This window comes from Crinia signifera, chromosome 4 (assembly GCF_055691185.1).
Source record: "Crinia signifera chromosome 4, ASM5569118v1, whole genome shotgun sequence".
Taxonomy (NCBI): domain Eukaryota; kingdom Metazoa; phylum Chordata; class Amphibia; order Anura; family Myobatrachidae; genus Crinia; species Crinia signifera.
In genome coordinates, this window is record NC_139220.1 from 155,880,435 (window position 1) to 156,002,330 (window position 121,896).

Consider the following 121,896-nt stretch of genomic DNA (forward strand, 5'->3'; position numbering starts at 1 on the left):
AAGGCCCAGCTAGCCTCCTCCACATGCTGGGATTTGGAGAACCACAAGTAGCAGCATGCAGGGCATTAATGTTGTCCCACTTGTGAACAATACCAAAATAAATGAGACCTACACAATTAAAGTATACATTTATCACACCCTTCACACATCTGTACTTACCTATATTAATCATGTAGGTTCGGTCCACTTGTCCATGTGTAATCCAAAAGGGCACCTGTGAAAAACAGGTACACATGGACCTCCTTCCCCTGACTCCTGTCACTGCAGGATATGGTAGAAAATCAGGGAGCGCTGCAGCAGCATTCGCTTGATTGGCTGGGCTCCGCTAACCTGTCAGTCAAGCAGAGCTTTGTTTCTTATACACAGAGAAGTATCTCTCAGATCTGACTGATATGAGCGATGTTTCAAGCCTCATCCATATTTGTCTCCTGGCAAACTCTCCAGCCAAATACGAACGACATTGACATCGGAAAATACGAATCCATAGAATCCAGCTGTTTAGTAAATTTGCTGTATTCTCCAGTCATATTTTTGGGCCAATTGTGGCCGATCCCATTCATACCTGTTCACAATCGGCCTTTTTAGTGAATTTTTCCCCTAGTGTTACAGAGAATTTAAACGTTTCGAAGATATGTTAAGTTTAAATTCTGTGCAAATCCAGTTAATATCACAGATTTGTTAAATGTAAATTCTTGCACAATTAAATAATATGCTAACAATTAAGACACAATCATACAAATGTAAAACTATACAATTTGTATAAGGCGATTACTGTATATATTTTTATGATATTGTCTTTAATTATAATCAGTTAGCTAAAGCCTCATTTGCTTTAATCATTTTTATTTGATAATATTTACTATAAAAAGTATTTAATTATTATATTAAAATTTTGTATACAGATTCAAGTAAGACATTTATTTGTTGAGAACAGTCTAATACTAAAGATGGCAAAACTGTATGGCTATGAAGTGGTGGATACATTTAGTATTACTATTGGACGCTACAAGGAATTCCTACAAGGGAAATGTGGATGCCATTATCATGAGGTATTTAAACAACAGTTTTATATATTTTTAAAGCTATATTAGTTACCGACCATTTTAAGGATGCCTGAAGTCCCCAAAGATGTTTTTGAACATGAAAATTATTTTTTATGATACAATAAGCCAGTGGTTCCCAGACTTTTTGGAATCGGGGCACCCCCGAGTATCAGAATATTTTCACGACACCCCTAGGGCAAAAGTTTCTCATTGATCAATTCAGAAAAAAAATATTCAATTGAGTAAATTGTGTTTATATCTCATTATATCTCATCCTCACGGGGAAGTGTAATAGGATGAGAGATTCAGAAAGTGAGAGCTTTGGTAAGAAATCTCCAGTTTTTTTTAAACTGGCAATCATTTACACTGTAAAACCAGTTTGATTTTGCAGTGTAAATGATTGCCACTTTAAAAAACTGGAGATTTCTTACCAAATCTCTCACTTTCTGAATCTCTCATCTTATTAAATCTCACCTTATGTTTCAGTTATGTGATGAAGAACAGGATTTACTCCTGTTTGTCCACATTTTATTACATTAGTCAGAAATAATTTTCATGGACATGGACCACCAACCCAGTGCACCCCTGCAAGTCTCCCAAAGCACACCAGGGTGCCATGGCACACAGTTTTGGAACCACTGCAATAAGCTTTATGTTACATTTTTCCTATATACAGTACGAATGTATTTTAAATGAGTTTGATGTAAATTTGTTTCTCTGTTTTGTAGTGCTCATGTACATTTAAAATGTGTATGAATGCATTTGTATGCAGACTGACACATTAATGGTAGCACATACTCATGTAATTGCAAATAAAAGAGTCATTGAAACTGACCATGTCAGACTGGCCACCAAAAGTACCAGGATATACCGAGTCTATCTGGGAAACCCCTTGCCATATGTGTGGTCTTAGGGTAACTTTGATAAAGTAGAAGCTTTAGCTAATTTACCACACACCTATGGCAAGGAAAGAAGTGAAGTTTCCCAGACCAACCAATCAGAATATGTCTATAATTTTCTAGAATGCACCTGAGAAATGAAAGACTGAATCTGATTGGCTGCTATGAGCAACATCACATCTTTTTATTTTTAGAAGCTGTAGTAAATTTTACCTCAGTCAGTCTTCAGAGGCAGCCAGCTGAATGACTCCTTATACATTGCGGATGTCTAGGAATGTCACTGTCGGATGTCTAGGAATGTCATAGCCAGCAATCCTTAATAGAATCTGGAATTAGCTGAAGAAATCAGAAGTGCTGTGTCAGACAGCACAGGAAGGCACCATAAGGGCTAGTATTGCAGTACTAGTAATATTCTGTTATTTATGTTGCAAAATGCCCATTTCCCATTTGTCTGTATGCCCTAGTGTAAAGTTACTTTATTTCCTTAGTCCCTTATGTGCTTATGTGTCCAAATAGCAGCACATAGTGTAATCAAAGTTATTTACTATATAACCCTGCTAGTGGAGCCTAGTGCTGGTCCCCAAAATACGGGGGACCCCACTCATTTTGTCGCCCTATTTTGGGAACCAGGGCCAGCTCAAGAGCCTGGTGCTGGTTCCTAAAATAGAGGGGACCCCCACTCACTTTTCCCCCCATCCTTTGGGAAACAGGATCGGTCCAAGAGCCCGGTGCTGGTTTCTTGAATATAAGGGGACCTTATTTAAATTTTTCCCTGGTATTCGGGAAAACAGGATTAGCTCAGAGAGCCCAGGTTGGTCATGCTTGTGAGGGACCTCACGCCATTTTTTTTCTTTATTTATTTTTCTATTATAGACAAAGAATATGACACACCTCAGGCACATCTTCACTTGCAACCAAGACGTTGTAAATACTGTAGGCAGGGCTGTAACTAGGGTGGTGTTCACGGTGCTTGGCACACAGCACCAGTGATCACCCTTTGTGAGCACCACCAGCTGCTCTGTACTGCCCACTGCAATGTATAATTGGTGGCAAAGGAATCCGTTCCTGATTTGGGGGGGGGGCAAATGACTGCCTTGCCTCTGGCACCAAAGGCTGAGCGAACCCTGCACCCACATACCTGTTGTGCAGCGGGGTCCGGGGATGGGCAGAAGGGTCCGGGGATGGGCAGCAGGGGAACCGGTCCGGGCAGTGGGGCACAGGGACGGGCAGCGCTGCGTCGGCTTTCACTTGTAGCAAGCTACGCTATTTGCCTGGCGGCGGGAATCGCTGCTGATTTTGAAAAGACTTGCTGGCAAGTCTTTTCAAAATATGCTTCCCGCCGGGCAAATAGCGTAGCTTGCTTCCAGCTGCCGCTACGCCCGTCCCCGGACCCCCGCTGCCCATCCCCGGACCCCCGCTGTTTCTACCTGGGCACTGAGGCTCTTCCAGAGGTGGATATGTGACTGCACTTTGTAGAAATAACACCCTGTACTTTGTGTAGCGTGCCTGTGTCATCATGTGTCAGCAGTGTCATCATCTCTTCTGCCTACATGATATGCAGGATACTCACTCTCCACCCCCTCCTCCTCTTGATCTGCGCCTGGTTTAGGGGCATGTCGTACCCCCTGTGCAGCCAGGAATTCCTGCTCATAGTATTTTTTCATGTCCTGTTTCATGCCCCACACAGTAACCGGACCCATTTAATGTGTATTTGGTTCCTAAAAACACCAATGTTGAATCTATGGCAGGGCTGGGCAACACCGGCCCTCCAGATGTTGATGAACTACACATCCCAGCATGCCTTGCATCAGTTTCAGCATGGCCACATAGCAAAACTAATGCAAAGCATCCTGGGATGTGTAGTTCATCAACATCTGGAGGGCCGGTGTTGCCCAGCCCTGATCTATGGGATATTTTAAGTAGTTTTTAAAATGTAATTTTAAATGAAGCTAGATTACTCCCTATAATCATATACTTGTCGTACAATATATTGTGCACATGGTTCTAGTTCCAATTCATGGAAATCATGGTGGGAGAATAAACAAATGCTGACCGTGTTAGTATGCAGGTCAATCACAGAGCATGGATCAATGCAAATGAAACATGCAGTATATACTGGTAAACACACAGTCGTAGGAAGTTTAAGTCACTAAACATTTTTTATTGTCTTGTTTCTTCTGATATAAAATACACAGCACACAGATCATAGAACAGTGTCAACTGTCTAGGTACATAGTTGCTTCAATGCCGATGTTGCAGAATGTTTGAAGAGTTGGCCTGTGCGTGACTTAGATATAAAGAGAACTGCTATGGCCAAGGTGCTGCGTCTTTACAGATAAACACAGTGACCAAAACTAAGGCAGATTTATTACTAGAACATGCCTACACACAATGCATCGTCTCAAACATCACCACTGATGGGAGGTTAGAGGACCAGGTAAATAACTCTGTATGACAGGAAAACACAGGAAAACTCAAATTCACAATATGAGACCTGAAATGCAGAAGTGTTAATAAATAGTCATTTGCCTGACATTTTGGCTTATTAAATGACATATTAGTGCAAGATCCTAATATATATAATTGTAACAATAATAATGGATATATTATAGGTCACAAAAATGAAGCATCTAGTTATGCTCACGTGATATGAAGAATTGTTGGAATGTGTCTGTTATGGTGTGTACATACGGGGAGATTCCTTTGCAATTTGACTAATGGTGTGTACACACAGTGAGATTCCCTTGCTATTCCACTTAAGATTTGAGTGCTATGCAATCTTTGCTGTACCATTTACATACAATTCATACAATCAGCATTAGATTTGCACTATATAGGTCATGGCTGCCCTGTCTATCTGGGTTTCGATTTGTGCTGTCACGGGAGCGCGCATCGGGATTGCAAGGTTAAAAAAACTATGCGATCTGCATACGATCTGCATGCGATTTTTATTATATAGTCAAATCTCACCGTGTGTACACAGCATAAGATTCCATTGCTATGCAATCTTTGCTAACTCATGTGCTATTTACATACAATTCATACTATCTACATTCAATTTGCACTATATAGGGAGCGCTGATCACCATAGGATCGGGATAGAAAGCTAAAAAACATGTTCTATCTCCATACAATCCCGATTCAGTTTTGGCTATATAGTCAAAATCGAATGTCAAATTGTACTGTGTGTACACAGCCTAAGCCCACACTTATGGTTACATTTCATGTAGCAACAAAAAAAAAAAGAAAGAGATGTCATCCTGACACACACACACACACATATAAAACTGATCTTTTACTGATGATCCTACATAAATGATTTATATATTTTTATAAAGCACAGTGAAATAAAATAGAGGGTAGTGACTAAAATACAGATTTGCTGTGCACTCTAGTTGTTTCAGTCATATACTGAACGTATATTTAGGGCCTGATTCTAGTTCACTCGCAAAAGCAAATTCTCTCTTTAATGGACACAACCATTATTACAATTAAGAAGTGCAGTGACATTAAATGGTTTGTTATTTTGAATAAGTAAACATTGATAATTATATAAATAGCTATAAATAAATTATGTTAAATAAATACAGTTAGAAGTAATAAAAAAGTAATTCCCAGTGTAACAGAACAGTAAGTATATGGATCTGGTCATAGAAACTGCTGCTGTGTACGATAGATGTGACAAGCGTGTGAGCACTTCAGGCAGTATGAACAGACTGTGTGGTAAGCGTGTACATGGATATATTCATTGATTGAGGCAAGATTAGAAGGCGTTAATTACCACTTCCATTTATTATATATTTTCTATACACCATATTTTCTTTTAGGTGGTGAAATCTGAAAAAGTGAAAGAGAACAGAATGAAATTATCAAAAAGTTATACATTTGGCGGCATAATCTTTCCTCGAGTACAAGACAATACACCAGACTTGAAATCCCCATATCATGTCCAGGGACCAGTGAATCGGGTTTATTCTGAGATCCTTCTCAGCAGGATGTGTGCATGAAAGGGGAACAGGACACAGAAGCACGAAGAGCCCTCTGCAAATAACGTACAGCACAGCCTAACTGTATGCTTCAGTGCAGTGAGCAGCAGACTGGATACATTACAGGTTTCACCATTTATCTGAGGTTGCTCCACTAAAGATATGTCAAGGTCGCTTTACGCTTTATGGGATCAAGATGTACCCATATAGATATGTGGTTTTACACCAGAACATGGAGAGAAGGAGCCGCTTCCAACTGCTGCCAAGTTTTAGGAAAAAAATAGAATATATTCTGGTCTTTAGGACAAAACACACATGTACTGTACAGCTTGTTTACCAGTGCAAGTCCTTGTAAATATGAATTATTTATGTGAGAAATGTGTACAGGCGGACTGTGAGGGGAGTGATGTTGTATGTACTCGGTTGAAAGTTCATTTATCAGATTATAGATATTTAAGGTGGTACAAAGATACATTTCATGTCAACAGAAAGTCGTAATTTCTATGCATGGGATGTCAGAGACCTCTGTAACACAGTATCACCCAGCCTTGTGCAGCGAACAAAGCCGCTGTGTGCTTCATATGTTTCAACACCAACTAATTGGCAGAGACGTGCCCACACTGCAGCAGATGAGGTTACTATGCCAGTGTTGTTCTGTCACTTCTGACAACAATGTGCAATACTTTCCGGAACATTCATTAGAACTTGCCAAAGATGAATGGTTACTATAATGTGCTTAAAATTAAGAAATACTCAGAAGACAACCTCATTATAAGCTTCCCTATTGGCTACATGTTACCTCCATACACAGCAGTAAGGAAACTGAACTTGAATATATTCCGCAATGTACTTTTCTGTTTTATCATTCATGTTTCTTTTTATTTATTTGTCTTCATTTTTGTCACGGTAAAATTGCCGAATCTTAGCATCAGTCCTTTAGTGCTCCCTTTGTTTTCTATTCATAAATAAGATAAACTGTCCAACTAAGGGCCTCATTCACAATGCTGATATTTGGAGTTTAGCAACTATCGGCCATGCATCATGGGTACACCGCACATGTGCCAAGGTGCCTTAGTGGTAATGCGTGCAGTGAGGATTCCTCTGCAAGGTGATTAATAGACAGGGATTGTTTACACAACTATTCTCAGGCGGGCGGGGGGGGGGGGGGGGGGGGTTGTCTCAGCCCTCCACTGAAATCCCATAAGCAGAAAACATGGTGTCAGCATCTCAGGTCCCATGGCCATTATTGCTTGGCTTTATGAAGCTACTGTAGCAGTGGGAGTGCGATGCGATTTAAAATTGTATAAGCCCCCTATACGATGTTTAATTGTATAAGCACCCTAATGGGGGCTTACAATGTTAAATGCACCCACACGCCACCACCACTATGAACGTGAACCCGAAGCGTGGGGCGGCGGTACGCGTCCTCCGACCTTTTCATACCCCCACTATCCACGTCGGTGTGGAGTTGATTTTATATAGTGTGGCGAGCGCAGCAAGCCACTGAGCCCGAAGTGTGGCGAACGCAGCGAGCCCCGCGAGGGGACACGTAATACCTGTGAAGTAATGCGCGTCCCCTCGCGGGGCACGCTGCGCTCTCCACGCTTCGGGCTCGGTGGCACGCTGCGCTCGCCACACTATATAATATCAACTCCGTGCCGACGTGGATAGTGGTGGTATGAAAAGGTCGGAGGACGCTTACCGCCGCCCCTGGCAGGCTCGCTGCGCTCGCCACGCTTCGGGTTCACGTTCATAGTGGGGGTGGCATGGGGGTGCATTTAACATTGTAAGCCCCCATTAGGGTGCTTATACAATTTAACATTGCATCGCATCACATTGTATGGCATTGTATGCCATATACAATGGTATACAATTTTAAATTGTATACCATCGGGTGCCAATCGCATCGCATACCATCGCATGCCTTATGGTCTGCGATGCGATGGGCGCCGTGATAGTACACAAGTACCCAAGATTTCACTCTGGCAAGGCAGCAAGTACCTGATCGCAGGGATTTGCAAATTAGCAGCCCAGCGACCAGGTCTGAATAACCCTCTTTGCATGCATGAGAACAGAACTGGTTTCTTGCGAAGGCAAAAGAAGAAGACTGTTGGGGCTTTATCACATTTAGTTACTGAAATGATGTACAACATAACAAAAATGACCTTTATTGTATACCCTTGAAATAGATAACCTATTCATGATCTTTAAAATTAGCTAGAAATGACTGGTATTGCTGTATCAGGCCCAATTAAAAGGAAAAGGTATGTAATCTATATGGGCCTTATTCTGGTTGGTACTTTGGTGTGCGTGTTCTTTTGGAAATGACCGAACGCCATGCACGGTGGACATTCTAAGAACACACACCCACAGGTCGTCCGCATCCGTTCGGACGGACTCTCTAAGAAGAGGGAGTGTCTTCAGACTGCATCCAAACGTGCGTGTGCGGTGGGAACTCAAAGATTCTGCACGGTCTTACTGCGTCCGAACGGACGGGAATCTGACCGTACGCACCGAGTTGGTGTATGTGCGCAGACCTCAGTAATCTATTCGGAAGTCATGCTTCAGCAGCATGACACATTTATCCAATTAGGGTACCTCATAACTTATATATTTATTTTTCATTAAATCAATTACTTCCTAAATGACACTTAAACACCTTACTTGCACTTTAGATTAACCCTTTCACATTAATGTAATAGGCAGATTTGCATTTAGCTTTGGTTAACAGAGTTATGTCTATTGCTTGCAGTGTAAATGTGGGTCAGATACCAACAATACAGTTGTGTTTGCAGCATATATTCTAGTATTTTGTAATGGCCCATTTAGCCAGCAATGCTTCCAATTGAACCTGTGAAATTAGTTTAATTAATCACTAATGACTAGAGGACTGGATTGTATTGTGGTCAGCTGCGAGTGTTTAAGGTGCGGCCGTACTAATTGGGCGATCCAAATGCCTAGCGCATGAACCATTGCCTACCAAGAAAGGAAACTTGCTTATTGACACTGTGTTGGTTCGCTTGCACTGGGTGTCCGGTCCGAATGCACGCCTACCACTGTTCGTGCACTCCCACATGTACGCCCAGATTTACGCCCAGTTTTGCCCACTTTGAAACCGCGCCCTTCTGTACGCCCACATGACGCCCATATTACGCCCATATTTCCCGAGGGAGTTCGGTGCACATTTGTAGACGGTATAGCTGAGAATAACGCATTGCGCATTGCGTTGCTTATGCATGCGCAGGTAGATACAAAACGCTGTCCAAAAGAATTCGGAATGGACCGCACCAACCAGAATAAGGCCCATGGTTTTGACCATTTGAGAAAGAATTTGCCTCTGAGAGTGAACCAAGCCGGCGGGGACCCGGGGGAACTGTGCGAAAGGGGATGCGCACGTATCTCGTGCGCGCGCATCCCCTTTCGCAGATACAGATGGCGGGTGGCGGGGGATGGCGGCTGGCATCACCATCCCCTGCAAAGACAAGCCCCGCTCCATCTGTACTTGGAGCTGTCATCTGAAAATGTTGGTGTTATATATATATTTTTTCATTTTGTTCTTTTTTAGATGGTTGTTTCATCGTCATACTGTATATTTTCTCTTCTCAGTTTTGCTTCTTCTGTTAGTTATGCTGTAGTCATGTGTCTTTATTGTTCCACAATCCATCTACTTTGCTGAAGGGTAGATACTTGGCACAGTTTCTAACAATTTTTTGACAATTCTGGCTTTGTTTCTAGATCATGCTCTACTGACATGCTACATATATATATATATATATATATATATATATATATATATATATATATAGGTAAGTAGGTGTATCGGGTTGGCACTCGTGGCTTCAATAAAAATCCGGTGCCAGGAACATAATAGAGCAATAAGAGACACTTACCCCCTCAGAGAAAGGATGGATCCGGCACACGGTAGTATAGGTGAAGAAAAAGAGGTTTATTAAGAGTGCAACATTGCACTAAGTGACAGCTGCTGACCTGACAGCCGTTTCAACTGCTGGGTGCAGTTTTTATCAGAGGTGAGGCACAGTAGTACAGAGCAGGTTCAAATAGCTTCAAATTGCGCCAAAAATCATGCAAATGAGGTCAACCAAGCCTTCCTGCATCACTGTAGCTGAGTGACAGCAGGGAAGGGGGGGGGCGTGGCTCTATGATTCTATGGGAATCCCCAGTGTGTCATCAGTCTCAGAAGGAGACTGGCTCCGGGGTCCCGTGTGTACTTGTACTGTGCGGCGGCAGCTGTCATGAAAAGCACAGCTGAGCCCCTGAGAAGGTGATTGCAAGGGGTGCGGGGAAACAGTGCGCACTGTTTCCCCGCACCCCTTGCAATCACCTTCCCGGCGGCTCAGCTGCCGCCGCACAGTACAAGTACACACGGGACCCCGGAGCCAGTCTCCTTCTGAGACTGATGACACACTGGGGTTTCCCATAGCATCATAGAGCCACGCCCCCCCCCCCTTTCCTGCTGTCACTCAGCTACAGTGATGCAGGAAGGCTTGGTTGACCTCATTTGCATGATTTTTGGCGCAATTTGAAGCTATTTGAACCTGCTCTGTACTACTGTGCCTCACCTCTGATGAAAACTGCACCCAGCAGTTGAAACGGCTGTCAGGTCAGCAGCTGTCACTTAGTGCAATGTTGCACTCTTAATAAACCTCTTTTTCTTCACCTATACTACCGTGTGCCGGATCCATCCTTTCTCTGAGGGGGTAAGTGTCTCATATATATATATATATATATATATATATATATATATATATATATACACGCAGATTATTTAATTATTTGTATTTTAAGGTGATTTAGTTTATTATGTGAGTGTTGAGCCCCTGTGTTTGTATATATATGCCAAAAATTTGCAGGATACACAAGCATAATGGACAAGATTTTATTATTATAATGGTTGCATCCTGATCTATATAGAACATTATTAGAGTAATTTCACAAATCAATTTAACCTCCCAGATAATCTGTAGCAGAAAGGACTCCCTAGTCTTAAGGCCCCCATACTTTTTGGCTGATTTGTCCTAAGGACAAGTCGGCCCGACTTCCCCTTGATAAAATTTGGCACTTTATGTGCCATTTTCTATATGTGATAAATTGGCTCGATTCATCACAGGAAAGGGTCCGTGGCAGGGGGCGGGGACGGGGGCGGAGGGCAGAATCAGTAGCGGGAGCATAGAAAATAAAATCCTATTCAAAAACGGGGCGGCCGCTGATTGGCTGTCCTATTCAATCCTATTTTCTAGCAATTTACAGTATTGTTACAACTTAAGCAATGTCGGCAAGGCAAATGATACATTTATTGTTCATAATTGTTCTTCTATACTGCATATTGTTTATTGTCCAGATTCAGCTATATATGTCTAAATTAAGCCAGTATCGCTTATAATCACACTCATCCATTGACTGCAATTGTTGCATGTATGTTGTCATAGAATGACCAACATAAGATCCAACTATTCAAATAGACTTCTTAACACACAAATGTATCCAATTTGGCCACCCGTCCGTTAGACACTAGGATGCTATAGGCCTGTTTATTTGGCACCATATTGATTATCAAGATTATAATTGTGAGTGGTCAGCTTGAGAAAGAGACAGAATCTTTTTTTATATTGATTTTTATTTAAATAAAGGGTGACTTGAAGTAACCATTTCTGCCAGCTATGACCAGAATCAAAAAGGGTGCTACATAGTGATCTGTCATGGAATCACCCAGCTACATGAATTGTTGCATTTGTTGACTCAAAGATACATTTCAAGAGCTATTCTATTTTGGAAAGAGAATAAAAAGATGCCAGCGGCATGTACAGTACACATGCAAAGAATAGTTTGACTATAACATCTTTTTAGTTTTGACATCTTCACTAAAAGATTAAAGAAGTGATTTATTAAATTCTGCCAGCTGCTTTTCAATGTTATAATAACTTATCTTAAGCGCCTGCAGACCTTTACAAGTATCTGTGACCTTTAATGGTATGTGACCAAGGTGTGAAGTGTTCTGCCTTCTTATAGATGACTATTTATATTTATTTAATGCTGGCATGAAATTATTCTTTCAATGCACTCATATCAATGCCAATATCATCAACAGTTAATAAATGAATTATCTACAATTCAAAGCAGTTGCTAACTACTCTTCTTTGATAGCAGTCCCATGCAGCTGCCAAAATATTATATTCACTTTCACATTTTAAATCCCCTAAAGGGTTTAGCTATAGCATTAAAAGAAAATGTTAGCATCTTTCATCACTCGTCACAAATGTATTTATTCAATGAATTTAAATAAAAAAAAAATTGCAAGAATTTCCACCCGAGAGGTTGATATAAGCTTTAAATATCGTATATATTTTTTTAAATGTAAAGCTTTTATTAAGCTTTAGGTTGAAAGTTTTTTTTTTTCTTGACACATTACTGACTCTTGCCATAATCAGACATTATGGAAACTTCATAGAAAAAAATGCTTTACTATGGGAATTAAAGTTCACAAACAATTTTTTCAGTAAAACATGTTTTCAAATATTAAAACTTTATTTCTGCTTTGATATAAGCATAAGCAGTGGACCCTAATTTCTTCACCTTATTTTGTTCTTCAATTTAAAATAGTAGCTGTAATAGTCCTTGCTTGGTGTCACAGCCTAAGAAAACTGTGTATTACTCTATGTGCACAACAAACAAATATAATTAATCGTATTCGCTTACAATTGTAAATGACTATATACGTACTGGAGATTACTTAAGTGTACAGTAGATCTGCTATCATGCGAATTCCACCTGCTGATGATCCGTCACTTCGGGCAAATACTCAACTACCTAAACACCCAATCAGACATGCTGTCATTATCCTCATGAACAATGTTCCTTCAGCCCATCCAGTACCTCAGGTACCTCACCACCCTTACAGTTCTCTACCACTTAACTCAGGGGTTCCCAAACTTTTTTAAATCACGGCACCCTAGAGCATCAAAATATTTTCAAGGCACCCCTAGGCCAAACGCTTCTTATCGAGAAATTCAGAAAATAAATATTAAGTAAGTACATTGTGTGTATATGTCACAGTTATCTGGTGAGGGACAGGATTTGCTTCTGTTTGTCCACATACATTATGATTGGCAGCCGCCAGCACTGGTTTTGCCTGGTACATTGACCATAAATAATATGAATTGATCCTGGTCCACCAACCCAAGGCACCCCTGCAAGTGTCCTGAGGCACCCCAGGGTGCCTAGGCACACAGTTTGGGAACCACTGACTTAACTAATCCCTTTTTAGAATTAAGTGACGGTACCCGTTTTGCTGAATTATGTCCTACTTCGATTCATCACACGCCCCCCTCCCTCCTCCTGACATCGTCACCATATCCCAAGTCTATCAGCTCGGCTACACACGCCGCACAGGCACCATGTTTGGTGTGCTACACAGACATATATTTGCTAAAATATGCATCTACGGACAACCCCCCCCCCCTTATTCTACAGCACTTCATTATCCAATCACTAGCCTCACATCAGCGCATTACATACTCTGATGCATCACCACACATCAGGCTCTAGTGCCCATTCTGGGCACATGCGCATTACATACTCTGCAATATCACCACTCATCGGCCTCTAGAGCCTGTTTGGTGCGCATGTGCACATGGACCCCCACCCGGAAGTAAACATATGCAGGGGGTGACGCCACTCCCGGACAACACGCTATAAATTTTATCCTCCTTACCACACACACCACCATTGAAAAAGTCCTAACAAGGACGAAACGCATTTGGAACAGCCACCCACTTGCATTACCAGCCACTTTTGTTTTATACTTTTAGCCTTTCATGTTCGGTTTGTACATGTAAGCAAATTTTGAATTAAAACTGTGCTTTCATTTAAGCTACAGTAGTCAGCCTATTGTCATTTTCCCTTATTCGCCCACCTACCCTCACTGCACGGATTCTACAACTACCATGTGAGACACGCAGATTCATCAATACCTACGGTAAGCTACTACTACTTCTTTCAACACATCAGTAACATACACTGACCATTGGAGGTACATGCATCCGGTCCTGACCCAGATGTGAGGGACCCATGCCATGAACCCCGAAGTCCAGCTACATCGCGGGACAGGTTACTATATACTACTCACTCATCTTCTACAAACCATCTGTTCCTTGACCACCATCCACAACACTCAGCCGACAGTTATCACTCCCAGTTCCCACCAGAACACCCAGCCAACAGTTATTGTCTTTTATTATCAGCCTTGCTTTCTCACCATCAACATAGGCGCCATTGAACTGACTATCATAGACCCCAGAGAGCCAGCACTCCACCCCCAACCATCCTATAATAAATAAATGATAAAATAAATAGTATAGTTTTTAATGTAGAAAAAAAACATCAATATAAAGAAAAAGGAGCAATCTTCCCCTATATTCCAGTATACTGTATCAGGAAAGAGAAAGATTTGATGTTGAGTACGATAGCAAGAATTACTTCTGTAACTAAAGGAAATGTAACTCAGGAAGTATTATAAGGCTGCAGCCTTTGGTCCAGCAAGTGCAGTGGACTGGGGCCCCTGAGGACTAAGGAGTCCATTGCTGCCCCTGTCACCCTCTTCTTGTCACGCGCTGTTCATCTGTCACACTTTACCTCCCTCTGCCTCTCCCTGTCACCCACTGCCATGTTGCATATTGAGAACTTGGATTGCACCTAGGCCAACCACCCACAAGTTCTGCCACTGCATATTTAATTTCGTGATAGGCGGCCCAGATACTGGCACCCTAGACAGTTTCCTAAAGCTGGCTTTGGTTGCAACTGCGTAGGGGCATACAGTGCTGTCCAAAATGACTGTAAATGTCCACTGATGATACTGGGGCCATTATAAGGCATTGTGGAGAAAGCTGTTATCGATATACAGTGCTACAGAAAAGCTATTGTTACATAGCTCTAACCAAGCAGTGTTATATACAGTAATAGCACATTTTGCCAATGTTCATGACACCTCAGCTTCCACTTGGTAACATCAATTTCTAAAACAGACTTTAAAATCAAATAAATTGCATGTTATTAGTATAATTTACCTAGAAAAAAACGAAAACATGTATAAATGTACTTGTTCAGCGGTAAACTGGTTCAAAAAGAGGGTGGTAGCAGCGCTCAAAATTAAAATGAACAAATTGGATGATCTTTACACAATATACTTTACTGAAATAAAAACATTAGTATGAACAAATGTATATATAATAAAATCAATAGCATAAGAATTGCATTAAATTGATGCCCTGATTCCACAATGTGGTGGTTTAGGAGAGTCCGTTCCTATTAGACCCAGATGAGAAAAATTGAAGATTGTATATTTACCGCTCCACACGCTGTATTGTGAATGTCCTGGTGTCCACGTGGTCGGCCCAGAATGGCACAAATCACCGGAATCCACTGGACAAATGAAGGACAGATGGTAAAAGTCCTCAGGTACCTGGGTGTTGAGATGTGGGGCAGTGTGGTAGGAAAGCGGTTTCCAAGTGATCCAATTAGATGGTATCAGCAGATGGTTTTCCTGGGCTGGTCCGGACTACAATCCCAAATAGTGATGGTGGAAGAAAAGGGCAACAGCACTCCTGACGCGTTTCGCCGCTACAGCAGCTTTATCAAATGTTCACCCCCTTTTTTCTACGGTAAACTGGTTCAACCTAATTTCTACATTTTAGCCAAGACTTATTCTTTAATTGAAATATTATTTTAACCAATTCCATCAACCTAGAACAGTGCACCCGAGCTCCAACAACCTACAATAGAACAACGTACTCCAACCCTACGTTGCATCCCAACCCATCAACATATTACAGTGTACTCCAACTACTTCAAGCTATAATAAAGTTCTCCAACTCCATTGATCTAAATCAATGCATTTGAGCTCCAGCAGCCTATTCCAGAAACAAAACCCTTACAGTTTCACATTAAGGCTTCCATGGGAAATCCCAGTGTTTTCATGGGAAGGCCATAACCCCACTATCCACTATGCATGGAGTTGATTTTATACATTGTGGTGAGCGCAGTAATCTGCGTCCCCTCGCGCCCCGCTTTGGCAACACTATATAAAATCAACTCCATGCATAGTGGATAGTGGGATTATGAACAGGTCAAAAATCAATTTGGATCGCATCGATGTATCGGCCGATATCGCATCCGATAAATCGGGCGCCGTGAAACTACACAAGTACCAAATTAATTCCCAAGTTTATCAAGACATTTTGCAGTAGAACTTCAGGCTATCTTTCCACCAATTGAAGCTCAACAGAAGATGGGTGATGCAACAGGACAATGATCCAAAGCACAGAAGTAGATTAACAGAATGGCTTCAAAATACACCTTCTGGAGTGGCCTAGTCAGAGTCCTGACCTCAACCCGATTGAGGGGATGCGGTCAGTTTCCCAGCAGTCGGAATCCCGACCGACGAAATCCCGACAAACGAAATCCCGACACTTTTTCCCTCCGTGGTTGTCCACGATACACCCACAGAGGGAGAATAAATTAGCATGCTAAGTGTAGGGGGGGTCGATCCACGTCCACCCCTTGTCGGGATTTTAGCGGTCGGGATTCCATACCGAATCCCGATTGAGATGCTGCCGCATAATCTCAAGGGAGCGATTCACACCAGACAATCCAAGAATATTGCTGAACTGAAACAGTTTTGTAAAGAGGAATGGTCCAAAATTCCTCCTGACCATTGTGCAGGTCTGACATACAGTACAACTATAGGAAATGTTTGGTTGAGGTTATTGCTGCCAACCAGTTATTAAATCCAAGGGTTTACAACTTTGTCCAGCCTGCACTGTGAATGTTTACATGGTGTGCACAATAAAAACATGAGAAAATATAGGGCCAAATGTAATAGAGTGAGAGTTTCAGAAACTGAGAGATTTGGGATAGTTTTACCATTTTTTAAAGCATGTCCCTTAGCCACACAGAAAGGAATTAGCTCAACTCACAATAAAACACTCATTTATAAACAGTTTTGCATCCCCTATGCTGGGAATATGATTGGGCTGCATTAGAGAATATACTGTAATTATACAAAAGATTAGCCAATATATTAGCAGTTAAATACATTAAAGTATATTATGCTGGTCACTTCAATTACAGAGAGTCCTCTACCAAAAAAATAATAAAAAAAACACTTTCGGGTGAAAACACTCACTATTCACAATTGTGACCATGAAAATGGGTAAGTTATCAGGGATTTTATTCTCCCGCCAAAGTCAGTAACTTTGCACTAGGACAAGCTTGTACTATTTTTTACTATGCTAAAGTAAAGCACTCTAAGACATCCTGACATAATTTTAACTAGATTGGAGCTTATTTATACGATTCGTTATTTTCATCTAAAAAAGGAAACTTTAGGGGGGGAATTTACTAAGATGTGTATTCTACTTCACATGTGATGTTGCTATGGGCATCCAATCAGAATCTACTTCTTATTTATTTAGCACCCTCTAGAAAATAGTACACAGGATCTGATTGGTTGCCCATAGCAACATCACATGTGAAGTAGAATACACATCTTAGTAATGTTTCCCCCTAGGTGTCTTTCCGGAACAGAAGATATTGACTTAGAGCAAAACGCTTTTGCGCGTTTCTTATTCAGGTCAAGTCACAACTTTTCCACACTAGCCGATTTTGAATATCTCAATTTCAAGTTTTTCACTCCTTCCTAATATACATAGACCAGAGGCGGAACTAGCGAGTTATGGGCCCAGGTGCAAAAATATGCTTCGGGCCCCTCATACTCAAAATAGGAACAGTGTGCACCGAAGGCTTTGTGGGAAAGTGGCGTGGAGAAATAATAGTGTCACAGTAGTGTCTGTTTTATTTACTATAAGTAGTAGTGCCACTTGTACACATTGCACCAGGTAGAGCCCCTCATACCCCTTTCAGGTTGCATTTATAACCCGGGTTATTGCCTGGTTGAAGAGCGATGTGAAAGCACTAAACTGAATAATCACGGTCGACCAACCACGCATATTGACCTGAATTACAAGAAGGGTCCAACTTGTGTATAATGGGCGAGACGGGTTTAGCGTGAAAGAGTCAGACCCGGAATAGCTATCTGAAAGAGCCTCTTAGACACTCTGCGCCAGGATTATGCACACTGTAATGCCCATTACACATTGTCAAACACTGGAATGCCAATTACAGTCACACATTGCAGTACCCATCACACATTATGCCGCACACCGTAATGCCATTACACATTATGCCGCACAACGTAATGTCCATTACAATGCCCATTAGACATTGTTGCATACCGTAATGTCCTTAACACATTGTCAAAAACTGCAGTACCCATTACACATTACACTGCACATTATAGTGCCCATTACACATTGTTGCACACCATAATGCCTATAACACATTGGCGCACACCGGAATGCCCATTATTCATTGGTGCACACCGTAATGCCCATTACACATAATGCCACACACATAATGCCCATGACATATTACACCCGCTGTAATGTCCCTTACACATAATTCCCCCCCGTAGTGCCCCTTAAACATTGCCCACATTAGTGGTCCTTACAGAATTCCCATATTAATTCCATATAAGAGGGGAGGAGAGAAATCATTGCCACGTCCCTGTGTGGTGTGCGCTCAGTTCCTACGCAGTTGAACGGCTCATACCATCACCGACAGACATTTCAACTATGGAACAGGCTAGTGAGCCAATTGGAGCTCATGGTCCGGCAGCCAATCACTAACTGGGGCTGCCTGTCCATGAGCTCTGATAGTCTGATGTGCAGGAACCATATCAAATGTCCGTCAGCGCTGGTTTGAGCTCCTCAGCAGCCAAGGAGCTGAGGGCACACCACACAGAACCATGGCGATTAGTGGCCATGTGCGCCCCTCCCAGAGGACCCAGCACTCTAGGCTGCAGCCTGATCAGCCTTTTGGTTTATCAGGCCATGGCCCCTTCCCTGTAGTATAATTATTATACAGTATATCAGCCCCATCTCTGTAGTATAATTATTATACAGTATATCAGCCTTATCCCTGTAGTTTTATTAACAGCCCCCTCCCTGTAGTTGTATTAATATTTAATAGCCCCCTCCCTGTTGTATTATTAATACTAACAGCCCCCTGTCCTCTAATTAAGATTTCTGCAGACCCCCCCCCTCCCCTTTTATTAACTTATACCTTTGGCTGGTAGACATGTTGCTCCCGACTCCTCTCTGCAGACCAGGATTAAGGCTCTGGAGGACATGGGATACTTAAGGTAGGAGGGCCCTAAGGTTTTGTTCATCCATTTAGACCTTCCTTACCTGCATCTCTCACTCCCTCCACCTCTCCGCCCCCCTTCATCTCACTCCCTCCACCTCTCCATTCCCATCACCTCTCCCACCAATGAACCTCTCCGCCCCCCTGCATCTCTGCGCCCCCATTAACCCTGCACTTCCCTGCCCCCCTATTCACCACCATTGTACAACCCACATACAACCCCTAACACCTATCTCCATACCCCTATACCCACACACCCTTCTCCCCCTGTCCATCCAAAGTGTCTTCTTACACGCATCCCATACCCCTCTTACCCCAACCTAACTCATATACCGCTATCCCCAACACATCCTACACTTAAGTCCCTGTCCCCCAACATACACCCCATAACCCTACAGTATATCTCCACCCACAGACCCACTATAATGCTTTACTCCCATATACGCCCTAGTCCCCCTGTTTGTTCCACATACACTCCATAATCCTCTACACCACTCCAATTACACAACCTACTCTTCCACTCCAACATACCCATCCCGTACTCATCCCATAACCATCACCACCACATTTCTCTCCCACCCCACCCCACATTAAACATCCCACATCCCACACCAGGGTGGTGAGTGTGACCTTTTTTAAGTTGGTTACGCTGGAGCTCGCGTAGCAGGCGCATGGTCCCCCTTCTGATAGCCACAATTTACCAGCACATCGGGGGAGCTGTGCGTTCGGGCAGGATGATGTTAGCTGCAGGGCTGAGTCAGTCTGCACTCCCGGCGCAGGCTGCCCAATCAATCACAGTGCTCACACTCAGTTATCATAGCGGCACTGAATCTGCAGTGGCTTTGACGGCTGTCACAGGGGAGAGCAGTGCTGCGGATTGGATCCACAACAGAGATCCAATCCGCCACACCCCACCTCCTGAGCCGCGTAACACATAAGTCCGCAGTGAGTTCCCCATGTGCGGGCCCCCGGACGCATGCAGTACTTTTACGGGGAAAAAAACTGAAACAGCAGTACAGTATGTGGTGCAGAGGGCCAGTGGGCCCCATGAACTCCTTGGGCCCTGGTGCACTGCACCGTCTGCACCGCCAGTAGTTCCTCCCCTGACATAGACACACACAGACACACACAGACACTTATATATTTATATAAGATGGTGTGTGGGGGGCACCAATATTCATCTTGTCTTCAGGCAACTGGGATGAATTTATGCCACTGGATATATGCATTAGCTACTACATAGGAAGTACTGTAGTACTAGTACTTTAATTAAAACACAAACTTTTATTTCTGAAAATATGTAAAAATGGTTAAGAGAACTTAATAGCATATAGCGATAAATTTGACAACACACAGGCTGTAAATGCAGTTAGGAGCGGATGGGCTGGTACTTTGGGCCTGATTCTGGTTGACTCCCTGACATATTATTCGCACCAGGGACCGATGTTTGGGCTTTGAGCATGCATATATACTTATGGCAGCTGTGTGGACGCCTTTAGCAACTTGCAGTCAGTGAGACGTTCCCACAGGGGTGGGCAGGATGGAGGCAGGCAAGGGGCTGGCGCATGGGGAGAGGGAAACCCAGAATTTCCTGCCAACAAAAATGGTTGGCCCCAACATGAAAATTCTGGGCGTTCCCATGCGAATGCAGGCGGGCAGCTACCTGTTGGGGGTGGGCAACTGACATCACAGGATGTCAGCCTCCCGCACTGTTCTCAGAACCGGACACTGCAAATATACTGTAGATCAGTCAAGAAAACCATTCATCAGTGCACAGATAAGAACATGCCGGGGAGAAGGAGCTGCGGTCACCACCCGTTCCCTCAACACTCGCAAGAGCCGTGAACAGCAGCCTGCAAGTCACAGCCGGAAGTGCAGCAAACAGGGACAATGGCACAGACCGGCTAACCACCACTTGGCCAGTGTCAGACACTGGAAAACAGCCAGCAGCTCGCCAAACGAGGTCTGCACTAAAGACCCACGGAGGCAAATGCAGGACTGGACGGACTGAACCCAGGCAGAGGCTACGAACCGTGAGTGCCAAACAGACTGCCCACCACTACCTGCCCAGTGGTACGCCGCAGACAGGATCAGTAAGTATACAGGGAGATATAGGCACAGCCAGGAGAGGACATAGGCTCACCAAGAGTTTATGGGATTGTAAAGGGGTTCATAGTGAATCGCGCTACGCCCTAAGACTCCCCTCCTACGTGTCAACACTCAACTATAAAAACTATTAACTTTCATGCAATTCACATTTTCATCACAAATCACAGAGGGAGACCAAAAGACCTATGGGAGTGTAAAGGAGTCTAGTACAGACCACCTGAACCCTAATAGGGAATCTCCCCACAGTGAAACTGTGATGAAAATTTCCCTACTAAGGGGAACCCCATATACATACCTCCCAACACTCACGATTTCAGCGGGACAGTCCCGATTACCAGGTCCTGTCCCGCTGTCCCACCAGCGGCAGGAGGTGTCCCGCTGCGGGGGGGAGTTGGGAGCCCCCCCAATTTAACAGAATAGACGCTATGCGCATGCGCACAGCGTCTATTCCCGACCGAAAACGGGGACGCGGCTCATTTGCATAAGCCGCGCCCCTCATTTGCATAAGCCACGCCCCCTTTTGGGCGCGCATTGGACCAATTACATTCTTGCTCCATTTGGGCGCACATATGCAGCCAAGGAGACACATTTCAGCTCGCAGCCTCCTGAGGTGTAAGGTGAAATGTGCAAAAGCCTAGTGGTTCAATAATCCTACCCAGAACTTTAGATTAGTTTAGCTATTTTCCACAGCTAAACCCAGGACTAATGGGTGCCCACATAGAGCATGCTTGGCCAAAGGGAGGAACAACTGAATTAAGAGAGAGTGACTTCAAATAAAAGTATTCCCAGTTAATCCTAAACCACACAAAATCGTAACACAATGTTTTGGCCAATAGAAGTACATGAGACTATGCACATGAGAAGTATTTGCCAATTTGTGATGTAATGCAGGCCATACATCAGAACGATATTGTTCCAACCAGCCAACTTTTTGGCTGGTTGGAATGATAATCTTTCTAGTGTGTAGATGCAAATGACGGGGTGACGTGGAGAGAGGTGGTGTTTTAGGAATTTTACCATATGAACTACTGAGATAGCATATCTCACATCTCACATCTCATCTCATCTCACATCTCACGCCACAAAAAAGGGCCAATACGATGCGATTAACTAAATTAACTACTGAGTGTATGTAGGAAATCTGGGCGCCCTGCTAGGAAACAAGTACCGCCGTTTGCTTCTACACATTTATAAACGGCCAAAAACTGTAAAAATAGTCGTTCCAAATTGTGGGAAAAAATCAAACCTGTTTGATTTTTCCCAGCTCACCATTCAGGTGTATGGGGAACTTTCCCCCAACTAACAGATAAGTAGGCAGACACTTGCTGCTCCAAGATATAGATCGATAGATCGATAAGTCGATAGATCGGTAGATAGATAGATAGATAGATACAATCAAACACTAAACATATATATATATATATTTATATGATATAAATATACATATATAGATACAGATATAGAGCGTGCTAGATAATAGCCACCACCTTCACGTAAAATTACATAGTGGGCTAAAATTAACAATTTAGTAAAACATTGAGTTTGACATATACAGATCAGACATGGGGCCAGATGCAATAAGCTCCAAAAGTGATAAAATGGAGAGTGATAAACAGCCAGTCAATCAGCTACTGTCTGACATTCTTCAGACACAGTCTGTGACATGGCAGGTAGGAGCTGATTGGCTGGCTGTTTATTACTCTCCATTTTATCACTTTTGGAGCTTAGTGCACCTAGCCCATGATCTGTATATGATCAGTTGATGGAAAGAGACCCAATGTGTTTCATCATAAATGACTTCATCAGGGGAACTGACTCCAAACCATCAACTACAGGGTTAGGAATTATTAAAGGTGTTTAGTGTCTTCAGTTATGTTATGTTATGTTATGTTATGTTCCTTTAAACTGAAATGCAGTAACATCCAGCAGGATCAGGATAAGGACGTGGATGTCCGATATATTGTAGATAGACCAGAGATAGCAGTCCAGATCAAATTAATCTGTGTCTGCATGTGCATGTGTCTGTGTAATTTACGTGCAGATGGTGGCTATTATCTAGCATGCGCTATATCTGTATCTATCCATCCCTTTCCTCCTCCACTAACAGGGAGGTATTATAGAGTGCAGCTTTCACATATAGCGCACACGAAGGTCTGCTCTATCTCACACATATAGTTATAGATTTATATTTATAAAGATATTTTAGTCTTTAGTCTGATTTAAAATGTAAGACTCACTTCTGTCCATCATAAGGATTAGGGGCCAATTCAGAGCTGTTTGCACAGGTGTGAATGCAGCGCCATCCCTGATGGTAGGGGATTGCACATGCATATAGGTGCTAATGCACATGTACAGTCCTCCCAGCCAGCGCCTTTTCATTCACAGGGCAGCTTGCTGTCTGATTGAATGGTGGGCATGCCTATTGAAATGATGGGCGGACCCCAACGAACGCAGGCGTGACCCTGCTTGCTCTGGGCAAGCGGATGATGTCACATGATGTCAGCGCCTGCACCCAATTTGCAGATTACTGGCCATCTGAAAGGTAAAGTCCTGGCTTTCAGCAGCGAACAGAGGAAAAATCATTCAATGGTGAGTAACCATCAAAGGATTTCTCCTCTGTGTGGGTGCATGCGAGCAGATGTGTAAGTGTACACACCCGCTCACAGCATAGTGATAGGATGTGGGCAGCGGCAGTATGGAGTTAACCTGCTCGCTAGGCTCCAAATATGCGAAGCCTAGCGAGCTGGTCTGAATCAGGCCCTTAGTTCCAAAATTTAAGCTATTAGAGAATCCACCAATTTGAGGCCTGGAGTGACCTTGTAAATATTGAACACCTGGGAAAAGCCTGCAATTTTCTCTCAATCAGAATTACACAAAATATAGACATTCATTCAAATCATTGGCCCCACCCTCCGACCTTCCCATACCGTATGTAGGATATGGACAGCTGGGACATTTGAGTTGTCCATGTGCTGGAGGATGGGCACACCAGCAGATGAGCAGCTTTGAGGACGGCTTTGCATAGCTCTGCACTATGCAAAGCCGTCCTCCCCCCTCCATCGGCGCCAGGCAGGGGCAAGAGATGCTCAGTGTGTATGCACTGAGCGGCTTTCCCCCAGCGATGAACACTATCATCGCTGTCCATACACGCTGGGCATAGTCGCCCAGTGTGTATGAACCTTAACTCAGATGCAATCTTCCAATAATTATATGGCTAAAAATAACACTGCCAGTTCTGTGGCAACAACAACCAATTATATTTTCTATTTTGTGTATAATGTTTAAATATGTCATATAGGAAAAAAGTAATTTATGACAAACCAGTAAGCCAATATATCTCTATATCCAGATGTTAGTAATTTCATACTAATAAATGATATTCATATATGTATAAACTCCAGTAATTACAACTGGTCTGAACAGTAAGCTCTGAAGCCATCATGTATAATATGTGAGTGGTGATGTCATAACTTCAGTGTCCTTTATGAAGTGTGTAATACAACAAATAACACACCTTTTACTGTAAATTATTAGGGATTACCAATCACCTTGGATTTGTATGGCCTGTATAAAAAGTACTTCAGCCTCTTGTACTATTATATGGTCACAAAAATCTGAATAATAATAATAATAATAATAATAATAATAATATAACACTTAATATTAGAGCACAGTAAATAAAGGGCTGGGTAGCTATGTGATATACAGTTATTGTATATGTTTCCACCCTGTCTATCCTGGGTAAGTGTTGTGAAGTGGGGAACTGTCAGACACTGGTGCTGTAATAAAACCTCACACTTGATTTCAGAAACAGGCATGTGATGGCAGAGAATTAAACCTCATTTGCAGCACAGCCAGGAGACATTATATAGTCTTAGGAGAATGCTCAACATCTGCTTTGATTTATCCAAAACCCTTCAATGTTTTCTGCATCTTATTCTAGTAGCTAATTGTATAAAGTGAAGGAGAAATGGTCACTGCTTCAGTCTCCAACAGATTATACATGGACCATTGATCTCCCTTATATCTTACATACTGTATAATATAAAGTTTGCAATTCACCTCTGGCGACTGAGACAGTGACATAGTAGAAGCAAGGATGTAAAGATCTAACTCCAACTTCAAAGATCATCTCACTTGTTACCATGTCACAGGCCGTAATACTAATACCCTGGAGAGCCCTCCACACTGCCTGTCTGACTGGGAGAGACAGCACAGGCTCCTGCTGCTGTATCAGATGGCAAGTGACAACACTGACATAAGTCACTGGCTACAGAACGCTGCTGAAAAGTGTTTAAATGTTTATTGATGCCATCAAACATATTGGTTGAAATATAATAGGGTGAGAGAATCAGAAAGTGAGAGATGTGGTTAGAAATCTCCAGGTTTTTTTAAAGCGGCAATCATTTACACTGCAAAACTTGACTGATTTTGCAGTGTAAATGATTGACACTTTTAAAAAAAAAAACTGGATATTTCTTACCACATCTCTCACTTTCTGATTCTCTCACACTATGATATTTCACCCAATATGAACATGCAGTATTTATGTCTAGTGATCTGATCTATACAAACCATTACTGTAAAGTTGCTCAACTGTGCAAAATTCTGTTTATGATACATGCTTGTGCCATTTAACCCCTCCACTTGTAAATACTATTCTTATTGTAAAAAGAATGATTGACTGAATGAATGCTTGATTGATTGACTGACTGACTGACTGATTGAGTGATACTAGTTTTTTCACTGCCAGTTATTTAGGATCTTGTAACTGTACAGGCACTGATTGTTCTAAAGCATAGGTCTGACTCTTCCCACCACCACATGAAGTGGCATGTACAGTACAGTACACTCAGGCAAACCGAGCTGTGCTCCCAGTGATCTGGTGCCAGTACAGGGGGCTGTCGTCCAGCACTAGACCTCTGCACCCTCCCACCCAAGCTAGACTTATTGGCCAATAGGAGCTGCCCCAATGGATACATTGTTATTCATTACTTTTCTGGCCAATCACAACAGGAATGTCATTGTAACTAAACAGAGCAAGCTGGGGGATTGGTGAAAGGAGATATAATCAAAGAATAGGATCTCACCTAGGGCAAAAGCACTGGTCCTCCTTCCACCGTTTATTGGCAAGCAGCATCCCATCACTGGCAGATCTGCTCACAGTTCCCAGCAGCCATTCATTGTTCAGTCCAGGAATTATTACAGAGAAGACAAATAACCTGAAGTCACCTGAGCTAAAGGACCTGCTAAAAAGCCCATCAAGAAATCCACTGAGGCTATCGGAATAAATGTGCAGGAGATGGAGAAGGGGGCTTCTTTTGGACTTTGTCATTTATGTATCCTCTTGATAACATTTATGGCGATTTTCCCTTGTTCGCAAGGAAACTGGATGTAGGTATCTTCTGTTGATTCTTGTTGAATGGCTTTGCAATATTCCCTTCTTTAATGCACAATGCAAGTAGGTGAATTGTAACTTTTGTTCCTATTTTCCTTTCTTACAACTTATTAGCCAGCTGCATTGTGCTGGGTATCAGTTGTGGAGCTGTAGGTAGAGTATAGGTAAGGATGCTGCACCATACACTCTGCGTGCTGTCCTGGCTAGTGTGGCTGGGTCCCCTCTGCTGCTGCTCTCCTCCCAACTCTACACTATAACAAAACTGGTTCTTATCACACAAAGAAAATAGAGTCCATCCCATTGTTTATACAGCTATGAGGCAGAAAGAACTAATGTAGTACACAGTATTCCAGTATTAGGAGTTCCTTTCCCCAAACAAGAAATCCTTCTTTTCACTGCACATCTGGAGTCTACAAACAAAAAGTGACAGTTTCCAAACGTTTACATGCTAAACATAGTTATTGCGAGTTTCATTGTAACTTCAGTTCTGGTGTGTGACATTATTACATGATATGGGTGATGGGGAAATACTGTAGATTATTCCATGATGACTTGCTGTGTTTCTTAGGGGGACTTGGCACATTGTATTGAGGCATATTTATTCCAGAGACAATCAATTCTTCCTGTCATTATCAATGTGTATATCAGATCTACAAGAATGTGTTGCATCAACTGAATCAGGAAAGGAGTTATTTGCACTCATTTTAGTAGTTTTTATTTTTTGTACATGGAAAATAAAAGTGTATTTGTGATTTGTATGGAAGGAAAGTTTCTGCTATGTTTCATAGAACACAGAGGGCCAAATGTAATAGGGTGAGCGTTTCAGAAAGTGAGAGATTTTGGGAGAGTTTTCCCATGTTTTTTAAAGCAGCAATCAGTTACATGGCAAAATCAACTTTGCAGTGTAATTGCTGCTTTAAAAAAAGGGGAAAGCTCTCCCAAAATCTCTCACTTTCTGAAACTCTCACCCTATTACATTTGGGCCAGATATGATTTGGACTCTGCTATTACAACTCGCATCCCTATTGTTACAAGAGATAGACCTCATGTATCAGCGTATTAGTTACACTGCACAGCTGTCTCCAGTCCATCGCGTTTGATTGTGGATTAGTTATGTTACTACAGTATGTGATGGTGTCTGTGATACTTTATCTGGATCATGTCTATGTGTTTGTTAAGCCGCCACATATCCCTTCAGCATTTGTTAGACCATGTGTACTGTTTTCCATTTGTTTCCTTTGTTCTCCCGTTTGATGCTAGTTATAAAAAAAAGTATCAAAGAGTAGTACAGTATACAGTGTAATATACAGTATGTCTATTCTAGGAGCTGTCCCTTCCTCTCTACTTTGCAACCACTGGCGAATAGTCACAAATATTCTCACTGCTCGTTAGTAAATTGTCCGCATGTTATCACTGAGGTCTGAAGAATTCAGGGCTTATTTGCTGAGAAGCGTAAAGCCACTAATACCGAAATATTTAAGCCTTTTACAAAAGAAGATTAAGCGCTGGACACAGAGATCTGTATCTTGTAATATCAGAAAAGTACCGCATCCAACACATGTCAGTATGCAGGGGTCCAATATACAGAAGCCTTGGCATCACCTCTATTGCCTAGTGCAGTGTAGCCTCTGTCCCAAGGTCTATATTTGTGCATAATTAGTGGTCATGGGATAGATTTGGTAAGTAATTAAAAATACCATTATTCCAAATATTTTCTTTTGTTACTTAAAATAATTTCTGCAGTACAATATTCCCAGATGATTTTACAAGAGCTGAGTCGCATACACGAATAATTTCGCTGACCGTCAATGCTTTTTGCATGTTAGAAAGTTCGTAATGAAATAAATACATAAAAAAAGAAATAGATATAAATCTAAAATAATGTACGCAGCGAGATCACAGCAATCACACTGAGATTGTGCGGGGCTGTGAACAATTTAAGCTGGCCATACACCTAACGATTATCTTACCAATGAACGAATTTGCTCCCTACACCAGAAAGCAGTGACAATGGTCTGAATAACCATTTCTGCCCATTTACCAGCGTTTGCTCCCATAAATTAGCAGATTTTCGTTATAACCAGCCAACTTTACTTATGGCAGTACAGCCTGCTGTTCATTTCAGTTGTAGCAGAACAATGTATCAGTAAACAGAAACACTGTTGCCTCTTGCAACTTGCAAGCAAAAATATTTTCAGTAATTGGGAACAGTGTAATGTTTTATAATGAGAAAAATAATGATCCCACTTTTAGTACAAGTCAGTGGCTCCCAAAGAGAGTCAGTTTGATTAAACTATTTATGCACAAGTATCCCTAAAACCTGGACAGCCGTGAGGGCTGCGTTTGGGAACAACTGAAATATGTAATATGTGCATGAAGCTGGGACAACTGGTAGAGATATATGCAGACAGATTGGGTAGTGTGTTCTCCATACATGCTGCATGATCTGTCTGCAAATGGGCAGTCCATTTGCATGTACACGCCCACTGAACTGTCAATCACTGGTGGCTCACAGTGCGGTTCTAGGGGTGGTCAGCGAATCGCCTATACACACAGAACGATGTGGCAATATTTCTTTAGATATATATTGGGCATCTGCTGTGTTGCACACCCAAAGTGATATATCTGTGAATGCCGCTGTTCATACACACTGGTTGATAGTGCATCAATATATTGACTGTTCAATGGAACGACCGATATATCGGCCAGTGTGTACGGACCTTTAGTATAGACCAACGTTTTCCAAACACCACTATTTCTGTCCAAGTTTTAAGTATATATATGCTTAAGTCCAGGTGGTTCAATCAAATTAACTTATGTATTAATTAAGAATCTGACCTCAAAACTTGGACTGTATTGGTGGAGTTTGGGTAATTATTTTCGGTATCCAAACTGCCCTCACAATTAGACTATGTATATTTGTTTTTATTTCCTGATATACTTTATTAATCCATATTTTATTTTCATTTTTAAACTCTTTTTATTGTTTTATGAAGATTGTGACAATCATCAATAATCAGAAAACATTACAAATTAAATAAAATAATAATAAAAGTAAGTCATCAGGATATGTATGAAGAACAAAGAAAACAAATAGTTGAGAAAACTGGTGTACTATATAAGGGGTTTTATATCACAGGAATAATTAATTACAAATATCAAATATCAAATATTAATTTGTGAATTATTTTCCAATAATATTTGCCAATATTGCTGAATCATTGGTCATGACCACCAAACATGCAGGGTTCACCTCTGGCCACAGAGCCTCCAACATCTATCAGAGCAGGTAGGATATGGAATGGAGTCAAGTTGGTACCAAATGCCATTGGTAATATAATTTATAAGAGTTTTCTTTGATACGAACAGATATGGATCTTTTTGTTATTTCTATTCTTATATCATCCCATTCTTCATTGGTTAATGACAACTTCGTGGGCGTCTTTTGAAGAGACCCTTTTTGTGAAAGTAAAATTTGGTAAATAGTGGATAACAGTCCTTTGATGGAATGTTGGTGTTGACATAGCAATCTAATTTTGGCAGCTAAAGGTTCCATCACCAGGGCCAATAACAGAGGGGGAAGTGGACAGCCCATGGCGAGTGCCATTTCTAATAGGGATTGAGGCAGATGTAAGACCATTGATGAGGATAGATGCTTTGGAATTTTGATAGAGTGAAGTGATGGCGCTATAGAAGAGTCCATGAAGGCCAATATTTTTAAGCGTTTGTTGTATGAAGGGCCAGGCTACTCTTTCCCACATAAAGGGCTACCACTATGGTTGATAGAGATCTTTCATGGGATAAGATGTCTAGTGTTGTCCGTTACCTGTCAATTTGGAATAAAGACAACTTGGGATGGATATATTAATGTTGATAAGTAAGGAGCTAACCTATATGCTAAGATTTTGGCAAATAGATTTAAGTCAGTATTTAATGATGAGATAGGTCTATAATTTAAAATTTCTTGGGGGTCTCAACCAGGCTTTGGAATAACTATAATATTGGCCCTAGTGGTGGCTTCATCTAACAAACCCTTTTCCAGTAGGGAGTTGAATAATGAGTGAAGCATTGGGAGTAGAGAATTTTAATTTTTGTAATAAATGGCAGTAAGGGACATTTTGGGATTTCACTTCCATTTCAGATAGTTTTGGAAGATGGCATGAAGCTAAATATTGTTGAATTTTGGAGATATGATGTGAGTCTGGTTGAAAATAGATTATATAAAGATTTATAATAGTTTTGGAATTGTAAGGTCATAGTTTTCGGGTCGCATGTTGTGGATCCATCAGAATATCTCGGGGTTATTATGCAGTTTTGAGTACACTTTGCTCATAACCGTCGAGCTAGCATCATGTCAGCTGTATCTGACTTCTCATAAAATTTCACAAAAGTGTGTTAACTGTCTTAGTAGTGAGGATCTGTGACAATTGTCCTTTAATCGAATTAAAAGAATTTTCGAGCACAGGCTCTTTTTGGGAGTACGCTGGTGTTGCTGTGTTAATAAGGAGAGTTCAGTTTCTAATTCTACAATAAGTCTGGCTTTAAGTTTTCTCTGAACTGAAGTAATATGGATGTGTTGGCCATGAATGGTAGCTTTGTAGGCCTCCCATAGCACTGATGGGGTGATTTCAGAAGAAGAGTTGTCAGCTATATAATTTAGTATGGCATTATAAATTCATTCTATATTAGCTTTTGATAAGAAGTGCTTCATTTAGGCACCATGAGCGGGGAGTTGAGGGATCATGTGGGGTAGCTAAATCCATAGTGATTGCAAAATGATCCGAACAAATGGTGGGATTATCTGGATTCAATAGATTCTGAGTTGTGTCTCTGTCTACAAATATCTAATCAATACGTGTGTAGAGATCGTGCTTTGGGGTGTAATGGATGTAACCTCTTGCAGAGGGATATAAAGTTCTCCACCGTCATATAAATTATGTGAAGAAATGTGTGTTTGTAGGAGCTTAGATAATTTTGTTTTGGTGGGAGTCCCAGAACTAAGATGTGATCTGTCAAATAAAGGGTCTAAGGTGATGTTATACTCGCCAGAAATTATTGTCTTAGTGTTTGGGAATTTAGAAAGATGATCCCAGAAGGTCTTAAGGCAAGAACCCTGCTGCATGTTTGGGGCATATATTGATGCAAGAGTAATTGGAGTTTGAATAAGTAAGGGAACCTGTTATTATAATATATCTGCCATCATCATCTGGAACAGATATGGGAAGATCTTGATGGATCATAATAGCAGTGCATTAATCCATATTTTCATATAAAATACTGCACAGCCACTTTGACCTTAGAACCACAGGGCATTCATTGATTTTCTGTACCACAAAAGTAGTAGAGCCAAAGATGTACTGTAGACCAATATATAAATTTTTTTCCTAGATCTCTTCTCAGAATCGCATGTAAAATAATTTGAAACTATGTAAGCCAGAAATGTATTCCTGTGTATCGCTGGTGAAGGCCCACATTCATAGTGGCATTATGAGAATAACTTAGACTGTCTAAAAGATTATTGCATCTAATTTCTTAGCCACTTGCCTGGTGAAGTCACATCCGTTGTGACCAGTCAGAAATACTCTCTGTGGGGGGCGTGGCTTGACCGGCATTGAAAGCGGGCGCGGGGAGTGTGAGCTCCGTGAAAATCCTGAAGATATATCCTACCCCGGGTCCCGCAGACTACATATACTTACCCGTGCTGTCTCCTGAAGCACTCCTCTGTCTTCTGCGCTGCCTGCGGCTGTATTGAGTGGCCTGTGAAGTCCTGGACTGGCGGGGATCGCTGTGGCCTGTACCTCTGCTCTGGGCGCGGGCGCCATCTTGTATCCTCCGGCAGCCCTGACTGAATGCGGGGGTCCTCGCGTGTGAGGTCCCGTGCCCGACTGTGCTGCTGCCGCTGGCCGGGTGGCGAGTGGGGGCGCCCGGTGACTCTCCGGAGATTAGCGGGAGAGAGTGGGAGTTGCCTCACTTGAGGTGCGCCGCTCGGGCCGCACGGAGGGGCGGGCGCCATCTTGCTTGCTCATCCCCAGGGCTGCACACAGATCTGATCCTGCGCTGGGCTCAGCGGGCATCTCTGCCATACACCTACTGAAACCCGAAAGGTGTGTGTGAAAAAGGTGTGTCATTTACTACATGCTGGTCCAGTCCTGTGCTATACTTGTCCTGTGCTGTGTTTGGGAGGGGAATATTGTCACCACTGCACGGATATCTGGTTCTCCTGAGACCTCTGAACAGTATCATATTGAATCCTCTCTCAGCCGCTGAAGTTCTATATTTACCTGGTGACGTGCTAGCCGTCACCCTTTCCAGTGTGTGTGGCTGCTATACACCTAAAGTCCTATTGAATCCGTAACGATAATATTTTTATCCGCTGAGCGTTATACTGAAGTATGGAAATCTCCACTCAAGCGGTTCTCTTGGCGATTCAAGCCTCAACTACCAGGCTCCTAAGCAAGCTTGATGCGATTACCTATGGGGGTCCGACACCTGCCTGTCCTCCTGATGGTGCGATACAGGCTGTGGAGGATGTGGAGGATGGCCCACCTACGTACACTACATACGTGTATTCTACCGCTCCTGTGCCAGCCCCAGATGCATATACCGCTATGGACTTGTCTGCTGTAAAACCTACCTGGGCCGCTTTAAGTCTCTGGGAAACTAAGTTCACATGTTCTGAATACTATCCGGCTTATCCTCGAGATGCTGGAGACAAACACCTAACTGCTCCTATACCAGTCCCGGATGTACACATCTATGTGGCTTTGGCAGTAGTAAAAATTGCCATGGACGCTCTGTATGCCTCTGCAGCTACGTGTGCGTATCCTGAATACTGCCATGACTACCAAAGTGAGGCTTGGATCGAATATGACTACCCAAGTGAGGCTTGGATCGAACACTGTACTGCTACTGTTTCTATAATATATGGACTCGAGGACTGGCCAGATTGATAATATTACTGAGTTGCTTTGGGAGATATTTCTTTCGCCGCTCATATTCATTCTCCTTTAGCAATACTAATATTTCTTTTCATCAATGCTGTTTTTTTTTGTGAAAATATATACCCTGTTTATACATTTACCGTGGGCATTTCTGGCGTGTGTTGTGCAACCTATACTGCACATTCTACATGACGTGTGCATTATCATCGAATGAGAAGAGGGGGAGTCACATTTTGATCTCTCTATACATAGGGTCTGAGACCACTAACCCCGATAGATCCTTGATATTATATCCTGTAATCTTGGGGGGGGGGGGGGGGGTTAGTATAGGTTAGTAGAATTTAGAATAGAGGGGCCATGGTTAGGGGATCCAGGTACGCCTAAGTTGGGGGTGGGTTGTACAGGGTGGGGGGTTATAGGGGAGGTTTGTTTTGGGTATTTTTGGGTGGGCTTTAATTTAATTTCTCAATCATATTTTCTCCTATAGACCGGACGTTTAGAATCCTTTTGTCTACTACATTTTCAGTGGTATTATACCGATAGATTGTATTTCTGCAATAGTTGTCATTTGGAAATATCCTACTGTGATGTACTATCTTGAAGTGTGTTGGCTATATATCTGATTTTCTTTTTTTTCTAAAAAACCCAAATGGCGCCTTTGGGTGACTATAGTCTATAAATCCTGCGATGCAATGCCTTATGCTAGTAATGTACACACTAGATATCTGTGATAGACCACTGTCTCCACCTAATTTATTGCTATTCATTATAACCTGTTTCGTTATGCACTCCACGATTGATGTTTTAACGTATGTGGAAGATATGTTGTCCGTGTCTGCTATACTGTCTACTTATAAGAAGGGTCTAGTTTGTTTACTCTATGTACACCAAAAAATTTAATAAAAACTACTGAATTAAAAAAAAAAAAAAAATACTCTCTGTACTGCCCCTCTACATAGGGGCCCTTACAAAACTCTGCATACTCTAACCTGGCATAAATTGATGGATTCAGTATTTTAATGGCAAGAAATAAAGTTTGGGAAACGGGAGGTCTGGCATACTGTATATTACACTAAACTTCCATAGCGGTAGTTCTTCCTGGTTATACTTGTATGCACATCCAGAAGATTTGCATTAGATCAATGGCAGCATGTAACTATTAATATATTGTAAGGAATGTATAGCTACATACAGAAAATGTATTGCCTGGCACTCACAGCTGCTGATGAAGAACTAGTGAAAAACTCATGTCGACCTTATTCATGTCAACCATGCCCATGTCAACTATAAGCTCGTGTTGACTTTCTGTCAGTGTCAACCTAGGGCATGTCGACCTATCTTAGGTGTCATTCTAGTCACTATCGACCATTAGTGGTTGATCTAGTGACTGTTGTCCTAGACTTTGCCATCCCAGGGACCGCATGCAACTTGTTGGTGGGTACCATCTTTGCAAGCCTGTAAACACTCACCTACACTGGAGTATCACTGCTTCCTTTCCGAGGTACTGTCTGGATGGATCATTACTTTGGCAACTAACTAGTGTGCTGTACAGGTTAAATAAACAGAAGGGACTCAGAAACCTATTGATGGCTGAGTACAGCTCCAGGAGTTCCATAAAAGATCCATTCTATTGATAAATTATCTGTTACTTTTTCCATCCTAACAATGGATATTTTCGACTTTAAATTCAACATGGAATAAGCCTTTGGTTCTGTATCGTATACAGTATCAGAAATTGGGATTATTTATCACACACAAAATTGGAAAAAATGTATAATAACCAAAACACTACTTAGTCCAAAGAAAATTCCAGGTATACATATGAGTGTATCTATGTTATTTACTCAGCACAGCATTTCTATGTAAGTGATTGATATATTTTATATGTGTTATTATTTATTATAAACATACCGATTATTGTTTCCAATTATTCTGTGGAATTTTGGTTAATATGTACTGTCTATTAGGTACTATGTAATTGCTATTTAAATGCATTTATATTTTTGGCTCTTTTGAGCTTTTACTTGTACAGGTTTATATTCTTATCCAAATACAGTTCCTTGTCCTATCATAGCGCTTTACCTTAGTTGTGGCTTAGGTTTGTCTCTGTCTGTCAATATCATTCTGTGCTCCTTAAGATTTTATTAAGATTAGAGATGAGTGGTCCAGATTCCAAGGAACCTGAACCACTCTGAACACAGCCTGGCGAGTTTCTGGCTTGGTTCGGAAACCCGAGCGTGGCTGAATGGCGTAGTCTCACATCGGATTCTCGAAAAACGTTGAGTCTTTAAAGTCTCGACGTCTCGTGAATTGGCGCATTTGTCCCACACTTCCGAGCAGTGCACAGCTCTCCAGTGAGGGTTGTGCTGTATTTGTGCTGTGTTTGTGCTGTGTTGTGCTGGGTTGTGCTGGGTTGTGTCAGTGACAGTAATCATCATCACTGACACTAATCAGTATAGTGGGCAGGCTGTGTCAGTCAGTGTGTCAGAGGGCAGAGGATGTCATTCAGTGTAGTGTGTAGGTGTACACAGGCAGACTGTGTCAGTCAGCTTTTCTCCTAATTTTTACATTGTTTGTGGTGTCTGATCTGCTGCACTGCACTGCACCCCAATACTGCATAGTGAGATACTGTCAGAAGTTCCGTGTGTGATTTTTCTGTCTCCACACATGTTGGACAAGCTGCGTCCTCAAAAAATGTTTTACACATTTTTTATTTTGCTCTTTATTGTTTGTGTGCACTGCACCCCAATACACCATAGTGAGATACTGTCAGAAATGTTCCATGTTTTATTGTTCTACCTCCGCGCAGTGTTGGACAAGCTGCGTCCTTAAAAAAATATATATATTTTGCTATTGTTTCTTGTTTGTGTGCACTGCACCCCAATAGACCGTAGTGACATACTGTCATAAGTTCCGTGTGTGGTTGTTCTGCCTCCACGCAGTGTTGGACAAGCTGTGTCCTCAAAAAAAAAAATATAGACCTTGACCTAAATTGAATGAAAACAACATTGTGAGCTGTAAAGTGGCCAAAATTGTCTGGAAAGGGCTGGAAATTAATGTTATTGAGGTTAATATTACTCTAGGGACAAAAAAAAAGCGCCCATCTCTAATTAAGATCCCTAGTTTGAACTCAGTTTTAAAAGGAAACCAAATTTTGGCTCATAAGATGGTTTTCTGTCATATAATTGTCACAGTTAATGGCTTATATGGATGCAGTATGGAGATATGCCCCCGATAACTACTGTGTCTTAGCACTTCCACAAAGCGACATATCAATGAGGTTTTTATGGTCCATACTAGATTCTGGATTTGCAACAGCAGCCACATTTGGTCTCTGTGGGGGCTGCAAAGTGTTTGCACCATCAGAAAAATGCCATCTGGAGATTGGGAGAAGATTCCTCAAGAACCCTCCCCAGCATGCACAGTCAGCAGGCTTGCATTTTCAGTAGCTTCACTGCAGTCACTTCACTACTAACCAATCACAGGATGAGTTCCTTTTCAGGGATTTTTCCTTAGATGTGTTTTTTGGGGGTCAAAAATCCAATATGCCCCCATGGGTCCTAATCATAAATACTTTTGATAGCTCTGCAAAAATTATGTCTAGAACTCACCATGGTTTGAAGCGTCAGACACCAATCTACAAGAGTATTCTGCTCTGAAAAACAGCTATCCAACAAAGCCATATTGCCATGGTCAGACTGGCCCTCTCGGGTACAGGGGAAATCTCCTTCGGGCCCAACTAACTGAGAGCTCCACCCTTGTCTCTAATGTCAGGTTCCACACTGCAGACTCAAATTATACAACGTTACTCTATGATCATGTACATGGTCTCTAATGGCTGGCAGAACCGTTGTGGGGACTGGTCACTACCCTTCGTAATAATGCGCCACTCCAGTGCTTTACCCAGTGGCTCCTTCATGCCCCAGTCAGATATTGCCTAACCCTGACACTATTATGGCTACCTGTGAAGGCTTTTACTGCTGTGCTTGTATGACCTTAAGTCATAGACACACACAGCAAGGGCCATAGGAGGCTGGATGATGTGGAATGAACCCTTATCGCATTCTAGAAAAGGTAGAAGCAGTATCAGGGACCATCTTAACAGCAGTGTGGGCCCCTGAGCAAAGCAATGCACTGGGTCCCTTAGCACCCCCACCCCTAGGAGGGGAGAATGGATATCAGCAGCAGCTTTGATGTCCCACGGGTGGCAGGGGGTGCTCTATCTTCCACTCAACATGTAGGACCTGGAGCAGTAACTTCTGCTGATTACTCCTTTACTGCCAGAGGCATAACTATAGCACCGCAGCCCCCGCGGTCGCGGGGGGGGGGCGCTGTGCATGTGGGGGTGCCGGGGGACTGTGGTGCTATAGTTAGCCCCCTCCCGTCCACCCATCAGCCGCCCTCCCATCGCCCGCCAATCCGCCGCCCGCAGCCTTACCTGTCTTCAGTGGTGGACATTCTTCTGCTAGTGAGACGGACCACAATAAAATGTCCGCCCCATATAGCAGACAGTTCTCTGAAACTGTCTGCTGTATGGGGGCGGACATTTTGTGTTGGTCCGTCTCCATAGCAGAAGAATGAAGCCAGCAAGGGAGCCGGGACCAGCAAGACAGGTAAGGCTGCAAGCGGGGGATGGGGGAGGGGGGTGCATCGGGGGGCACCTCCCATTAACGGCGGGGGGGCGCCCAATTCATAGTTACGCCACTATTTACTGCACAGGTGGTGGGAGGGAGAACACTAATGTGTGGAAGGGGGCACCAAGCTGAATAAAGGGTCCCTTGTAAATGACTTCCAGGGAGGAAGGTGGTGATTTATATGCAGGGGAGGGTTGGATAATGGAGTGAGCTTAATATTCGTCATTTTCCGGTGGAAGGGCAGCTTGTTTGACTGCAGATATCACCATTATCTGGAAATAGATTTCTTAGCCTTCAATAATATAAAAACCTAGAGTCCCAACTTTCAGGAGGTGCTGGGAACTTGGGGATCAGAGATCAGGACTGAGCCAGAGTAATCCATTGAAAAAAATATAAAACTGTACACCAGACGTTTGGAGCTGGAGCAGGGACCGGCTGCTGGAAGGCTGATTTCTATGGTTCCGGCATGATAGAGACAAGCCGCTAGTGTCGACAGAAAAGGGAGAGTTCCAGCTTTTGGAATATACTCTTAGAAAAACTCTAAGTCAGCGAGAACCTGACAAATATGACTGGGAATTGCAATTAACAGGTCGGATGTGGACTGCTGCTTTGAAGTTGGATATCTCCAATTCCCCAGGGCCGATTTTAAAAATTCTGGTATCCCTGGAAAAAGAGGATCCTCAGCTATCAGCATACGGCCCTTATACACCTGGGGCCCCTGGGCAAGTGCCCATTAAGCCCATACGAGAAGACGACCCTGGCAGGTATTAGTAACCATCAGAATAAGTCATTCTCCAGAACCTTACATTTTCAATCTTGATGCATTTATGTCCCTATACTAGTGATTGGGGACTTTGTGCTACATCAGGACTCTGTTGTTCTCATGTAATGCTGTATGGTGAATGGGTCCATTAATTAAAACATTTAAAACTGTTTCTGCGGATATAACAGACCCATTGACTTTAATTAATATTTCCATTGAATCCAAATGTATCAGACTGTGCATTGAGGAAGGTGACAATGTTTTGGCAATTTAGCTGCAAGAGTTAAGCTCATTTTTTAGGAAAATATAGGTTAGACTGCTCTCACGGTTAAATTGATGAAGCCTTTATACTTTCTGCAGCCCACAGGCTGTTATATTTGGCCTATAAGATATTTCTAGAGAATACACAGTTGTAAAGCACTGGTGCTATATATATTTAATAAGGCATAAATATTAATAAATATAAATATAAATAAATAAATAATTTCTGTGCAACTTCAACAGACTTGTCCCCCAATCAGCATTGTTTGCTGTATTGAATTATGTAAATGTTAACATGCAATAAGAAGCCAGTTTAGCATGGTTGTTATATGCAGCATTTCAGTAATATTTCTCATTGCAGGTGGTTGGGTGTCACATCTTTTGGGGTTCCAGAGAAGCTAGGTTGCAGCAACCTCCCTCTAAGCACACAGCAAAAGGACATGTGTAAAAAGAAGCCATATTTGTTGTCCAGCATCCGTGAGGGAGCCAGACTGGGAATTCAAGAGTGCAAAAACCAGTTCAAACATGAAAGGTGGAACTGCTCTATTTTACCATCTATCTACACTTCCAGCTCATCATTTTCACTTTCTTTTTTATCATCATCATCATCATTAGCATCAGCTCATTCAATCTTCGGCTATGAACTGAGCAGTGGTAAGTTGCTTCTAAAATATTCCTCATAACATTACATTGCATAATGAATGTCCAGTTAGTTTGGTATCAGGGTCAGGCATTCCTGGGTATAAAGCAATGTAGGCTGCTAACATGAGTAACACATCTTGTTTAAACTGCTTAAAATAAACAAATGCGAACTAAATGTAAGTTATCCCCCCAAAACACTAGTTTTCGATATTATATATATACCCTAGATGTATCTATGGAAACTTGTTTTTCCATACTAATTTTACCACAAAATGTTTCTGCTTTCTTGCCAAATTTACAAAGCTACATAATGTGAAGAATTCCAAAGCTTGGCCTTGGTAACTAACGTCATGTGAAGATGTCATGCATTGTAGCCTATGGGCTATATAGCTCAAAAAGTATTGGGACACGAATCCATAAAAACTCTCTTTTTATATAAACGTTCTTCACATAACGCAATCAGTACTTTTTGGAAAAAAAATATTAGCTAGTTTATTGGTTAAAACTTCTGCAGGGCCCCATAAAACAATCACTCCACCAGATTGGCTGGTAGAAATGAGAGTCAACACCAAGGTTATTAAAAAATTCTATTGATCATCTCTATATAGGTTTCAGTGATAAATATTTTCGGTTATAACACTGATATGACTAGTCAGACTCCAGGCAATGCCAAGCAGGACTTCTAGTAAATATGTGATTCCAAATAAAGTATCATGTACTGTAAGTAAATGTGGTGGGGAGGACTGTTTTCCAAATATTTTCTTAACAAGTTCTGAAAGTCTATCTATCTATCTATCTATCTATCTATCTATCTATCTATCATTATGGGCAGCACACAGTACTATTTTTATGGACAAATAGGTCCAGGAACTTCAGATCTGGGGGTGGATCAATTACATAAAGGTAGAGAGAGAGAGAGATATTTATGTACTATATTTAGAAACAAAGGCACTCACAGGGGACTTTAAATTAAAACTTATCTTATGGAAACTGCATTTTGGCCCAGAACAGGTTCCTGGTTTATTCCATATTCCATTAGAGGTTCAGGAACTGAGGTAGATGTATGAAGCAGTGATAAGGGAGAAGTGATAAAATGCCTTGTGCTTTATCACCGACCAATCAGCTTCTAACTGTCCCTTTTTAAACCCAGCCTATAACTTAACAGTCAGGAGCTGATTGGCCGGTGATAAAGTACCAACCACTTTATCACTTCTCCTCCCTTATCACTGCTTCATACATCTACCCCCAGGGGCGGATCCAGGATAAAATGACAGGGGGGCACCATGATATGCCAGTGTACATGCTAAGAGAGTGGCAGAGAGAGGGTGGGAATGGGATTAAAAATAGGCCCTGGCATTTAAAGTACGCAGGCCCACCATGACGACAAAAGTGAAGGATGTAGTTGTGCGCGCGCCCAAGGCGCGCTCCAGAAAAGGGGGTGTGGTCACTCAACAGGGGGCGTGTCCTTGAGTGTAGTGTACAACACCATATACAACTTCTACACATTATGCAACAAAATACTAGACCCCATTATACTTGCCCCTTACACATGATGCTAAATGGAATGAGCAAAAATTCACATAATGCTACATGGATTGAGCCAAAATTCAAATAATGCCTAATGGATTGAGCCAATATTCACATAATGCCACATGTATTGTGTCAAAATTCACATAATGCCACACGGATTGAGCCAAATTCATAAAATGCCATATGGATTGAGCCAAAATTCACATAATGCCACATGGATTGAGCCAAAATTCACATAATGCCACACGGATTGAGCCAAAATTCACATAATGCCACACGGATTGAGCCAAAATTCACATAATGCCACAGGGATTGAGCCAAAATTCACATAATGCCACACGGATTGAGCCAAAATTCACATAATGCCACACTGATTGAGCCAGAATTCACATAATGCCACACGGATTGAGCCAGAATTCACATAATGCCACACAGATTAAGCCAAAATTCACAATACGCTTCATAAACAGGGACATTGTCCACCAAAGGCGCGCATTAAACATTTACACCATAATGTCCATTACACGTTAAGTTACACGCCATTATGTCCATTATGTATTATGCCAAACACCATAATGCCTATTAAAAATTATGCTACATAAGTGCTGATTATCTACATGCTCATTGCCAAGGGTTCCATGCTCATTGCCAGAGGTTAATTGCTCGTTGCCATGTGGGATTACATGCTCATTGCCAATTGGGAAAAGAAGCTCGTGGTAAATGGGGGACAGCCGCCGCCAGGCAGAAGTGATAGCCACTGACAGTTGCAGAGCCTGGCTGTATTCAGAGCACTGCAGGTACCGGCTATTTGAAATAATACCCCTTTCACACCAGAAAATGCATTCCCGGGTTGGCCCCTTTTACACCAGCCTAGTCCCTGCATTTTCTGGTGTGAAGATGAGAGAAAACCACCCCTCCCCCTCTTTAACCAGTTATCTCATTTAACCAACTGACCAATTTACATGAGACAAGTATCATATTGAAGAACATTTGAGTGGGCTTTGAATGATTTTGGTCCAGTGAAACTGGAACATTTGGTTCCAGAGTAATCTGCCCTCAAAGAACATGAACAGCCATTAAATTACATCTCAAATATAAAAAAATCGGTTTACATGCAATATCTCTGGAACCGATTGACCGATATGGACCTGCCTGGTATCATATTGAAGGCCCAGCTATTTGGAATTGAATGAGATCAATCACAACCTTCTGTGATGCCAGGGGGGGGAACTGGCAGCCATCGGAACATGGTGGGGGTCGGAATTGACTGGTCCCATATTATCCTATGGGGAAAAACGTTACAACTTTGCCAGGCGATATCTCCGGTTCCCGGGGGGCTAGAGACACGGGGCTGGGCTCGTTGGAAAGCCCTGGTCCTCAGCTACAAATGAAATTACAGAAGGGGCACGTGCCCGGGTGCCCCTCCCCTGAATCCGCCACTGTCTACCCCTGAGTTCCTGCTGGTTCCTGCTACAAAATAGCACTGGCAGCACGGATGGTATAATGGTTAGCATTACTACCTCACAGCGCTGAGGTTCGATTCCCACCATGGCCCTAACCGTGCAGTAGTAGTATATTCTCCCCGCGCTTGTGTGGGTTTCCTCCAAATACTCTGTCTTCCTCCCACAATCCAAAAATTTACTGGTAGGTTAATTGGCTCCCGTAAAATGAACCCTAGAATGAATGTGTGTGCGTGTACATGGGATACGGAATATAGATTGTAAGCTCCACTGGGGCAGGGATTGATGTGAATGTTCAACTATTCTCTGTAAAGCGCTAAAGCTCTGCAAAATATGTGTGCGCTATATAAATAACTGTATATATATATATATATATATATATATATATATATATATATATAGTACACTTACCCCCCCTGTATTGGCAGACAGACCTATGCAGAACTTCACTTTGAGACCAGAAACTGGATGTTCTGTTCTGCCTTCTACGCGCGTTTTATTTATTATCGGTTAAGTAGACATTGTGGAGCCTAATCACTGGACTAGGCCAAACATTGATTGTACCGGGTGAATAACCCCCTTTTGTATTGGATGGTCCCACTTATATTAATTTGAACATCAACTACCACCTAAAGACCCACAAAAATTGGGGACACTCCGTGATCACGTTGACCCTACAAAGAGACAATCTGGGTAATCGTCCTTTTGAAGTGAAAGCGATCACTATGGAATCTATATGTTAGTATACTTATTGAAATAATCTTTTAGATATCTGAATCATACTCCTGGGAGGGAGGTCATCACTACCCACGTAATTTTGGAGCATAACAAGCTGGTACAAACACTGCTAAATTGCTTTTGATTTTGAGGTCCACCCCCTTTGAGGGAGTTTTAATACCATTTACGCATATTTGAGGAAATACACGCTGGTATAAGCGTTCTAACATTACTATGTACTAAACCCCTGATGAAGTCTTTTTCAAGACGAAACGCGTCGGGTTACTTGCATTTCCGAAAAGGATACTACTTCCAGATGTGACTCTGAAAAAATCTTTCAATAAAAAGCACACTGGTTTTATTAAGATTTGTACTGTTTTGTATTTTAACAATCATTGGTTGAATCTCCACTTGGTGGTTGAAAGCGCTCTCTATACCTCTATTACTCCTATTTCTAAACTCTGCCTCCCACTAACAGGGGGGGACATAGAGCAGCTGCTTATAATTCTCTAAGGGCGCACGTGGGGTCACTCTTTTGATATATATATATATATATATATATATATATATATATATATAAAGTATATGGCTCAAACAAGCACTGTCACTCCAGCGGCCTTCGTGAAAAAAGTCAAAGGTTTAATGGGTGATCCGACGTTTCGGGGCTACAAAACGCCCCTTTTTCAAGGGGCGTTTTTGTAGCCCTGAAACGTCGGATCACCCATTAAACCTTTGACTTTTTTCACGAAGACCGCTGGAGTGAAAGTGCTTGTTTGAGCCGTATACTACAAATTGTATCCACAGAGCACCCGCGGCAGCTGTCTATCATATATCGGGAGTGCCAGGCTGATTCTCCTGCTATATATATATATATATATAAATTAGAGATGTGCAGGTTCTGATTTACTCTGATTTACTCTGATTTCAAAGCAGGATCTTATTGGCTATCCCAAATCACATGACAGTTGTTGACAGTTGATAGCCAATAAGATCCTGCTTTGAAATCAGAGTAAATCAGAGCCTGCACATCTCTAATATATATATATATATAATCGCAGGAAGACCGGCACACACTGTGGGGTCATGCAGCTTGCCTGGGTGCCTTCTCACATTCACCTTACTGCAGGTGCATCAATATGGAGGTTACAGACTGAGCGTCCCTCCAGGGCTTAGTACAAACTGTGCAATTTATTGGACCTTTATTGGAATTTATTGTACTAAATCCTAGAGTGATGCTCAGTCTGTAACCTCTCTCTCTCTCTCTCTCTCTATATATATATAGGCAGGGCGTATCAGCGGCACTCAGGGCTTATCCAAATAGACAAACGACTCGTAGCCAATTAAGGTAACATGACTTGGCTACGAGTCGTTTGTCTATTTGGATAAGCCCTGAGTGCCGCTGCTACCCCCTGCCTGCATTTGGGACAACACATGCTGTACCCCCGCTGAAGACACCAGGCCCTGAAGGAGTTTATGAGGAGAGGAGTGCCAGCCAAGTACACTATATATATATATATATATATATATATATATATATATGTATATATAATTTGTGCGTGTGTGTGTTTTGTGATGTACCTGCCAAGTGTGCTGTGTTTGTGGATCTGAGTGCACAGTCACTAATTATGTATACTTCATGTGCTGGAGACATCGCTCTAAGGTGGCTATACACACGCAGATTTATCTTCAGATCTGGCTGGTTCAGTGGTTATGGATGAGAGCAAATGACAGTTGACCATTTGCTTGGAAATGCTGGAAAACTGACAAACTGTCACTCATCCATAACCATGTTTTTGTTCCAACCAGCCAGATCTGAAGATAAATCTTACTAGTGTGTGGGCATCTTAAAATGAATGCCCCTGCTCTTAGCCCCACTTCTAACACTACACTCCAGGCCGTCAGGATCATTCATCCATTTATGACTAGGGCTAAAGTCATCCTTATCAAATTTCTGACTTGGTGATTGAGATACACATTAAACCAACATACACAATACAAATAAGATCCCTTCCAGTCCATCAGCCAGAAGTATGCCTGTAATAGGAACTTTCTTTTTTCATATGTTTTTTAAGACAACACTGCTGTGGTTTTACTGAGAAGTGTTTTGAGGACTTCTGCGTGTGGTAAAAGGGATATATTTTTCCAATAAAAATACTGCTTAGCTTGAGGAAACCACAGTGTGATCTAACTGCAGTATAAAAACAAACACTGCAAACTCCTGGGAAAAAAAGAAACCTTCTATAAATTAAATGTTTCAAATGAAGTTCTGCGAGGTTTCTTAGATGGCAATTATGGAAAATTCATTGTGAAAGTAAATATTTTTTTTGCTCTTGAAAAAAGTACATTTCAGTCTCATTTAATTTCAAATAAAAGGGTTGATACTAATTATTTATCTATGTCTGCTTAACGGGAAACATATTAGCCTTGTTTCTCTGTGGGAACACACGCTGGGCTGACATGCAGGGGTCTGTTCATTGTATGAGTTTATTTATATAATATCATAGGCAAGTGCAGGGGTTTGCTCCAAACTGACACGATGAATAATTCTAACCCTGAGAAGTATATTTTATTTATTCTAGTGGCACTATTTCATATAACACACATGAATAGTTTCACGCCTCATACAGCATTGTGTATACAATGTACAGGCCTACATACATAGCTTTGGGAAGTTCCAAGGCCAAATGCTTTGTGCAGTCATTTTTACCAGATTAAAATTGAGAGTGGTGGAAAATGAAATCATTTAAAAGTCATTCGTCACTATCGCCTCAGAATTCATTTCAATATCGCATTCTCCGATTTTTCTCATTAAAACTTCATTCATGCCTCAACTAAGCCATGAGGTTATGAAAGCAAGCTGACATCGGGCCTGTCTTTATTACCAGAGTACTGTATCTTCTGTCCAATAGAATGTCTTCATAAAATTGGATTTTCTGTATACCAATATGGCAAGAAAAAAATGTCATGTGTATATACAGTACAACAATAACCTTTTTACCTGGAATGGTCTGTAGAGATAGAAAGACTGATTACTGTATTTCCAGGCAGGGCCGGATTAACAATGGGCCTGATGGAGCTATAGCTCCAGGCCCACTCTCCAAATAGGCCCATTTTGTAGCTGGGGGCCAGGGCTTTCCAACGAGCTCAGCCCCGCATCGCTAGCCCCCCGGAAACCGAAGATACCGCCAGGCAAACCTGGAATGTTTTGCCCATAGTATAACATGGGAACCGCTAATTCCGACCTCCACCCAGTTCCAATTGATGCCAGTTCCCCCTCCAGCATCACAGAAGCTCAAGGTTCTCAGTCGAACTCAAATCGCTGGGCCTTCAATCTGATACTTTGTCCATATGGTTTCATTGGTTCTAGAGATCTTGCGGGTAAACCAATTTTTTTTTCATTTCTGAAATGTAATTTCATGGCTGGTAATGTTGTTTGAGGACAGATTTCTCTGGAACCAAATGGCCCAGTTTCACAGGACCAAAATCATTTGAAGCCTACATGTAAATGGGTCAGTTGGTTCTGAAGATATAGCTGGTTGTTTAAAGGGGGGCGGGGGTGGTTTTCTCTCCCCCTCACACTAGAAAATGCAGGGACTAGGCTGGTGTAAAAGGGGCCATTCCGGGAATGTCCCTGCATGATCCTGGGACCATATTCCTGGGTTAATCCCTGCATTTTCTGGTGTGAAAGGGGTATTATTTCAAATAGCAGTGCTCTGAATACAGCCGGACAGCTCCCTGCTCTCTGCCCGGCTGTCAATGGCTGTCATTTCTGCCCAGCGGCGGCTGTCCCCCAGTTACCACAAGCATGTATTCCCCTTGGCAATGAGCATTTAATCCCACATGGCAATGAGCATGGAACCCCTGGCAATGAGCATGGAACCCTTGGCAATGAGCATGGAACCCCTGGCAATGAACATGTAGGTAAACAACACTTATGAAGCATTCATTTTAATAGGCATTATGGTGTTTGGCATAATACGTAATGGAGATTATGGTGTGCGTCTTAACATGTAATGGGCATTATGGTGTAAATTTTAAATGCGCGGCAATGCCCCTATTTATGAAGCATATTGTGCATCATTGCTCAATCTGTTTGGTATAGTGCAGGCATGTCCAAACTATGGCCCTCCAGCTGTTGCAAATCTATAAGTCCCATCATGCATTGCCACAGTTTTGCTATTAGGGAATGCTAAAACTATGTCAAGGCATGCTGGGATGTGTAGTTTCACAACAGCTGGAGGGCCACTGTTTGGATATGCCTGGTGTAGTGTGTATTTTGGCTCAATCCATGTGGCAAAATGTGAATTTTGCCTTAATCTGTGTGGCATAACGCGAATTGTGACTCAGGGGTAGATTTATCATGCGGCGCTGTGGGGCATATGCACTATCCCCGTGCGCTAAAGCAGGGGATAGCGCATCTCCTAATCTATCATACCTGCGGTGCGGGTGTTCTAACGGCGGTGATGGGAGGGCGGGGACATAGCGCATGTACTATTTCTAGTACAGCGCTCACCATTGAAACCTAATTTATGAACTTCAGCATCGCTGACCGTTCCGCCGCCTGCAGCTGTTGACTTCGACAGCTGCAAACAGCGATGCCCTATGCCTACGGCAGGGACAGCGCTGTCCCTGCTGCTGGCTCTGAGCTGCGCTGGGATCTCGCGTGAGTAGCGAGATCCCGGGCATGCGCAGTGAGCCAGCCGGGGGAGAAGCAGACAGCGCATCAGTGTTAACTGACGCGCTGTCAGCTGGAGGGGACATCGCCGGAGGGGGGAGTTAGCGCTCCCCCGCTTCGGCGACAAGATCTTAGTAGATCTTGTCGGTGTCCCCTCCTGCTTCGCCTCGCTGATGAGGCGAAGCAGGGAGTGTTATAGTGGCGCTCTTAGAGCCGCTATAATAAATCTACCCCCCAATCTGTGTGCCATAGTATGAATTTTGGCTCATTCCATGTGGCATAATGTGTAAGAGGCAAGTACAGTATAAGGGGGTTACTATTGTGTTGCATGATTTGTATAAGGGTTATATGGTGTGGTAAACTTAGGTGACCACATAAAAGGTGCTGAAATGTTGTCTACCAAGTCTCAGCTTTCAGTATTTTTTTTATGACTGCAGTGCCGCTTTCTTTGCAAGTAGCTTAGCACCTTTGGAGGGCACCCGCCAATATATCTCCCTGCATTTTTCCTATGCCAGACCCCTGCCTTTTCCAGACATATATAATTAGTTGAAAGTATTTACACAAATAGAGACACACCCATGAGCAGACCACCCAACCAGAACACTGGTCACGCCCCCCCCCCCCCACACACACACACACATTATTAGGTGCTGGCCACAACCCCTATTATTGTGCATAATAGGCCCTTGATCATTCAGCTCCAGGCCCATTTAGACCTTAATCTGGCTCTGTTTCCAGGGGTGTTTTATCAACAGAGGGATCTATGGGGAAATTTCCAAGGGCCACCTTTCCCAGAAAAAAATGGCGCCACAGCTGGCTCTGGCACTGTGCCACTGTGTATGTCTTAAAACAACAATGTAATGTACTAAGGGCATATTTACCATTCTGACATAGTTGTCTGGCTGTAAATTTACTACATTTACATACATATATTATACATATGTCCCTCATTAGCTGCTGTGTCATATTATTTCCCCATATACACAGTCAGTCTGAGGAGGGGAATAAAAGACACATGTTTCATTTTGGCCCATCGGCCTCTAACACTGCTGTGCCCTCAAGGATTGGATTGCTATGGCTGTAGTTATACTAAAATTACCCTACATTTTACAGCTGTAAGAGTGGGTGCAATTAGGGTAACTTTTCCCTTTTTATCTAACTAATTCACCATTCCTATGCAGTCTGCTGGATATATTACTACTGTAGCTTTCATTTTCAGTAAACATGAAAAAGGCACTAAAAATATGAGACAATGGGACATATGTGCCTAATTCAGACCTACTTGCTGGGATGCTAGTTTTTGGAGCCCTGCAATCAGATAGCAGCTGCCCCGCCAGAGTGAATTCCTGTCCTGTGTAAGCCTGCGAATTACCTAGTGGCAGCTTTCAAGATTTAGTTGGATCATCTATTTTTCCAGTGTGTGAAGTCTGTGCATAGCCCAGGACTTACTTCATACCTCCCAACTTCTTGCCCGTGCAAAACTGCTTGCCCTGAAAAAGGGGGCATGGCCTGCAGAAAAGGGGGCATTGCCTCACACGATGATGTTTTCTAAGGCCATGCCCCGATTTCCGTCCCTCAGCAGTGCTGAATAGACGCTGTGTGCATGCGCATAGCGTCTATTCTCTTCAGGCTGGGGGACTTCCAACTGCCCCCTGACTGGGGGGACTACCAACTGGCGGCCTTAGGCAGGATGTGGGAACGTCCCCGAAAACCAGTACGTTCCCGTGGAAAGAGGGAGGGTTGGGAGGTATGTTACTTGACTTACTGATTTCCCCTCATATTCCTGGGCACACCTGCATTTTCCCTGACACACCCAGAAAACGGCCAGCTACCACCACACAAACACCGGCTTTCTGACAATCAACTTGCATACGGCCAGTGATCAAAATAATAGCAGGATTTTATCACAGGATGGCCTTGTACATGTGTACTAATGGCCATACGCATGTGCAGTCTGTCAGTAATCGCCCAGTCTGCAGCTGTGTGATCAGGTCTGAATTATGTCCTATGTAAAGAGTGCAGAATGGCGGCCATTTTTTTAAATGTTCATTGCAGTGGGGATAATTATATCTTATGAACTACTGTTCCTATGAGTTATATCCCGTAATTTTGGAGGAGTCTGTCACATTTGCTGGGGTATATATCAAATCATAGAGATATGAAGTACCAATAAATCAGTTCCTTACTGCCATGTTACAAGCTATGTTTAAAAAATCACTGGAGCTGATTGGTTGTTACTTTATCTCTTGATATCTTGGGTAAAATATAATAGGATGAGAGATTTAGAAACGAGAGATTTAGTAAGAAATCTCCAGGTTTTTTTAAAAGTGGCAATCATTTACACTGCAAAATCAAGCTGTGTGAATGATTGTCCCTTTGAATAAAAAACCGGGAGATTTCGTACTGAGGGGTAGATTTATTAAGCTCGGTGAAATGATAAAGTGTCTGGTTTTTATCACTGGCCAATCAAATCCTACCTGTAATTTTTCAAACCAAGCCTGTAACTTCACAGTTAGGAGCTGATTGGCCGATGATAAAAACCAGACACTTTTATCACTTCACCGAGCTTAATAAATCTGCCCCTGATTCTCTCACTTTCTGATTCTCTCATCCTATTATATTTCTCTTTCAAGGCTTCTTGGGCATGTGCAGTGTTATAGTGCGTAAACACTAGACGATAAAAATGATGATATGCACAATAGCTACATCATTAACTATAACTATATAATCTTGCATATCGCCTCTTATGCACTAACTATGTCCTTCATTGTTCTGCATGTACAAATGATGGGGGACATAGTTAACAAATGCCATGATGCATGCTGCAGCATGGCCTCTGCTTCCTCTGCCCCCATCATCGCTGCCAGCATTGGCAAGTGCCCATGCTGGCAACCCCACCAGGTCCCGTCGCACTGGACATCGCTGGGTACACACATTGTATAGTGTACACCCAGCTTTTGATTCAAGCACTGAGTGGAGGCAAACTATACCTCTATAGTCATAACGTGTATATATGAATACATAGGGGTCAGACCAGAGTCCCCAACTGTACTGATAATTACAGGAGATTTTGTGAAACACAAAAAAAAATATTGTGGGGGGGAAGTGTTTATTACATAATTCGGTACTTGTGGATTATCACGGCTCCCATCGCAGGCTTTGCATGCCATATATAGTGGCATGCGATGGCATGCGATTGGATGCGATTTTTGCCGTTTTTACCATTTTTCAAAATCGCATGCGATCGCATCGCATGCGATTTGATCGCATGTGATCGCATGCGTTTTTTAACGGAAAAGCATCCAAATGCATTGAAATTAGTATCAAACATGTTCAATGGCCCCCAAATGTCATTTTTGAGGCTGTACCACCTCCACTATCAACGCAAACCCGAAGCGTGGCGAGCGCAGCGAGCTCGCGAGGTGCGGCGGTATGCATCCTACGACCTTTTCATACCCCCACTATCCACGTCAGTGTGGAGTTGAGAATAGAAAGTGTGGCGAGCGCAGCGAGCCACCGAGCCTAAAGCATGGCGAGCGCAGCGGACACCTGTGAAGCCCGCAGGGGGACGCGTATACCTGTGAAGGTATCCGTGTCCCCTCGCAGGGCTCGCTGCGCTCGCCACGCTTCGGGCTCGGTGGCACGCTGCGCTCGCCACACTTTCTATTCTCAACTCCACACCGACGTGGATAGTGGGGGTATGAAAAGGTCGTAGGACGCGTACCGCCGCCCCTCGCGGGCTCGCTGCGCTCGCCACGCTTCGGGTTCGCGTTGATAGTGGGGGTGGTACAGCCTCAAATATGACATTTGGGGGCCATTGAACATGTTTGATACTAATTTCAATGCATTTGGATGCTTTTCTGTTAAAAAACGCATGCAATTTTTTGCTATGCGATGCACATCGTGGGAGCCGTGATTATCCACAAGTACCCATAATTCTTAATAGTCCATTTTCTCTGCTATGGAAATTACATACTGACAAAATAGTATTAAATGACAATGTAAAATTCTGTGATCCAGGAATTAGTAATGACATCCTCTTATGCCCAGTGTCTGCTTTGTACAACAGTGTATAGCAGTATGCATGGCTTATAGCTATGAATTGTTAGTCTGCATGTTTAAAGCTAAATTTGTTCTTTTAGGCACCAAAGAAACAGCGTTCATCTCTGCAGTGACGGCAGCAGGCCTAGTGCACACAGTGACAAGAGCGTGCAGTGCTGGGAATATGACCGAATGCTCCTGTGACACAAGTCTTCAGAACGGAGGCTCAGCCAGTGAAGGCTGGCACTGGGGAGGCTGCTCAGATGATCTTCAATATGGACTGTGGTTCAGCAGGAAATTCCTTGATGCCCCGTACAAAAATATAACTGGAAAGGAATCCGATATTCTTAGTGCAATGCACTTACATAACAATGAAGCTGGGAGGCTGGTATGTAAAAATACATCATTCTTTATTGCAGAGGATTCACAGTTACATTGATCCAGTTCCAAAAACATTTGGCATCAAACTGGCATTAGCTGACATATATTATAACAGTCGCAAAACACCGCTCCCATATGCGAACATGCATGGGGGTAAATAAACCAGAATAAGTGCTATTGTTCAGTCCACCATAGAATTTTCAATATATTTTAAATGGACACAAGAGCTTAACTCCTTCCTTGTAGATATATTATCTATGGTATAATAATTATTGTTAAATTTGGTATTAGTATTATTATTATTTTTAAATTGTAGGCACTTCGTAGGCATTGAGTGCTTTCCTCCTGCTGACTGCTGCACTGTGTCTGTTTCATTAGGCTGTGGCTAAGCTTATGACTGTGGACTGTCGCTGCCATGGAGTCTCTGGTTCCTGTGCTGTAAAAACCTGCTGGAAATCTATGTCTTCATTTGAAAAGATTGGCAGTTACCTAAAAGACAAATATGAAAACAGCGTCCAGCTATCGGACAGAATGAAGCGCAAGGTCCGCAGGAAAGAGACAAATCATCGTAAGATTCCTGTCAGAAAAGAAGATCTTGTGTACTCGAACAGATCCCCAAATTATTGTGTGGAAGATCATAAACTAGGAATATCTGGGACACATGGGCGGGAATGTAACCGCACCTCCGAGGGACCGGACGGCTGTAACCTGCTCTGCTGTGGGAGGGGTTATAACACACATGTGGTCAGACATGTAGAAAGATGCGAGTGTAAATTTGTGTGGTGCTGCTATGTGCGCTGCAGGCGGTGTGAGAGCATGACTGATGTCCACACATGCAAATAGGTTTCCATGACAAACATCAGCTCACGGATAAATAAAACACACTTTCTCGTTGCTCGGAAATGTTTCCACAGGAGAACAATGAAAATCCAAAGCTGATTCAACAAAGAGATCATAATAATTATCCCATGTAAATGTCAAATAAGTATTATAGATGCTGGATAGTGGTTGGATGTACTGTTTAGTGACCTTTCTCCACATACTGTAGAATACTTATGCACAGTGTTAACCCGTACATAAGGTTGAATATCTATGATACTGTACAATGATAACAGATTAGTCTGTGTCTGGCAAGGATGAAGCAAACCCTTTCTTCTACATTACATATACAAGAGTTTATATTGAACTAGTTACCAGCTTGTCAATGACATACCAACATAACAGCAATGTCAGCACCAGCAGCTATGTGTATCTGAATGGAGAAACACTTGCATTGCTCTGTCAGATGCCATCTAGTGGCTGCCGGGGTGCACTTGCTATCAACAGTTGATTTACCTCCGGAGAGGTAAGGAGCAGCCTTAGCCTTTTATTATTTAGGATATTGCCTTTTATTAAAGAACAATCACACTGTTAGCTATATGTGCCAAAGGGCTGATTCAGTCCAGATCGCAGGGCTGTGAATTTGCAGCAGCCAGCCATCAGTTAAGCCGCCGCCGAACCCCAGTGAAACTGGCCCCTGTTGAATTCAGCCCCTTCCGAGCCATCCTGTTTCACCCCCCTATGTAAGACCTGATCACACCCCCAATATTTGTTCTCAAAATGGGCAAAACCATGCTGCACTGCAGGTGGGGCAGATGTAACGTGCAAAGAGAGTTAAGGGGTGTACACATGGAGCAATCCTTCTAAGCGATTTTGACTACATAGTCAAAATTGCTTAGAAGGTTTGTAAAGATTGCTGTTAAGGTTAGACAAATCGCCCTATAATATCACTTAGTAAATAAAAGTTGCCAGGAAAGAATATTTTAAATAGATCGCTGGCTGTCTAGTCAAAATTGCTGGAGTTCACTGCTGAGGGAGATATTCACTAGGCGATCTGCAATGAATACCAAGCAAGTATGTTAATTCTAGGATAGTCAAAATCGCCCATAGACAAAATCGCTGTTGTATCTAGTAAAATTGCTTAGTCAAAATCGCTCCCTAGCAAATATCGCTCCATGTGTACACCCCTTTAGATTTGGGTGAGCTATTTTGTTTCTGTGCAAGATTAATACTGGCTGCTTTATTCTTCCACTGCAATTTAGATGACTGTTTCACACCACACACAAATATAACTCTCTCTGCACATGTTACATATGACCCACCTGCAGTGCATGTGGTTTTGCCCATTTTAAGAACAAATATGTCCTGCAATCAAGTCTGAATTAGGGACTTTGAGTCTTGCAGTGATATGATGGCAGCAACAGCTCATGGTCGGCATGTGGACACAATTCTAATATTAATGCAGTGGAGCGATTAACATCTCACTTTGCATACACCAAGATTCCACTGCACACGTGCCAAGGATACTCGCATTGATTGACAGGAGGAGGTGGAAGGTGATGGGGAGTGGCGGTGAAATGCAGGCATATTGCTGTCATTTGCAGGGCGTGCCGCTGCGTACATTATGATCTTGCACACAGAAAACATAGCACCAGCTTCTCAGTTCCCACTGATATTCTTTGTGACCATAGAGACACTCATATGGTTGATTATAGAAGGAACTGTGACCATTGCTGTGGAAGTGTGTGTGTGCAGTTACTAATATTATCAAGGCCACTGGTGGGCAACTCAATACATTTCTGGGGGCAGCAGCATTAGCATATTTTTGCACAAAGCAATGTATCTGGAATCGCAGCTGCCTGCATTTATTAGCATGAATAAGAGCACAGTGGACCACTACACATACAGGGGAGAGGAGACAGGGGACACATTTTATGAAAATTATACATAAATAAGGAAAAGTAGATTTCATTTTACTTAAATTGTACCTGAAACGGGTAAGACATACCTGATTTTCTTGCTATGACAAGCTATTATTGTTTATCATGTGTTTTTGATGTGCTGTTGCCTTTAAATTGTGTTCAGCTAACACAAGTTAGCTTTCTTATGGTGGAATGCACTAAGTGAAAAATGTGGTAAAACCCCTGTTATCTGGGTTTTTTCTGCATTTTGATATGCTGGAAAAACCACATGTCTGGTTTTCGCTGCGGGGGAGTATCACCTGCAAAAGCTGGTAATACCCCATAGAAGCTTATGTGCTTCTTAACGCGACCCACACCATCCCGCATGGACCCCCGCTGTCTCGCACCGACCCCCGCCGACCCCCTGTGTCCAGGCAGCACAGTGCTGTGCTGCCCGGAATAGTGACCTCCTCCTCCCTACACTGTAAATCTTTTTCTAGGTCCAGGGAGGAGGAAACCCGCCCCGCAGCAGCATCTGGCCGGGTCAGGGAGGGAGGGGGAGCCGATGGGGACCCGCTGCACAACGCAAAGGACAGCTCTTAATGCAAGAGCTGTCCTTTGAAATAATTAGTGCATATGCGATAATTATCTATGCGATAGCCAGCGATGTGCGGCAGAGAGGGGCAGCGATTCTTACTGCATCCCTACCCTAATACCCATTAGTAATCACAGTTATGTTCCCTGCAAGGATAATGCATTGGTGTTAAATATTCAACACAAGACAACCCATAGCTACCAATCAGATTATATTTGTTTAGCACCTAGAGCAGGCAAGGCCAAACTATGGCCCTCCAGCTGTTGTGAAACTACTATTCCCATCATGCATTGCCACAGTTTTGCCATTAGGGAATGCTAAAACTGGGCAAAAGGCATTCTGGCATGTGTAGTTTCACAACAGCTGGAGGGCCATTCCTGACCTAGACGATAGTCGATATAATCTATTGCCGCGGGCAACATCCCATCTTTAATCTATCCCTGAGTATTCAGACTCTTTAGCACAGAGGAGGGAATTCATAATATTGGTTTCAGAATTCAAACATTTTTATTGATAGCAATACTTTTAGATGGAAAAGTTTATTTGAATTATTTGTTAACACAGCAGCAACAAGTTTGAAGCATGTTAGTTATGAAAGCCATTGTATTTATAAATTAATTTTATATTTTCATATAGAATATTTTGTACAGTTTTTGAAAGCTCTTAAGAAATGTATACATTTATTATACATGTGTTAAAAGTCATATATTAATTTTTTTGTACTGGTTCAATATGTACATTTTGTAAATATTTAAATTATGCAGTTCTCGCACTGGATATGAATCCAAATGCTTGTATGAAATATATTCTTATTTGTATTTTGAAATTTTAACCCTTTGAGTGCCAACGATGCTGTCAACGATCCTCAAAATACCCGCTAAAAATGCCAGCGTTGCTTACAGCGACTGTTCTCTTAGTATAAATCTATACAAATACAGCCAAGTCAATTAATTGAAGTTTAGTGAAATATTGCACCCAAAAAAAAAAAAGTACAGCAGCTCTGAGAGGTACTGGCATTTTTAACGGATATTTTGAGGATCGCTGACATCAATGTTGAGTCTCGAAGGGTTAATAAAAAGGTTTGCTTGGCAGTTTTCACACCTATTTTGACAAATTCATTAGGCACTCAAAGGGTTAAAGCTGGCCATACATCAGAAAGATCGATCTTAAGATCGATTGCGCTCATGATTGTGTACAATTTCCCTTGAAATCCCCAGCAGTCCTTGGTGGTTTTTGGACACACAATCTACACACAATCCATCATACAATCAGTCATACAATCCATCTACTGCATGATTGTGTACACAAGATGTGCACACAATCTGCATACAATACATCATACAATCAGTCATACAATCCATCTGCTGATTGATTGTATGATTGTGTACACAAGATGTGCACACAATCTGCATACAATCCATCTTACAATCAATTGAGATTGTATGATTGGGTACAATATCTTTCTGATGTATGGCCATCTTGAGGTTCAGTCCAAAACAGACTAAAACTACCATAAGAACTACCATGTATAAACAATTTCTAGTTATTTTTAGTGTTGCAAAATACATATTACTTTTATTATCAAGCGCTACATAGAGATACATTTTGGGGTTTTCTACATTTTCATATTTTTTTGTGTCAAAATAAAGTTCTTTTTATTTTAAGCCTGGTATGAACTATCATGGATCTTTTATCTGCAACTTTGTGTTCAGTTAGTTACGATGACAAATGTGCAGGATGCAGGATTGTTTTTTTGTTTGTTTATTTATTTATTTAACAAAGCCTATTTAAAGCCTGCCCTTAGCCATTTGATTACTAGCAATATGGTGCCAAGATTAGGAATACTGATATTCTACACCAAAAAACCGACCATAAAACAATATGCATAAAATCCTGGCCTACACACTAACACTGTAGTCATTACCTACATAGAAGTACTGTACAAGATAATGCTGACTATTGCTTTAGCCATGTCTGTAAAAGAGAAAAAAACAGCAAACATTTCCTCATTCTTTGGAGCTCAATCTTGGCCACATGAAACAAAGATAGATTTGTTTCCTGACCTCTTCTCTGCCAGGGAGAGTTCTAGATCAACTAGAGCCCAGAGTGAACATTTTCTTAAGTGATTGCTCCATAAACATATAGGGCCTTATTCTGGTTCACTCTCAGAGGCAAATTCCTTCTCAAATTTATTTATTTATTTATTTACAGTTTCTTATATAGCGCAGCAGATTCCGTTGCGCTTTACAATAGTAGACAGTGATAAGACAAACTGGGTAACAACAGACAGACTTGGAGGTAGGAGGGCCCTGCTGCAAGCTTACAATCTATAGGATGGACAAAACCATGTGCACTGCAGTTGGGGCAGATGTAACTTGTACAGAGATATTCAGATTTGGGTGGGTTTTTACTTCAAACTGATATCTATATTGCAGTGTAAAAATAAAGCAGTCAGTATTTACCCTGCACAGAAACAAAATAAGTCACCCAAATTAAATTCTCTCTGCACATGTTACATCCCCCCCCCTGCAGTGCACATGGGTTTGTCCATTTGAGAAGGAATTTGCCTCTGATAGTAAACCAGAATAACCCTTTGAGTGCCAACATCTCAAATTCACTTGGCACTCAAAGGGTTAACATATTTCAGGACAATGCTAACATATCAGCCTCAGAGCCCCGTCATGCCTCTTTACATGCCAGAGAACCCTAATTTCTCTTTACAGGTATCATATCCCTTCTGGATTACAAAAATCTCTAACCTATGTTCTGACTCAAGTCTATAAAGATAACTTTGTGGCTCAGTGCCTTGGCTGGCAGATAGTTGTTATGGGGGCATGTCCATTGCTGGATCCTTATGTCAGGCAGTAAATAGATTCAGCAGGAACAATGAGGTTTATTAAGATCTAATTTAAAAATAAATATAATATTTCCGTGCATATTGCCCCGTGGGTCGTTAACGTTGCCCTCTGTCATCTGTACACGCAGGACAAAGTAGGGGATACAGGTCGATCACTGAAGGTCAACAACTAAAATAGGTCAACATGGCTAAGGTCAAAAGGATTGGAAGGTCGACACAAGCATTAGGTCAACAATGGGAAGGTCAGTTGACGTGAGTTTTTGCACGTTTTTCTGAGACGAGGCGGTATTTCATGCCCTACCATCCACTACTGCGTGGTGGGAGAATAAAATAGTGTGCCGAACGCAGCGAGGAACTGTGCCCAAAGCATGGCGAGCGCAGAGAGCGAGGCGAGGGGACATGGTACAGTTTGATGGTGTCCATGTCGACATTGGGACAAAAAAACCCCACAAACAATAGGTCGACAATGGGAAGGTCGACATGAGTTTTCGTGTTGACCTTCCAACCTTCTCGACCATAGCCATGTCATCCTTCAATGGTCTACCCAATGCATGTCAACCTAAACAGGGTTGACCCAATGACCCATACCCCAAAGGAAGAGATTGCTAGTGAGAGCAATGCTGCGGAATAAAGCAGAGCACCCACCATGCATCTTTCCACAGCATGAATGAGTTATCGTCTGTAATGATATGGCTGGGTACACATATTGGCCAATGTGCACCCAACTTAAATGTTTGATTTCGCAAGATTACACCTGACACAACATCAATTTCGTTTTTCATCTATTTGAGTCAATAAAAATGTATGAAAATCAACGTTTAGTACATATACATCTAATAGACTGGCCACTAATTAGCAAATACTCTTACATCACAAGAAAAGGGAACAAGATTTTGGAAAGCCCCACTACTCAGCATATCAATGAATAGGATTATTTAAGAGAAACAGTTTTATAATTACATAGTCTTCTGTGTGTGACTAGTTACCAGTATGTATGCCATTCTGACTAATGGGGTCATTCTGATTGACTCATAGTCGCCGAGCCATTCACATACATTAGGGTGGACGGCGGCATGGATCGCGCATTGGAGCACTCAGTGTTTTATAGGCATCCTCCATGAAAACGCTGGGCTTTCCCATGAGTACATGGTGGACCGATGTCTGTAGGGGGCAGACGGCTGACGTCGCAGGACGACAGCCGCCCAGCTGGTCTGGATACCGGCGCTCACGAATAAAAGCCAGTTCCCACCGACTTTTGCGAAGCTAGGAGAAATTAGTCCATAGTCGGTGACCATCAAATGATTTCTCCTGCAGCGGAGATATGCGAGAGGATGTGTCTTCGTTACGCATCCCCTCACATGTTAACGCAGGGTGGTGGGGGGTGGGATTTGGTAGGGGCGTCATCACAGGCGCTCGGTAAGCTGCGAGCTTTGCAGCTTACCAAGCTAACCAGAAGCAGCCCCTAAGTAAGATACAGTACTATAGAGATTTGTCAATAAAAGAAAGACGTTAGGTGGTGTAGCAAATGACCACAAGAGGGCAGCAGATTCCAATCGTTAAACTCAGGCAACTAAGCAATAATAGTCCGCGTTTGACAGAAAAAGTTTGCAGTGCATTTGCCAGTTATGTGAGCATGAATGGGAGGTAATTTGCTAAAGCACTCATCCCTGCAGAACATTATAATGATGATATGGTGCCCACACATGGTGAGATGTGCTAGGTGCTATGTGATTTGGGGCCAGATGTATCAAGCTTCAAAAAGTGATAAAATGAAGAGTGATAAACAGCCAGCCAATCAGCTCCTGCCTGTTATTTTTCAAACCCAGCCTGTGACATGGCAGGTGGGAGCTGATTGGCTGGCTGTTTATCACTCTCCATTTTTTCACTTTTGAAGCTTGCTACATCTGGCCCTTGGAGAGTACACACGGTGTGATTTGAACCGCATGCGTTTTGAATTCCACCTGATATTTGACTTCACTACAATAGTCAATTACAGGATGCATGCACTCTAGTTCAAAAATACCTGCATGCACATACTAATTTGCCTTGCGATATTGACTAAATGAGTGTGAGCGGCTTTTCATCCACATTCAACACTGCAAATTTCGCAGCATTGCGTGTGGTGAAGAATAAGGTCCTGATTGTATTCTTCTGCTAAGGCAATACTGCGCCATTACTGATAATAGAAATAGATTGTTAGAGAAAAACAGATCTTTTACCGGTACTTATGTATTATCTGGGCTCCCATGTTAAATGCACCCCATTTTTTCATACCCCTACTATCCAACTACGCATGGAGCTGATTTTATATAGTGTGGCGAGCGCATCGACCCACCGTGCCTGAAGCGTGGCGAGCGCAGCGAGCCCCGCGAGGGGATGCGGTCTCATAAGAAAAACGGGAGCCCAGATATTACATAAGTACCCTTTTACCTCAAGAACGGATTATGGGGTCAACAGTGTCTAGGCTGACATGTACAAGGTCAACATTAAGAAAAGGGTGACACAAGCAAATGGGTTTTTCATGTATTTTTGTGTCAATGTAAACGCCTGAGGACATGGACACCTAATTAGTGTACCACGTACTCACAGAGTATAATTGATTGAGGTCAGGTGAATCACTCCGCTACCGCTTTTACATTTCCAGTTGGAGTCCAAGTGGATCATGAAAGTATGAAAATATAAAACAACAACAACAACAAAGACAAAAATCATGAAAAACTCATGCCAACCTTTTCATGAATCGACCATTGAATGGTCAACCTTACGTCAATATTTATCTTGTGCATGTCAACCTATCATCTGGATCCATTATGATTTACAAGAATGTCTTTCAAATTATTCATTTCTGTTCAAGCATCAACATGGAAGGAAGGATTGTGGGAAAACACTATTTTAAAACCAAAATCTGGTAATATTTTGTAACATAACATAAAAAAATAGGCATATAGAGAATAAAAAAAAGGTAACAAATGAGTATACACTGGTATACTCCAACACAAGTAACCAAATCATTCTACATTACTGTCAAAGAGAGTAATTAAAAAATGGTGTACACACAGGGGCATTCCTGCATACAGTATGTGCTGTTTGGTCTGAGCTTTGGTAAACACAACCATAAGCTCCATACGCACAGGGCGCTTTCTGCTTAGTGATGCGTGCTAAGCAGTCTAGTGTAGGGGATTCCCTTAACCCAGGGCCGGTGCCACCAATAGGCAGCTCTAGGCATTTGCCTAGGTTGCCAGCCAATGGAGGGCGGCAGTTCGCCCCCCCCACCTCGACCCCCAGATGGAGGTGAGTGGAGGTGCAGAGACTGGAGCGAGCAGGGGGGTCCGTGCTGCGGGGGTACCTGCGGCGCTGTGTATTAAGCTGGCGGCGGCGGGGTCCCTGCAGTGATTAGGAAATAACTAGCGATATCCGCCTGGCGGTGGCGCGGGAAGCACTGCTGGGTTTGAAAACACTTGCCGCACGCTGATTGGCTGAGATTGGCTGGCAGATATCGCTAGTTATTTCCTAATCACTGCAGGGGCCCTGAGAGCTTAATACACAGCGCCGCAGGTACCCCCGCTGCACGGACCACTCCTGCCAGCTCCAGTCTCTGCACCTCCACTCATCTCCACCCGGGGGAGGGGGACAAACTCGACCAGACGGCGCAGCAGGTACCCCTCAGGCCCCCTTGAGTCCTGTAAAAGTACACATCAAATCTCTGAGGGAATACTCACCATATATGGACACAAGCCAATAGGATTATATGCATTTCTGGTCTGTGTCACTTCTAATTCTGTACACAGCTATCCAGTATATATTTAGATCAGGGGTAACCAACTCCAGAGGAGACAGGGCAGACAAGGAGGTGTAGGGAGTGCTGCACTGGTCCCGCTCTTTCCTATGTAATGAGCGGCACCCAGCGCAGTGAATATTAATGAGCTTTTGGCGAACAGCGAACATTGAATACAGTGAATATCATTTTCAGTGAAAAGATTCACAGTTAGCTGAAAAACAGCCCAGTTTACCAAAAAAAAGCAGTCAGTCCAAAACATTAAACACAGGCCAGAGACAGGGCTTTTTAGGGATGTAGGAAAAAAGTAGAAGAAAACATTAAATTTGGCTGCTCGAGAATATTTAAAAAAAAAATTCTTATGTTACAGCCTTATTCCAAAATGAAATAAATAAATAAATTTCTAAGGCAAATACGCATAAAAAAAATCATATTTGCATAGTAAAATACGATTTTTTTAGGCGTATTTGTATTTTTGGCATTTACTGTGCCAAAAATACACATATTCGTATTTGTATTTTTGGCACATTCATATTTGTATTTACAAATACGAATGTTTACGCCATCGGAAAATATGAAAAGGAATCACCATTCAAAAGTTTTCATGTGTGTCAGTGTGTGTTTATTTAACTATTTCTTGTACAGGTTGGTGCACCACACCAGGACAAATCCTTTCTTTCCTCGTTTTTCTTCAGCCCCACTGCTGCCTGCTGTGTCACCTGCGGGATCCTTGGAAGCTGTATCCAGTGGCACTTGCTCATGCTGTGTGTTCCGCCGATGTGCGGTACTTGCTTTGACCTCAGACACCATGATGCTTCCTGTGTCACCTGCAGAAGCTGTACTCACTGACACTGAGTGTGCTCCACTGGTTCCTATACAATCTTGGAGATTGGACTAGCTCAAGTTCCGGCTGTGACTCAATTTAGGAATTTGTGAGATTGTCACACCAGGACAAATCCTTTCTTTCCTAGTTTTTCTTGAACTCAATATATTTGTCAGTGGTAGCACACCCCTACAAGACCATTTTTTCTGTATAGATTGAATAAGTTACTATAAGGGGGCCTCATTGATATATGCCTTTTGATTACAATCCACAAGTCTTGTGCGATTGCACCCAACCTGAGCAGTGGGGTTGATATGGCGTCCAAGGTCCCAGCAAGTACCGCACATCGGCGGAACACACAGCATGAGGAAGTGCCACTGGGTACAGCTTCCAAGGATCCCGCAGGTGACACAGCAGGCAGCAGGGGGGGCTGATATGGCATCCAAGGTCCCAGCAAGTACCGCACATGGGCGGAAGACACAGCATAAACAAGTGCCACTGGGTACAGCTTCCAAGGACACTGCAGGTGACACAGCAGGCAGCAGTGGGGCTGATAGGGCATGCAAGGTCCCAGCAAGTACCGCACATGGGCGGAAGACACAGTATAAACAAGTGCCACTGGGTACAGCTTCCAAGGATCCCGCAGGTGACACAGCAGGCAGCAGGGGGGGCTGATATGGCATCCAAGGTCCCAGCAAGTACCGCACATGGGCGGAAGACACAGCATAAACAAGTGCCACTGGGTACAGCTTCCAAGGACACTGCAGGTGACACAGCAGGCAGCAGTGGGGCTGATAGGGCATGCAAGGTCCCAGCAAGTACCGCACATGGGCGGAAGACACAGTATAAACAAGTGCCACTGGGTACAGCTTCCAAGGATCCCGCAGGTGACACAGCAGGCAGCAGTGGGGCTGATATGGCGTCCAAGGTCCCAGCAAGACTTTCATTCATACTGCACTTAGTGTTAATGGTTGTTCAAAATATTCCTGAAACCTGTTTTGCTTATACAGCACGTAGTACACTGTAATAAACAGTTTTGCATACACTACTGTGTTTATTCATTCATTAATATTATGCTGTAGCATATATCTGACTATTTATTGCTTTAGAAATGTACTGAAGGTGCAAAATTAGTAAAGACTAGAAATCCTTCTGTAATCCGGCAAAATCGATAATCCGGCATGGCATTGGAACCAATCATGCCAGAAAATCGGTGGTGTACCTGTACTGTGGAACTACAATTGCCAGCGGCCCTTTAATGCCCTGCATGCTGGGACTTGTGGTTCTCCAAGTCCCAGCATGCAGGGGAGGCTTGCTGGGACTCATAGTTCCACAGTACAAGACAATAGCTTATTATTCTATTTTTTACACTTCAATCAGCTCGATGCCCACTGCCCAGGGGCATCGAGGACAGCACCAGGTTTCAGCCTGGCCAGGTAAATCCATGAGTGGGGGACCCCTTTATTGTGGGGGTCCCCACTTCCCCAAGACCCCTGGCCAGGCTGACTGGTTGGTAGGGTTAATGCTTTGGCCGTGGGGACTTGTATAAAAAGTCTCCCCCCGGCTGTGGCATTACCCTGCTGGCTGGTTGGGCCTGGTTCTTAAAATACGGGGAACCTTTAGTCATTTTGTCCCCCGTATTTTGGGAACCAGCTCCGGCCCTGGAGCCTGGGGCTGGTTTTATAAAAATCCAGGGACCTCTATCTGGTTGGCTTCATGATTTTTTTAATAACAGCACTGGCTCTTTCAGCCTGGTGCTGGTTATGGCCGTGGGAAGACCCAACGCCGTTTTATTTATTTTTCTATTTGTTTTTACACACTGCAGCCTGGACGGATCTGATTGATCCATGCAGACTGCCTATAGGAATTTGTATTAGCGGCCGTATATATGGCCGCTAATATGAATCAATATGACTGAATACGACATCGGGGATTACAAAGCAGTCGTATTTGACTGCTTTGTAAATTCCCCTCCGGAATACGAATTTGCATACGGCTAAAACAGCCGTATTAATTCGTATTAAGAATACGAACAATCGTATTCGTATTCTTAGTAAATTTCCCCCCGTATGTCAGAGCAAAGTCAAAGGAATTGTCTGTAGACTGTATTGTCTCGAGGCACAAATCTGGGGAAAGGTACAGGAAAATATATGCTGCTTTGAAGGTCCTAATGAGCACAGTGGCCTCCATCATCCATAAATGGAAGACATTCTGAACCACCAGGACTCTTCGTATAGCTAGCTAGCTGGCTGGCTGGCCAAAGTGAGCAATCAGTGGAGAAGGGCCCTAGTCAGAGAGGTGTCCAGGAACCCGATGGTTACTCTGTCAGAGCTACAGCATTCCTGTGGAGAGAGGAGAACCTTCCAGGACAACCAGCTCTGCAGCAAAACTATGGCAAAGCATGCTGGGACATGTAGTTTCAAAACAGCTGGAGGGCCACAGTTTGGACATGCCTGCTCTAGGCACGTGATAAAACCCCTGGCATAATGACTAGCAAGTTACAAATAAGTGCCACATTCTAATTACAGATATCTATGCAGAAAGTTACACCCTCTCTGACCAATCATATGCATGGATTGCCATTTCTAAAATTCCTAGCTTATTTTATCTGTACATTAAACACCAGCCCCATCTAGTGATTTAATCAGATATTACATCTTTAAATGATGGTAAGTCTATTGCTTACAGACCTCATAGGCAAATGATACACTTTTGTTACAAAAGCATCTGAAAATACACTGCTCATGCATTTAGTTAATGACACCATCAGAAGAGGTTACTATTTTTATGCCCAATTAACAAATATCCCTCAGAAGGGCTCTTACAAGCTTTTCAGACAAACATTTTGTTCTGAAGCAGGTTTTTCTGTTAAATTTTCAATCCTTCCCCTAAGCAGAGGCAGAAGACTTTTTTTTTTTTTACTTACTAGGTTTTAAAACATGTATTATAAGTAAAAGATTTAATGAAGACTCCCTGAGGCTTTCCCAGAAATCCAGTCTCTGTACCCTTTGTGCTCAATCATCTAAGAAGCCGGGACATGTACAGGCTTAAACCAACCAAAAAGGTTTTTGATTTGCAGGCCATGGCCGATGCAGCAGTTTCTAGCACACATCCTCACAAAGCTTCTTGGATAGAGGCACTGTACACCCAGAGCCTGACATAGCTCATTTCCACAAGAGGTCAGTTATCTACCTCCCTACTTTGTTTGTACCAAGGCATGATGCCAAGTCTTCAGAATTAAGGCCCCCTTACACTTGTCAACTTATTGTCTCAACAAATTGAACCTGATTGACTCGAGATTCATCCTATGTGCAGGAGGTTCAATCTCTTGGTTATACCCAATGGCACAGAATTGTGGATTGTGTCCTACACATCAGGCACATAAGATTTTGTCAGACGGCACATCAGATCTTGTCAGATAAATTGACTCAAATTGGATGAAATCTCACAAAATCTCACAAGTGTAAGGGGCCCTTTAGATCTTCATTTCCTGAACAGCAATTGTATCTGCAGAGAGACCCTCTATATAATTAAACACAAAAAATGGTTGCCCGCCTCTTCTGGGGGAGAAGAAAAAGGAAACCTCTGAAAAAAGGAGGAGAGGTGGGGTATAGATATATATCCATAGATCTGATTTCCTATATCAGTGATTCCTAGTGGTATAATTGTGCCTTGGGTCCCTGGGGTGCCTTGAGACACTTGCAGGGGTGCCATGGATTTGTGGTCAAGGACCAATTCAAATGTATGGTCTACGTAAAAGGCAAAAACCTTGCTGGTAGACTGGCAATAATAAAATATGTGGAAACACAGAAGCTAATCCTGTCCCTCACTTATAATTAAACCTATGTATGACTTCTAAGACAATCTACTTTATTTCTGAATAAGAACCTTTTGGCCCAGGGCGCCATGAAAAAAAAAAAAAAAAAATTCTGAAACTCTAGGGTGCCGATATTTAAAAAGTTTTGCAACCACTGCCCTATATCATAGCAGCTTACCAGTGCTCGCACAAATGCAGCAATACCATTCTCAGTGGTGCAGCTCGCCTGTCGCCAATAAACACAGCGATAAAAGGCATACAGTGTCTTTATCATGGCACCTCCATCCTAGTGAAAACTCTTACAATAATAGAGGCATGGAAACAATGTACTGCGATTAGAAACCTGATGGTCATTAGAAAGCCAAATTTGATTTATAAAGCAAAAAAAAAAAAGTGTACACTAACGATGCAATTTGGTTGCTCAGTGACCATATTTTTCATCAGTGTACCATTTTTATCAGTGACGGATTTTGGCTGAAAACCACACTTGCCTACCTGACCCTCTCCATGCAGGAGAAAATGCTCTGTTCCTGGACTTCCCTGGTAATGTACGATTGCCATCACCTGTGGGGAGCTAGGTAAAGGTGTTTCACCACAGGGGCTGGCAATCATACATTACCAGGAAAGTCCAGGAACAGAACATTTTCTCCCGCATGGAGAGGGTCAAGGTAGGCAACCATGCTGAAAACTGCAAGCACAGTGCATGGTGTACCAGCAAGTTCTGGCAAGAATTAATGGTCGCAGGAGTATGCTCCTTTAAGGGCTGGCTGCAGGAACGCATTCCTAGAGATTTATTGCCTGCAACACACATACAAAAAATAGAAAAACCCCACACTGGCGATATGGTCACACAGCCACCATTTAGCCAGCAATAATGGCTTAAATCGCCCCTTGTGTACAGAGCTTAAATGCAATTATTGCACAGCGCGATGCGCGCTCCCGCTGGCATCTCATCACACAGTACAAAAAGGATATGCTGTACATACTTTTTGTACTGCCTACTGATCGCATACAAATCACAGGCATTGCAGCCCATAACAGGTGCGATCCTCACTGTGTATGGGCACCTTAAGGGAAAAAAAATAATAATATATATTTATTTGAATTGTATCATGTCTGGCTTTAACACTCAATATAGCAAATCTAAAACATAGGGGTGAGTGGGGCGGGTGGGTGATACAGGCTTGTAAGCAGCCTCACTAATATATTGCCACTTTACCATAAAAAAAAAAAAAAAAAAAAAAACACATCACAAAATGTTTTAATCCTTGTATTAAGTCAATGAAACGCGTAACCATTATCCTTATTTACCCTCAGATAAAGCTTCTTGATTGAGCAGTAGGACAGCAGCCACTGTGGTGTGAAGAAAAATAGTGGAGATTTTTTTTCCTCCCCTAATAGAGGGCTATCCTAAAAACAAATGATATACATTGTTTTTTTTTTTAGCCAACCGATAGTATCCTGACAAAAGTTCATAATAAAACTGAAACGTTGATACAAGTTATGGTGTTTCACGCCTGAAATATTTCTACAAAGACCCCATGAGTTCCGCTTCTACCCACTGCTATCTACCCTCCTCCTGAACTGGAGCTGCTGTGGAAGGCACCGGGGCAACTACAAGTAAGAAGGGATTGAGTGCCGGTTTAAACCAAACACATACTAATATATATATATATATATATATATATATATATATATATATATATATATATATATATATAGAGAGAAGAGAGTGCGCCACAAATTCAACTCTTCACCACCAATAATATGTAAAACTGTAATAATTTAGACACATCAAAGTTTAGACAATTTAATACACACTTGTAAAATAAGGTGTTAAAACGTTCATTTGTTTGAAGTTAGTCAATTTCATATGACAATGGAAACTCACGCGTTTCGTCACAATGACTTTTCAGGGGTAACTTTCAGTATGTTTGTGTAGTATGTATAAATACAACACATGAAACGACTTCCAATATAAGATAAAAAGGACCTCAGGTGGAATAGAATGCACGGTTATGCAGCATCGATTTTCATAAAAGAAACTCTAAAATCAATTGATTCGGCAGAGGGACAGATAGACTTTTCCCATACAGGCCTTCAGTAGGATAAAATGGAACACATGGTCTATCATCCACTGCAGATGCATCTGAAAACAGTTGTCTTCAGCTATTGTCTGTTGAGCTCTTATTTCTGCAATTGAACAGTTGGTGTGCCGCACCTCCTACATATACATACACAGTACTAACATACATTCACACACATCTATACAAATTAAAACATTTTTCATGATGGGTATTGTATATACACAAGATATTTTGTGTGCAGCCCTCGAATATTTACTGGAGGTGTTAAGCGGCCCACCAGCCAAAATAGTTGCCCACCCCTGCTCTAGAAGATAGTAGCCAGATTCAAATTCATACTGAACTCTTATACATTGTAGTGCAAAACAAATTCACCACAAGTGGAACATTTAAGAAAGCAATGTAAACCGTTACCAAGTAATTTAGACCGCAATTAAAACAATACAATAAGTTTATTATAGATTTATTAGAGTTAAAATGGCTTCTAACATAGTGCAGATATTTTGAAATCTTTGTAATCTGATGCAGCTGGTAAAAGGAGTCATTATGGAGGATATGGCGGGCAAGAGTCGCCAATATTGCTTTCTTTAAATATCCCTTTAATTATAACAGTATCATGCTACATGTAAGTACAGCTGGAGTCTGCAAGCAGTGTGCTTACCCTAAAAACATTTTAGGGCAAAGGTTTTATTTTTTTTTCCATATATACATTGCTATTTTACAACACATCAGTTCATCACATATCGCACTTCCCAAGATAAAGACATTGTAGGACATTGGAAACAGAAGGACGTGATTTAAGTATATAAATAGTTATGTGAGAAAGTCCATCACGGTAATGGCAAGTTCTAGATCTTAACAGTACAAAGTATTTCTAGCCGTGGTAGCAAAAAGTGGTGGAACGCAGTATAAAAGGGGGCTCAGTATGGAATGGAATGGTTTTAATTGTAAAACAAAAAGATTTAAACTCATTTTGGGCTTGAAAATGGTTTACTGTAACAAACATTGTATAAATTTACTAAAGCTCTATTTATGTATTACTATTTGGTGATGCTATGGTGTGTAGACAGTTACTAGCCATGAAATACTGGACATACACCACACACATTTATTCTCAGTTGTGCTTCTTGCATTAGACCAAAAGCAATGCTTCAGTGTCCATGCTGTGACATTGCACTGCATATATTCATGTTCACTGTAGTCCACTGAAAATTTGGTCGCACGGTGGTAAACTGGATAACAATAACAAATACACATACATACAAAGGTTTGTTAAAATTCTATTACAAAAAGGGGGAGAAATAAAAACAAACTGTCAACTACGGTGCAACATGATTTCTAGCCTACAATTCAGAATTTTTTTTTCTTCATCCATGAAGCGAGAAAATGGCATTTTTGAAAAATCTTTGGTGGAATTAAGTCTAAATGGAATACAGCGGCTTTTCTTGAAGGAAAATTAATATTAATGCCATCACAAGTGTGCAGTTATTTGCGTCTCATTCCAGCTGCTGTTACTAGAGATGCACCAAAACCCAGAAAAGCAGCACATCCCAGAAGATTCGCTTTTTGATTGTTTTCATCTTCAAATCTTTACAAAAATACGTTGTGTTAGCAATAAATAAATCTCATGTAGACTCATGCTCACATCAACAATGGATGGATGGAAGCTTTCAGTATATTTTATTATAGGTTGTTGGCTCTTCCAAGATGCTTGATTTTCAAGTTTATATTGGAGAGGTTGGATGAGATGTTCAGTCAGTCTGTTTCTGGGGAATGCATCCTTCCATTTCCACCACCTCTGGCCAGCCTTCATATTTGTTTGTGTCTTTATTGTTCTTTATGTGCTAGAGAGAAGAAACAAACAGTTACAACTACAGTACCTAGCATTTTCAGAATTAAAATGCATTTGCATCTTGACCAAACGGATACTCCAAATAGTAGTTTAGTGGTGGCTCCAGAGGGGGGAGCTGCACCACAGTTCAAAATTCAAATAGGGGATCCACACCAACTGACTCACTGGCAGTTGGTGAGGCTCCTCTATTTGAATTTTGAACCTTTCCTGCAGCCTCCACTGGTTGTTTATCACCCAATACAGTGCCCGATTCAAAGTTATACGAAAACCCAACGGCCCAATTCCCAATTGTTGGTGGACTACAGCCATTTGAAAGCAGGGAGTGTTCAGTACTTTTTTTTTTTTTTTTTTTTAAATGGGTCGTGTCGCTCTAGTTTTAAATGCATGCCAAGGACAGGGTAGGACTCCTCTTATGCATACATCCTGGCCCTGGCAGATTAGTTCTGGTGCTCATTGTGAGTCAGCTTATGAATACTCAGATGGCTGCATGCATCGCGATCGATCACCACGACTGCAATCCCATATGGCGTTTTCAGGATAAGCACTCGGAAGGAAAAAGATGGCAACTTTGCAAACCAGACACCACCTGTGGCATTAGCATATTTTTTTATTGCGTCTGCATCCTATGAAACAAGCCCATAGTTCTTGAATTGTACAATGCGATGTAATTCAAGGACTGAACTTTGTGTCTACAGAGACAAACTACACAAAAGGTCAATGGTAAAAATAAAAGGATTGCCACTGCATATCATTAGCGGGAGAGAATGCTAGCCCTGTATTACCATATTGGAGTAATTGACTATAGACACATGAATATCATAGCCCAATATATTTAGTCTTTGAACCACCCTTCGCAGAGGTGCCTTGCAAATGTATGTACACAGGTTTTTATTTTTAATTAAAATGTAGAATGCTGGTTATTGTGCTGCCTTATGCAGTGAATGCAAAATTATATACAAATTTAAATTACAGTGGTAGAGCAATTGAGGCGGCACTCACGGATTTCCATAAATTTAAACATGCATTTATTGCAAACTGGTCATCCTACATGTCGAGCCTTGGCTCGTCCTCTGGGATTTAAATTACTATATTAGTATTAACTTTCTTCCCCCCCCCCCCCCAAGAGGAATGAAAATAAAGATTTCCACCTAGTGAAAAAAAAAAAAACTTTAAATCATTCAAGCTGCATGTGAATGAACATTAGTGCAAAAAGTCAGATACATTTACAATTCTAACCTGCTCAAATGGACTTTTTGTCTTTATGCCTTTTCCACCACAAAAAACCCAGTTGTCTCTAAATCCCAAAGAATTGATGAGTGTACTTCCAAGTCCAGAAATAAGTTTTCGTGCTTCATCATTGAGCCTGAAATTTGGTAAAACACAAATTAAATTTGATGTACACTCATGATATATGAAATGAAAGTGAAAGCCACATAAACACTTGTAACAATTTGCCACCTAGACATTACTACACTATTAATTATGCCTCCTAATTATAAAAAGGAAATGTAAATATTGAACTGCACAGGACCTCAGTATGATTAATAGTAAAAGGCACTAAAAAAAATGGGATGGGTGGATCTGACACGTAGGATCTTATTCTAGTTCACTCTTTCTGACAAAACCATGTGCACTGCAAGGGGCAGATGTAACATGTGTAGAGAGAATTAGATTTGGGTGAGTTATTTTGTTTCTGTGCAGGGTAAATACTGACTGCTTTATTTTTACACTGCAATATAGATCTCACTTTGAAGTAAAACCCTACCCAAACCAAATTCTCTCAGCACAAGTAACATCTGCCCCGCCTGCAGTGCACATGGTTTTGTCCATCTAAGAAGGATTTTGTCAGAAAGAGTGAACTAGAATAAGGCCCTTCGTGACACAATATTAACATCCTGTCCTACTAATCAAAAAGTATTCTGTGTATTCCAAATACTTTAGACTCTGCATGTTGTTGGCTTCAAGGAGGATCAGCAGGTGGTGTTCACAAGGAAACACCAGAAATAACCTAGGTTGTTTAGACTTGCAAGTAAAGTCTTTTAACCCATGCACTTTTCCCCCACTGTAAAAGTCCATTCTAACTCCTAACAAACGATTCTATTGTTCCATTATCCTTCCCAGAGAAAAAAAGAACAAAGTAGTAATTTTTAAGGGTGCCATTAGTTTGATCCATCTCCCAACAAATTGTTTTCTACAAGACTACTTTAAAAAAATACTGCATTTTGTAAAGCACTTAGCGGGGTATTTAATCCCTGATGCTTTTTCTGACAGGGGAAAGTGCGGAAGGTGCCTATTCAATACTGTAGTGCCTGACAGCATTGAAGCAGCATCTCGTCAGAAGGAGCCCAACTGCTTTAATTTTACGTCCGGATCTCTACAAACCATGGCCATTTTCGAAGACACGCCCCCTTTAGGTCGATCGGCAGACAGGACATTGAATCTTGCCTGCAGATATGCTGGCGAGTGGACCGAAAACAGGCAAGGGTCCGGACTGTTGGGACATACCGACCATCATAACCAGGGATTGAATACACCCTTATTATGAAGCCCATGTATTTGCATATTTTATAGAGATTTGCGGTGTTGTATTCATACCCAGACAGCAGAAGCACCCTGTGTCCCATGAGGAGCCTCTTCCAACTCCATGTAATCTCTGGAAGAAACTATCCCGCTTGCTGTATACCCAACCTACAGATGTGTCTATGCACAACTGCCCTTATTGTGCTGTCAATATTCGAAACACCCACGGTTACACTCCCCCCTAAACCATGAAATGTGAGCTGCATGAAACTGTATTTAACCATCAAAAAGGTGGGAGTGCATGCCAATAGCTCTTGATTTGATTGAATTCGGAGGTGGACACCAAACGTAAATAATTTTCACCTTATACTCAGTGAATCATGAGTATTTACCAGTGTGTGTGATATATAGATAGATAGATATAGATAGATCTATCTGAATTAAAAAAAAAAAAAAAAAAAAAAGAAGAAGTAGTGACATTTTTTAAATCTGTGTAATAAAAGTAAATTTTTACTTCACTCAACTCTGCATTTTCTTCACCCATTATTACAAAGTGTGCCCCAAAACCTTTATGTGTTCTGCCTTTGTCTATCTCAGACATAACCCTTTTCGATCAGGTTCAGTTTAGCTCTGTTGGCCATTGCGGGTTATGTTTTGGATAGCCATTACGATTCAGATTTGAGAACCGAGTAAAACTGAACCTGCACATCTCTTAAAAAAAAAAAAAAAAAAAATTCATACAGCGACTGCACCTCTTTCAATATTAAACACATTTCTCATCGTGCACTACTTTGACATAAAAAAAGGCTATTTAGTTGTTTACATTGTATCCACCAAACAATTATTTTCCAGCATACTGATCTCCTGCATTGCAGGACTATCACAGTTCTGCTATTAAAGAAAATCTGAAAATGACTGAAATTATACACTTACTTTGTCGCTCCATCATCATAAGTTGCCATTAAAACTATTGTACCATCTTGAATCTTCTGAAGAAATTCTATAAAAGGGGTGACATCTAGAGGAAACAAATATAAAAAAGGTGTCAACTAGGTTTTGAAAGCTGGGTACATGCTAGACAAATATGGAAACTGAACAATGGTCGCTCCAAATTTCCTTGAACACATGCAAACGACAGTGTATATATACACACACACACACACTATGTAATCTTACAAACAACCCAATATAATATCATGCATCATCGCATAGGTAGTTAACGATGTACAGTATATGCATACATGTGTAAACACTAGCTATTTTGACTATGCGACATAGTAGTGTGTACTGACTGGTCAATGTGGATGATTTGGGTACAACTCTAGTTAAAAAGGTTACGTTTCTTACGGGCTCGTAACTAACCATATTATACACCTCAAATCAACTCCAGGTTTACAATTTGACTGTCAGCAGTCAAATACTAATGATTGACATTTTCATAACCAAACTTTGATTTATTAGCGCCAAAGGTTTGGGAAGCTATAGGAATAGAATAGTCATTCTTACCTCCGCCCCACAGATCATAATACTTTGTTTCCATAAGTTCTCCAGTTTTCCCTAGAAACAAAATGTAGATATTGCTTAGGCCCTTATCAAATGCAACGATTAACTATAAAAAATAGTTTCTGGATTTTGAAATTACAGTATTGATCATATAATACTTCAATAGTTGGGGACAGAATAAGAAACATAACTAACATTGGCTGTCTATATTTTTTAAGGGGTCAGGTAAAGGCAATATAAAACATTGTACTGTGATCAACAGTGAAGTTCCAAAGTGGGCAATGCCACAGTTGAATGGCGACATGTCCTAGTACATAATTCAGATCCTGCACCAGCATAAAAATATAAAAACGTAGTATGCGCCCAATTACATTTTCCAAAAGGTGCAGGCATAAGTAGCCAGACTTTTTGTGGTCCTACTGGCATGAAGTCCAGTCAGGTATCATCAGGAGAAGACCTTTGACATGCAGACTAATGGTGCCAAGGAAGAAAAAGGTTTGATAATTTTACTTAAAATTTAGAGACAATGTAGAGTCAACCACCAATCCAGTTTCTTACAGCAAAAAAAAAAAAACACAACACCTACCATTAACCAAGGCAGTGTTTATGCCACGGCCAACATTGTTCTTTACACCACTCATTAAACTGAAAAAATAAATAAAAATAAAAGTTAGTACAGAAAAAGATACTACTTGTAGGTTCCTGGTATGCAACACCCTAGCACATGCCATCATGGACTTCCCCTGTAGTAATAGTAATGATGTAGCAATTTATTTCCTGTAGGCCTTTGATCTAGTGTTTATGAACACAGCCATAAAGGGCAGTGCCCACTACACAGTGTTTCCACACTCCAGTCATCAAGAACCCCTAAAAATATAAATTTTACAGTTCTCCCAGTTGGTGCGCAGATGTATTACTAGCTGGCACTTTAAGATGTAAATGTGGAGATAAATATAAAAGAAAATGGAGTCTGAACTGAACAACAGCAAGAAAACCTTACGTCTTTATTTCCTTCACTATTGAGTCACAATTTAAAACCTACATAACATATATATATATATATTCTGGAAAGAGAGGAAGACAAAGGGGGCGCCTATGGTGTATTAAAAAACAGCAGACTTAAATAGTCATAAAATGACGGGATATATTGCCCGTACCATGTAATCCGTCAGCTGTGGACTAGACTACCACATGATTTCATATAAAATAGTTCCCACAGGCAACACGGCTGTAACAATTTGTTTTGGACTCACAACCCAAAAAACTATAACTATAATTAGATAAGTTGATCCTGAGTGAGGGAACATGCTAATGCCGTGTATGTAAATGCCGTGAGCAGTGATTGGCTGCTGGGTGGTTTAAGGGAGGGATTGAGCGTCACAGTCGCCACCCCTCTGACAAAGTCTGGTGACGAAACGCGTTGGGGCGTGGCTACTGTGACTCTGAACGGAGTTCCCACGGACGGAGCTGTGGAAAGGACCGAGGAGAAGCCCGGGTACGAGACGACAGTGCGGGACATTGCCGGCGGTGCCTGAGGGTCGTGAGCCCAAAACAAATTGTTACAGCCGTGTTGCCCGTGGGAACTATTTTATATGAAATCATGTGGTAGTCCAGTCCACAGCTGACGGATTACATGGTACGGGCAATATATCCCGTCATTTTATGACTATTTAAGTCTGCTGTTTTTTAATGAATAAAAACGGTAATACACCATAGGCGCCCCCTTTGTCTTCCTCTCTTTCCAGAATTTCTTGTCTGTGAGCCTTTGGGATCAGGGAGCAGCTGTCCTAATTACTGCTGGAAGGACTAGTGTACTGTTTGAGCTTGTGGAACTGCAGGTGTCAGCGCACCTTTCCTTACACAAACATATATATATATATATATATATATATATATATATATATATATATATATATATATATATATATATATATATATATATATATATATATATATATATATATATATATATATATATATATATATATATATATATATATATATATATATATATACTTACCGATAATTCCATTTCTTCTAAGAGATCCCATGGCAGCCATAACACTGGGATATCCTCCCTCTCCTCTAGTTTACACAAGACGTTTGTGGCATATAACCTCACTTCTCCCCTTCCTCCTTGCCTGCTGAGGGTCTACGTATTTAGGTCCCTGGAAAAACCACTAAAAGGGGAGGGCATTCTGATAGCTGCCAAGGGTTCTCCAAGAAGAAATGGAATCATCTGTGAGTATAATACGCTGGTTTCTTCTACATTCCCCATGGCAGCCATAACATTGGGACATAAACAGAGCAAAAAAATAAAAATCAATATGATTTACTTAGGAAGTGCACCTTGCAAGACATGAGGGCGGCAGCAAGATTTAAAGCATAATGTTTAGAGAACTTATTCGATGACCAAACTTTTGCTTCCCAAAACTCCTTTATTAAAGCCCGAGTCTTTCTAGCCCATGAAAATCACCACAGCTCTGGTTAAGTGTGCCTTGATTAACACCTGAACCTCTCGGCTGCATTCTTTTATTCAAATATAATTAGGTCTCTAATCTATCTAGAGATGGTCTGTTTTGTGGGAAAACAACCTTATTTCCTTCTGCGATCACAAATACATGTTTTAATGTAATTTAGTCTGTTTAAGTAAATGCCAATACTTCAGACTAGGTCAATTGGATAGCAGTGTTCATCTACTATTTAAAAGCTGGGTACACACCTATAGAGATTATTGTCCAATCTGGTGGGAACAAAAACCTGGTAATGTGTGGGAGCATATGACAAATTAACATTTGCTCCCAAGCACTGGAGAACAAACAATGGCCATTTAGACAAAATGGTTAAATCCATTTTGAGTTGACAAATTTATCTGAACAATTGTTTTGGTCTATTTTCCAGCATTTGGGGAGTGAATGGTTGATTGTCATTTGACCCCATACATTGCCAGATTTTTGTTACCACCAGACAGATTGGAAAGATAAATCTGTAGGCGTGTACCCAGCTTTAGGCTCAGGATGCAAAGCTGGCAGTAATAAATCCTGTTTCAGATGGAAAGTGACAACCTAGGGTAGAAAAAAAATAATAATAAAAAAAACAGGACGTGTCTAAGTACCATTTTATCCAGCAACAGGTTTAAGTATGGTTCTTCCATACACAAAGTCTATAATTCACTCTCCTCTGGTCATGGTACCTATCGGAATACCTATACTCACAATGGTTCACTGTGGATCGATCTACATTTGAAATGGTTTACATTGTATATAGTGGTTAAATATTAAAACTGTACTTCACATTATTGCATTCTTATTTTGCATGCATTTGGGATATATGAATTGAATGGGAGATTGATCCCGCCCATTAAGGAGAAATGCTCCAAGCACTCCATTTGGACATAAAATAGTGTGCTTAAGTATATACCATGGGGAAATGTAATAGGATTAGAGAATCAGAAAGTGTCGCTTTAAAAAAAAAAAAAAAAAAAACCACAACACACCTTGAGATTTCTCACAAAAACTCTCACCCCGTTACAATTTCCCCCATATCTTTTTTGGTGAAGGTGAGAGGAACCCTAACATTGGTATTCCACTGAAGTGATTGCTTAGTGCATGACCCATATCATCACAGTATACATTATCAGAGTTTTGTTCCCACCAGACAGATAAATCTATGTGTGTACCTAGATTTATAGCTCTGCAGCGCCAAATGCAATAGATTAGGTTGACTAGGCACAGCTGCAGGTTGCTCCCCAGTCATTAGGAATGGAAATAAAATAGGAAATAAGTTATTGTGGATGCACTCCTAACAGACCATAGAGAAAATTGACAAATTAAAATGAATTTGTTTCTAAAAGTGGTGGGGGCTCCTTTTATCTTTATTAGACATGGATTGGATAAGGAGACACCCACATGGTAGCAAAATGAGGGGTTAAAATTACATTGACACACACACATAGTGAAAAAAAAAAAAAGGAAATAGTGTGATTAAGATTTAAAATGTAGGTAGAAGTGACTGAAAGTAGTGATGCTTAGTGTATAGGGAGGAAACTTCCCACCAGGATATTGGACTCCGTTGATGGATTCAATTATATGTTATCAATTTCCTAATTACACTTTTAGTTATTGCCTTAATTGGCTTTTGTTATGTATTAGGGAAAGTTCATCTCCACAATGAGCCATTGATAGAACCGTTTCTATTTTAGCCTCAATGGCTCATTGTGGAGAATAACTTTCCCTATTACATAACAAATATTTGTTGACTTAAGTGATTTGAATAATTTTGATTAGATGCACTGGAGATCTTGATGAAGCAACCTTGTCTGACTAATGATAGTCTATGACTACGTCAAAATCACCTTGCCTGCACAGTTTAGCTATGCTAGGAGATACTGACTTAGCATCGGTATCTAAGCAATAGAAAAACTGTGAGATTTTGGTTAACCTTCTAGGAGACTGACTAGTCAAAATGTCCTGCCAAAATCTAGCTAAATAAAAAGTAAAAAACACTAATGCCCTTAAAAAGAGGCTCACGTCATCCGGGCATTATAAAAGGAGAGACCCAGCAGGAAAGAAAAAAAAATACTCCCTACCTAGCCAAACTAGTTAGGAGACAAGAGAAAAAGACAAGGAAGGTGGGGAGGAGTGAGGTTATATACAACACCAGGTAGCCGGTCCCTAGAAAAACATCCTGTCTAAACTAGAGGAGAGGAAGGACATCCCAGAGTTATGGCTGCCATGGGGATCATATAAATATCTATAGATATATACACATCACAAAATAGGATGCTGTTACTGCTTCAAGTTAAGGTGTAGAAAGAATTAAAATGCAAAATATAACAACCAAAAATTACTTACACATTATCATCCACACAGATCTTGGGTCCAACCACATTAGCTGCGCCACTTGCAATCTTAAAAGCAAAGTGCTTCTCTGGACAACTCTTGGAAATTCCACAGCGGTATCTTGGTGCCTTAGTAGCTGCAAGCAGAGAGAAAAAAAAAAAAAAAGAACACGTTTTACAAAAGGATTGCATCAGCCTTTTAAACAGGGTGTTACTTAAGTAAACGGCAACTTATCTGGTAGCACATTATTTCAATACCATTGCAAGGTCTCTTATCAGTTTGTATCACATGTATGTACCAAATAGAATGGAGAGTTGCGCAACACCACTGGCCTACCTAGTGACTCCTATCTGACACTCACGGGACCGCGCATCGGAAAGGATGGAAACACAAAGGATGTGGCACTTTTCAAACGATATATCGGCCTGAAACACCGAAGTCAGTACTTGTTACCTAGCATGGCGCTCCCGATTTTGATCGTAGTACATCTTATACTATCGCATCGCATGCAATATAGCGGCATGCGATTCAATTTTTTTATTGTACAAGCACCCTGATGGGTGCTTACAATGTTAAATGCACCCCCATTGTGAACACCACCCCCACTATCAACACCAACCCGAAGCATGGCGAGCGGCGGCAGTACGCGTCCTCCGACCTTTTCATAACCCCACTATCCACATCGGCGTGGAGTTGATTCAAAATAGTGTGGCGAGTGCAACAAGCCCGAAGCGTGGCGAGCCCCGCGAGGGGACACCGATTACTTTACATGTATTCCGCGTCCGCTCGCCACGCTTCAGGTTTGTATTCCGCATCCGCTCGCCACACTATCTAAAATCAACTCCACGCCGACGTGGATAGTGGGGGTATGAAAGGTCGGAGGACGCGTACCGCTGCACTCACCACGCTTTGGGTTGGCGTTGATAGTGGGGGTGGCGTTGACAATGGGAGTGCATTTAACATTGTAAGCACCCATCAGGGTGCTTGTACAATTAAAAATCACATTTGCTGGCATGCAATTTCATTGTACAAGCACTCCTGTTAATTTAACAGGAATATCGCATTGCACACCACTAAGTACGGTATGGGTGCCGTGCTAGGAAACAAGTACCCAAAATCGTTCTAGTGCAGCGGTTCTCAAACTGTGGGCCCTGACCCCAAAGTCCCGACCTGCTCAGCATGGGGTCCCGGCTCCATGTTGCCGACTATCAGGCAGATTACTTTTCCAATCTCAGTCATTGATTCAAGAAGTCTGAAAAGTCTGTTGAATTGTCTGTTATGTTAGACTCTCTCATCATTCTGTGCCTCCACAATGCTGCCATGCATGTGCTGTCTGCTGACTACACAGGTCACGTGATTTGTGTGTGTAGAAAGACAACACAAGCAAAGTTATATGTGGACTGTATAGAAGGGAGGTATCTGAGTAGAATAGTTTATGGGTTGTTCAGGAAATTTGCCTGAAGTTGTGTTTTCAGGGAACACTTGGCGGTTTGAAAACTGGTTTTGTAGTGAAACAGCATTTTACAGAGTGGGTGCATAACACAAAAAAACTATTTCAAAACCTCTCAGTTGCAGCATGTAAGAAAGCCATGTGTTATACACATTTAACTAGGTCTGTGTGAAATGTCTATACCAGGCATGTCCAAACTGTGGCCCTCCTGCTGTTGTGAAACTACACAACCTTGCCTTAGTTTTAGCATGCCCTGATATCAAAACTCTTGCAAGGCATGATGGGACTTTTAGTTTAACACCTAGAGGGCCGTAGTTTTGAACATGCCTGACCTATATCCTGCTAAACCAGAAGAAGGGATAAAACACAAGAGTTCAGTTCAACTATTAGGTTTGTGAATGTACACCAAGAACTACATCTAGGAGACTGTAGTCATGTGATACGCTAACCCCTGCGCACACAAAAAAAAAAATATATAAGTGGCTATAAGTTAGTCAATGGTTGTACATTTTTCTTTTATAAAAAGGCATATGCCTGAGACCAAAGACAATCAGCCATCAACACAGTCATCCATATAATCAGGAAAGCAGGAATTTGTCAACCTAATGACCGCATACCAATTTGGAGGCAGGTCTTGGTCACTGTGTCCAATGCAACAGTCAAAAAAACACATTAAATAAGGTTGACATGGTGAAAAGAACACAAGCAAAAGGTTAACCTGAGTTTTTCAGGATTCCTCCCCCTTTCCCCCAACTTGTTCATACTTTATCATCCCAGTGGACATAGTGGGAGAAGCATGAAAAGCCTTACACCAGTATGGTGTTAATGTTGACCCATGTCGAAATGGACACCAAAAAAAATTGGAACTTGTTTCCTAGCACGGCGCCCATCGCATACCATACTTAGTGGTGTTCGATGCGATATTCATGTTAAATTAACAGGAGTGCTTGTACAATGAAATTGCATGCCAGCAAATGTGATTTTTAATTGTACAAGCACCCTGATGGGTGCTTACAATGTTAAATGCACCCCCATTGTCAACGCCACCCCGAAGCATGGTATGTGTCCTCCGACCTTTCCATACCCCCACTATCCACGTCGAGTTGATTTTAGATAGTGTGGCGAGCGCAGCGAGCCACGCGGATTACTTCACATGTATTCCGCGTCCGCTCGCCACGCTTCGGGCTCGGTGGCTCGCCACACTATATAAAATCCCACGTTGGCGTGGATAGTGGGGATATGAAAAGGTCAGTTGGATGCGTACCACATCCGCTCGCCACGCTTCGGGGTGGCGTGGAAAGTGTGTTTGTGACTGGGACTCAAATTCTGACTGCGGTCAACTAGACGCAGTTTGCGACTACAGCCGCTGTTTGTGACTGGGACGCTACTGCAGCGCAAAAAAAAAACCCCGCTTTTTCACTGATAACGTACCTTAGTACAGTTACACAGATTAAGCACAGAGTGAGCACGCGCTAGCCTAGTAGTGTAGGAGTCTGGAAACCTGCTAAGTTTCAATTAAAGTAATCAGACTCTGGCAAGCTGCCAATTTTCAAAGAAAAATTAAACACAACTGTCTGGATTAATAAACAAACACTGGCGCCGTGAAACTACACAAGTACCCTGTTGTGTGACTCAAAGTGGATACGGATGGTGCCATTTTGGCTAAGGCAGTTTTTGACTATGCGAATTGCCTTGAACTCACTGGAACCCAGAACCACTGATTTTAAACTAAATTTACTTGAGATTTTGCAAATGGAAATTTATTAAAGATATCAGAAAGCGCTCATAAAATGAAGCCGTGAACCAAGCTGCTGTGACAGAAAAATAGTACAATGGAAGGAGACCATAACTGCGCTACACATGGCAATAATTAAATGAATTCCCCTTAGGATAAAAAATAAATAAATGATATTGTATTATATGTATGTAGATCTCATAAATATACACCGATTTCAGGGGCGGATCCAGGATAAAATGACAGGGGGGGCACCATGATAAAAAAGGGTATAGGTGGGGGAGGGGCGGTGTTAGTGGTGCCAGTGTACATGCTAAGAGAGCAGCAGAGAGAGGGTGGGAATGGGATTAAAAATAGGCCCTGGCATTTAAAGTGCGCAGGCCCACCATGGCGACAAAAGTGAAGGATGTAGTTGTGCGTGCGCCGAAGGTGCGCTCCGGAAAAGGGGGTGTGGCCACTCAACAGGGGGCATGTCCTTTAGTGTAGTGTACAACACCATATTCAACTTCTACACATTATGCAACAAAATACTAGACCCCATTATACTTGCCCCTTACACATGATGCCAAATGGATTGATCCAAAATTCAAATAATGCCAAATGGATTGAGCCAAAATTTACAATATGCTTCATAAACAGGGACATTTACACCATAATTATGTATTATGCCAAACACCATAATGCCTATTAAAAATTATGCTACATAAGTGCTGCTTATCTACATGCTCATTGCCAAGGGTTCCATGCTCATTGCCAGAGGTTCCATGCTTGTTGCCATGTGGGATTACATGCTCATTGCCAAGGGGGAATACATGCTCACAGTAAATGGGGGACAGCCGCCGCCAGGCAGAAGTGAAATCCACTGACAGTGGCAGAGCCTGGCTGTATTCAGAGCACTGCAGGTCCCAGCTATTTGAAATACCCCTTTCACACCAGAAAATGCATTCCCAGGTTGGCCCCTTTTACACCAGCCCTGTTCCTGCATTTTCTGATGTTAGGGGGAGAGAAAACCACCCCTCCCCCCCCCCCCCCTTTAACCAGTTATCTCATTTAAGCAGCTATATCTTTGGAACCAACTGACCCATTTACATGAGACAAGTATTATATTGAAGAACTTTTGAGTGGGCTTTGAATGATTTTGGTCCAGTGAAACTGGAACTTTGGTTCCAGAGTAATCTGCCCTCAAAGTACATGAACAGCCATGAATTTAAAAAAAAAAAAAAAAAAAAAAAATCGGTTTACACGCAATATCTCTGAACTGATCAACCGATATGGACCAGCCTGGTATATTGAAGGCCCAGCGATTTGGAATAGAATGAGATCAACCACAAGCTTCTGTAATGCCAGGGGGGGGGGGGGGGGGGGGGGGGAGGGGACTGGCAGCCGGGTCCCATATTATCCTATGGGAAAAAAATGTTACAGCTTTGCCAGGCGATATCTCCGGTTCCCGGGGGTCTAGAGACACGGGGCTGGGCTCGTTGGAAAGCCCTGGTCCTCAGCTACAAAATGACAGGGGGACACGTGCCCGGGTGCCCCCCCCCCCTGCTGAATCCGCCACTGACCGATTTGGTCGAAGTCCAATGATGATACCATGTGTAATGTAAAGCGTCCATACCTATTGTGCCCCAACAAGAAGCTAAAGTCTGTGGCCAAGTAATGTGCAATACCAAATCTCATAGATCCGTTAAATGCTCACATACATCCCCTGTAGGTGTTGCATCTGCTGGCCAGTGGCGGTTCAGTCATTGCTCAAAACAGCTGCTCACTCTGACACCGCGAAACATTGCAGTCAACCACTCTGCACCCCTGGTCCAAAGTACTATGGACCGTGACCAAATCAGCCCTCCATTGTTTGCTCTACCATCATATACAATACCCCACCTTCTACAAAGCTTTACAGGAATTTCATCTGTACACATGCCAGGTACTCCATCTGCAAAACCGGTGATATACCACAACACCTACAGGGAAGGTATGCAAGTATTTACCGGAAACTAATGAGATTTGGGATCCCACATTATTTGGCCACAAGACTTCCCATCAGAGAGCTTCATAAGGCACAATAGGAAGAGACAGACCCTTTCATTACACATCGTATCTTCATTGGACTTTGAACATATGGGTGAATAATTTATGATATTATATAGGGTTTTATAGCAATGTATATATTTAATATATCTTTTTTATACTATGGGCATTACTTGAGATTTTGACTATACTAGATTGCACACAATAGTCAAAATTGGTCTGCCTGCAAAATAAATCTATATTTTTTTGCAATGACAATCTCACGGGGGTCGAGCGATTGTCATCGCAAGCTGTATAAACAGTGCTATCTGTACTAACATTTATTCAGGATTGGACTATATAGTCAAAAATTGGAATTACAAATCACACCGTGTGTATGCACCTTATATAAGGTGCCCATACATTTATACGGTTTGGGCACTTTTCACTCAATACCAACCGACGGGTGGAAAGTGCCGAACCTTCGATTCTTTGATGTCCCATGTGCATCGGATCTGAAGATCGCAAATGCTTCAAGTAGGATTGGTCAGATCCAACAGCCCATTCTGCGATTGCAAATGATACATCTTATGCAAAAGGATGGCATACAATGTATTGTATGTGATCCTGCCACCTGGGAAGCCAGCGGCTCCCCGGCAGGCAGTAGCAAAAAGGTATAGCAAGCAACGATACATGGGATACCTCTGCTTAGTGTATGGGCATCTTTAGTTTATGAGCCACCATGTCAACAAAAACAGAAAAATAATTTGCATACGTTTTTTTACTATAACTATAAAGAATGGAAACCGAGCCACTATCTCTGATTTCTTTCATAGTCACATGAGATTGGTCTTTTTAGTATTTAAAAACCAGAGGTCTAGCTAGATTTACTTACTAGGATGTGCCACACTGTCCACTGATGATCTGGCTAAAAAGCAGAAAAACAAAATGTTTATTAGAGAACGCACATAAGAAATAAGAATTAGCATTCCATAAAGTAGTCCATAGTGCCACTGCAATATAAAGCCACTCCCTCTTTAAAAAACCAAACCCTGTTTGATTGGCAATTTAGATGGAAACACGTGTTACATGCAAAAAAAAAAAAAAAAAAAATCTTGAAGCATGAATGTAAGGCTCCTGGCTATGCAATACCCGTCACACCAAAAACTCTAGGGCAACTCAGGTCACCGGACACAGGTTTCACTTCATGTCACAGCAACTTGAAACCTGTTCACACCACTGGCTGGAGCGGCTGATTGTCGGGATTTCTCTGCCTGATGCTTAAAGAGGTCATCTCCAAGCACCAGCTCTCTGTAGCATGTTAACAGCACCCAGGTCACCCATTAACACCAACCCTAAATGTGGGTCCTTTCTGCAACCGGCCTGCCCACTACCTAGGGTGAAGTCCCAGGTCACTGCACTAGTGTTCATTTAGTGGATTCTTTCACATTCAATGCTTTTTGTAAGCTGTGACAGCAAGTCGTGCTGCCTGCTCGCTGTCACAGCTTGCAAGGTCAGTATTCAACTAACCCCCAGCACACACAGTTTCCCACTCGCTAGGTTTTGGAGTGAAGGGGAAATGGTGTATGCGGCAGCTAAAACAGCGATGCTTGTGGCGAAATACTGAGGGTTCCCTGCATTCGCCATGAGCCTCACTATTTGGGGGAATCCTCGCCATCCTCAGAGCGAGGATTTCCCCAGGTCATTGAATAGGGTGAGCGGTCGGCACAGGGGTTAAAACAGCGAAGATCACTTGTTTTTGGCGATCCCCGCCGCTTAAGCCCCCTCGCCGGACGCATTAAATACGGCCCAGAGCCGCAAAGCCAGGTTATTGTGGCGGTGTAAAACCAGTATACTTGTCACGTATAAAGTGGAAGAGCAGAAAAATACAGTAGGTCCCTGCCTTTAACTAATCAAACACAAAAAAATTCTTAAGAAACAGAGGGGAGGGTAAAAAGGTTACTCACCCAAAATTGTCCCCAAGTTAGAAACCATTTTTATGTCCAACACTTGAGAGATCACATAAAAGGTCAGTAAAAATGCTGCCACTGCTACAATAAATTTGATAGCACCTAAAAGCAACACAAATAAAATTCAAGATGGAGCAATATTGTTACTTTTTTTTATCTTTATTTTTTTTAAGCACCTTTACATAAAAAAGAAAATACATTTGATCTTCAAAAATATCTTTATATACAGACACCGCTCTGGGCAGCATTATTGTAAGTTTTTTGGGTCATTTGCATCTAATGGAATTAAGTGATTTCTATATGACAGGATATTAACATACACACATGTAAGATATCACGAGAGAACAGGAAAAACAGAATTTCCAAATTACTCTCCCCTCGAAACAAATCTGGTTACAAACCGAAAGATGTATCTGTTCATTCCATCTGGTGGGAATACAAATCTGTTAATATAATCATACTATAAAATCATGTACTGTTCAGGATACTGTAATGTACATTCACTAGGCGGGTACATGACCACTGGGTGAGTTATTGGATTCACAGCCAAAAAACAGAAGGACAGAGTCAGACAAAGACACGGCACATGCCATGGGACTGGCTTAAGTATCGATGGTGTGAGTGAGAGAGCACCAATGGTAGCTTAAAGAAACACCAGTGGCAGTTAAGTAGCTGTCTGTCCTTGCACAATAAGTGGGAAGGGCAGATAGTAGAAGATAGTAAACGGCTCTTATCCGTGCAGTAGTATGCTGCTTTGTGCTAGTTTAAACATTGAGGCACACTTCAAATTAACTATACTTTCCTTAAGCTAAGTAAAGGAATGACAAAATAAATGAATAAATATGTAACCATCTATATTTTATTTATTGTACTCCAGCTACAACATATCCTAGCCAATATGTACACAGCAGCAGGAAATTCCTGTTTCACCATTTGCTATCCAAGAATCCTCAAACCATTTAGCATTCTTTGCAACTGCACTGCTTAAGGCTTATTTGTGTGTCTACTATATATGTGTTATAGGCAACAACAAGCCTGTACTTTTTTACTAACCCTTCATTGGGAATTTGAGTTCTTTAAAATGTGGAAAGTGTATAATTTATTCAGGTATATGCTTTATTCCAACTATTTAGAGGAGACCAGCAACAAGGCTGATCAGGTTCCTTATGAAAGTTTTATTTCCAACCCGTTATTTCTGCTGCATTAACATGCTGACCCTGCCGATGTCTGAAAGGACTGTCTGCTCTGCATATGACCCCATCCTATCATAGATAGATGATGAGGCATGCGGTCACTGGGTAGACAATATTTAGTTTGACACCTTGAAATAGTCAACATTGTCCAAATGTTAAAACACAAGCTTATGGTCAATAGGAGTTTCACACTTCAAAATAAGGCGGGTTTTACTATCCGAATTGGCATAGAGTGGGAATAGGATATTGTGCAGAGTGAGCCACCATGCTCAAAGCATAGAAAACGCAGCGAGCCATGCGAGGGTTTGTGGTACACTTATATGGTGTCCATGCCAACAGACACCAGAAAAACTCATGTCAACGATAAGCTTGTGCCAACCTTTTCACAATGTCGTCATTGAAATGGTTGACATACCCAAGGTGTCTACCATCAGTGGTAAACTCGTTGACTGTAGACCTAGATATATACATATTGCTGAAGTGTAGACATACACCACTCTTGCATCCTGTACACTTCACATGAGGGCCGGGGCTTAATTACAGGATTAGCCTGGCTCTGCCCCTGTCACCACTCACCTGCAAATAATCAAAAAAGGTAGGAGGAGTGTATGATGCCCACATGGATACCATTTCTTCTAAATTATTTAAATTAAACCAGCAGGAACATTGGCAGAATAATAGTAGGGGGCTTAGAGTGGTTGACATCTTAACAGCTACAGGGACTGACTGGATGAGATACTTCATATAATGCTGAGGGGGTTGTATATAAGTAAGCTTTGTACACATTTGTTAGGTTTTCCTTCTACCAAAACCTATTAAAGCACTGTAGAGAGCAATGGCTTGATTTCTACAGTGACACATTGGAGTAGCATGGTATTTAACAGAGGATAATCAGGTTATCTTCAATGTTGCTAAATAGAGGCCCCAATACACTGGGTGAGTGATCTGCAATTTAGACTCTTTTACTGTGATTGTGGTGATGAATCGCAGGAAAGAGCCAAAATTGCTGGGAAATGATAGCGGGTCCGATGTGATGTGCGGTCCGCTGTGCATTGCACCAAATCCTCTGAATCACCCTGGCTGGAGAAGCAATCTGCAGAATTGGTCCCAGGTGACTCAGGAGCATTGCGTGCGACTTCTCAGGAGGGAGAAGTCGCAGCAATGTATGGGGGCCTTCTACAACACTGGTTTGCTTGTTAAATAGAGCCCTTAATGACAATCTGCAATAATATATACTAAGAACATACAGCTTTTTAAAGAATTCACATAACAAACCTGCTATTCTCATGTTCAGACCAGATGCTGTAGTGTTCTGCAAACTGCCTGCAACATACAAAAAGAGAAAAGGGGGCATGGGGTCAAATGAAAAATATGGAGGAATAAACTTGTTACCATAGAAGAGTTAAACCCCTTATAATTAAATACAAAGACCTCTGCCATGTTTACGTTTCCAGAGTTTGAGTACAGGGAATAAGAAATCTCCAACTTCCAGTATTCATGATTACATAGTTTTACCAGGGAGATTGCCAAGAATGAGAAAAATAATTTCTACAAAAATAGTGTCCTTTCTTCTATGTAAAATGTATTACTATTTAAAAAAAAAAAAAAAAAAAAAAAATCAGCAATCTGAGAACAAAAAGTAAGTTTATACATAAAAGAAAGGAAGCAAAAAAAAAAAAAAAAAAAAAAAGTATAGGTCTTTAAATTACTAGGTGTTCCTTCCCAAACACTGTTTTTATAACCACCACCACCATCATGTGCCACTCCTGCTAAATAAACACATGCCAACGCTTAGAACATTCATGAGAACATGGACAGCCATGAGTATTGTAGCTCCAGCTAGTTACTTAAGGATGAGAAAGTGTGATAAGTTCCAAATCTACCTCATCAAAAATAGTATACATTATATATCTATTATATATCTATATCACCATATCTTTAGGTCAGGGGTGGGGAACCTTTTTTGTGCCAAGGGCCATTTGTATGGGGAAAAAAAAATCCTTTGAGGGCCAGGTGTAAAAATTTCTCATACAAATTGTCCTGCTGCAGCTGAATAGGACTGACAGTCTCCGGTTGCTGTTGATTAAGAGGAATCTCGCAAGAACTACTGACCTCTCATGAGAATTCCCCTGTACTTGACTCCCGGCAAAGCCGCCAGTCAGGTGGGTGGGCCACTCAGACTGGCTACGGGGGCTGCATACGGCCCCCGGGCCTGAGGTTCCCCACCTCTGCTTTAGGTCAAATCAGCGTCACTCCATGATAAATTTAAAGCAAAGTAAAACTTTAATTTGTCTGTGGCGTTTTGAGCCGCTGGTCATCAGACATGCCGTAGACAAATTAAAGCTTTAAGGGTGCGCACCTTGAAAATATATATATATATATATATATATATATATATATATATATATATATATATATATATATATTTTATATATATTTATCTCCTAGTAGTCCTTAACGCTATGGCTAGTATTCAATGCTACTATACACCCTGTGCAGCGAATCCTGCACATTCACCGACATTCGGAGGGCTGGAGGATTCGCAGCCAGCCCTCCCCCTATTTGTACCGCGAATACTGGCCTATGTTTATTCAGTAATGATCTTGTATTTGTGTAGTAAGTAGTGCACATCCTTTCCACTCCTTAAGTCATTATACCAAATAAGATCCATCACATGACTTGCTAGGTCTCTAGAGGAATAAACCTAGCTCACTGCAAGACTAAAAGGGAGGAGAGGTCTTAAAGTAAAATTAGCCTTTGACAGATGCCATGCTCCAAAAAACACCCATGTATGCTGGCATCCTAAGTAAACATTGGAAGAGTGATCCAGTATAACATTTCTATTTCCAAGAATTAAAATGCACAACACTAGTAGTTATCAATGTTCTTGCAATCTAGGAATCTGTCATATTTAACTGATCACAAACAGCACGAGGAACGACCACAGATGGGATCCCCACAATAACTGTACTGTGTAGAAAAGGATAGCAAGAATAGCAACAGTTTGTCATGAATAACCTAGTCATCGTCGTCCCCCCCACACACACACACACCTTTACTAGGGAAGTTGGTGGTATCATGGGTTACGCTCATGAGAGGATGTGGAACTTTTCTGAAATTTTGGAGTCTGACATTCTGGGATAGTAGGAAAAAAAAAAAAAAGAGTGAAAAAAGGATTTTTGGCCAAGTACAATAAGCGATTTCGACAAATAAACAGACGTGCAGCTAATCATAATTGACTTGACTGCACTATTTATATTGCCAGGTAATAGTGGCACCGAGCATCGATATAACCCGCAGTGTACTCAAGGTGCAATGTAGGCTAACTTCTAGGCAATTTTGACTATATAGTGTTAAATAACTGAAAACACAAGGTTGTTCACGCATCAGATACAGCACAAGTGCCTTGTGACCTAGACAAAGCAGAACAATTTCTAAATACTTGGATAGAAATGTGCTGCAGCACTGACTGGTTTTAGCTGCTGTACTGCTCACCTCCTGGGACAGATGGCTGATATGGTGCCCCCGGCTTCCTGTCTCGCCCAGTATAACAAGTTTAACTTGTTTTACATTAGACTGTTAAACTAGATAGCTCCTTTTTAGCTCATCATTGAGTAGCTATATTCAGGGCCGGTGCCAGGTTTACTAGCACCCTAGGCAAACTTTTCAGCCCAACACATACACCCCACCCCACACACCCCCCCCCCCCCCCTCTAAAAAATAATTAAAAATATCAAGCTTCTCAGTGGCAAATGCTAGGGGACTCTGTCCTCCGGCCCTGCTACTGTCCTTGTTGCACTCTCCACTCCAGCAGTCCTGGGCTGCAGCCTGCCTCTAGACACAGACAGTGTGGGGTTCGGACAGGTGGCACTGGCTGGCCGCTGTGCGGGCTGGGAAGGCAGCGGCAGCCGCCGTTTGTCAGTGTCTGGAACAGGCGGCACTGACTGGCGGGTGAACGGATGTGCAGGGAGCAGTAGCTGCCAGTGTCCATGCCTGCGACAGGCAGGACTGGCAAACGGGTTTATGGGCTAGCAGGTGTATGGGCGGGCAGCGGCAGCCGCCTGTGTCAGCGTAAGGCAGTGGCCTTAAATTAAGCTTACTGTCCCGGCTGGCCCCTGTATAAAAGCACTCACCCACCAGCATAGGTGCTGCTGCTAGGGAGAGCAGAGCAAGTTCTTACTTCCTTTTAACAGGCATTTGTGTCCCGGCTGGGCGGCTGTAGGGGATCTAGACACTACCTTCTTTCCCTGCACCTCTCCTCTTCCAAAGAAACTCCATACAGTAACGGCTTGTGGTGCCGCCCTCCAGTGGCCAGCGACCTAGGCAATTGCCTAAAGCTGCCTAGTGGTGGCGCCACTGAATGTTTTAACTGCAGACATTCAGCTTTAATTTGAAAGCATTTCCATCCAATCAGGTGAACAGTGTAGAAATTACAACGGTTTCTATATGTGCCTCCCACTTTTTAAAGGGTCCAAAAATAATGGGACAACCGACTCAAAAGCTATTTCATGGACAGGTGTGGGTTATATCATCAGTTACGCTGGTATAAAGGTCTGGAGGTGATTCGCATGTGACAATCGCATTTGGAATTTGTTGGTGTCGAGTATCAATAGGAGATCCAAAAGGGCTGTCTATCAGTGACGCAAGCCATCTTTAGGCTGAAAAATCAAGAACAAACCCATCAGATGGATGGCAAAAAAACATTAAGTGTGGCCAGATCTTGTTTGGAACATTCTTAAAAAGAAAGAACGCACCGGAGAGCTCAGCAACACCAGAAAACCCAGAAGACCATGGATAACAAAATGTAGTGGATGACAGAAGAATTACTTCCCTGGTTAAGAAAAACAGATTGGCCAGATCAACAACACTCCAGGGAGGTAGGTGTATATGTGTCAAAGTCAACAATCAAGAGAAGATTTCACAAGCGTGAATATAGAGGGTTCACCACAAGATGAAAACCATTGGTTATTCTCAAGAACGGAAGACCAGATTAATGTTTGCCAAACATCTAAAAAAAGCCTTTACAGTTCTGGAGCAACATCCTATGGACAGATGAGACAAAGATCAACTTGTACAAGAGTGATGTGAAGAGAAAAGGAACAGAATCAAAAATTACCACCACGCTTCACTGATGGGGTATGTGTCATGGTGTGGGCATGTATAGCTGCCAATGGAACTGGTTCCCTTGTATTTATTGATAATGTGACTGCTGACAAAAGCAGCAGGATGAATTCTGAAGTGTTTCAGGCAAGAATATCTGATCATATTCAGTTAAATGCTTCAGAACTTATTGGCCGACGCTTCACAGTGCAGATGGACAATGAGCCGAAGCATACTGCAAAACCAACCAAAGAGGTTTTTTAAGGCAAATGTGTGGAATGTTATGCAATGGCCAATCACCTGACCTGAATCCAACTGAACATGCACTTCACTTGATGAAGAGAAAACTGAAGGAAAAATGCCCCAAGAACATGCAGGAGCTGAAGACATTTGCAGTAGAGGACTGGCAGAGCATCACTAGGTATGAAACCCAGCATCTGGTGAGGTCTATGCATTCCAGACTTCCAGCTGTAATTAACAGCAAAGGATTGGCAGCAAAGTACAGGTTGGGTCTTCCTTATCCGTCTATTCATTCCAAAAAACAAAATATTTTGAAAACCATGGTTTTTCAGAATATTTAGTTGTTTTTTTTTTTTCATACCTACCTCGTCCACGGCTTACACTTGGTCAATAATCATTACTAATCTGTTCACAAGCAGTAGATCAGGAATGTGCCAATGGCCCAATGCAAACAAATTTAGTGCAGCAGAAAGCTTCTCGAACTGTAAATATGTTGGTAGAGCAGTTGGATTATATTTATGGGCCCTACACACAGTGCGATATTCAGCCACTTCCTGAGCGATTTTACATAAATGGTTAAACTTCGCTGTGTGTGTGGCTCACACAGTGATGCAATGCATGGACACAAGAGTCTGATTAAGAAGAGCCCTGCTGGTCAATTCAATAGTGATCGCTCTGCGTGTGTGGTGTCCTGAGCGATCACAGTCACTGAATCTCACTCACACATTCGAGCCTCGTGGCATGGGCCGTGCCCCTCCAGGACTGGATCAGAGAGCCTGGGGCTGGCCATGCTTGTGTGGGGATCCCACGCCGTTTTTTGTACTTATGTATTATCTGGGCACCCGATTTTTTCATTGCATGCCACTACTTAAGGCATGCGACACGATTTTTAATTGTATAGTCAACCATGGGTGATATCATACCCCCACTATCCAACTACGCATGGAGTTGACTTTATATAGTGTGGCCAGCGCAGATATTACATAAGTACCCCATTTTTTTTTTTTTTCACTTTTTTTTTTTTTTTATTATAGACAAAGATAAAACTCCCTCTGGCTTTATGCCAACCCATATTTTAAATTGTAACACTTTTTTTATTGCGCTGAAGTCTCCTAAACACTTTGTGTGATTTTTAAAGCTCTCGTGCTGATTCTCCCACTATGAATCTCTGGCATAAATCTCTCCATGTGTCCCTACACATTAAAGCCCTGTATATACACAGGACGACCCAGCTGCAGCACAAACGCTCATCACACCATGATGCGGTCTGCTGAGCAGGGCTTTGCCTATTTTTAGGCTAGGCAAAGCCCCGCAATCTGGAAAAACCGAGTGCAAGCACTGGTTTACCCACCTGGTGATAGACGCACGGAACCGCACGTCAGCATTGCTGTAGGGCAGGTGTGGGGAACCTCAGGCCCATGTAGCCGGTCTGAGTGGCCCGCCCGCCCACCCACCCAGCAGCTTTGACGGGAGTCAAATACAGGGGAATTCTCGCGAGAGGTCAATAGTTCTCACAAGATTCCTCTAAAAAAGCTTTAATTTGCATATTTTATTTTTATCCCACATAATGCCACCAACACAGTACTGCAGGTCATCAAAACGCCTGTCACTATGTTGAAGGCAGAGTTTCTCAAGGTATTTATGTTTTATGACCAAGCTGAATGCTATTTATTTCCTTGACCGACAAGAACGCCTTTAGGACATACAGTTGAAGGCCTATTTCGTCATCTTACTTTGGTTCCAGTAATAAAAACAGTTCATATATAATACAAAGAAAAAGGATATCTAAGCTAATGGGGTTTGCACCAGAAACCACAGGTAAGAGTTTCTTTATACAAATCCACGGAAAACTAAAAAGGGACTTCTAAATTCTAGTTAGAGAAAAGGGGATTCATTATTCAGATTAAAAAGACATTAGTGGAAGCCTTAGAAGGAAATAAATCAAGCTGTCAAGTCATTTAAATTAATACTGTATTCTATATAATTTTTTAGTTTAAAATTGGGTTTGTTTTTTTTTTCTAGAGAAAGAAAAATCCAGCCTGTAAAACTTGTCTCAAAAGGTCATTCTATCCATGAACAAGTAATAAAATGGCCTGTCTAGGGGGCCCATGTCCGGGATTAGCAAAGACACGTCCTATGTTACCACAATTTAGATATTGGAAGGGGACTAAAAATCTAACAGAAAACAAGTGTATTAGAACCATCAAGGAGTTAGTTATACTGGATAAAATGAGGCTAGTATTCTTAGTGTACACTTGAAAGATTGTGGCAGATACTTTCATTTATTGAAAAAGATCCTTGCTATGTACATAGGGAAACCTGCAGAGATGGTGGTAGAGAAACATCAAGTGGCAAAACTCTGAAGCTACACTTTTCAGAGTTTAGAGGGGACAAAACCAAATTTTTCGCCGTGGGGGAGAGAATAAAAGCAATTATCGGAAATGTATTCACGCATACACTTGTAATTAATCGTTACGGGCAAAAAGGAATTGCCCTTTTTTGTTTCACCTACCGAAACATTTGTCAAGGGTTGAAAACTGAAGTATGGATTGTGTAATGGATAGCATTACTGCTTAACACCACTGAGGGTTATGGGTTCGATTCCCACCATAACCCAAACTGTGAGGAGTTTGTATATTCTCCCTGTATTTGCATGGTTTTCCTCCCACATTCCAAAAATATATACTGGTAGGTTATTTGGTTCCTAACAAAAATTAACCCTATAATGTCTGCGTGTGCATATGGTGGACTATACATTGTAAGCTCCACTGGGGAAGGGACTGATGTGAATGTTCAAATATTGTCTTTAAAGCCCTGCAGAATATATATTGGCAGATACAAAAGCCAGAATCCTGGGAACAGAATGGTTTAGCAGTTCCTTCGAGCAACCGGAAGTGATCTTATCCCCAAACAAAGGCCTGCACTGATGACCCAATTCACACTGAGCCCAGACAGGAGTTAGAACGCAGCAGTATGAATATGGTTCAGGTAGCTATAGCACAAGAGAAATAAACAAGTAGATGATATTTATATGTAGTAATTGTATTGAGTTTTATTTACAGATATATTGATAGTAAATAGAATTTGATTAGGATATACTAATCATCTCTTTAGGACACATGGTTAATTACATGGTAATGAAAGCAGGTTATTATAAAGGAACCCGCATTGGGGGGGGGGGGGGGGGGGGGAATGGGGGTATTTAACACGTGCCAATATTTCCGACAGATGAATGGCTTTCCCAGTGATGAGGGAACACGCAGCAGCGCTCATCGCCGGGGCATACACACTGGGCTGCTTTGAGCTGAAAGCCACTCAAACATGCTATTTTGAGAGACTTTCAGCTCAAAGTCATCCAGTGTATATGGGCCTTTAGTCAGAACAAACAAAAATGGCCCAGGATGTTCTGACAGTCAGAATCCCATATTGAATACCCCTGATTGTTTTTAAAATTGCACTGAGCAGTATAAATACCGTTTAGTGTTCTAATTAAATTATTCTGATGTAAATATATATTTAGTTTTAAAAATTACATTCTGCATTCCAAAAGTTGATAAATGTACATTTAAATCAAAAAGGAATTGCACAGTGTGGTTTGACTTCTGTAGTTACTAAGCAGTGTGTACGTGTACACACAACTCTTCCCTCATTTGTAGGATGCATGTGCTTTCAATTATAGATTATGCAATAATCAGCTTTCATTACAGATTAGTAAAAAAAAAAAAAAAAAAAAAAAAAAAAAAAAAAACACACAGCATGGAGGAGGTTTCTGCTTTACACATGACCGAGATGATTCTACATTAGAAGCTTCTTAATTGGCATATTTCTTAGAGGAGTGGTCACTGTAAAATGTGCAAAGGGTAGGGTATTGTTAAGGTTTGTTTAGATCACTGGGAGATTGCTTTGTTGCTTGCTACTTGATCCTTTTTTTGAGTTAAATGCAATGATTAGCAATTTCACAATGAAACTCCCAGAGTCACTTTAGGCAATTGCACTAGTACTAGATGTGACAGGACAGACTCCATTACCTGCAATTTTACTGCAAATGTCTCATGCTACCTATAGCACATCAAAAAGCCACAGACAGTCAAGAAAGCTATTCAAGAACACTTTTAATAAAAAAAAAAAAAAAACACACGTGGTTTAATCAACCTAAATTTTTTTAGTGTAAAACAGGTCTCAAAATAGTGCAGGTCATATTGGAATATGACCACATTCTGTAGGAAAAGTGTCATAGCAAACAAATAATGGAAATTTTTTTAAGATGTATATTTACAGAATGACTTTTTACAGGCAGTGCAGCTATATTTGCCTTAACATTAAACACATTTTTCTAGCATGTCAGCTGCAGCATGCAATAGTTAACTGCAGTGAAAATCCCATTACCCATTTCTATGCTGTAACTTGTGAAACCCCCAAAGACATGGAGTCCTATAAAATTCAAAAACACAGGACCTTTTGACAGAGTTATGCATTGTATTTCTTACTTTTACTGGAGTTTCCACACAATTTGTGTCAGGTTTGCCGAGCTGCACATGGACTAAAATGATACCTACGCATTGAAGATTTAGGGGGAAATGTAGAAGGGTGAGGGAATCATAAAGTGAGAGACTTGGTAAATGTGTGTACACACGGAGCAATATGATCGCTGGTAATATATTGCTCAGCAATCATACTGCTCAGTGTCCCATTTTCATCAGCGACCGGAGATGGTCGCTGATGAAAATGTCACAGTGCCGGGAGAAGAGGCAGGGGAAGTCGCTGGTCGGAGGAGCATACTCATCCAACCAGCGCCCATTAGGAGGCTGAAAACGGGAGCGCGCAACTGGCGATTTATCACCGGTGCAGACTCCAATCGCTGGCAATATGGTCACTCAGCGACCATATTGCCAGCGATTTTTGCATGTGTGTACACAGCTTAAGACAGGGGTCTTCAACCCATGGCCCGCGGGCCACGAGTGGCCCGCGGAGCTGATCTCAGTGGCCCCCTGCCCGCCATGCACAGAATTTTTTTTTTTTAAGTAAAAGAAAATGCTGCCGAGGGAGGCAGTGTAATGGAGTCCCCTTGGGTGCTGCCTACCCAATTTCCATTGGCTGCAGGCAGGGCAGAGGAGTGGATCCAGCGCGGCTGAGGGAGGAGGAGGCACGTCTGGTCACGAGCTAGGGAGTTGGGACCCGGCGAAGCTGCGGGAGGAGGAGACGCAGCTGGCGGGAGCAGGGGACCCGGCACTGGAACTGCAGGAGGAGGAGGCACAGCTGGCGGAGGGGACCCGGCGAAACTGCAGGAGGAGGAGGCATGGATGGTGGAAGCAGGTGACCCGTCAAAGCAGCAGGATGAGGAGGTACATCTGGCGGGAGCAGGGGACCTGGCAAAGCTGCAGGCATTACTGGGGGCATTGTGTGTGTGGCATTACTGGGGGCATTGTGTGTGAGGGGCACTGCTGGGGCATTGTGTGAGGGGCACTGCTGGAGCATTGTGTGTGAGGGGCACTGCTGGGGCATTGTGTGTGAGGGGCACTGCTGGGACATTGTGTGTGAGGGGCACTGCTGGGACATTGTGTGTGAGGGGCACTGCTGGGACATTGTGTGTGAGGGGCACTGCTGGGGCATTGTGTGTGAGGGGCACTGCTGGGGCATTGTGTGAGGGGCACTGCTGGGGCATTGTGTGAGGGGCACTGCTGGGGCATTGTGTGAGGGGCATTGTGTGAGGGGCACTGCTGGGGCATTAGGTGAGGGGCACTGCTGGGGCATCATATGTATAAGCAGGAGTACTGCTGGCATTATGGTCTGTGGCATAATGGGCATCAGTGTGGGGCATAATGTGCAATGGGCAAAATTTTGTGTGGATTAATGTGTAATGGGCATCACGGTGCGGCATAATGTGTAATGGGCATTATGGTGTATGACATAATGTACAACAGGTATTACGGTGTGTGGCATAATGTCTAATGGACACTATGGTGTGATGCACAATGTGTAATGGGCATTACGGATAAACAGTGTAACAGTGTATATTGATTTAAGTAGCCTTTCATTGTTTGGGTTTGATCTGTGAGGCATACTATTTCACTGTGTGGGCCTTCATGTTTATATGTCATTGTGCAGACTTCAGTCAACTTAAGCGTGTGAGGACAACGACCATTCCTGCGGTAACCAATGTCTGGCCATGCAGGTTGCAAAAGAGGTGTCAGGTAATTGTTTTCCTGCTAGTTCAAACTCGTTATAATTAGACCACGCCCCTTATAATTAGGTCACACCCGTTTTTGGGAGCGCGCCTACGGCGCGTGCAATTTATTTAATATCAAATTATATATGGGGGGGGGGGGCACATATTTTACTGTTTGCACTGGAACCCAAATTGGCTGCTGATAACTATTAGGGTGTGTGTGTGTGTGTGTGGGGTTATGTGCTGAGTATGGGCAGCTGTGCCAACTATCTATGAAGGACTGTGCTGACGTTATAGGGGAGCTGTGATTCTATGGGGCTGTCCGAAATTCCATAGGCGATTTTAGTAGCCCTCGGGCTTCACTGGATTTTTTTAGGTGGCCCACGCTGTCTTAAAGGTTGAAGACCCCTGGCTTAAGAGATTCAGAAAGTGAGAGATTTGGTAAGAAATCTGTAGGTTTTTAAAGCGGCAATCATTTACACTGCAAAAAGCAAACTGGTTTTGCAGTGTAAATGATTGCGGCTTTAAAAAAAATAAAAAACACTCACCCTATTATATTTCCCTTCTAAACTCTTTCACAACTGCAAGAAGGATCTCCAGCCACTAGGCAAATCTTGAAAAGAGACTAAAGCCCCGTACACACTGGTGCAATGGGGAGTCATTCCGAAACCCCAGATCAGCCATCCCCACTGGAGCAATGTTAATGAAGGACGGAGCAATCACTGTTCCATCCTTCATGTGCATGATGTTGCCAAGTTTGAGTGCAGCACAAACCAAGCGTTGTCGTAAGTGACCGCAATAGCCAATCAGATCCATATAATTAGACTGCATGTCGACCAGTATGTAACCTGCTTTAGTGCAAGGTCTGTCCATGCAAGTCCTTTACTAGAAATACAGTATCCTGAAAACAGGGGTCTTGTCACCAGTTCCAATTGTTTCAGGTGGTCACAATTTCCAACTGTGAAAGGGCAACAATTTTCTGCGATATATAAGAATCTGTTATTAACTAAATAATTATGCAGTGAGACCCTGCAGGATATTTAAAAAGCTACAAAATGTTTTTTTTCTAAACAAAGACACTGTACATTTATCAGAATGGTTTGCAGAAAAAAAAATAGCATGCGTTCCATTTATTTGGATCATTGTGTAGTCTGTGTGCATTTTAGGGAGGTTTTATGTAGTTTAAATAGGTTAATTATGTAATGGATTGGATCTTGTGTAGGAGAGAAGGTTTGTAGGTATAAATTTAGTGCTTCTAAGCCTGCTCAAGGATTTAAGCCTGCCATCTAAGTTCTTCTGAGTATCTCTGAACTTTCTTCATGCACCAGTATGAAACAATGTAAAAACACTTGTAGAAATTTGTACAACACTCTTAAACACCACACACAAAACGGTTATGCACAGAGGCATACGATTAATAAAGTTGACCTTCCACTGTGCACATTTATCACTAGCAAATAGCTGGGGCAGCCAAGCTGTGGCCCATGGGTCGCACATGTCGCTGCTCCTCCCCCTCCCCGAATCTGGCTCTGCGACCAATATATTGCTGGAGCTCCAGACACCTCTGTTCTTTAGGTTGTAAGTGCTTGGTGCGACCAGGTGACAGTAGTGCTGGGCCAAGTCGATCTACAGTTACATCTTTGGAGACATGATATCTAATAGTGAGTTGTTGCGACAAATGGCATGACATGTCACATCGCATGTCCTTTTCCTGCAATTGCGAAGCACAGTCATGTGTGCATTGTAATTGCAAATCTCACATGCCATCACAAGGACCAACTGGATACTGCAGCCATGACTGGTCTCGCATACGATACAAGCTGGGAGCTGCCAGGTGAGTTGGTGGGGTATGGCATGCAATACTTTGCATTGGTGGATGGGGGCCTTCACTATGAGCCAGGTATAGATGAATAAATGTCAACAGGAGGACATTATGGGGCAGATGTATTAATCCTGGTAAAGAGATAAACTGGAGATAAAGTAGAAGGAGATAATGCACCAGCCAATAAACTCCCAACTATCATATTTCAAACACAGCTGATTGGCTGGTACGTTATCTCCTTCCACTTTAATATCTATATATATATATATATATATATATTTATTACACACACATACTTTTTTATTTTTTTTAACATGGGCGTGTACCAGTGTAAAATTGTTCAGACATTGAAAATCTACTGTGGTGCACAGCTGAAGCAATCTATCTGCAGATTTAGTGATGCAGTTGTGATGTCAGGCACAGCATATAAGGATGATGATTGGTATGTGCATATGCACTCTGCAATCAGAGAGGTCAGTGGATTAGCCGGGTGGACGATCGGTCATCCTAGTGTGTACCAAGGATTAGTTTCAATGCATATGCCCTTCTCGCTTTCAAAGAGTCACAGATTTTACATGCAAGATAGTGAAAATCCTTAACCTGCTGGCAAGCATTGGAGCAAGAGACTTTAATCAGAAGCTTACAAATGATTACAGAGCCCTAGGAGAAATATTACAGAGCATAGTACTGTACAAGCAATTTGGACTAGACAGACCAAAAATCTAAGGTTCATACAGCAAAACCTACTGTTAAAGAAAGGCTTTACCAACTCACCAGAACATTCTTGAGATCTACAGTATACCACTATAAATAAGTATGCTTCAAGCAAGAGACAAAGACCTGCGCTATGTTGGACTGAGGCTAAGCTGTGGCCCATGGGTCAAAGACATGTCTCCCTCCCACTGTTAGCGGACCAGTCAAGCCAAATGAACAATCAATCAAGGCAAGTATACACACGTATACCTGCTCAACGTGTCAGTCAGGGAAACTCATTTAACTTTACCCACTGTACGGGCAATGGGTGGGCCACACACACAGCCAAATGCGTTGCTTAGTCGTCATCAGTTGACTGCATAGTACAGCAGATGCAATATCCTTGTTAACGATTTCAGGGGACTTAAAAGCAGGTAGGCAATGTAACAAAGCAATGAAGAAGGCAAGTCAGATGCTTGGTTGCATAGGGAGAGGTATCAGCAGTAGAAAGAAAGAAGTAATGCCACTGTATAGGTCATTGGTACGACCTCATCTAGAGTACAGTGTTTAGTTCTGGAGGCCATATCTCCAGAAAGATATCAATACATTAGAGACTGTACAAAGAAGGGCAACTAAAATGGTGCATGGCCTACATCACAAAACATACCAGGAAAGACTAAAATATTTTAATATGTATACTTTAGAGCAGCAGTTCCCAACCTGTGGTACGCGTACCCCTGGGGGTACGCGTCCAAACGCTGGGGGGTACGCCGCGGCCTCGCCTGTAATGGCGGCCGCGGCAGTCACACAGCGCGACCTCAGCAGCGTTTTGCCCTAATTAAAAATGGCCGCGGGAGGGCTGCTGTGCGTGTGCGGCCGCACGCAGCTCCTCCCGCGGTATTGGTAGCTTAGGGGGGAGCCAGTGGCCTCTGCAAAGCAGGGAGGAGCAGTACTGCAGATGCTCTCTCCCTGTTGTGATTACGCTGCCCCCCCCCCGACGGTAACTCACGGGGATCGCTGTGCAGTGTCCCTTTGGCGGATGTGAGGTCACAGGCAGCGTCCCTGCGGCGGATGGGAACTACTAGCTCCCATCCGCCGCAGGGACCCCGCTGCGGACCCCACATCCACCGCAGGGACCGGGTGCCTGCCTATAACAATGATAGGCAGAGGCGGTGACAGTGGGGGTGGACCGTATTACTGCGCTGCTGCTGAGTCTGGAGGGAGGCAAAGAGGTGCTGCCTGCTCATCCAGCGCCCCCCAGCCATCAGCAGCCACCTGCGGTCCCCAGAGCATGGCCACCAGGATGCGACTGGCCAGACACTGGGAGTGGGACTCGGGAGACTGCTCAAATTGTCTAAGCAGGAGCCAGGAGACATCAGCAGCAGCCCGGCCTGCAGCTCCAGGAGCCAGAGGATATCAGGTAGTGATCTCATTCTCAATGTGCCTTGACATGTGTGGTGGGATTATTTATGTATATGTATGTACGTTTGAGTGAGAGTATCAGTGTGTGTAGTATGTATGTATGACAGCGGCAGTGTGTGGGGCATACTTGTTGCTGGCACTGTGGGGCATTGCTGGCACTGTGGGGCATTGTTGGCACTGTGGGGCATACTTGTTACTGGCACTGTGGGGCATTGCTGGCACTGTGGGGCATACTTGTTACTGGCACTGTGGGGCATTGCTGGCACTGTGGGGCATACTTGTTGCTGGTACTGTGGGGCATTGCTGGCACTGTGGGGCATTGCTGGCACTGTGGGGCATACTTGTTACTGGCACTGTGGGGCATACTTGTTACTGGCACTGTGGGGCATTGCTGGCACTGTTGCACTTTTTTTTTCTCGTCATTATGACTTGCCCCTGTTAAGCCACACCCCTTTTTAGGCCACGCCCCCTAAAATTTTCATGAGGGGGTACTCCTAAATGAAAAGCCTAATCAAGGGGTACGGGAGACAAAAAAGGTTGGGAACCACTGCTTTAGAGCAAAGAAGGGAAAGGGGGGGCATGATAGAAACTTTCATATATATCAAGGGTTTTAACAAGGTACAGGTGGAGAGCAGCAGAACAAGAGGACATGCGCAGAAACTAGGGAGGAAGAATTACCGTATATACCAGAGTATAAGTCGACCCGAATATAAGCCGAGGCACCTAATTTTACAACAAAAAAAACTGGGGAAAAAAAACTTATTGACTCAAGTGGGACCCTCACTCGGGTATAAGCCGAGGGGGGCTATTTCAGCATAAAAAATGTTCTGAAAAGAGTAGGCTTATACAAGAGTATATATGGTACTTCCCAGAAAGAGTAGTAAATAAGTGGAATAGCCTCCCATCAGAGGTGGTAGAGGCAAATACAGTAGTACAATTTAAACATGCTTGGTATAGGCATATTGATATCCTTACAAAAATAAATAAATAAAGGATCAAATATGGTTTAAGGTAACATGTTTAAAAAAAAGGGGCAGACTAGATGGGCCAAGTGGTTCTTATATGCCATCAAATTCTATGTTTCTACAACGACGTAGTTCAGACACACTGTATCATGGGTACACATCCGGTTTAAGATAGATCAGCCATTTGATTCAACTGCCGCTATACTGTAGTGTGTACCCATACAATGCATTACAACCTAAATGCTTTCTTTACAGTCAGTCATGGACTCTATCCTAAACTACAACTCGCTCTGCATTATGGCTACAGATTTACAAGCCCCATAATGCAATAGAAAACTTCATTACATGTTCAGATGTGTCCAAATACATCTACACTCCATGTGATACAAGTCATGTTACACATAACACGGGTGCTCCATGTGACTCTAGAATTGGGTGCCTTTTCTGCAACTTTTTCCATTAAACACCAAGAAAATCAAAATGCAGGAAGGTCGACAGGATCATTAGGTCGATAGTCAAAAGGTAGACATGGGGTTCTTTGCATTTTTTGTCCTGTATGTCGACACAATCGACATGGACACTAAAACATAGCACCGCTGCGCTCGCCATGCTATGGGCACAGCCCCTCGCTGCGCTCGGCACACTATTTTATTCTCCCACCACGCCCTAGTGGATGGTAGGGCATGAAATACCGCCTGTCGGCACAAAAAAAATGTAAAAAATCTCATATTAAACTTTTGACTGTCAACCTTCCCCGTGTCGACCCAATAACCGGATAACGTCTATATTCAGTGTGGGACACTTGCTGTTCCTGCAATGTTAGTGTTTTTCTGGATAACAGTGAAATGTAGCATTCATATGCAGATACGCTTCAGTCACACACTGAATATAGACATGGCAAAATAATATTTTAGTCAGAAGCTGCTTGAGCATACCATTTGCGCGGTTTTGCAAATAACATGCTATTTAAATGAAAAGAAAAAAAAGAAACCTTGAAGCAACAGAATCTACTAGATGGTTGTTTAAAGCAATAGAGCAAGGCTAGATCACAGGTTCTTAAAGGCGGTCCTCAGAATCCCACACAGTGTATATGTTGCAGGTCTCCTCACAGAATCAAGAAAAATAATTAGCGCCATCTGTGGATCTTTTAAAAGGTCAGGATAGGTTTTTGTTTGGATCCTGCACAGGATTCTCCGCTATGATGATTTTACATACATCGATGAAGGGTGGAGTTAACAATTAGAATAATTTTGATTGATTCCAAATCCTCAATTAATTCTTAAATATGAAACAATTCAGCAGGTTTTAGGTTGGAGGTGCACCCAAGAGTCAGAAGAATGTATATTTCAACTGGATAGAAAGAAGACTCATGTGTGGGGGAACCCTTACAATATTTATATGTACACCTGTACTATATCCCAAGTGTCAAGGCAAATATGTTGGAAGAAGGTGATATTAATAATCATCACACTTAGATAAAAATGGTATACAATAATAAGTTAAAGAATAAAGATAGAGATAAAACCGCACTGCAAAGGAATGTCACACCCCTGTCTGTGTCCAGATGTAAAATTTATGTAAATCATTGTTTTTGATTCCTTATTCACATGATATCAAAATCAACCGTTTGCAAAAAAGGGAAAGTTTATATAGTTAGGAGATCTAGTACAAAAAGTATGTGCAGCACATGAGATCTAGTACAAAAAGTATGTGCAGCACATGAGATCTAGTACAAAAAGTATGTGCTGCACATACTTTTTATACTAGATCTCATGTGCAGCACATACTTTTTGTACTAGATCTCATCGCAAAACAGAGATACAATGAGATGCGATATTGTATACAATAATTGTAATGTGTATGGGGCACCTTTAGAGACACGTAGCCTTAAAGCCCTGTACACAGGGGGGGGGGGGGGGAGATATATTGCTCAGCAATATATGGCTGAGCAATATATTGCTCAGTTTCTCCTTTTCATCAGCGACCAGAGATGGTCACTGATGAAAGGGAACCTCTGCCGGCGGTGCCGCAGAGGTAATCAGATAGTCACAGGAGCAAGCTCCTGCGACCAGCGATTAGAATGGGGCTGAAAACGGGAGCGCTCACCCGGCGATTTGTCGCCGGGAGCAAGCTCCTGCGACCAGCGATTAGAATGGGGCTGAAAACGGGAGCGCGCACCCGGCGATTTATCGCCGGGGCACACTCCCATCACTGGCACTGGCGATTTCAGCCCCTATCGCCCCCCGTGTGTACACAGCTTAACACTTTGTACTCTTAAAATTTTTTAAGTATAACTGACATTAATTAGAAGACAATTTCAAACACAATTGAATTTAATTATCAGCAAACAGTAGCAGCCTAAATTAACGAAAAATGCGCAGTTTTAAACATGCTGTTCAAAATCAAACTAGCGTGTAATACCCTAAATTAGACAAGTGGAGCAATTGTTCTACTAACACTCAGTTAACAGTTAGTTAAAGGCAAAAGTGCCAAGTGATACGAGTAAATAAATTCCTCATACCTTCAGGCAATACATCAGGCAGTTAAAGTTAACTTTATGGTATGTGTTAAGGCTACGTGTCTCTAATTCTTATTCTGCTATGTGTTCTAATGAATATGCAACACAAATGTTACATCTCATGACTGTTTAATCTGCTACTTTAACTTATTATTGTATACCCTTTCTATTTTTTATTTAAGTGTGATTATTAATATCACCTTCTTCCAACATATTTGCCTTGACACTTAGGATATAGTACAGGTGTACATATAAATATTGTAAGAGTGCCCCTACACAAGTCTTCTTTCTCTCCAGTTGAAATGATCTTTTAAAATGTGTCAGTCAGTAATATGTGCACCTGTTGGGTGACCTGGAACACATGAATTGTGTGGAGTCCTGACTCGGGAACAATTTTGAGAAGCCAGATTTACGTGGACACATTTGTACATACACAAAGGAATCACCAAGTTATTTCCAAGGTGATGACCATTTATATATTTATTTATGCACAATGAGAGAGTCATTGTGCATAAAATCTGGATGGGTATATTTAGCTTTATTTTTCCAGAAAACAGGACGATCATAATGAGGGACAAGCCCTACAGTCAATTCCACAAGTTTTCATGGCTGTTTGTTTCTCACTGAGGAGAGACAGTACATCCTGGTAAGGGTGGGAAAGGTTTGAGTTGCGACACCATGAATATTAACAAATACCTGTACCACAGTGTATTAGCTCCTTTACTTTTTCCTATCAGACCAATTACCCAGTGAGTTGAACCAGAGTGTAATGGAAACATAATCATCCAATAAAACGAACTAAAATTAGATATTGCCTACAAATTGCTTTTTTTTTTTTTTTTTTTTTTTTTTTTTTTTTAAGAATCAACCTTTTCAGGGTAAATAAATGTTATATAACATGTCAATGTCTAAGGATAGATCCCTAGCACCTGCAATATAGCAAGTACTAAAGGAACTTTAGACCAGCCAAGATTACAATAAAAAGCATATAAGGTGCTACTGAATTTACATGCAGTCAGGAAGTAGAAAGTTGTAACTGATAAGGAAGCCTAAAGGGTTATATACAGAAGGAGTGGGAAAAAACGACTAGAGAAAAATTTAAAAAAAACAGGAACACTGGATGAGAAAGGGAAATTCAATGAAAGTTTTTTACCTTGTGATCTTTCAAAAATTACTGATCAGCAGACTCCTATTCCAAGTGAACTGGAAACGGGAACGGTGTACAGTAGTGTACTCTGCACGTGGGGAGAAAAAAAAAATATATATATAATAATTTGGGAACCAGATAAAGCCATAAAGGTCTTGAGATTAGCCAGTGAATATATGCAGTTACAGTTGGAGTCTCCCATTTCCAAAATGCTTAGGACCAGCTGTATTTTGGAAAATTTGCATACCATAATGAGATATCTTGGGGATGGTACCCAAGTCTAAAGCCATGTACACGCAGGGCAAATCTTGTAAGAGATTTTGACTAATTGGCAATATCGCTTAGAAGGTTTGCCTGAATCGCCCCGTATTTACACAGCGGGCGATAGCAATGCGCAGCCCTGCAGCACCGCTATCAACCAGCCAGATAAACACTGCAGGCAAGAATATTTTGATTAGACAATGCAGTGTGTATAAAAAGGTGTAGTGTTCATTCTAGCACCCATCATCTTTAAAAACCCATGCAGTTCCTCTTCCCTGCCTGGGGTGTTACTGTCTGCTGTAGTGCTTCTACCACAGTGTGGTCTGTATATCAGCACTGATATGCAAACCAGACCTGTGCTAGAAACACCACAGCAGACAGCGACACCCCAGGCATGGAAGAGGAACTGCATGGGTTTTCAAAGATGGCGGGTGCTAGAATGAACACTAAAGGTGCATACACATGGGGCGATAGATCGCTCAGTGTCCTGTTTTCATCAGCGACCAGAGATGGTCGCTGATGAAAACGAAACTCTGCCAGGGGAGTGCCAGCAGAAAACGAGTTGTTTCTGTTCCGCAGCTTATTGAGGACTGCCTGTCATCTCCCGCACCCACCCATCTCCAGGGCTCCGGCGCGGTTCGCAAGTGACATCATGCCCGGGCGGATGCCAACAGAGGAAAGGAAGAAGCGGCTCACGTATCACTGCCGCCAGCATTCCGACAGGCAACTTTTACTTTATCTGCCGGGCGAGCAGCACAGGGAAACAGCTGGTCGCAAGAGCGCTCCCGTTTTTAGCCCCCTGATAGTCGCAGGAGCTTGAACAGGGGGCTAAAAACGGCAGCGCGCACCTGGCGATTTTTTTGGCGGTGCACACTCCAAATCGCTGCCAATATGGTCGCTGACCCACCATATTGGCAGCGATTTTTGCCCGTGTGTACACAGCTTTAGGCTGCATGCACTGGCTGCTGCTGGGGATGGCTGCTGGCTTATCTCCGGCAGCGACATTGTGATTTTGACTAAGCAAAATCGCTTAGTCAAAAATCCTCCATCCTCCAGCCCATGTGTACACCCCTTAAGCATAGAATTGTATTTCAATTACACCATATACGGTTAGCCTGAAGGTCATTTCATTCATGTATGTCTACAAACAAGAAATACATTTATTGTTTCATATACACACAGCCTGGAGTTAATTTATAAACAAGATACGTTCACTAAACAAAATTTGTGTATGTCGAACCAACAAAAAGCGAGCATCATAACCTCAGTCACAATATGCATAGCACCTGTCTGCTGGTATTTGGCTTAAATTATATACACTATTGCATGCATTGTACGAGTAAACAAATTCCACAGACATACAGATAACCATCTCAGCTGTGAGTCTAGGTATAGGCAGCTTTGGGTTTTTGCATATTTATACTGGTTTGCTAAAATATTTTGCCCCACTTAATCTCAGTTTGGGGACAAACTGTAATAGCACACAGCCCAGCTAAACTCAAGCTATAAGTGTCTGGTTTTGAACCCATGGGTTGGAAGGATTTGCAAAAAAGCTCTGCAAATCCAGGTTTTGTTGTCAGGCACTTTGGGTTCAATTTAATATTTGGGAAGGGGGCGGGGTTCAAGTTGCCATGCCACCAAACAAACTGCAACCTCCAACCTTGCATTCAGCTGTATGCATACAAAAATGAAGATGGCTATTGACTACAAGTTAAAATACTATTTTATTAGAAATGTATAATCTTGTTCGCTACTAGACTTTAGTTTATAATATTTACCAAAATGTACACAACCATATCTGTTAAATCAGAAACACTGTAGTCAAATGTAAAGAAATAAAAACAAATAAAGACCTTTCAAAAATATTAAAATGTTCATGTAAACATTGAAGAAAAATGGTGCAGAAGACAGCTGACAGCAAATGGCATGAGATTTACAAGAACATATGGAAATCTTAATATGTATAAAAAGGTGTGATGTATATAATAAAAAGTGTCTTTAAAGTCTCTACTTTATCTTTAAGTATTTTTAAAACAGGCCTACTGTATGGATTAAATTCAATAAACTGGTTATGCAACTAACATTTGACTATTTGCCTTAGGAAGGACACTCCTTATTAAATTAATTGCCTTACAATAGCAAGACTTGTTTCATGTTCATATGGAATGTGAGGCAAAAGTTAAAGGATCATAGTTTCACGCACAAGCAGAAGTAACGTAGCAACCTTGAGCCACAGGTGTCCTAAATCACCCAGTGTTTTACGCTAGATGCTAGTCACATCTCAGACACTTGGCCTTGAGTAGCAATTTGTACTGATTTTTTTTAACGTATTACCAATGTCATTGTAGCATACGAAGTTAGGTAGTGTGTTCCGGGTAAGCTAAATTAGTTTTGTTGAACAGTTATAAAGTTGCAAATTAAGCAGAACAGTATGCGTCAGGAGGCATGGCACCGCTGCTCTTATTGATCTGGCCATTTGCCTATTTACCCAGACACCCATACGGAGAATCACTATTCAGCCAGTAATCGCAGCTGCAGAAATAGCACTTTAAAGAACCAAACCTACATTCACAGAAACTGAGAATTAGCAACAGTTTCCATGTAAAAAAAAAAAAAAAGTGGCTTTGCAGATCCACATCTTTTCAGACTTTCGGATGGTTTCTGTAAGGATTTTCAGCACACCACCACCCTGGGTCCACGCCACCATCTATTACCTTTTGTAAAGTTGTGGCGAGCGAAGCAGAGTGAGCCACCAAACCCGAAGAGTGGCGAGTGAAGTGAATCTGCATCATCGTTCCCTCGGGGGCTCTCTTCGCTCACTCGTCATAACTTTACTAAAAAGGTAATAATAGATGGTGGCATGGACACAGGAGGGTGGTGTGGACACAGGAGGGTGGTGTGGAAGTACCTTTAGTTGCCGTCCTGTCGCCGTACAGTACGTAAGTTCTATAGCGCAAGCTCCGTAGCATAAGCGGTGGCCACAAAGATGAGGAAGTACCAAAAAAAGTTAATAGATCAAATGCTACGCCAGACATTATTTCCGAGGGATATCAACCAGGATTCAATACCCCCTAAAATGTAGAGGGATAAACAAGTCTATTCATGAAGCAGTGAAAAAAAAAAAAGGGATTGGAGAAGTTGCCAATAGCAACCAATAAGCTGCTAAAGAGGACCCACCTAAGAAAGATCTTTTAAAAACTCATTTAGTATGGGCGCAAGCGGGATCAGCCCACTTGTGCATAGGGAGAACAGAAGTTTAGTGGCCATCCCTCATTCAGCGGTTCTCAAACTGCGGGTCCTGACCCCAAAGTGGGTCCTAACCACCTCAGCATGGGGTCACAACTATGTTGCTGACCATCAGGCAAATGTGTCTGTGGAGGGGGGACAGTATATAAATCATTAACTAAATTCCCACTGCTTTCTTCTTCCATCCCCGTCACCCTTTATCATCCCCCCGTTACCCACTGCCTCCCGGTCACTCCAATGACCAAACATGTGGCAGCCATTCAGTAGTAACTTTTTATTGTCTGATGGGGTCCCAGAGCAAAATAGCTTGAGTATCCCTGTTCTAGAGGTTTCTTAGCACAAGTTCCAGCCCTCAGGTAGTAGGTAAAGGTAGATCATCAGTTAGGTGCACATTGTGTAGGAGAATATTTGGAGCTATAGAGCGTAAGGTTTCCTGTAGTCCTATCACTGCCCTGTAATAGTGATGACATCAGTATACTCCTGACAGCAGCCTGAGTCCCCCGTGTTCCCACTATACGTGCCCCAGCACTCCCCCTGCGGTTAGCGGCGCTTGTGCTCACACACATCGCACGGCGGAGCAGCCTGGAGCCCCGGCATCAGCCACGTCTGGTGTCCCGGGACGGCGCCCATAAGTGACACGCCACCAGCAGCAGCACCGGGCTCCCCTGATGCGGAGCAAGCGGCAGCGGTGTCACTGGGCGCCCGGGGTGCTGCCCCAGTATCCGTATGATCAAATCGCTAGAGCTGCGGGGCCGCCCGGGTGTTAGCCGCCGCACGGCAGTACGTAGAACATGAGCACCTGGCCGGTAACGTGTAATTAGTGCGGGGACACGACGGGAAACTCACCTCCTGATGCCTCTCGCTAGCACCATCCGCCAGACGACCGACCGCTAACTGGGGCGGAAACTACAAGACCCATCACCCATTGCTGCAGCAGGAACACCGACCTGTTCTACCAGCTTTATTATTCACACACAGACAGCCCCCCCCCCCCCCTCGCTCCCCGCCCCCCGCCCCAGCCTTCCCCCGGCCCTGCTGCTGCTGCTGCAGATTACACACACACACACAGGCACACACACAGCCTGGCATGGCATGCATCGTTCTTGCGATTGCTGTCTCCGCCATTTTATGCCTAGAGTACCCTGCTGTATGACACTGTAGTGACCGGGCAGCAGCTGTGGGCAGCCGGGGAAGCTCTGTCCAACGTGCACATGTGCATTTCATTATATTTAGGGAAAGATTTAATGAATACTGGAAAGAAATAAAGGACCAACCAATCAGCTTCTACCTATGGCTGCCAATATTAGATTGTTTTGCTATTAATGTTGGGGAACCATCAATGGTCTATGCCCAGGTTGTGGTATAAAGGGTTAAGGTGCCCATACACTAGTAAGATTTATCCTCAGATTGGGCTGGTTGGATCAAAAACATGGTTATGGATGAGTGACAGTTTGTCAGTTTTCCAGCATTTTCAAGCAAATGGTCAACTGTCATTTGCTCTGATCCATAACCATGTTTTTGTTCCAACCAGACAGATCTGCAGATAAATCTGCGTGTGTATGGCCACCTTTAGTGTCTAGGGCGGTGAACACCAAATAGTCGATACAAGTAAAAGGTCAACATGGTTGACATGATTTTTTTTCATGTGTTTTTTTTTTTTTTGGGGGGGGGGGGGGTTCATTTGTTCATTTCATCACGTGGACCCCAAATTAGTGTACACTTGGCACACTTTAACCTTCCCAGTCAAAGTCCACATGACAATAAAATAAAAAGGGAATAAATGAAAAAAAAAACGGAGTGGGGTCCCCCCCCCACAGGCATAAGCAGCACCAGGCTAAAAGAGCCGGGGCTGGTTCTAAAAAAATCAGAAAACCGGCTAAATAGGCGTTTCTGGTATTTTTTAAAACCAGCTCCACGGCCGGGCTGGTTCCCAAAATACGGGGGACAAAATGACTAGGGGTCCCCCATTTCTTAAGAACCAGCCCATGGGCCAAAAATGCAAAAAATATGAATTCGCCTAAAAAAATTGGGTACTTGTGTATTATCTGGGCGCCCGATTTTTTCATCGCATGTTAAAAATCGCATACAATCATATCGCTTGCGATGCGACGCGATTGGGCCCGATTTTTAATCGCACATGCACCCAGATGGGTGATTCTTATGTTAAATGCCCCCCCAGACCCAATTTTTGATTGTACACCCACCCTGATGGGTGATTAATATGTTAAATGCCCCTCCATTGTTAACGGCACCCCATTATCAACGCAAACCCGAAGCATGGCGAGCCCGCGAGGGGCGGCGGTAAACGTCCTCCGACCTTTTCATACCACCACTATCCACGTCGGCGTGGAGTTGATTTTATATAGTGTGGCGAGCGCGAGACGAGCCCCGCGAGACAACGTAATATGATGAAGTAATACGCGTCCCCTCACGGGGGTCGCCACGCTTCGGGCTCGGTGGCTCGCTGCGCTCGCCACACTATATGAAATCAACTCCACGCCGACGTGGATAGTGGGGGTATGAAAAGGTCGGAAGACGCGGGCTCGCTGCGCTCGCCACGCTTTGGGTTGGCGTTGATACTGGGGTGGCGTTAACAACAGGGGGGGATTTCACATAGTAATTACACATCAGGGTGGGTGAACAATTAAAAAACGGGTATGGGGGTGCATTTCACATTGTAATCAGGCATCAGGGTGCCTGTACAATGTATTATCGGGTATAATCGCGTCACATCGCATCGCATGCCACTAGTTAAGGCATGCGATGCGATATAAAAATTGTACACTCCTCCCGGTAAAGGGTCAAAATCGGGTACAATCGCATCGCATGCCTTAAGTAGTGGCATGTGATGCGATGTATCGGGCGCCCAGATAATACACAAGTACCAACATTTGTATTTTACTATGAAAATACAATTTTTTTTGTCGTATTTTTCTTCGTAAATTCCCTCCTAGTCTCTTGTACTTGAAGGTGTTGTAGCCACTTTCACTCATCACAGTCTTTATTATCTTCAGCCAGTATGAATATTATGCCTCATCAAGTACATTATATATCCTTTCAGATTCAAGTTAATTCCAATTTACCAATCTGGTTCCCTGTGCAGAAGCTCTTTAGCAGCCCGTACACGCTGCAATGTGGGTGTGCGTTCCGTGCTTTGAGGTGCGCGCTCCCGCGGCACCTCATCGCACAGTACAAAAAGTATGTGCTTGCACATACTTTTTGTACTTTGTTTTCATCACATTGCATCGCATTGCATGCACAACGCATGCACAGGCAATGCAATGCAATGTGATCCGTGCTTGTTAAGCACGGAACGCACGCCCGTATCGGGGCGTGTATGGGCAGCATTTGCGCTTTAAACCTTTTGACCAGCATTGAGGAGTAATATCTATCCCGCTTGCATCCAACTTTAAACTCTGTAATCAAACAGTATATTCAAAACAAAGACACTGGATCAAACATGCAATTACTGTAAAGACACACTTGTAGGTGTACAAATGGCAGATATTTTTGATTGACCTGACAAATGGGTGATATTTGGAAAAATTGTAGGCACCAATATCTGAGCTACACACTAAAATAAGTAATTAATAACCATAAATGTCCCATCGCTATGTGTATAGGCCCCATAAAAGTAGTCTAATCAGAGGTCTCACATTAACATATGGGAGAAGGCAGCTATCTAAATGGTCAGCAGGCACACTTAAAGGGGCCCTGTATTAAATAATAAAGATACAATGGAATCAGATATAATGGGGGACATTTACCAAAATGGATTCGTAGAAAAAAGGTGTATTCGTAGGGAGAAATACACCTTTTTTTTACGAATTTGTATTTTCGGGATTTACAATCCCAAAAATACAACAATTCGTAGTCCTAAAGATGGAACATTCGTTTTTGTATTTACAAATACGAATGTCTACACCATCGATAGAATACGACAGAAATCACCATTCAAAAGAATGGTGGTTTCTGATTTACTAAGCAGCCGTACTGACAATACGGCTGCTTAGTGGTGTAAAACACCCACGCAAATACGACAGGAAAATAGAACACCATTTTCATGTCGTATTTGCGTTTTAGCCTGCACGGATCAGTCAGATCCGTGTAGGCTTCAGTGTAAAAAAATTAAATAAATAAAAAAAAAAACGGCGTGGGGTCCCCCCCACAGCCGAAACCAGCACCAGGCTGACAGAGCCTGGAGCCGGTAATTAAAAATCAGGGAACCCGACAAATAGGGGTTCCCTGATTTTTAACAACCAGCCCCAGGCTCCTGCTCTGGGGCTGGTTCCCAAAATACGGGGGACAAAATGAGTAGGGGTCCCCCGTATTTGAAGAACCAGCCCCAGGCAAAACCAGCCAGCAGGGTAATGCCACAGCTGGGGGGAGACTTTTTATGCAAGTCCCCCCGGCCAAAGCATTAACCCTACCGACCAGTCAGCCTGGCCAGGGGCCCTGGGGGAGTGGGGACCCCCCCAATAAAGGGGTCCCCCCCCTTCAGGACTTACCTGACCAGGCTGAAGCCTGGTGCTGTCCTCGATGCCCCTGGGCGGTGGGCATCGAGCTGATAGTTGTGTAAAAAATAGAACAAACTATTGTTTTTTACTGTGGCACTACAAGTGCCAGCAAGCCTCCCCAGCAAGCTGGGACTTGGAGAACCACAAGTCCCAGCCTGCTGGGCATTAAAGGGCCCGCTGGGTCTTGTAGTGCCACAGTAAAAAAAATAGTTAAATAAAACACACTGACACCCATTTTAAATAAAAGTTTAATACACACATTACATACATACTGATACTTACCTTTCTTGATCCCGTAGGTAGCCCTGGTCCTGATGTCCTGTGTCGTCCTCCAGGTCCATGTCGGCTGTCTGCGTCGTCCTCCAGGTCCATGTCGACGGTCCGTGTCGTCCTCCAGGTCCATGGCGGTGTCCGGATCCGAAGAAATCCATGTTGGAGCTGTGGAAGGAAATCCTACTCACCTGTTCCTGCGCTGAAGAAGTCTTCTCTTGATCCGACGTAATCCAGGTAATCTTCATGCTGTCGGCGCTCCCCGCTGTCTGCGCTGTCTCTGCATCGCGCTGAGGAGAGATGCTGATGTTTCATATTCGGCGCCTCTCCTCAGACTGAATTCTATTGGCCGCCTAGCGGGCCAATCAGGAGCCGAGAATTCAGTCTGAGGAGAGGCGCCGAATATGAAACATCAGCATCTCTCCTCAGCGCGATGCAGAGACAGCGCAGACAGCGGGGAGCGCCGACAGCATGAAGATTACCTGGATTACGTCGGATCAAGAGAAGACTTCCTCAGCACAGGAACAGGTGAGTAGGATTTCCTTCCACAGCTCCAACATGGATTTCTTCGGACCCGGACACCGCCATGGACCTGGAGGACGACGCAGACAGCCGACATGGACCTGGAGGACGACGCAGACAGCCGACATGGACCTGGAGGACGACACAGGACATCAGGACCAGGGCTACCTACGGGATCAAGAAAGGTAAGTATCAGTATGTATGTAATGTGTGTATTAAACTTTTATTTAAAATGGGTGTCAGTGTGTTTTATTTAACTATTTTTTTTACTGTGGCACTACAAGACCCAGCGGGCCCTTTAATGCCCAGCAGGCTGGGACTTGTGGTTCTCCAAGTCCCAGCTTGCTGGCACTTGTAGTGCCACAGTAAAAAAACAATAGTTTGTTCTATTTTTTACACAACTATCAGCTCGATGCCCACCGCCCAGGGGCATCGAGGACAGCACCAGGCTTCAGCCTGGTCAGGTAAGTCCTGGAGGGGGGGACCCCTTTATTGGGGGGGTCCCCACTCCCCCAGGGCCCCTGGCCAGGCTGACTGGTCGGTAGGGTTAATGCTTTGGCCGGGGGGACTTGCATAAAAAGTCTCCCCCCGGCTGTGGCATTACCCTGCTGGCTGGTTTTGCCTGGGGCTGGTTCTTAAAATACGGGGGACCCCTAGTCATTTTGTCCCCGTATTTTGGGAACCAGCCCCAGAGCAGGAGCCTGGGGCTGGTTGTTAAAAATCAGGGAACCCCTATTTGTCGGGTTCCCTGATTTTTAATTACCGGCTCCAGGCTCTGTCAGCCTGGTGCTGGTTTCGGCTGTGGGGGGGACCCCACGCCGTTTTTTTTTTTATTTATTTATTTTTCAGTTTTTTTTTACACCTTGCAGCCTGCACGGATCTGACTGATCCGTGCAGACTGCTAGAAATAATTCGTATTAGCAGCCGTATATACGGCCGCTAATACGAATCATTACACCATCGGAGGGTTACAAAGCAGTCGTATCTGACTGCTTTGTAACTGATCCTCCGGAACACGACTTTGCATACGACTTAAACAGTCGTATGCAGTCGTAGGGAAAATACCAATACGAAAAACTAGGTTTTTCATATTGGTAAATTTCCCCCAATATCTCAGTCTCTTGTGCTAAAGTAGAAGAAAGAAGACAATGTCGAAGATATATGGGGATATCCAATTAAATTTTTCCTGATGTTTAGCCAATGGTTTTTTTTTCAGGCTAGTCAGCAGCCACAGCCCCGTTTTCAAGGACAAACGAGGCTGCTGATAAATGGCTCACCAGGGGATATCCGTTGGATATCCCCCGGCAAGCCATTTACCTGCAATCAATGATCACGTGTAATTGAATTTTGGCCATAGTATTTATGAAATCTTGGAAGGCCTGATTCAGAGTTGCATGCAATGTTAATGTTGGATGCAGTGGAGGAATACTCTGACAAAGCTACACTGCATGCACACAGTGAATAAATAAGGAGAGTACACAAGAAATGTATTTGCAAGGTTATGGTTTGTTATCAGCTGAAGAGGCCACGGTCTCATAGGACAGCCGTTTATTTTGAGAAAGCAATGGGTTGCTCAGCCAGGTCTAATGGTGTGGCCGTTGTGTGTCCCTTTCTCTTTCTTATAGACATGAGCAGTGGAGGTGACATACCAACAGTGGGCGTCTCTGTGCACAAGACGGTTACTGAACCATTAATACATTTTTGCAAGAATGAGTAATATTGAAACTGCAAGCACCTCTGAATTAGGCCCAAGGTAGAGAGAGAAAAAGTACCAACCAATTAACTTCTGTCATTTTACATGCTTTGCTTGAAGAAAGTGATTGTTGATACCTTGGGGGAAATTTACTAAGCAAAATACGGCAGGAATTGGTATATTCGTATTCAGTCGTATTCGTATTCGGGCACATATTCGTTATTTTGAAATTTACTAATATAGAAGTACATTAGTATTTTGCCTTTTTATGGCCGATACTACCAGTCGTATTTGTATTCCTGTAGTTATACAAATAAATACGCCATCAAAAGAATACGACTTGTATTTTTCATTTACTCCCATGTTAATTTGAAATGTACTAACAATTTGTATTTATAAATACATACGTATACTAGGTCTAAACAAGTAAAAATCGTTAAAAAATACGACTGAAAAATACTCCATGATTTCCAGGCGTATTTCACATTTTCAATATTTTCACATGTGAAATTACTCAGATATTAGCCCACAGCTACTCCTATGAACAAATATGTGCCTTATAAAAGACCATTAAGCACACAAACACACTTCTCTGCTTGTTACAAACAGAGATGGGTACTCATGTATGCATGGAGAAGTTTTCATTGTGGGCTGTGGGCTACCTGATGTCCTGAGATATTCATCGAAGAAGACGCCGCTGTCATGAAACAGTACATCAGCAGCAGCTTGTGCAGGTTCCTTGGAGGCTGCGTATCCCTTGTTTAATCCTCCCCCACCTGACTACTTTTACTATTAGATGTAGACATTGCACGGGTATGGATCATTGGGTAGACAGCAAGTAGGTCGACAAGCATTAGGTCAACACCACTAAGTCGACATGCAGGAAGGCCCAGAGGCAGGGCCGGATTAACAATGGGCCTTATGGAGCTACAGCTCCATTTTGTAGCCGAGGGCCAGGGCTTTCCAACAAGCCCAGCCCTGCGTCGGTTGCCCCCCGGGAACCATATATACCGCCAGTCAAAGCTGGAACGTTTTCCCCATAGGATAACATAGGACCCGCTAATTCCGACCTCCACCCGGTTCCAACGGCTGCCAGTTCCCCCTCCAGCATCACAGAAGCTCGAGGTTGATCTCAGTCTAACTCAAATCGCTGGGCCTTTAATCTGATACCTTGTCCATATGGGTTCATTGGTTCTAGAGATATTGCGGGTAAACCAATTTTTTTTCATTTCTGAAATGTAATTTCATGGCTGTTCATGTTGTTTGAGGAAAGATTTCATGGGACCAAAATCATTTGAAGCCTACATCTAAATGGGTCAGTTGGTTCCGAAGATATAGCTGGTTGTTTAAAGGGGGGCGGGGTGGTTTTCTCTCCCCCTCACATCAGAAAATGCAGGGACTAGGCTGGTGTAAAAGGGGCCAGTCCAGGAATGTCCCTGCATGATCTTGGGACCATATTCCCTGGTAAGTCCCTGCATTTTCTGGTGTGAAAGGGGTATTATTCCAAATAGCCAGGATCTGCAGTGCTCTGAATACAGCCAGGCAGCCCCCTGCTCTCTGCCCAGCTGTCAATGGCTGTCATTTCTGCCCGGCGGCAGCTGTCCCCCAGTTACCACGAGCATGTATTCCCCCTTAGCAATGAGCATGTAATCCCACATGGCAACGAGCATGGAACCCCTGGCAATGAACATGTAGGTAAGCAAAACTTATGTAGCATAAATTCTAATAGGCATTATGGTGTTTGGCATAATATGTAATGGAGATTATGGTGTGTGGCTTAACATGTAATGGGCATTATGGTGTAAATTTTTAATGCACGCCTTTGGCGTGCAATGCCCCTATTTATGAAGCATATTGTGCATTATTGCTCAATCTGTTTGGTATAGTGCAGGCATGTCCAAACTAGGGTCCTCCAGCTGTTGTGAAACTACAATTCCCATCATGCATTGCCACAGTTTTGCTATTAGGGAATGCTAAAACTATGTATGCTGGGACGTGTAGTTTCACAACAGCTGGAGGGCCACCGTTTGGATATGCCTGGTATAGTGCGTATTTTGGCTCAATCCATGTGGCACAATGTGAATTTTGCCTTAATCTGTGTGACCTAACGTGAATTGTGACTCAATCTGTGTGCCATAGTGTAAATATTGGCTCATTCCAAGTGGCATAATGTGTAAGAGGCAAGTACAGTATAAGGGGGTTACTATTGTGTTGCATGATTTGTATAAGGGGTATATGGTGTGTCAAACTTAGGTGACCACATAAAAGGTGCTATAATGCTGTCTACCAAGTTTCGGCTTTCAGTATTTTTTTTATGACTGGAGTGCCGCCTCACCATGCAAGTATCTTAGGACATCGGCATCCTGCGGGTGAACCTTTGGAGTGCACCCGCCAATATATCTCCCTGCATTTTTCCTATGCCAGCCCCCTGCCTTTTTGAGGCATATATAATTAGTTGAAAGTATTTACACAAATACAGACACACCCATGAGCAGACCACCCGACCAGAACACTGGTCACGCCACCCACATTATTAGGTGCTGGTCACAGCCCCTATTGTTGCGCATAATAGGCCCTTGATTTTCAGCTCCAGGCCCATTTAGACCTTAATCTGGCTCTGCCCAGAGGTGAGGGGCCTATCTTTGCTGTCTAAGTAATGGCTCTTATTCTGGTTGTCTCGCGAATTTGCAGCCTTGCAAGTCCACCAAACCTTGCCTGGCGAATGCCCAGCTGCCCGCCTTCCCTCGCAGCATGTGTTCCCACGCACAGGCTGTGAATGGATGTTTAGCATAAATATCCATTCACATGCTGCAGGGA

General features: G+C 42.5%; 3 protein-coding genes across 5 annotated transcripts in view; 2 read left to right on the forward strand and 1 right to left on the reverse strand.

Annotated features, from left to right (window-relative positions):
• Nucleotides 1-7,054, forward strand: part of CPED1 (cadherin like and PC-esterase domain containing 1) — a 265,135-nt gene extending 258,081 nt beyond the window's left edge. For both annotated transcript variants that reach the window (XM_083182819.1, XM_083182820.1), the window contains 2 exons: nucleotides 903-1,049; nucleotides 5,770-7,054. In XM_083182819.1, coding sequence (XP_083038945.1) covers nucleotides 903-1,049; nucleotides 5,770-5,949 — 327 coding nt within the window. In that variant the 3' untranslated portion in view covers nucleotides 5,950-7,054. The remainder of the gene's footprint in view (nucleotides 1-902; nucleotides 1,050-5,769) is intronic.
• A 19,387-nt stretch (nucleotides 7,055-26,441) lies between these two features.
• Nucleotides 26,442-57,697, forward strand: WNT16 (Wnt family member 16). Its single transcript, XM_083182823.1, has 4 exons — nucleotides 26,442-26,706; nucleotides 39,671-39,963; nucleotides 52,476-52,762; nucleotides 53,134-57,697. The coding sequence occupies exons 1-4, from the start codon at nucleotides 26,615-26,617 to the stop codon at nucleotides 53,596-53,598; spliced, it is 1,137 nt and encodes a 378-aa protein (XP_083038949.1). The 5' UTR covers nucleotides 26,442-26,614; the 3' UTR covers nucleotides 53,599-57,697.
• Nucleotides 57,698-69,873: 12,176 nt separating this feature from the next.
• FAM3C (FAM3 metabolism regulating signaling molecule C) lies at nucleotides 69,874-113,060 on the reverse strand. Of its 2 annotated transcripts, XM_083182824.1 has the most exons (11): nucleotides 112,924-113,060; nucleotides 108,577-108,658; nucleotides 89,773-89,820; nucleotides 87,302-87,406; nucleotides 86,230-86,262; nucleotides 80,155-80,278; nucleotides 75,888-75,946; nucleotides 75,305-75,355; nucleotides 74,732-74,816; nucleotides 72,515-72,641; nucleotides 69,874-71,270 (listed from the first exon to the last, which is right to left on the reverse strand). In XM_083182824.1, exons 3-11 carry the CDS (start codon nucleotides 89,783-89,785, stop codon nucleotides 71,178-71,180), a joined length of 690 nt encoding a protein of 229 aa, XP_083038950.1. In that variant the 5' UTR covers nucleotides 89,786-89,820; nucleotides 108,577-108,658; nucleotides 112,924-113,060; the 3' UTR covers nucleotides 69,874-71,177. The 2 variants fall into 2 exon arrangements, with proteins under 2 accessions (XP_083038950.1, XP_083038952.1); XM_083182826.1 differs by lacking the exon at nucleotides 87,302-87,406.
• Between the last annotated feature and the right edge of the window lie 8,836 nt (nucleotides 113,061-121,896).

What these genes read in the sequence shown, in the direction of transcription:
- WNT16 (XM_083182823.1), top strand. Translation starts at nt 26,615, where the DNA reads ATGGAGAAGGGGGCTTCTTTTGGACTTTGTCATTTATGTATCCTCTTG. An exon ending in TGTTCGCAAGGAAACTGGAT is followed by an intron (nt 26,707 to 39,670) that starts GTAGGTATCTTC and finishes TTCTCATTGCAG; the next exon opens with GTGGTTGGGTGTCACATCTT. An exon ending in ACAATGAAGCTGGGAGGCTG is followed by an intron (nt 52,763 to 53,133) that starts GTATGTAAAAAT and finishes CTGTTTCATTAG; the next exon opens with GCTGTGGCTAAGCTTATGAC.
- FAM3C (XM_083182824.1), bottom strand. An exon ending in ATCTGTGTGGATGATAATGT is followed by an intron (nt 75,947 to 80,154) that starts GTAAGTAATTTT and finishes TTATTTTTTCAG; the next exon opens with TTTAATGAGTGGTGTAAAGA. An exon ending in TATGATGATGGAGCGACAAA is followed by an intron (nt 72,642 to 74,731) that starts GTAAGTGTATAA and finishes ACCAAATTTCAG; the next exon opens with GCTCAATGATGAAGCACGAA.